We start from the raw sequence: 113,566 nt of genomic DNA, 5'->3' as shown, positions 1-113,566 counted from the left end.
TTCGAGAATCTACCAAACCAATCTGTCAGGTGAGCATTGTGATCTGTTTCTGGCAGTATTACTTTCCTTTCCATCAGGGTTGTCTAAGTCTATTCAGCCTGTCTAATCCAGATGCTTTGTAAGGGACAAATGCCTTGCCTTATGTTCTTTTCTCTTGCCCCTAAGGAGGCATCAATTCAAACAGATAATGGAAAGGTTACTCTATCCCTCTCTTTTCATTCTGCCTTCTTTCCTCCTCCCCAGTGCTTTAACACTGTAAAAGCATTCAGCTTTACTACCATTCTGCCTGAAGGCATTGTGGCACCACCAGCTGAAGCTCTCTAAACTGCTGAGTTGCCAGCTTGCTTTCACTCACTTGAATGTACATGACCCATAGTCCAAGAAATTCCTGCACTGGGAAAGATTCACTGACCTGTGTTCTCATTGCCTGTCAGCTGCTGTATCACATCATACAGACTTAGGCCACTGCTGCTCATTGAATTATTGAACCCAAACCTGCACTACAACCAAGAACTGAAAAAAAAAATTGTTCAAAAAATTGCACTGAAGATCTTGGTTAAGACTATCTGAAATAAAGCTGCAAAACCACTTGTCAAAAAACCAGCACATTATCTATTCAATTTAAAGCTTTTCTTCCAAGTATTTGTACAAAAACTGTTTAACCATCTTGCCATATAATTGTAAATTTATATTCTCCACTAGAGACAGGCTACTGATATTTAGCAGGTTCCTGCTGTATGTGGTTTCACCTGTGGATTTTTGCCTGCTGCTGGATTTTTGCTACAGTATTTCAGATATTTAACCCTGTACTGGTATTGACCATTTATGAGCTCAAACACTATAGAGCACAACAGAGTGTCAATAGGTAAACTTGGTTTTGCTGCTTTGGATGGGGGGTGCCTATTTAGTGAAAATCTTCACCAAAAAAAGCACACTACCCTTTAGAAGAGGAAAACCCCCCCCCTCACTTTATATTGGAATAAATTGATGGAGCAGTGGTGTTTCAGATTTTGCTTGTCTTCCAGTTTAGTCGTGTCATATCAGAACTGAAGATTATGAAAAGCGAAAAAGTGCATTTACATTCCTACTTTACAGCTTCAAGCTGCTATTTATAGTAACGTTAGAATTTCTCTGCATAAACAGCTTGGGCCTCAACTTTCTTCACAGCTCACAAATGGGTTTTCCACTTAATGTCAGCTGCAAGGTTATTTTGCAAGTGGCAGCTATTCAAAATAAAATGGTTTGGGTTTTTTAAGATCTGATTGCTGCTATGACTCATTTCAGCAGCAGAAGAGTTCTTGGACACTGCTTCAGAAACTTGTCCCTGCTCTATTATATTGTAGGAAGGCATATGGATACGAGATGCTTTCTCAGGGAAGCAGTTGAGGCGTGAAATGGGAAGCTGCCTTATTATGGATGGTAATTGAATTAGGTGTTAGCAGGAAGTAAAAAGTGAGGTAGTGGGGAGTTGTTAATGATCCACAGTCCCTAATTTCACGGATAAAACAACACTTTTCCTAAACTCTGATGTAACTCAGGAGGAAGATAGATGGAGCACCCTCCTCCCCAGAACTAAGCGTGAGCACAGCGGGTGACAAAGTTAAGGAAAAATGTCTATTAAAGAATCAACCACAGCACAGAACAGTCACGGGACGTGGTCGGGCTCCTCATGAACAGCTCCATGTGGCACATCTTTAGCCAGCCTTTATCTTTGCTCCCCATTCCTTTGCAGAACGCCGGCTGCCGAGGACGCAGGGCAGCACGCCAGTGCACAAACGCTGTTTTATGCTGGCGAGGTCTCTCATGTACCCCGCGGCTGAGGCCGGGGAAGGGCAGCGCTCGGGCGATTCTCGGGTCTGCCCGCCGCGCCGCTGCCCTGGCAGGACGGGATTGTTTCACCTGACAAGCAAAACACGCACAAGCAATGACACGCGGTCCTTCCCCCATCACCGGTGCCGATGATGTCCCGCACAGCCAACCCACCACCACAACCCTCCCCGTCCCCGCGCGGCCGCTGCTCCTTTAAGAGCTGCCGCCCGCCCCTTCGCGCGCCTCTTCCCGCCGCGCTCATTGGCCGCCCGGGACGCCACTCCCCGCCAGTTCCTGTTTCGGCCACCTTACCTTGTTGACGCCAGTCGCAGCCTCCCTGCCCTCTGATTGGCCCGCGCCGCCAATGTTTCTGGCGGCGATTGGCCCGCGCCTGCTCCTCCCCGCCCAGTTGAGGGCGAGCGCCGCCCTCCCGGGGCTGGCCCTTGTTGATTGGCCGCGAGGGCTGGCCCCGCGCGCGGCGATTGGCTGCGGCGCGAGCAGCAGGGTGGGCTGCGCGGGCGGGCAGCGGCGCGGAGGCGGCGGCGGCGGGGCTGGCGCGGGGTGTCCGCCCGGCGGAGGATGGTCCCGGCGCTGGGGCCGCCGCGCAGCGCGCCCGGCCCGACCGTGAGTGCCGGCGGCGGGACCGGGGACGGGAGCGGCAGCGGGACGGGAGGGACCCGGAGCGGCCGCGGCAGCGGGGCCGGGGCGCCGCGCTGGGCCGGGGCCGCGCTCGCCCCGGGATGCCGGTGGGGCCGGTGCCCCTTTGTCCGGCCCAGGTGTGCCCGGCCTGGCCCGGGCAGGGGCTGTGGGGCCGGAGCGCAGTTGCAGAGCGCGGGCGGCCCTTGGCGGTGCTGCCCCCCGGGCGGTCGTGGCTCTGGGCTTTGCTCCCCAGGAGTTGTGCGGCTGCGGGGGCTTTGGGTGCCAGGGCTGGTGTGAGGTAAAGTCGGGGGAAGCGGCGGTGAAGGTTTGGAGAGCGGCGTGTTTTTATAGCTTTGCGGTCTTGGTGCTGGAAGACGATTGAGCGTGAGTCGCCGTTCAGGGAGTTTGCTTCGGAGGCAGCGAGAGGTGGGCACTGCGCCGCAGCGTAGCATCTTCTCGGCGTAGTCCGGGATACGGGATCTTCTGCGCATCGCGGCTGTGTGCTCGTGTTGCGTGACATCCCAGCGGGAAGTTAGCCCACTTCAGAGGATGCTGTACGTACAGGGCCAGCTTTTTAACTTAGAATTCGGTCACTGGTAGCTAACGTTTCTTGTTGGGCGTGTTTTAAGCTTGGTCTCCTAAGGAAGGAAGTCTGGTGGATGTGTCTGTCTATTTCTTCTTTTCTCTCCAATCAACAGGGGCTAATTTTAGCTCTCGGGCCAATTTCAGTTAAATTTGCCGGTAGAAGAGGTTTTAAAGAGTTGGAAGGCTTCGGTTTCATGGAAATCAACGTTGACAAACAGAAGTGTGTTTGTGCAACTCAGTTACTGCTCACATGAAGGGCAGGGTACTTAAAAAGCAGCTCCCTGTGGCAGACAGCACAAATTAACTGAGTCCATTGACATACCTACAGTTAGATACGGCCGTGGCACATGATGCCCGTTGTCCAGGGAAGTCTGTAGGGAAAAATTGGAAGTAAGGCGAAAAAAAGGGAATAGTGACGTGTTGAGTTTCTGTCCATAACTACAAAAATCACAAAACTGAACTTTTGCTTTTCACATAATAGCTTGGATTTCTGTTAGACTTCATCTAGACATGCAATTATTAAGTACTACTAGCAGAGATAACTTAATGATGGCACAGTTAAGCATCCAGAAGCCAGGTAATGTAACAGCTTATTTTGGAAGCACGATATTAGCTTTACTTTTAATGTACAAGCCATTGGGAGCATCTTATTTATATGATTGTGTTATGTAGCGCTTTAACCAGCTGCAGAGCCTTGTTTCTTGCTCGTGAATTGTGTGCAGCAGTCAGACAAATGGGAAGGAAGAAACTTCCTATGAGTAGGTGTTTATTGTTATAAAGATTTAGAACTTTTAGTTTTTTATTTTCAGTTAGAGCCATAACAATAATTCATAGGTACATTTCAGGATTAAATAGATTTGACAACTGAAAATACGTTTGCCACTGAATGGGAAATAAGCTTAGAAAAATGCTCGTGTTGTGAGCATGATTTTTAAGGTGCTTGTATTCCAAATACCATGTCAGGTATGTGAAGCAGTACAAGAACATTGCAAATTTTGAAGTGTTTGGAAATTACTTATTCCCTTAGAGACTTACTTATTCCCTTAGGTTATGGATACATGGGAAGATTTTAACGGAATAGATGAAAAATGATGGTGGATCCTGGAGGAGTCTGACAGCTGCAAGGAGATAATTAGGATGTAAGTTTTTGGTAGTGGGTTTGCTGCTTTGTTTCCTGGTTTTTTGAGTAGTGTTCTGAGGAGCTGGCCAGGGACAGACTGAAGTGACTGTCACTTGAGTGGCCCTGTGACATGTGCCTGGCCCATGCCTGCTGTGTGCATTGTGGACTCTCATTTGTAGCTGAAGTTTAGCTGTGTTCTGAAATGTCAAAGATGTCTTGGGAACAAGAAGGCGAAGATTCTGTGAATGTGTTCTGCTGGCACTGCTGGCTGAGCTACTTCAGCTGCTTTTCACCTCAGCTCTTCTTGGGTGAATGTAGGGGATGCTCCTGACTCTTTTTAGGCAGAGGAGTTACAGAGGTACTTTTTGACCATTGTTTGGTTGTTGATGGTTTCCCCCATGTGCTGAAGTTGTAAGAACACCTCTGGCTTCCACATACTGAAGTATAATGAGTAAGGCTACAGAGAGATTCGGGATAGTGCATTCCAAATATTTAAGCATGCTTTTAATTTGCTAAGTGCTGTGATACAAGGTGTGTGACATTGTAACCAATCACATCCCTCTTGGATCTGAATTAATACAGTACGTGAGTTGAAGCTGGATGCTGTAGAAAGAAATAGGCATGCGAGGAAGTCAAGGGCTGTGACATGCTAGATTTGACAAGAGCCATTCTGTGGTTTAATTTCTTTACAGTGGTGCTTTTTAAGGTCTTAAAAATAACTTTGTAAGTGACACCTGGCTGGGGGGGGGGGGGAGATCTAAGTAGCGTAGCATTTGATTTGAAGGATTTCCCAATGAATGGTTGCTTGTGTTGCAAGAACTTGTGAAAAATACCACGAAGTCTGTGCCGCCTTGAAGGACAGTTATACCTTCCAAAATAGGAAAACATGTTCCTGAGGGACTTAATTTGAATAAAGGAGTCACAAACATGGCTGAGATGAAGAATTACGGTTAGAAAGTGACTGGCAATACTATGGATAGACAGTCCATCTGGCTGGAGGCAAGTACACTTCTTCAGAGTCCTGAGATTTATAACCGGAGTTGTTATGAAAAGATTAGGAATGTTAAAGCTGTTAGATGGTATGCATGCACACATTTACACATCCATTTTCATTTAAACATCTGGGTTGTATGCACAACTTCACTGGCATTTTCATCAGGGACATGGCTCAGTAGTGTTATTTAATTGAAAATTGTGTCATCTGAAACTCTGGGCTGTGATATGTATTCAGTCTTAATGTGAGGGGGGTGTGTGTTCAAGCGGTGTTTGAGCTATTTCAGATTACAGTAAAACATGGAAAGGTTTCAACTCCTTGATTTGGAAATGTTGTGCAGTGCCCAGTTTATGTAATGCTGACTTAACTTGCTGATTAAAATACAATTCCAGCTTTTATATGTGGATATAATGTGTCCAAAGTGTACTTTGGTTTGCTACCTTACCAGCGTAGTGCTGTTGTCATGCTTTGAGTGAGCTCGAAAGAGGTTCTGCTGTGTGCACAAGATTGACAAATTGTGTGTAAACTGGGTTTGTTTCCTGCGTGAAAAGCTATGGCTTTAGTCCTCCAAGGTGAATGAGTTACTTTTGCAGCCATGACTTTCGATGGCAATCTCTTACATCAGCCACGTTTTGTGCCATTGTGATTCAGATAAGAAGAAAGTACTAGGCTGCTAAAAGTGTTTCATGCTTCCTGGTAGCAAGTGCCTTTCTCACTCAGTTACCTGAACTTCTGTCAGGTTAACTGACCAACGTGAAAACCATGAATTGAAATCAGCTCCATCTAAAAGCACGTCTCACTCATGCTGCTACTCTGATAACCTGAATGAGTTCTTTGTGGTCCATCTCTAGTGAGGCTGGAGTGATCCAAGTATGGAGCTATTAACTTTTAGGTCTAAATACAGGTTCCTCAGTACCTGTGATCCGTTTTTCCAGCTTTTGGTGTGGTGGGCAGTGCCATGAGAAGATTATTGAAAACATTGTCCATTAGCCTGCTGACACACTTAATAGCAGTGTAGGGGTTTTATGGGGAGAGGAGAGCTTAAAGATTTGTTTATTCTTCAAGCTGAAATTTAAAGTGAAAATAATATTGTCCAGTTGGGGTGTCTGCCTCCATCTGTAGTCTGTAATGTGGTTGGCTTCAGGGACACTTAATTCATGCCAGCCTTCAACCTTTGAAGTTGGACTCTGCTTTGCTTTCATGCATCAGTGACGTTGTTAGCTAGAAATTGAACACAGTTCTTTTAAAAAGCTTCATGCTACAGCTCTTCTTGCTCATTTACTCCAATAGTAAAACAGGGCTCCAAATCAGCAATGAGGAACACCATTTCATATTTTCACTATTGGAGTATCCTTAATATTCAGAGATGCTTTAATTCAGTAATGTTTAACTATTGTGCATCTATAGCTTAATCCCTCCTTCTTCTACGTAAGTTCTTTCACCTGCTGTAAATGCTATGACTTCTTCTGTAACTGGAGAAGCTTAACTAGTTTTGGCATCATCTTGGGTCATAGTTTCACAAATATTAAGCCAGCACTGCCACTGTGAAAAGCAATCTTGTTGTTTCAGTGTACTTATTTGGGAGTGTGGGGTGTCTCTGCGATCCTTCTGCAGAGTAAAATTTAAGTTGAAGTAGTGTTCTCATCTGGCCTCCTGGGTGAGGAGTGCTCATGAACCAGGGGAGAGGCTACATCTCTCAGCATTATTTTGAAGGAGTTGGGACAGTAGGGAAGGATAACCATCTCATAGATTTTTCCCTTTATTGCTAGGAGAAATTGGCTGACAGGAATTTCATGCAGTTCAGCAAGGGCAAAATCCTGCATTTGGGGAAGAACAACTCAGTCCACCAATATATAGTGGGGGCCATGCAGCTGGAAAGCACCTTGGCAGAAAAGGACCTGGTAGACACCAAGCTGAACATGAGCCAACAAAGTGTCCTTGTGGCAAAGGTGGTGAGTGGGCTCCATTTGATACAGGAGTGTCAGTGAGCTGAGAGAGGTGATCCTTCCACTGCACTTGCCACTGGCATCCTATGTAGAGTTTTAGGTTCCCCAGTACGACAAACACATGGATGTACCATGTCCTTGGTCCATTGAAAGGCCACAAAGATGATTAAGGTACAGCAGCATCTCTCGTCTTGAGAGCCCAAGGGATTGTTCAGCCTGAAGAAGAGAAGGCTCTGGGAGAATCCCACTTGTAAATTGTCTCAAGAGGCTTTACAGTCCATCTTACTTTGTGGTTCTTTTGTTTTATTCTGGGTGGGAATGGAAGGACACCCTGTTTCCTAGCCTGTAGGTATTAACTGTGTGAGCTAAGGAATGCAATGGAGTTCTCCCACTCCTAGTTTCACTTTAAGGTATTTTTGCCAAGTCAGTCTTAGGTGGCCGTCAGGAGGTGTTTTCACACAGTTATAAAAGAAGAAGATAGAGTAGAGGTAAGGCATTTTGATTTTATGGAATGATTTTTTTAATGAAGTAAAACTTGCAGGATCATGGTATCAGTCTGTCCCCTTTATCCATTCCTTTCAGACCTCTGCAAAGTAGTAACTTTGAAATCTGGTTTTAATTTCTTCTCCATTGTCAGAAATGGAGAAATTTCTGCTGTAGTCTTGTTTGCTTTTCCTAGTGCTTTCAGAACTACTTATTTACTCTGGGTAGCTCATGTAGAGTAATTCTCCTAAGCTAAATAAGTAGTTCCTAAATGGTGGAATAATTGAATTCAGGTTTTCTATGGATTTGCACCTAGTAGTTGCATTTTCTTGTGTCTAACATGGCATTGATCTTGATTTTAAATTTCCTCTTTGAAAGCGTTACAAAAGTATGCTTGCTTTCTCTGGTCAGCTGGGCTCACATATCTTTAGTTTGGACCTGTGTGTTAAATATAATTGAAATAATGTGCAACTTTATCCCTGCCAGTATTATTCACAACTGTCAAACATCCAGATTGCAAGATGAGTCCTTTATTCTTGGAACTGAAGTAATTGTCCAGTGGACCCACTTTATGGGTCCAAGAAAAAAACCTCTGAAAAGCAAAGGTGTAATTGCACTGAGGTTCTGAAGGAGAATGAGCAACCTTCTGCCCACTAAAACCTTTTGTGCGTAGTCTGCCTATAAAATGTATGTTGCAAGGTTGGGGGGGTTTTGTTTGGTTTTCTTGGATTTGGGGGCAGAGTGTGTGTGCGCTTGTTTTTTAAAGCTCACTGAAGTGTAACTAGTGAGTTTGTTTGATGAGCTTATACATTAAAACTGAAATACTGTTTTATGGTACCTTCTTCCTCTTTTATGGTACCTTTTTTGCCTTTGGCCCCGATTCGTAGGGAAACCCCTTAACTCTGTAAGGGCAGTGTTTGTAACAGAATATCAGGATTGATCTCTTCTGCATGTTGTAGAGGGGCTTTGTAGTGCAGGCCCATGGAATATTGCTTCCTATATCATGAACCCTTGATGAGTTCTTAGTTTGTGTCAGATTTCTCAAACCCCAAGCCTATAAAATATTCAAGAACTTGACTGTGTAATCCTTTGTGCTGAATGACTCATATCTGAAAAGATGAATTAAAAAATTTGACACATAAACTCTCTGGATGCCCTGAACATTTTGGTTCTAGGATATTTTGCACTGCTTGTTAGTTAGAGTCCTCAGGAGAGAGCAGCAAGGCAGTTTGGCACGTGTCAAAAAATGCCTTGATACCTCCTTGGGATCGTATGCAGTTTTATAAACAGACTGTGAGGATCCTTTGTAGTTGCAGAACAAAAAGAGCTCAGCTTAAAACCCAAGCAGTGAAGCAAAGAAAAGTGCTCTGGCTAAATCATTGTAGCCAAAATGAATGTTTTTATGTTGTAATTCTAAACTGGTTATTAGGCCCTGTGATGAGGTACTGCTCTTTAAATAGAGATGTCATTTGTAGATAAGGTCACATGAGAAGGTAGAATTGGACTGGCTCTGGCTGGAGCAGGTTGCCCAGGGAAGCTGCAGATGCCCTGTGCCTGGAACTGTTCGAGGCCAGGCTGGATGGGGTTCTGAGCAACCTGGTCTAGTGAGAGGTGTCCCTGCCCATGGCAGGGGGCTTGGAATGTTCCTTAAAGTTCCTTCCAACCCAAACCATTTTGTGATTCTGTGACTTACAGCTTCTACATTTATCCAGTCAGTCTTCAGTGTTTCAAATACAGCTTTCATATATGGATGGATTTCTGTGTTATAAATAACCATCTTGGTCACGGTACTGGGAGACCATGATGACTTACACGTTTCAGCTTTTTTCAGGAAAAGAATTATTTGTTCTTTAGGCAACAATGCTGCTGCAAGGTTGGGCTCACCAACAGACGCTCTGGCACAGGAGTGAGTGGGAGAGCACTCTCAGCCTCAGCCTGGTGCAGGCAATCTTTGTCATCTGATACAGGTAACCTAACCCTAACCCACACAGAGGCGATGACCCTGTTAGGAGGAAGGTGTCTGCAATTCACTTTGTATCCACTTAGCTTTCACCACCAAAACACACTTGTGGCTCCTTTGTCAAGCGCAGCATAATTAGATGTCTATCTTCTCTTTGAAAAGAATTTTCTGTTTTGAAGTGTACCACGGATCATTGGGCTTTGGAAGCCAGGGAGATGAGCACTGTCTTGCAACACAGAGACATTTCTCATACTTTCTCACTTCTTAGTGAAATTGGTATGTGGTAACTTGTGAGTCTCAACATAATACATGGAGAACAGGGGATCAGGAGGATTTCCCTGGTCATTCCTTTTTGATTTCCTAAAGAAAAGAGTGATGTTCTCCTTACTTTGATCTCAAGTAGCTGAGGACACTCTTTAAGGTGGATGAGATTTCTGGTCTTTGTGATTCTGGCTTGTGTGCTGGTTGCATAATTACAGCTCTTCAGTTCCCAAATACCTGCTTCCCTGTCACAATTCCTCCAGACCACAGGAGATCGTTCCTGTAGGCATCTTCCTTTACTTGCACTGTGTGTGCTTCAGTCTGTTTGCAGTACCAAGATCATCTGCACAATGTGTGAGGGTGGCAGCAGCTCTCATCTGGGTGCAAAACGTCCAGAGATACCTCTCCTTAAATACTTCCCAGACCATAAGCAGTGAGTAAGAGACTTGGTTCTGTGGACATGAGCTCTCTCTCTGCCCCTCGTCTGAGGTTTAAAAAGAAATGATGCTGTACTTAGGAAGACTTGGGGGGCAACAAAGTAGACAAAGAATAAATATGTCAAGTGGATCTTCAGGTGTTTAACAGGGAAGTTTCTTTTTTTTTTTTTTTTTTTTGCTTTCTGAAGTTTGCTTAAGCAGATCTGGTCAGGATTTCTCAGAATTACCCTACACTCGTGCTGTCCTGCAACTGCATATTAGTAAATGGTCAGAGCAATTGCCTTTGATATTTTGAAAATTACAAATAAAAACAAAACTAATGTAGATATGAGGGAATATCGCTTGAGTAATTACCCTTTCTCTTCCTCCAATGCTGTTACAAAAAAAAACCCCAAACATTTTCTTTCTATTTCTCTTGCATATTCTTATATGAGCCTTACTAAAACTTTTTTACTTTAAGTCATCAGGAGGAAAAATACCAATATATTTGAGCTTATATAATCCAAACAGAAGAGGCAGAGTAAAAATATCTAAAAGCAGTGAAGTCTTCTTTCTGTTATTTGCAAGCACCTTTAAAAAAAAAAAAGTTGCCCTGTGTAACAAGTTTTAGCTTATTGGCTTTGGATTTCTTTTCCTAACTTTTGCAGAAGCTCTGGGAACAGTTTGGTTGCCCTGGGAAACTCTCAACTGGTTTGCATCAGGAATGTGTATTTTGTGACAAGTCAAAAGAAATCTGTCATGCTGTTTAATCCCTCATGCATCTTCCTCAGCACAAGGTGGCTGTGCCTACTCTGAGCCAGAGCTGGTCACAGACCCAGCTGTGTCCAATCCCTTACCTGACCTCACTCCTCCTCCTGTGCTCGCTCCCAGGTTTCTGTAAACATCTGGGAACTTCATCTCTTTGTGAGGTTGCAGTTAGGTCAGTCAGTGGACCCAGCTGTTGTTGTGAGGGAGTGGATTAAGGGACACAGTAATAGGAAAACCTCAATTTCTTTGGAAACCAAATGGATAGGTAGATAGATAGATTGATATTTTATTTCTCTACCTACCAGGAAAAATAGCCTTTTTCATTTTCCTGTATGATAGTCTTTCCAGGTTACTTTGATAGGCCACAGTAGTTAATACACACAGGTAACAATCACAAAGGTAAGCTTTGAGTTACATTTCCTGCAGTCATTTTATTATGTAAATACAAAATTAGAATAGAACCATTCCAAGAGGGAATAAAGAAAGGGCAGTAAATTGTGTCTCTTGATCTCGAGGGCAGCTTGCTTGTCATTAAAAGCCTGGATTAAGTCCCTGGTTGTTCTAAAACGTGCATGGAAGATTGGAAACATCGGTTCCAGGAGTTGCTTGGATGAAGAAGACACTCTCAGAAAAAAGCATTTGAGTAGTTCTTATCTGTGCCTTGGAATTGATCTTAGCTTTACATTAAGGCTGACTACATGAGGTATAAAAAGCAGTAAGAACTGTGAAATTACAGCATAAGCTTGCTGAAGGATATTAAGAGGAAGAAAGATTTGGTCTGCTGGTAGATTTACAGAATATGTGTAGCTGCATATTAAAAAGATTCTTTCTGCCTGATACAGAAGAATGGAATGGCCTTACTAATTTGAGGAAGATTGTTTTGTACAGCCAAAGATAACAGATTGGAATAATTATTTTCTTTTTTAAAATGAATATTAAGTTTGGAAACAATTCCTAAATAAGGAGTGAAAAAATAATGCCAAATAAAATAATCTAAATTAGCTTTTTCATCAATTTGCCGAGTGTATGTTTTGAAGAAGAGATTTCATAAAATTTGCTGAATAATACCAGCAAAGATGGGTGGTAGACAAGAAGACACTTAAACAAATTGGTTTTAAGTTTTATACCCTATGTTTCAGAACTATAGAAGAGATTAAATTATGTTAAATCTTCAGAACACAAAGTATCCTTTAATTTCTGAGGATGCCATTGCATTTAAATTAAAATCAATATTTTAGGTTGACATAAAAGCTATTAACTACATAAAGCTTGAGGGAAGCTTGGTACTAAATAAATATAAATGATGTGTTGCTGCTTCTTCATCTGTTTTAAGAATTTGGATTTTGCTATGTTTTCTCTGCAGGTGACATTCAGCTGAGTTAAGTGAGCATATTTCATGAGTGAACTTAAAATACATTTGTCTCTGAGCTTATAAGGCAAATACATGTCTTCTGCTTTAGAGAATTGGTGAAGGAATCTCGCCATGAAGAAGCATTACTTGATGTGGAAGAAGTAAAGAGAAACCCACAGTCAAAGCTCTGGTCTTCATGAGGGGAGGAAATGGAGAGAGCATAAACATTCATCAGCCCTCAGAAGTCTCCACTTAGGCAGTATTTTTATTTTCTTTTTAGTTCACAAAGCCCATCTTTTCAGCAGCCCTTAAAAAAAACCTCCTCCCTGGTGTTGCCAGCTTGAGCTGTTTTATGGAGTATCAAGTAAAACACAAAGGTTTCTGTCCTTACAGAATAAGAATGGGAAAAAACCACTTCAGTTCGCCATGTTTCTCATGGTACAATCCATCAGTAGAAAGCCCAGAGTTTTATACAAGTGTTGTTTAACAAATTTAACCACCTCTTTTCAGTGGAACTCGAAATAAACTAGTTGGTTAATTAGATAATGTGTACAGCCTTGCTTTTTCCTATTGGGACCACAAAAGTGGGAGCATTGGTTGAGTGGTAAACTGATAAACTTCACCTAAAGTAATTCCACAGTAACGTGAAGTTAGGGTAACAGTTGCTGCATTCCTGTGCCATGTATCCTGTATGAAATGGGCTGCAGATCCCAGTGGAACTGAAGCATATCAAATACAGACTTTAAGTTTACATTTGTGAGGCTTCTGCACCCACTGTGGCAGCAAAGGGCTTGAAATGTGCAAGGAACAGCATCACTTGGAAGAAGCTTACTGACATAATTTTTAAAAAGGGCAGAGGAGGAAGAAAGAAGTGAGGTCTTTGACATGTAATAAAGATTTTCCATTCTTTCTCAGGATCAAAAAACAGTTAGAAACTGTATTAATAAATTACAGCACAAATTTTCACTAAGGCCTTGTCTATCTATCTATCTTCCAAAATACCGTATACAATGAATTGCTCAATCGTTTAGGCGTCTGCTCAGCATCAAGAAAGAAGGCAATTGGAATATTGTGTATATCATGGCTTTGGGAGATAGGAATGCTGCTGTTAGGAAAAAGCATTTTCCTGAGTGGACACAGAGGAAGACAAAATATAGGAGTATGGAGAACTCATGTCAGGAGGGAGAAGTGGGTGCTGTGACTTAGGGCAGGGGAAAGATGGGGTTGTGAATGGAGTCAGAACAGCTGTGTCTGTTCTGGGAAAGGGTATTTGTGGGTGGGTGCTTTTTTTACACCCTTACCTTCACACAGTTGTGCTTTTTCTGTAGCCCTGCATGGTAGCTGGCCATCTAAATCCACATTAATGCTTTCTATGTTAAATACACTATAATACAGAAATAGTCCTTTGGTTCTCAAGCTGTATAAATTTGCAAAATTAAAAAAATAGGGTTGTTTGGTGAATACATTAGTCTTTCAAAAAGGCTAAGTTCACCAAAACTAAGACCTTTTTTATCTTTCTGCTCTGATTTCCAGCATCTTTGCTGTGGTCTAATAATGCCCAATAACAGACACATCAACTCTGTCTTTATAGGTGGTGCAGAAATCAAGAAACGGGGTGTGTGACTGCCACGCGATACAATCCAGCATCTTCCTTTTTCTAAGCATGTTTGAGAGCTTTGCTTTACCAGACCTATGCCCATGTACTCTGTGCTCACAACCTCACTGAACAGAAACAGTACTGTACACACTGAATTAAATGACCCCTTTGCCCCCTTGAGTAGTTGTTTCTCACCTGATACACAAGGTACTGCCTCAGTGATGGATATACAAGTGTAGTGTCACCAGGTAGCTGCTCTGCTTCTCCTGTCTCTGCTGGTAGCCTTAATGGATACAGATTCTGCTGGGCTGCTCTGGCACACTGGAAACCCTGCTGAAAGGAGGTGTGCTGGCCTCAGTCAATGCACACCTGAACATCTCTCTGGTTGCCAGCAGCGCCCAAGATGGCTGAGCTCTAACCAGGTTTTATTTTTTTTCTTTATAATCAGAATCGCTCACCTGCTAAAGTCTCCCAGCTAACCCCTTCATCATCACGTGGTACAGTGAATGCAGCTAGAATCAGTGAGTAAGTACTACTGACCATCACCAGCTGTACATAGGAGGGATAAGTTACAGGTGCCTTGGGTGGGAAACTGGCTTTCCTGGCTTTCAGAGTTGTGAGTTTTCACTAACTTGGAGGACCTGGGATAACAACTGGATTAATCTTACTACATGTACACGAGAATAAATTTGTTAGTGAAATAAGCTAATTGGATTTAAAGGAGAAGAAATCTTGTTTTTAAGATGAGGTAACACAGTTTATAAGAGAGTGCATGGAAGTGCTGAAGTTGCACCACTGCTTTCTCCCACGGTAAAAGACTGTTAACTCTGTCAGGTGTTTTCATAATTTATGCAGAGGATGGTCAGTGAGCACAGAGAAAGCAAAGTCTGTGGAGGGATATAAATAGAAAGTGATATGCTCCCATTGCTGGGCTAGGGAGGGCTGGGGTGGCTGTGTTTAGGTAGGCTGTGTATAACACCCAGTGGGGCAGTGGAATGCTGTAACCCATCTCAGAAAGGATTGTGTCCAGTTTTGTGATGGTGTGGACACTGTTGTGTAGGTGGAGTTGAATTATGTTCCTGAAATTGGCAGGTGCTTTTGAGTTCCCCGAGTTGGATTTATTCATAGGTGGTTTCCTATTTGCTTTATTTTATGGTTTGCCAACATCTCCCACTGGAACAGAGAAAGTACTTAAAGATTAGAGTGGTAAACAGCATCAGCCCTAATGTTTCTCCTTCTTTAATCTTTACAGAATGCAGTACATTCAAATAACTTCTAGAGTATAAAGGCTGAAAAACAGTATCTGAATTCAGTTCTGGTGGAATACAGATTATTTCTGTTAGTTTGACACACACACACAGGTTTGTGCACGGAGCACTTTGTGAAGTGTGTGCTTTGTGCTTTGGGAGCTCTATAGGTGACTGGCTTTCTGGTTTGTAGTGGTATTATTTGGGGGTTTGTTTTTGATGTCAGTGTCAGTAATGGTAGGCTCAGTTTACATTAAGAACTGCTGGGTGTTGAAAGTTATATTAAAAACCACCCCCACTTCCTTGCAGTCCAAACAAACAGACAAAAAATACCCTAAAGATATGAAGCCTGTTAAAAGAAGCCGATGAGTTTTCTGGGAGGAGCCAGGGAAAGGTGAAGCCACGAGGAGTCTGAGGGCCCATGGGAAGAGTTGCAAGAACAGGTTGGTTGTGAGAGAGTGAACAGAAGCATAAAAGTAAATATGGAACTCAGACATCAAAAAACAGATCTATTTTTTCCTGTTGTCATCTACAGTGTATTTATGTCACTTGCTCTCTAAAATTCATTTCTCTGGAAGATATGTGTTCAACCATCATTGACAGTCTCATCTTTTGTGTATTTTTATAATTTTTTTTTGTCTGAATAGAGACTACCTATCTGTTCAAGATGAGGACACGTTAGGTGCAATTTATTATGCTGTTGTGTATAACTTTATTTCATAACTTTAATTTTAACTGAATTTCACATATCTGAGAACATCGGGGATGTCATTTTGTCTGTTTGTCTGTACCATCTTATACTAGGTAACCAAGCTGTACAGTAATTTAATAGTAAGTAAGTTTTGTAATCTGCTACATTTAGAGCACTCTAAATTTGTAGTTAATGAAATGTCCTCATTGTAGCTTGTTTTTTGATTAGCATTCATACTTTATTTTGAACTGGGAATTGAGTGCATCTTCGGTGAGGAAGGGCTGATAAGAGAGAGTTCAGCTGTTGCTCCTCCCATTTGAAAAACAATTACATACTCTTAATTTTACTTCTTGTTCGCTTATAGTGGTTTGGATTATAATTGTTTTTATATTTAAAGTAACTGAGGAAATGGAAACCAGTTCATCGCAGACCGGTTTTGCAAAACATTTTGCAAAACATAGGTAATGTGCTTAATTTTTAATGCTCAACAAATCAGCTGCTCTGAGTCAAGGGAATGGACTTGTGCCTACGCTATAGTAGGGCCCTGTCCTTGTGGTCCAAGGCAAAGCCCTGTAACAAATGTCATGTGCTAAGAATTCAGAAGAGTGCGGGAGTTGTTGATTCCTTCCATGATTTTTCCTCAGGCTCTCTTCTCTGAAACCATGCCAGAGATGACAGAGAATGAGACACCTACTAAGAAGCAACATCGGTGAGTTTCTGGGGGAAAATTACTATTTCGTAGTTCTGTGGTCTGCGGTCGTGTTGCAGTTATGGAGTTTCTAGCTAAAAGTTTGGCAATAAGGGTATGGACAAGAAGTTCTGAGTGTTGATCAGGGTTGATCCAAAAGTTTTCTCTTGCCCTGTCTGTTTGTTGAAGACATATCTACCTGGGTCACTTATGCAAAAGAGATTCTTTAATTATTTCACTGACTATTCTGATGTGTGTAAAACTGCTTCTCTGCCTTGGTTAGAGTGCAGCCTCTATTTTTGTGGAGGCTCCTTGTAGATATTGGGGTAACTGTACTAATTTTGACAGAGTAATTTAGATCTCTTCCTCAACTCCCAGTGGAATCTGGATCTTACATCTCAAATCTCTGCTGGAACTCAAACTGCACCTTGAGGTTGTACAGCAACACACTATGACCAAAATTTGTAACAAGGTGACTCAGTGCTCACTACAACTTTTCCAGAGTTTCGTTCCATTGTAGTAGCATGGTTGATCTAATGCCTGATTGATAGGGGAGTTCTTCAGTCCTTAGTTAAATGCAGCATTCATCTCATACTAGGTAACCAGGTAGGATATGATTTATGATCAAGAAAAGCTCAGAGAGAACACTGGTTTGTCCTACAGAAAGTTTTTCAGTCTTCCGGATTTCGTGACGCTTTCTTACCCAGCTAATTCAGTATTTTATGTTCTGTATTGGTAATGTCAATCAAAGGACAGAAGGGTCTCTCCAGTCCTTATATTCTTGTGCACATTTGGTATTAATGATCATCTTTAAGCATTGTTTCCTAGCAGATATCTCTGGGTTTGACCTGTAACAGTAACATTACTGTCTCATAATCACTGTCTAAGTTACTCCAGGTGCACGCTATCTTTAGTGAGTTACCAGAAATAAGTATCAACTCAAAGCATGAAGGATACTGTGCCTCATAGTAATCACGCATCTTCCACGTGTATCTTGCATTCTTACCTCAGATTCCTTGTTACATCTGGACTGTTCTGTAACAGTTGAAAAGGACAGCAGAAGATGCTACTCTGCTTTTTGTGTACCCTAGCAGACATCTAGACTGGGAGTGTGCTGCTGGACAGAAGTTTTTTGAAATTGTTTTTTTTTCTGGAATGTTGATTTTTCCAGAAACCACATGCTTTGCTACATTATAGTTCCTGAAGGTATTTGTCTTAGTGCATGTGTATAGTACATCTTATTTATATATGTAGAGTACACATTTGGAATTTACTGACTGCCCGCAAAGCAGTTTGGGGCATTGCACAATGATTTGTTGACATCAGTCCAGTAGTCCCAGGTGAGCATCTGAAAACAAAGACAACCCTCACATGCCCAAATTACACCTATACAGAATTTTGAGACAGTACAGAACAGCAGCTGCAGAGGAACAGTATTTCTGGTTTCTCTCATAAAGGAAGCATCTTTGAGACCAGAAGCTATGATGTTTGAAGGCAATGTGGCTGGAAAAATCAACGTGCATGGTGAAGTTTTCTCCTGTTTCAGTGATCCAGTGAATGTAAAAGCCAACATTTCAGAAAATACTTAACTGCCTTGATCCTCAGAAACAGAACTATTTTTTAAAATCTTTGGCCTTATTGAACTCTTCATAGTGCAACAGGAACATAAAGACCCAGCTCTGCACTATAAATATGTACCAATAATCAAGTGGAATATTACACTGTGCCTTGTTATACTGAAATTGATTTAAGTCTGAGCACAAATAAATTTTTGTTAGGAACTATTTAATACCAATGTTCAAGAACATCTGATTGTGACTTCTGCTGTTCTTTTTCACGGAGCAGACTATAATGTTTAGTATTTTTAGCTGTAATAGAAATAATAAAATAAATATTTGTTCGTATGCAGATTTTTTGCCTTCAGTTTCATATCACTCTTTTTCCTTTCTATTTCACAGAAAGAAAAACCGGGAGACACATAATGCAGGTAGGAACATTATGCTTTGTTTGGTCTGGAAATAGGCACAGATACTTTGGAGTAGTAAAACATACTTTGCATGGAGAAGGTTCCTCCATAGGAGTTTAGTGCACTTAAAAAACCTCACCCTATCAAACACCTTTCTGTGTCTTTGCATAAAATATCTGTGCAGATTGTTTCTAGTTGGCTATTTTCCACACTACAAAGGTAAAGTATGAAGAAGCACCATGCGCTGCCATTCCAAAGCTAGTAAATTAAGAAGTAAACAATTTCAGCTGTGTTCAATTCCAAAGGAAAATAAGTCATTCACACACAACTAATATCCACCTCTCTCAAAATAGTGACAGGTGTCCTACCTAAGAGCTTTAGAGGCTCTCCAGATTAGAAGTATTCCTCTAGCCTCTTCCTAAGGCACCCACTTGGCTGTTGACACCCCAGAAGTTCTGTGCAGATGTTGGCTGTATGTTGCAGGAGCTGCATCCCTCAGGCAGCACCCAGTCAGTGTCTAGCGCCAATGGCATCTTCTACAAGTAGGAAAAGAGGGATGGACTGGGGAGGAGTCTGGCAGGTTTTGGCCTGGTTTATCCAGGAAATTGATGGCAGTTCTTCTTTCACTGAACAGCAGTATCACGTGGTCTTAACAAACTCACCTGGAAAAACCACTGAGCAGTTTCCATGGGAAGCCTGTGCAATGTAGTGCTTCTTGAGTGAGCTCAGGGTGTGGCCAATTTCTTAAGAATTAAGAAGAATCAGGAAACAGTCTTATCAGGTTTACTTCTAAGATTGCTGGCTTCACTGGAATTCCCAGTTCCTGTTTTACTTGTTGATAGCTCTTCAAAATATTTATCACCTGGGCTGAACTCTGCAGTATGTGGGGACCAGCTCCCTCCAACCCTATACTTGTTTAGTCATTAATATCTGGTCAAGCTGAGTAGAGTGTGGCAAATGTGTTCAAAACAAAAGAGTAGCACTTCACAAACACTGTGGTATCTGTATGTTTTAGTAAGATATATAAAGATTAAGTTCCAGGTGTCCTGTGTTTTAATTTTTACAGAGCTGCTCTAATTAATATGGTAAATTTCTTGCCTAAGAAACTTTGTCTTGCTGTGTTTAGTGTATTTAGGCCTGTCTCTGTCAACACCAGCAGTCTCTCCTGAAATACAAAAAAAAAACCAGTTTGAGAGCAGTAAATTGAAGTGACAGGCTACTGAAATAAGACTGTTTAAATTAAATTAGTGAGTCTTCTGTAAAGGAGCAAACTGAAATACACTCACCTGAAGGTCATAGTTTGTTTCTGTGTGCCACCAAAAGCAGAACAACTGCACAAATAAAAAGGTTCATTCAGCACAATGAATGAACAACACAACGGTTTGAATCCTGACAGAGCCATGACAGAATTTTTTCCAGGTTTTTTTTTGAAAAAAGACATCTAATAGTTTTAATTTTACATAGAGCATGAAAATATTTCAGTAAAAAAAAATAGCTACATGAGAGCTAACTATATTTGAAAGAGGCTGACTGTGGTGGATGGAAAACAGAAATACTGTCTGTTAGAAACATGCCCAGAGGTATGTACACTCCTAGACTTCAAGTGTAGACCCTTTCTGCCATATTCAGACCTATTGAATAGGTAAATGATGTCACTAAAGGACTATAAATGAAGTATTTTCTGACCTTCTCCAAAACAGGTAATTAACTGGAAGTACTCTTCATTCAGTATTGTCTTTAGTCCCAGTCAGGTAGACCTTGTGGAACAGTTAAAACTTTGGACATAGAAAAGAGTAACAGATAATCCATAAAGCTAAAGTGCAGCTATGTTCAGTGTTGGCTGGCTGCTCTGTCAATATAAATTTAAAATTAAGCCTGGAGACTGATAAAATCTACATTATTTCTCTTTTGGTGCTAAATTTGACATTAGTATTTAAGAGGCATGGGTTTGCTTCCCAAATCTGAAACTGATTCTTTCCATAATGTTTGTTCATTTGCTTTCTGTGTGCCTAAATTTATTCAATCTGCCTCATGAAAAGGATGTCATGAAACTGTCTTAGAAAGCAGTTTCAAAACCTGAATTTTGACTTGTAGGGACTTTTCTTTTTCATGAAGGGGTCCAAAATATCTCCACCTTTTAAAGATATTGCTCCTTACATTACAGCTCTCGTTTCCACTGAGTATTAATTCGATAACTGAGGTTTACTTTAGGGGAATTTTTTCCTCACTCAGGTTATTCCGGGTTCCAATGTGTAATGAAATAATGTATTAATGAGCCCTTACATTGTCCTAGTTGTGCTGCTGTTGTGCTGACTTGCCCAACCAGATGACACAGTCCGTATTATTTTTGCTTAGTGGAGAGACATCGAAAGAAGAAGATTAATGCTGGGATAAACAGAATTGGAGAACTCATTCCCTGCTCACCAGCACTTAAGCAGGTGAGTGTCCATCCAGAGGTGCATACAAGTTTCCTGTCAAATGTTTAAATGTTTCTTTGTCCGTAGAAGTATAAATACTAATTTTACTGTTTGTATTAGCAACAAGGCAAAACTGTCTGAATTAATATGCTCAAAAATATTACCAGTTATTAGTATTTAAAAGACTGTTTGTAATAGAATTCCTATTTGGAAGTGCAGGGTCACATAAATGTAATTACACAGATTTGAGCATTTTATCTGAAAGTGTTGCATATGACTTCTTATTTTTGTCATCTTTCATATAAGGGCCTGAAAACAATTCAGAAACTGAAATGATAATAATAGTAATTTAAGACACCCTGCTTGCAAAAGATGAAGCAAAACAAACGGTCTGAGGTTGATGCACAGAAGCATCTTTTTCAAGACAGAGGAATCTTCCTACCGAACAGTGGAAGAAATTAAGAAGTGAACAAAGGTTGTGCAGGCAGAATAAGCATAGTTTCATAAAAAGATGATTGTGGATGGGTTATTTTCTTTTCCCATATTCCCCAGTATACTACTTTCAGAATTATGCATATACCTCCCTGGGTAGTTGTTTCATGTTTGTTTCTTTCCTAATAAAATATTTACAAGGCAGTATCCTGGAAATTTCATGTGATGTGTATGTTTATTAGTGAACATGAATTTTGGGCTGATGAACAAGAAATGGTGCTGGCTGTTCAGGATCTGTGGCCTTAGTATTATCCACCTCTGGGCATCAGGAAGTGTTGGCTCCAGCATTGAAAATGTTATTCTGTAAAATCTCATGGCATTTTAGAGTCAGTATCACTCAAAAAACCTGTAGTTCATCTTGCATAAACAACCTCCAAAAAAACTCAACCCAAACCAAAAGAAAACAAACCCTACCCCGTGACATTCAGAGCATATTTTTAAAGTAAAGACCTCTTGGAAAAAGTGCAGCCTCATCACTAATGGCTTTACAAATTCTAGACCTTTGTCCTGTGTGTTTCCTTTTGCAGAGCAAGAACATGATCCTGGATCAGGCCTTTAAGTATATAACAGAAATGAAAAGACAGAATGATGAACTTCTGTTAAATGGAGGGAGCAATGAGCAGGGTAAGTACAGATGCTGCTGGGGGCTCTAGAATTTCTGTCCCTCACTTCTTCTGTGTCTCTGTACTGACGAACAACAAAGCCTGGATCCACAAATGGGAATCCCAAGACATCATGCACATACAGGAAAAATACAGCTGCTTAGAATATCTTGAAACAAAAAGCCAATTGAATGCCCAAGTGAGTATTCTTGCACATAGCTATGAGTAATTACAGAGCTTATAGGTGATGTGGCATCATCTGGTAAATTCTGTCCCAGTTTATTCTACTGTAGTGACCAGAATGATTTCTGACAAACTTCAGTTAGATTTTTTTAATCGAAAAGATGAATCTTCCTTCATTCATAAACCTTCTTTTTTTTCCTTTGAAAAGCTGTAAAAGTTAAAATGGCTCGTTTTATAAAAATACAACGCATCATATAAAATTTACTTGAATAGATGTGTAAAAGTACAGTGATAGAAGTATGACAGAAATCATCTCAAAGCTAATCTTGTAGTTTGTGATTTTTCTTTCTGTTTTATTGTGATTTTCCCAGTTTGGTGAGCCATCTTTCAGGCGCGTTGCCAGTTTTGTGGCTTTACACAAATGCTTTGTATTTCATTTTGGCTGTAATTTTTAGATGTAATGAAACTTAATTCTCCTGGAAAGCTGTGACATTAACAATTAAATAAAAACAGTTTTGGTGTTTGCAAAAAAGCAGGAAAAAGAAAAAGATTCATGTGCTTGTCTTTCCTTCGGGAATTAAACAATTTTGATTAGCATTCAGTTTCATCCAAGTTAGTCCTGATATTTTTTTCTAAGTAATTTGACATATCCAGCTATTGGTAATAGAATAGTCTGTGAAATTCATTCACTTCCCCACTCAGTAGAGAGATTTATCAAGACAAGAGTCTTCACTTAGGTTGTGCTAACCATTTGAAAAGAACATACATTATTAACGATTTGTTCAAATTATTTCACCAATTTATTTCATTGCTACACAGTGTTTACTCTCTGTCATGTGGTAACATTATTTCATTATTTGCTCTGGTGCTGATGTAATGGAGTGCTCTCACTGTTTTGTAGCTGAAGAGATAAAAAAGCTCCGGAAACAGTTGGACGAACTGCAAAAGGAAAATGGGAGATACATCGAGCTACTGAAAGCAAATGATATTTGCCTGTATGATGATCCTACAATCCACTGGAAAGGAAACCTCAAAAATGCCAAAGTCTCGGTTGTTATTCCCAGTGATCAGGTTCAGAAGAACATCATTGTCTATTCAAATGGGACTCAACCCAATGGAAATAACCAGGGAGCATCTGTGCAGGGAATAACGTTTAATGTTGGTCATAATTTACAAAAGCAAACAGCCAATGTTGTGCCAGTTCAGAGAACTTGCAACCTAGTGACTCCTGTGACAATTGCTAGCATTTATCCCACAGAAAATAAGCCATGGACGCAACCTACAGTTTCTCCGCTGGTATCCGCTCAGACAGCTCCAGCAGGGAATGTTCCTGAGCTCTCCACCCCGGAGAGCGAGCGAGGTGTGCCCGCTGCTGCTCCTGCCAGCTCACAGAGCACACCTCAACCTGCAACAGAACAGGAACTGCAGTGTTCTTCAAGTAATGCACCACAGAATGAGCAAAATCCCCCCAAAAGTAAAAATGATGAGGAGGGCACTAAATCAACAAAGAAAACACTCCCGCAGGGAGCTAGCCTTCCTTCCAGTGCCTCCGTGGAAGCCTCCCAAGTTCAACAGGTGAATGCAACTTGCTCAAATACACACAATTCCAGGAGTGACGTCCAGGAGAGCTGTGCTATTTCAACCACAGACACAGCTTGTGTGCCACCTGTGAGACTGTCTACTGCAGAGAGCTGCTCTTCTGTAAAGGTCCTCAGAAGTACGGACATGGTCAGCAGTGCTGGGACGCCTGTGACGTCTGCAGCAGAAGGAGTTAAGGCTGTGACAGCAATAAGCACCCTGGCTGTCAGTCCCCTGGAAAACTGCTGGTCTTTTTCAGGCTCTTCAGGTGTTGGCACTTCAGACTTGAAAAACATGAGTAGCCTTACCCGGATGCCTTCAGCTGGGAACACACAGACCACGTGGACAACTTTGCAGCTGGCAGGAAACACTGTTCAGCCGCTGAGCCAAACGCCATCCGGGATAATGACTGCCCTCCTCAACGAGCCAGTCAATGGTGCTGGGACTGTGTCTTCTGCCCACAGCAGGCCTTTGACTACAAGTATCAGTTTGCATGCTTCTCTGCCTGGGGATGGCCAGGCAGCTGAACAGATTGTAGTTACCGTGCCCTCGTGCCCACCCGTACCTATACAGCCTTTAATCAGCCAGCCACAGGTTAAAGCTCAGGCTGCAGGAAATATCCTTCCATTAAACTCAGCTATGCAGGTGATTCAGATGGCTCAGCCAGTCGCCTCAGCTGTGACAGGAGCACCAGCTAACCAGAATGTCATCATTCTCCAGCCTCCAAACCCTGCTCCGTGCCCGCCCATTGTGAGAGCCGAAGTTCCCAGCCAAAATGTTAGTCAGCAAATTGTAATTATACAAGCTGCAAATCAGAATCCTCTTCCCCTCCTGTCTGCTCAGCCTTCTGCTTCTGTAAGAGTTCCCGTGAACGGGCCGACTGCAGTCGCCAACTCCAGTGGCTCCATGCAAAATGCCTCTCTTCCACAGACTTTTGGAGGGAAACACCTTGTCCATATATTACCAAGGCCATCTTCTTTGCCATCTTCTAGCTCTGCGCAGACATTTTCAGTGACAATGTCCAATCAACAGCATCCTCAGACTATCTCATTAAATGGGCAGCTTTTCGCATTGCAGCCTGTGATGTCTTCATCCGGAGCTTCAAACCAAGCCCCTATGCAAATTATTCAGCCCACCACCAGCGAGGATCCAAATACCAATGTTGCCCTCAATACATTTGGTGCTTTAGCTAACCTCAATCAAAGCATATCGCAAATGGCTGGGCAGAGCTGCTTGCACTTGTCTCTCAGCCACCCCACCAATCCTGCAACTGTCAATAACCAGATTGCCACAGTCAACTGTGTGTCATTGCCAACTTCTGTGGCATCTTCAGTGCCTGCAGAGGTTTCGGTATTAACCAGCGCATCTAATTCCATAAATGCTTCTCCGCAAAAAGCGGCTGCTGGCTTGCCATCCAGTGCAAAATCAAAAAGGACAAACAAAAAGCCAAGCACAAAGAAACACCAAGCAGTCAATAATAAAGTGTCTTGCCCAGCAGTTCCCTGCAAAGATGCAGGGAAGGTGGACTGTGCTCCTGTGGAAACGGTGGCAAAGCCTTCAAATGGCGAAGGGCCACCAGAAAACGCCCCGGCAGCATCACAGGCTGTAACCACATCGCAGGCGGGCGGCGCGGCTGCAGCGAGCGGCGTCAGCGTTTCTGACTCTCCTTCCAAAGAGGCTGCGAGCTCTGAACAGGCAGTGAAAACCCCCTCTGCTCCCGAGCCGAGCTCAGCAGAGGCATCTGCTTCCTCACCGCTGGAGTCTGTGGTGTCAGAGCAGCTGCTGCTCGCTCCACCAGCGGCCAAAGATGCTGCTCCTCGCCAGCAGGCCCAGGGATCTCAGAGCCACCCGCCAACTGCCTCTGCCTTGTCGGAGTCTCCCAAACCCTGTGAACCTCCAAACACCTTAACATCCTCTCGTAAAGAAGCACAGGTGACACATTTGCAGGTTGCTGGGACTTTGGTAGCACAGAGCAACACAGCAGGTCACGCTTCCAAAGCAGGAATGAATTCGGAGTCCTGCAACATTGCCCAGGATTCCTCAGTGGTAATGCAAGATGCAGACTTGTTGGAAGGACAGGGTCTAACCAAAATGCTGTCTGATCTCACAAAAGAAAGAACAGCTGTGGAAAAAACCTCTTCGTTTACTGTTCAGGGGGAGCATTCTAATTTTCCTATGGAAAACTCTAAATCAGCAGAATCAAATGTTGATTTGCCTGAGAAGCAGGAACTCTTGCTGATGAACACGGAAAGTGACACTCTCTCCCCACATCACTCCTGCATCTCTGATCAGGAAGTAGTCAGTGCTTCCCTTATCACTAGCAGGCAGGCAGACTCCCCGATGTCAACCAGCTCTGGCAGCAGTCGAGGCTTCTCAGTTGCATCTATGCTGCCAGACACCACCAGAGAAGATCTCACAAGCAGCACCTCAACCAGTACCTGTAACAGCTGCACATTTTCAGAACAGACTGACATTGTAGCTCTTGCAGCGAGAGCTATTTTTGACCAGGAAAGCCTTGAGAAAGGTGGAGGGGGAATACAGGTTAACACAAGGGATATCATCTCTAAGTCTGAGGTTGCACCTTTGGAGAGAGAGCAACAGCCTTTTAAACCTCAGTCAGTGAAAGAAAACAACGCAGGGCCGCTGGAAGCAGCACCGAACAAATTCAGTGCTCATGAAACAGTACAGACAAATGTCGACAGGCAGGTTGAGAAGCCAAGCTGCTCTGTAGGAAGTGTGGAAACATCAAACACTCCTTTGCAGATTTCCACTTCCCAGACACCCAGCATAACCAGTCTAAGCGTGAATAATCTGATACACCAGAGCCGCATTGTCCATCCCCTGGTGAGTTGCTCGAGTTTATCCCAGTCTTCAGAGCCTGCAAGTGTCCCTGCAACTGTGAGCCTCTCCCTTCCATCTAGCACATACATCAATCCATCTCCGGGACCTGCTCTGATGAGTGAATATGCTCAGGAGCAACTGAATGCTATCAGGGCAAGCACCATGCAGGCTCCCCAGCTGCAGGAATCACACTTAAAGCAGCAAAACCACGAAGGTCGCAAAGACTCTGCCAAGAGGGCCGTTCAGGATGACCTTCTGCTTTCTACAGCAAAGAGGCAAAAGCAGTGCCAGACAGCACCCATAAGGCTTGAGGGGATGGCGCTGATGAACCGAGCACCAGAGGGTATTGCTGATCAAACACAGATGCTAGTCAGTCAGATTCCTCCTAATTCATCCAATTCAGTGGCACCAGTGAGCAATCAAGGGCATGCTGATGGCCTCAGTAGGTTATTCCCACCCAACAGCAATTTCGTAGCGCCAGCTTTGAGACAAACTGAAGTTCAGTGTGGTTCTCAACCACCACTTTCAGAGCAGCCAGGCCAGGCAGGGCAGCACTTGCAGCCAATTCAACATGTCCCTGCCCAAGGCATCTCTCACCTTCACAGTAATCACCCGTACTTGAAGCAGCAGCAGGCTGGGCAGCTAAGAGAGAGGCACCACTTGTACCAGCTGCAGCACCACGTCACTCACGGGGAGAACTCCGTCCACTCTCAACCCCACAGTGTCCACCAACAGCGAACGATACAGCAGGAGGTGCAGATGCAAAAGAAACGGAATCTCATCCAGGGAACACAAGCCACACAGCTTTCTCTACAGCAAAAACACCATGGAAGTGATCAAACACGGCAGAAAGGTGGTCAGCCCCATCCTCACCACCAACAAATGCAGCAGCAGATGCAGCAACACTTTGGAGCTTCCCAGCCTGAAAAGAACTGTGAAAATCCTGCAACAAGCAGAAACCACCATAACCACCCTCAGAGCCATATCAATCAGGATATTATGCATCAACAGCAACAGGATGTTGGCAGCAGACAGCAAGGTTCCACTTCAGAACATGTGTCGGGGCACAATCAGATGCAAAGACTTATGACCTCGAGGGGCTTAGAGCAGCAAATGGTGTCCCAGGCCAGCATTGTAACCAGACCATCAGATATGACATGCACCCCTCACAGGCAGGAAAGAAACAGAGTTTCCAGCTACTCTGCTGAGGCCCTCATTGGGAAGACGCCCTCTAATTCGGAGCAGAGAATAGGAATATCTCTTCAAGGCCCTAGGGTTTCTGACCAGCTTGAAATGAGAAGCTATCTTGATGTTTCTAGAAATAAAGGGTTGGCGATTCATAATATGCAGGGCCGCTTGTCAGTTGACCACACAGTTGGCTCGGATGTGCAGCGTCTTTCTGACTGCCAAACATTTAAGCCCTCTGGACCCAATCAGCAACCGCCGGGCAATTTTGATGTACAGGCTTCAAGAAACAGTGAAATTGGCAATTCTGTGTCATCCCTCCGGGGCATGCAGTCACAAGCATTCCGAATTGGTCAGAATGCTGCACCATCCATAGAGAGACAGAAGAGACTGCCCTACCCGCCAGTACAGGGTATTCCAACGGGGAATACCCTGCCATCAAGGGAGAATGAAAACACATGCCACCAAAGTTTCATGCAGAGCTTGCTCGCCCCTCACCTTGGAGATCAAGTCAGTGGAAGCCAAAGATCAATCCCAGAACATCAAAGGAACACGCAGTGCGGTGCCTCCTCCACAATTGAGTACAACTGTCCCCCAGCGCGAGAGAGTGTCCACATCCGAAGGGATGGTGATGGCCAGAGCAGGGAAAGCTGTGACATGTCCATTGGGGCAATTAACACAAGGAACAGCTCATTGACTATTCCTTTTTCGAGTTCTTCTTCCTCAGGAGACATTCAGGGTCGCAATACAAGCCCAAACATCTCTGTGCAGAAGTCCAACCCCATGAGGATGACAGACAGTCATGGAACTAAGAACCACATGAACACACCCGTTTCCAGCAATATGCATGGAGTTGCGAGGCCAACTCACCCTCACCCTGCAGTTTCTCACGGAAATGGCGAGCAAGGGCAGCCTTCTGTTCGTCAGCCAAATTCTTCGGTCACTCAGCGCTCGAGGCATCCTCTGCAAGACAATGGAGGTTCTAAAATACGTCAGCCCGAAAGGAATCGATCCGGCAATCAGAGACATGGAAATGTCTTTGACCCTAGTCTTCCCCATCTTCCTCTGTCCACCAGTGGCAGCATGATCCTTGGGCGCCAACAGTCCACGATAGAAAAAAGAGGAAGCATTGTCCGATTTATGTCTGATGGCCCTCAAGTGTCCAACGACAACGCAGCCCCTGACCAACATACTCTCTCCCAGAATTTTGGATTCCCTTTTATTCCGGAGGGTGGCATGAATCCACCAATAAATGCTAACGCTTCTTTCATCCCACCAGTCACTCAGCCTAGTGCCACTCGGACACCAGCTCTAATCCCAGTTGATCCTCAAAATACACTGCCATCCTTCTATCCACCTTACTCTCCTGCCCACCCTACCCTCTCCAATGACATTTCTATCCCTTACTTTCCCAATCAAATGTTTCCGAACCCAAGCACGGAGAAGCCGAGCAGTGGAGGTTTAAACAATCGATTTGGATCCATTCTGTCTCCTCCCAGGCCTGTTGGTTTTGCTCAGCCGAGTTTTCCTTTGCTTCCAGATATGCCACCAATGCACATGACCAACACATCGCACTTATCCAATTTTAACTTAACTTCTTTGTTTCCAGAAATAGCCACAGCTCTTCCTCCAGATGGCTCAGCGATGTCACCTTTGCTTTCTATTGCAAACACATCTGTTTCAGATTCTTCCAAGCAGCCCTCAAACCGCCCTGCCCACAATATAAGCCATATTTTAGGTCACGACTGCAGCTCCGCTGTATGAAAACTGGCAGACTGACTTCTGGTCTGATGTGTTGTTTATATATTTAAGAAGAAGGAAGTGGATCTTACTGGCACCCCTGGAGAGACCATTCATAGCATCACTGTTTGTTTGCCTGAATGTATGTAGATGGTACTTTCCATATTTATATACACGTTGTATTTCCACCCACCTTACTAACTCTAAAGCACCAGTGCCTATAGCAATGCTTGCTTACTAGGAAACAGTAAGGATGCAACATTGAGAGCTGTGCAAATATTGGTTGTTGATTTTCCAACAATCAAGTTTGATGTCTGATTGTCCCAAGGTGAGGGCTGCCCCCAGTAGTGCATGGAGTGAGAGCATCCGTATGGGAGACAGGAAACAAGTGCTACAGGTATCGGTTTGTTCCTGATGTGTTTACCTGAAACTGCACAGGAGCTTGAAATGGTTTGGGTTTCACTTTTTCCTTTGTAAAATATCTTCAAGAGCCTCAACACAAGTCAAGTCTGTGTTAACCCAGTGCTGATTGGAAAAGGCATTTGTTGTGCAGCTTTTGTCTGTCTGAAGCTTGTCACATACACTTGACTTAAGGCTTACTTTACATGGTGAAAATTACTGTGTGCTCCCATGGTCAGCAATTAAAAATACTGTTTTAGAAAATTTAGATTTCTTTAACCCATGACTTTCTGTTTCTAAGAATCTTGTTTGGATCTGCTTCAACTGTGGCTTCAGTTACTGCTGAACTCAGTCAATGTTTTAGTGTAGCTCACAACTCCTGGTGCAGTCAGCAGAGACAGCAGCCGTGTTTGTTGCCATTTCAGTGTTGGTTGCTGCAAGTTACCTCAGGGTGGGTTTTGTACCTTGTTTAGCACCTTCTTAATGTCCTTTTCTTTTTTCCCCTCCACTTCTCTTTGGCCCATGCTCTAACACCAGCTTTCTGCTTTCTGTGAGTGACAGCCCTTTGTTGTACCAGGCAGCACATGGGAGGGGACCTCACCCTGTCGCATCCCACAAAATGAGTGGGGATTCCTGGGGCACAGTTTTTACTTGATATTGCTGATAGGATTGAGCCTGAGTTAATATCAGTACTCTGCACTTGAATGCACCTTTTACCTAAACCTGTGTGGCTGAAGGAGGGACATGGATGAACATGGATGTGTTGAGAGTGAAACACACGGAACACATTGGGATTTGAGGAAGGATGATGTTTGTAGATGCATGAGAGAAGGAGTGAATGTGTGTGCGCTGGCTGAGTCTCCAGTACTTTAACAAATTTTGGTCCCATATCTTTTAAAGGAAAGGGAAGAATTAGGTAAATTTTATTTATTTAATGTCTCTGCAGTGTGCTTTTTTTCCTAACAGGGCAGAAATATGTCTTTTATGTGTTTGGAAATACCATTCTGGGTTTGATTCTTCAAACAACATGGTAACTTGAGGTTCCCTTGCATGCAGTCGTCTCCAAGCTTGAAATTCTTGTGTGTTGACCGTCAGTGCATCATCTTGCTCCTGGGACCTGTCAGAAGCTCTGGTCGGGGCATGGGGAGGAGCAGGTGCCCTGGGATTCTTTGTTTTGTTTTGTTTCTTTTTCTTTGAAAGGTGGAAAGGAAGATATTCCTCCATGTCCAAAAACAGGACCCACAAAGAGGGACCTGAAACAGTTTTCCACAGCTTGGCTGCCCAGACTTTGGTTTTGCTAAGCCCTTTTACACTGATCCAGGAAAGTACGGAGGCTTTAAAATTAAAACTAATTGGGCTGTGTCTGTAGTCTGTCCTGACAATGTCTCTGCTCTTGTAATTTGGGGTCTGGTGTTTTCCTGCAAAGGTGAAGCAAAACAGTTCTGATCGTGGTTGGGATTCCTTCTTTAATTCAGGTGGAGCTTATCTTAAGACACTAAATCTAAGTGGTGGATCAGTTCTCTGTTTCTAATAAATAATTGAGTATTTCAGTTCACAGCAAGGCAGCTTCTCTCTGCCACAGGGCAGTCACTGACCAAGTGGCAGCCACTGGCCTGTGCAGGGGGCAGGGGTTAGGAATGAGTCAGTTCTCAGCCTCAAACTGACAGCCAGCTGCAGGTCTGGGTGTGCCCTGCTGAGACTGGACCAAAGGGGTGTCTCTGGTGCAGTGGGTCTCAAAGGGTCTGCCTCAGATGGTGAGGTGAGTTCCGTAACAGTGACTGTTCCATGGGTTCTGGATGGTAAGGATAGGGGGATTGAAGCAGGAGCCACTCTGTGCATTACACACTTGTGTGGTCTTTGAGGAGGGAAGCAAACCTGCCCATTCTTGCTCTCTTTAAATGGCATTCTGTGTGCAGCAATGGGTTTGGCTTTCAGGACAAACTAGTGAAAAATTAAGACCTGGCTTCCAGGACTTTTATTATATAAAGCTGCTAATCCTGCTTATCATTCCAGACTTTCACAGAATACCACATTAGTTTCTTAAAACTACACTACTTTATGATGTCTGTGAAAGCTGGAGAGAGCTTATAAACTTAAACCTGTTGCAACACTTGAATGTCCACAGATCCACTTGGCCAGATAGGATTCATCCCAGAGTACTGAAGGAGCAAGCAGGACATACAGCAGGACCCTGCTCGGTCATCTACTGAAGGTCTGGGAGTCTGGACAGGTCCCTGCTCATGGGAAGGTAGCCAGTGTTATTCCAGTCTACAGAAAGGGCAGGAGGGAAGAATCCAGGGAACTACAGACTGTGAGTCTAGCCTGGGTTCCTGGGAAAATCGTGAAGATTATACTGGGTGCTGTTGAAAGAAGTTTAAGGAATAATGCAGCCATCAGGCACAGGCAACATGGGTTCACAAAGTTAAAGTCCTGTCTAGCTAATTTGATACTCTTCTGTGATAAGGCCACCCACCTAGTGGGTGAAGGGAAGGCAGTGGGTGTAATTTTTCTGCATTTTAGTAATGCTTTGGATACTGTCCCTCACAGCATCCATATGCACAAGCTGTCCAGCTGTGGGATGAACAGGTTCATGGTGTGCTGGGTGAAGAACTGGCTGAAGGGCAGAGCTCAAAGGACTTACAGTGAGTGGGGCTACTGGTCTGGCTGGCTACTGGTCACCAGCAGTGTTGCTCGGGGCTCAGTTCCAGGGTCAGTTCTATCCAATGTATTTATCACTGATCTGGATGCAGGAGTTGAACACACCATTGGCAAGTTTGCTGATGATACCAAACTTGGACATGCTGTTGACGGATGCTTTGGAGATGGATCTGGATAGACAGTCAACCTCCTTGCTCTCTGCAGCTCCCTGACAGGAGAAGTGGAGAGGGAGGTGCTGATCTCTTCTCCCTGGGATCCACTGACAGGACACATGGGAATGGCTCAAAGAGGCACCAAGGGAGATTCAGACTGGACATTAGGAAGCATTTGTTTACCAGGAGGGTGCTCAGACACTGGAACAAGCTTGCTAGAGAGGTGGTTGATGCCACAATCATGTTTAAGAGGCATCTGGACAACATGCTGAGTCCTGAAGTGGATGGAGGCACGCCAAGCAGCTGGAGTGGATGATCTCCGTAGGTCCCTTTCAACTGAGATACCTGTTCTATTCTCTTACTCCTCCATATTTACTGCTGTTGTCTCAAGGTTAAGTGCAGTCCCGAGTATTCACAATAGAATATGTCAGCTGTGATTTAAATTGGGGTTTTTTCACACTGTACATCATTTTCTGAAGAGGCAGTAACTGTGTCAGTGACTTTTGCGTGCCCCCTTTCTGTTTACAAAGACAACCAAAACCAGCTCCTCCTTGCTCACAGGATGCCTGCTGTGCAGGGAATCACAGCACAGGCATTTCAGCCATACAGAGACTGCTGGGATTTTGCAGGAACTGCACGATTTTGCGGTGTGTGGCTGAGAAGTACTTACTGTGTGACCCTTGGTCTTCTCTGGAGGATTGTGTTTTGTTGTGACAGGGCACCTTCTCGTCCTTCTCAGGGCTTTTTCTGAAACCTGACGAGACCAGGATGGAGAAATATCCTTTCATTCCCTTCCTTGAACATGGCAATTTCTGTTGAAGTTCTGTGTGAGTCCCTTTACATGCTGTAAGTGACACTAAATGATCCCGTTGGTGTGGGATCAGGAGACTGCTGTGAGAAGAAAGATAGGCAGACCTCTCTGCAAGGGCTTCATATCAACACATTCATCCAAATTCTGACATTTACACTGCTGACTGGCCTTCAGGTAACTTTAATTAAAGGAAAATTGGATCTGTTGTGTAGCCTTTTGGTCTGCTTGACTGTCCAAGATGGGCTTTGAATGTTGGGCTTGGCCTGGTCCCCTGGTTTGAGAGCAGCTTGTGGGTTTCATCTTCTCACATATCCACACTCTTTTGCCTTTAGGAGGAACAGTGGAGGGACTGGATATTTCACACCGAAAGAGAGGAAATTAGATGTTAAATTTCTGTTAGTTTTTAATTATTAAATTGTTTGGGGTTTTCCTTGTCACTGTAAACTAATCTTGCCTGGCATTCCACATCCACCAGGCTTCTTTGCACTTAGTTTTGTAGGTAAGTTTGTGGCACTGACATGTTGGTGTCTCAGTGTTTCCCCAGGGCCTCAGGTTCTGCTCTAAAGAAGAGGAGCAATTGCAACATCTTACACATCCTTCTTTTCTTTATTTTCCCTTTCCCCTCCCACTGAACTTGTGCTTAGCCATCAGGTTGATAAAGCTCACCTTACCTTGACCTGTGCTTGGAGAGGGCAGTTTGAAAAAGGAGCTTCTGCAGATGGAATGATTCTGGTTTACTTGTTATGAAAACCATTTGACAAGCAAATCCATTTTCTTCAGCAAGCATCAATGTCAACATTTATCTTTTTCTCCTGAAGACTACCCAGCAATTAACGGTTCCTTTGTTTTTCAAGATGTACTTGGAAAAGATTTTGTGGGTTTAGCTGTGATTTGTTAGCCTGAGAATTGCATTTTCTCTTCCATAATACTTTTTTTTGAAGGCTACTTACACAGGGTTTGTTTTGGCTTTGAAGGAAAGAAAAATACCCAGTACTGCTTAATTTAGAAAAATCAGCAGTGGAAGGGAAAGGTTGGGCACTACCTCTGGGGTGGGACTGCCACAGCTGACAGGCATTGTGTGGCTGTGGGTTTCAGCTTGGCCTAAATGACTCCAACAAACAATAATAAATAATATTGGGCTGGATTGCCCAATATTATTTATTATTGCCCAACATATGTCAGTGTAGTCCATATTAGTCCCTTAAACAGCCTAGGAGAGTAAGAGCAGAGATAGACTAAACTGAAAGCAGGCAATAAAATATAAATGTGTTAGTATTTATATACCTTTTTCTTGAGAGAAAGGACCTCATTTAGGAACAGTTAAAGAAAATAAGAACTGAAGTGATTTGAGCTGGGGGCTGAGCCTTACTGGGATGGGTTTTCCAGCTCATGCTTCCAGCTCATCACTGTGCTGCTGCCCAGGTGGAAGAGCACCTCTCTGAAAAAAAAATAAATGCACTGTGCGAGTCCAGAGCCTCCTGAACTTTGCACAGATTTCCTACTGCACTTTAAAGCTGTGCTGCTGCTGCTGTGGTTGGTGACTGTAGTGCTGTTGCAGGAAATAAGTCGTGTGGCAGGGCAACTTGCAGAGGGCATGGCTGGAGAAGAGGGGCCCTTTAATTATTTCTGGTGTCCTGTTGTCTTTTCACGTTTCTCTGAGGTACTTGTGCAGTCCTGGCTCAAGGACTCAGTAAACTCCCGCTGTTTCTGGATGACTGAGTGTGCTAAGAGCTGTCATCTTTTGCTGTTCCCCTAGTAAGTTTCATGCTCCTCGCTTTAATAATGATCCCACTTTCACTGGCAAGACAGAGTAGAATTGAATCAGTTTATACCAGATCAGTCATATTTGTTTTTCTGATACAGTGCTGTAAGGAGCTCCATTCCTTGCTATCACCTGACCTGTTACCACCTACTGGTGTTCCCTTCTCCCACCGCCATGATCCAGCATGGGTAGCAGACACAGGTTTGTGTGAGGGTGTTTTCAATTTCCTACTGCTTCTGCCATCCATAAATTGGAAACCTCAGAGCACCAGGGCTTTATTCCCACTCAGAGTAGGTTACTCCGTGGTGAAAGATTTAGCAGAGATTTTCAGTCCTGACAACACAAATTCATACTCTCTGCAAGCAAGCCCTGCTTAGTTACACAGACACCATTCATTATTTGTTGATACTGGTTTTTCTGAGATTAATTTTTTTTAAAAGGCTTTTTTTTCTGCCTCACCAGAAGTATCTTTACAAGGTTTTCACATTTGCAATATGTGCTGCTGTTCTGGCAATCACAGGTATGAAACAACAGAGCTCGTGGGGGGTTGGACCCTGTTCCTGCCTGCTCACTGTGAGAAGGGAAGCAAATATGGATTTTGCCACAGGAGATTAATCAGAGATGCTGTTGCCCTCCACAATGTAAATTATTTATATTCAGTCCAGAGTATTCTGCTGTGCTTCTGTTTTATACAGCTGTAAATGACTTGGATACGGTCCCAGTGGAAAGTCCTTACTATTTTGTAATGGAAAATAGGAACTCTGCAGTAGAAATCTATAATGAATGAACAGGAACATCATCTTCCAATTGTAAATAAGATCTTGCTCTGTTTATTTTGACATCTTTTTACAAATGTGTTGCATTCAGGTGTAAATATCCCAAACCCTGATCTTGTTCAGAGTTCTGAGATTTCTATTGTTAAATGTAATACTTTGTTTAATAGTTGTAATAATTATTTGTATAGATATGAACATGATAGTATTTTATTAAAAAAAAAAGAAAAACACTCTTTGAATATTGTGTTCTTGTTGGTACAGCTTCTTTCCCCCTGGAAAGCCATGCCATTCACTCTTAAGTATAGGTCAAAATACTTAAGAGTATTACTTAGCTTTGCTTTGAGACTGGGAATTTACAGTCAAAGTTTTCCACTGATGTACATTCTCTGCCTATGCCAGAGTTATGCACCACATTATTTGGAGATACAAAACTATGTAGTTCAGGAGAAATAAATACTGATCCTGTAGTATCTAAAAAATACATGGCAAATGCTGTCCCTGCTCCAGTGACAGTGATCACTGTTGAGATACAACTTCATCTTTATAAAATGCTTCTCATCACAGTCCCTTGCATTGGTTTTGAAGTGGTCTAAGACAGCTGTTTTGTCACAGTTTGAAGCTAAAGGATGTGGTTTGGATGAGAGCAGTACAGAGACCCTGCAAGGTAAGTAAAGACTTTTTAGCGAGATTGCACAATACTGCATTACTAGGAACCAATTCTTTTCAGAGGCTCCAGAAAACCTGGCTTGTAAACTTCAAAATTCTTGCAGGTCTGGAAGTTGCCTTTAGGGGGAAGGTCTTAATTTTAAAAAAGGCTGAGGTTTAGTATTAAGACAGAGAGGCTTCTGTTCCTTCAGTGACAGCCCCTGTGTACAGTTCAGTCATAGCAGAGGGGAGGGGAAACAGGACACAAGGCAGCTGCCTTCCTCTTCCACACTGCAGTGCATTCCCCCTGCCTTGGCTGCTCTTCTGTCAGCCCAGAGGCTCGGGGGGCACCTGGCCCTGGTAGTTTTCCTAACCTGTGAGGGGGTATTAGTATTATACAGAAGCTGTTTCCTTCTCCTTTGAGTTGTACTAGGCAGAACAACTTATACCTACATTTCCTGAGAAAACAGGAATTATATGGAATGTAAGGAAGAAGTTTTTTACAATGAGAGTGGTAAAAGACTAGAACAGGTTGTCCAGAGAGGTGGTGCATGCACCATCTTTAGAAAGGCCTGGCTGGACAGGACTTTGAGCCATTTGCTCTAGTGGGAGGTGTCCCCACCTGTGGCACAGTTTGTTTGCCTTTCAGGAGTTGTGACAGCAGCTTATCCCGAGCATGAGCACAGCAGGGACTCCACTACCAGCCCATGGGCAGCAGAGAGGCTCCCTCACCTCCCAACACAATTCCACGGTGCTGCTCTGCTTTTACCCCTACACATCCCTCTCGGAGGTGAGAAAACAACAGCATGACCCCTGCAGGCCATGGAATGAGGGGCCCCCATATACCCAACAAGCTGATCATCCTTCCCGAGGGCAGGGGCCTGGAGAAGGACAGCAGCACTCCAGACAAGCTCCAGTTCTGGGGCAAGGGCTGCAGAGCCAAGCGTGCCTGGGACAGCTGGGAGCGCACAGGGCCCGGGTGCCCAGCCAGACCCGCAGCAATCGAAGGCTCAGGTGGCCACTAGGTGGGAGAGCTGAAGCACGAAGAGAGCCCAGCAGGCAGGGCAGAGCTAAGAGGAGATTTTAAAAATTGATGCATCAAGCTGGAAGCACAGAAGCAGCAGGGAGACGATTCCAACCCTTCCTCCCATCTCTCAGGCTTGAGGTGCTTCTCCTTATACTTAATTGAATTCTGTCGTGGTTTTCTGTTCGTTCTGTGCTGTTCTCCAGCCTCCCTCTCCCTCCCTGCTACCACCTTACCCTTCCATGCTGTGCTCATCTGCTCAGCCCAGCGAGCCCATATGCTGTTCTGCCTCCTATGTCGAGCCTTCCAACTGCTGTTCAACATTATTTTTTCCTCACATTTCAATTTAGAGAAGATAACCAGCTTCCTGGCTAGAAACAAATACAACCTTGGAACAAGGTCTGAGAGATTATGAAAGGTCATACAGATTATGAAAGACACAGGGAGAAAGAGTGTATTTTATAAAAATGTGTTCCCAGAACTGGACAAATTTGGGGGCACACAGGTCCTCCTTCAATCTGGCACAGCTACCCCGACACCCTCCGGAGCAGCACAGCTCTGCTCGGAAAGATAAAGGCTGGCAGCCTCTTGTGTCCTTCCTCCTCCAGCCCTCTCCTCACCCTGCCCAAGGGACTACAGTGACAAATGAGTGTCTGTTCTTCATGTAGCCTCACAAAGGCAATTTGGTTAAGAGAACAAGCAGGTCATCCACACCTGTGCTCAGGAAATGCCTGTGACAGTCCCAAGGATGGTTTCAGCTGTGTGACACCACTGGGCACCCCTCTGCCACGACTGCTGTCTCTGCTGCTGCTGAGAGCACAAGCAAGAAGAATTCAGATTAACCGGCAGAGCAGGGAACCAGGAACATCCATTTTATTGACCATCTCGACAAACTCCAACTTAGAAAAAAATAAAAACCAGCTGTTGCAAAACTGTTCAAGGAGATATAGACTCTTGGAGTAAAACATCACCAGAGTCATCTGCTTTAGTAAGCAGAAGTGGAATGAAACCTTTGCATCACTGGCTACATGCACATACACCAAAGTAAAAATGCTCAGGCAATGACAAGAATAAGGACAGCAGGCCTCAAAGAACACTTTTTAATTGCAAATTAGCAAAACAGGTCCCATTTTAGATGCAAGGCCTGAAATAATTCACACCTTATTCTTGTTTTTTTAAATAACTAAGAAACTGGAAAGAATGCAGAAGCCATTAAAAAACTCATTTCAGATTCAGACAAGTTGGAGAAGAAAATTTGGTCCAGATCTTTAGCTGAAGAGCTCTACCCCAACTGCCCCAAAACCTCCTTCACACTCCCAGGCCATAAAGGAACCTGCTTTGCAAAGCAAGATCATGGGAGGAGAAAGTCTGGGGCTGCTGGAAAACCTCCCTGTTCCACCCTGCTCCTTTGGCAAGGCACACAGCAGGAGCCAAGGGCTGCCACGGAAGGCTGTGGCTTTGCTGTGCGGTGTCTCTTAGGGTCGCTTGAGGAGAGCACTTGTGACTGACAAGTGCCAGCACTGGAGCTGCCACAGGAGTGTGGCTGAGTGACAGAGAGGCTGCAAGAGCAAGGCAGGAGGCTCTGAGTCTGGCAGCTCCAGTTCACCACCTCCCACCAACGCTGCAGCCTTGGTACCATGGCTCCCCACCAGCTACCAGAGGAGTCTCTCCAACAAAAAGAAGAAAACAGAAAGCACAGTCCTCCCACTGCCACCTCAGTTTGGAGTCCTTTGCTCCCTCAGCTGCTACAGGACAGGAACCAAATGCTCTCCCCATGCTGCTGAAGAGACTGAGGGCAGCAGCCTGCAGGCTGCAGGCATCAGCTCCCAATGCAGGAGGAGCTGCATGGCACTTCTCAAGCCTGCTCACCAGAGAGGATGCAGAGCACATCAGCAAGAAGGAAGGGAAGCAAAGGTCTCTAACATGCCTCCCCTCCTGTTTCCTCCCTCATCACTGGCTCCAGCACCCTCTGCACCCACAAGCCAGAGGGCTGTGTACTAGCCTTGGCCTCTGGATCAAGCCTACCCCAGAGGATGTGGCAGGAAAGGAGCAAACATCATCTTCCCTCCTGGTCCCACCTCAGTTGCCACAGCACCCCTTCATGCCTGCTGTGGGATCCAGCTCTCCTGCTCCCACTGGGCTGTTGGCCACAGAAGCAGGCTCATTCCCCACAGACACCCGTGGCCCAGTGCCTTTGGCTGAGCAGTTTGGGACACCTCTGCGCCCATGTCCCTGGGGACTCAGAACACTGGGATCTTGTCCCTGCGCACCGTATCCAGGTCATCATCCAGGGTCAGCAGGACCTGAGGAGGAAAGTGCATGTCAGATTCAGGTCTTGCTGGCCAGGGAGGTCTTCCTTTCAGATCTTCAAGCCTTGCTTTTATGGGAGGTATTCACGAATCCATGCGTCATTGGTCACAACAGCAGCCCCTCAGCTTCCCCACAACAGCTGTGTGACCCACAGCCCCAGAGGGAATTTGAGGCCAGGAGGCACTGGGAGAGAAATAAAGGAGGAAGTCTGATCCCTGATCCCACTGACAAGGAGCATCCCACTGTGAAGGAAGTCTGGAGGTAGAGCCAAGCAGAGGAATTGGGGCACTTCTGTGGAGTTCTGGAGCAGTCACAGCTCCACGTGGATAGAGGGGAGCAAGGTGAAAGAGGAGAGGGTGAGGCCATCCAGCAGAGTAGGAGGCTCAGCAGGACTCACCAGAAAGGAGAAGAACAAGGCAGCTGCAGAGAGGAAGTGCCAGACATCATGGTCATCGAAGAATCCCAGCAGGATGCATGGCCGGTTCTTTTCCCGGGACTCTGCTGGAGTCTCCTAGGAGGGCAGGCAGAGGGTCAGGACCTGATATCCACCCATACTGGGCCCTTGCTGGCCACACTGGACCCTACAGGGATCACTCTGTCTTAACCCTTCAAGCAGGGTTCAGGAAAGGGTGCTGTGCTGGCCAGACATGTGGCAAGGGCAGGACAGGAACACAATGTTATACTTGGACCTCAAAATGGATCTGGGACCACAATCCAATATCCAAGGGGAAGCCTCTGGTCTCCACATCTGAGGTTCTGCATAGCACAAGCTGTACAGCCTCCATCAGACCACCCTGAAGCAAGCCCCTCATTTCCATGGAGATGGATGTGACATCCTATTAGAAGGCACCCAGTCAGGATTTCATGGCCTCCCAGGTCACCAAGAGCCCTAACAAGCCCAGGCAGGCTGACCTGGTTGACCCCAGGTGGCCATCTGCTCCAGGGATATCTTCCACCCAGCACTGGTCAGGATTTTCCCGGTTTTCTTTTCAGATCCCCAGCTCCTCCTCTGTCCCCTAGGAAGGACCAATCACCTCCAGATCACCTGGGTCATAAACAGCCTCTACACAGCTACAGTCATTTTTGGCTCAGCACAGCTTCCCATGCTCCTGTCACAAGTCTGCTAAATGAGTTCAGCCATTTCAACTCCCCATGAGCAGCCCAAGACTTCTCCAGAGTCTTTTTTGTGCAAAACAAACACCAGGAAGGAAAGAGAATGAGACAAAGATGGACAGAAGAACAAAAAAAATGGAAATTTACCTCCCAGCTGCTGAGGGTCTGGAAGAAGAAGTAGAGGGCAGCTGCCCACACCACTGCCGTGGCCACAATGCAGAACATGGGGATGGGCAGGAGTTTCTCAGAGCTGCGGAGCTGCAGACAGGGACACAGCCTGAGTTCTTCCCAGGGACAGAGCCATGCACAAGGCTCACACACCAGCCTGCACCATCAGCGAAAGGCTGCCCACCCCCAAAGACACAGCCCAGCCACCCTTGAAATGCCTACACACCATCCCTCCCCAACACCTTGCCCCACCCAGAGCCCCACAAAGGTTGCTCCACATCTCTCTGCAGCACCACAGGAACCCAAACTGCAGCCAGAAAAAAGGCCCATCCCTTCCCCTCTGGAGACAGGGGCGTCAGGGACAGCTACAGCTGCCTCCCATTACCTTCATGATGATGTAGAAGGCCAGATACAGCAGCAGGTTACAGATGAAGATTCCCAGTATGTAGGAGGCAAAGTCCCTGGGTCGATACACCAGCCCAAAGATAGCACTGAGACAGAGGATAAAAGGGACATCAGCCAGCCTCTTTCACTGGGGACAGGGTACATCCCCAATCTGACAGCCACACACTGTTCCAACCCCCACCCAGGACTGCAGGACACAGCACCAGTGCCACAGCACCACAACTCCCTGGAGGAAATGCACTGTTTGCCTCTGCTCCCAGCCGAGGAAATTTAGCCATGGTCAGCTGCTGAAGCAACTGGAGACCCCAGAGGACAGGCAAGGGCCCTGGATTGCTTCCAGCCCATGGCCAAACACATCTCACTCAGTAGGATCTGGTCCTAGACCTGTACATTTGGCTGAAGACACATCCCTGAGAAGCAGCTTTAGCCAAAAGCAAGAGCTTGGGGTAATGATTTTAGGTCTCATCCAAGAGCTGATCCCTCCCATGCAGTTACTGCTCAGCCAGGCTCTGTGACTCAGTGTCCGTCAGGTCTCCTGCACCTTGGCTGTGCCAGAGAGATCTCCCAGCTCTGTGGGAAGCACAACACAGCAGCACAGTACCAGGCCAGCCCTGCACAAACTCCCTCAGACACGAGCCATGAGACAGCCCGAGCTGAAAACCTCAGGGATGCTCCACGTAGCTCCATGTACTGCATCCCATGGATCTGCCTACCACCCTCAGATCAGCCTGCCTGCCAACACACGTCAGAAGGGCCCCAGCACAGGATTATTGCACAGACACTGCTGCATCTCCCCATCACTCCAGGCCACCTGTGTGCCAGTACCAAATCCTGCTGCTCACATGCACAAATACACAAGGCACCAACATGCCAGTACTTACAAGGACCAGTTGACCACGTTCCCAACAATGAGCAGCACCATCCTGTCCTGGAGAAAAGACACTGATGATCAGATGAAATGAAAAGGGCATGCAAAAAGAGGCCTTTGCCTCAGAAACTCAGGACAGCATTATGTGAGGATTTGGAGTCTGGTTCCTGCAAACACACACGTACCTGGCTCTGCAGGAGCTTTTTCTGGGTGGAAACTGCTCTGACCCTCAAAAATTTTAAGAAAGTGTTGCAAGGAGACTAAACATCAAAAAAAGGACAAGCTCAGCACTTAAGGGGCCTCAGGAGGTTCTGTGAATCCTTTGACTGCTTCTACTGTTTTTCTAGTTAGATTCCTTCCCTCCCACTGTTCTACAATAGAATTACTGCAGAGAGCAAGGATGTGCTTGAAAGAGGCAGCAGGGGAAGCTTTGGACAGCATACTGCACATATTCAGAGAGCCCCTTTTTCCTCCCATCTCACCATTAGCTAGGGAAGCACTGTAACTACAGCAGGCAGAAGGATTATATTTACGAGGCATGTGCATTTATGCTTACAAGCTGCTTTCATGATGTAGCTATTTCAGGCTGGCCAGGCTTACTTCATGCCTGAATGGACCAAGTTTGCTTATTCAGAGATGGGAGAATAAATAAAAAATTAAGAAAAAGGATGCTCATGGGTGAAAAACTCCATTTGGCCTCAAGCCCTAATTAGCACTCTATGCCAAGGAGAAAGCAATCGGGGGACACAAGGTAACAGCCACCTTTTCTTACCTTTTTGCTGTCTGCCCTGAGGTGCTGCAGAAATGGCAATTGCTTTTGCTTAAGCCACAAAACCAAAATAACTGCAGCCTTCCCCAGAGAGGCTGCACTGCACAGAGCCTCGTACCTGTTCCTCTGAATGGATGCTCCCAGAGAGCAAGTGCAAAGGCAAATCCTGTAATGCTTGTATCACCTTTGCTCTGATGTTTTATTCACCAAGGCTGAGGTCAGGGGAGGCTTGAAAGTTGGGGGTAAACCACTCCAGCAGAGACCTACACTTACCCAACCATTTTGGGGGAGAGAGAACAAGGGAAGCAAGGACCATCCCTTCTTCAAGTAGCCCCACCTCTTTCATCCACACATTGCCTAAAGAGTGAAGAATTGCTGAGAGGTGCTGGAGATGAGAAGTCACCTACCATGTACATTGGTCGGCTGCACTGCTGGATACAGTCCGTGTACAGCACCATCACTGCTCGCCGAAATATGCCCAAGTCTGTCAAAGGAAAGGATAAAAAGCCAGAACAGCCAGCACAGTGAGCTCTAAAACACCTGTGAGGAAGAAGCTGACACCTACCAGCTGACAACATAGAACCCAAGGTGTCAGCAGATTCATGTCTTGCCCTTTGGGAGCAGTCTGTGCTGAGCAGAAGGGCATCCACCACAGGATGTGGATGGCATTTGGCCAGAACAACAGGTTACAACAAAAATAAATTTTAAAAATCTCTCTATTCAGAAGTCATGCAGGCCCTGCCTGTATGTGTAGAGGCTGGCTTTGCAACCCCATCTCTGGAAGAAAGGTGTATGTCTGTGTAGGAAGGGGGAAAAGCACCTTCCAAAGAACAAGCTGCTGGAGCAGGGAAACAGCAGAAACAGGTCCCACAGGCTTTAGAGGGTCCTAGAAGGGCAGAGCACACTCAAGACACTCCTAATCTCAAAATCATTGCAGAAGCTTCACTGCAGAGCCATCAGTGGCAGTGGGGATGGACAGGCATGCATGAACACAGATGTTCCCCTTTAGCCACAAGGCAGAGCTTGAAAAGGCTCCTGCACCAAGATCTGAGCTCTCCTGTCCTGCATCAGTCCCTTCCTGCCAAGGCACAGGACTGGCAGTGCTGCTGGCAAACCGGTTTCACTTCCCAAGAGCTGACCCCAGGTGGCACACGATCCTGCCTCCCCATGCACATCCATGCAATCCCTGGCTGCTACACCTCAGCACAATGAGTTCAACAGGGAAAAAGGAAAGCTGCGGACAGTTACCTGAGTCAGGGCCGTCTGAGGCAGACAGGAGCAGAAGAGGAAGGAGAAACAGGTTTATAAGCAGAGCACAAGAGTCAGGCTCCCCAGCAGGCCCTCTCCCCCCTCACCCCGTGACAGGGTGTAGGTCAACCCTCTGAGCACAGCACTAGGGAGAGCTGCAGCTGAAGGGCAGCTCCCTCAGAGCCCAGCAGTCCTGCCACCACAGAGCACACAGCTCCTGCTGATTCCCACTGCTCTGGGAAGCAGTAGCACAAGGACTTCAGAGGCCAGGAAAGCACCAGAGGGATGAGAGGACAAGGTAGCCCAGAAGAGGGGCCACAGGACTGTGCTGCACAGGCAGGTGAGGACAGGAGGCACCTGCACACCTGGGAGGAGACGGGTCAGTCACAGCACTCACCGATCTTGAAGCGGCCCATGTAGTAGATCTGGGTGCTGAGAGCCAGCGAGGCCAAAACGTGGATCATTGAGAAAATAACCCAGAACCACATGTCATTTTTCCCAAACACCTGAAAGCAAAGACATTTTAAAAGCAAACTGAGCCCTCTTTCAGCAGGACAATCCTTTCCTGTCCTACATCATCATGGGACATTAAACAACTTTAGTGAACATGGAAGAGAAGCCCCTAAAACTTCCAACCAGAAAACAGATCTATAAATTCAAAACAAAGTCCAGAGAAGCAAGAGGAACTCAGCATCCTGGAGAGGAGACCACTCTTTCAGAATGCCCCTTTAGACAATACAGGAAGGACAGCAGCTGGCCCAGGGAGAAGCAGTGCAGGGACCCCCAGGCCAGGCAAGCTCTCTCTGCTGGGCTGGGCAGCAGCTCTCTGGTCAGGACGCAGATTTTTACAAAGGTGGTCAGGGAACCAACCATTACTTTAACAATTGTACCAAAGTAGACAAAAAGGACAGAAGTGCTCTGCAGGCAATTGCTCCTACTGTGCAGTTTCATTTTATTTAAGGACTGGAAGTAACCTGCAAGCGCATGTTAATGCTATACTAAACCCCTAATCTTTCATTCATACAATAAGGAGTCCAGAAACTCTTGATCTGCCATCAGGCTGTGACCACTCCCCTTCCCTGGGGCAAAGAACTCACCTGAACTTTTCACTTTGTGTGGGCAGAGAAAAAAAACCACACACCAAAAAACAAGCAGAAAAGCCACCTCTCCATGAATGGAACAAGGGAGACATGCTGCTTTCAAGATCCACTGAACAGCTTCGAAGCATCCCACAAAAGAAGATAGAGCAATCCATAACAAAGTCTCAGTGTTTTGAACCTGGGTTGTCAAGATTTACTACACCTATCAAGAGATTCTTGGGAAGTCCCAAGGTCACCAGCTCCTCCTGCATGCCTTATCCCACAGACAGTCTTGTAAACAAAGACCTCTCTATTATGTGGTAGTGAGGAGCTGACAGCCCACTGGGATCTAGCTGCTAGTTCAGAGCAAGAATTCCACGGATTTTGCCTGGTTACTGATGAAGGAAAATGAGTCCTTCAAAAGACAGGAAGCAGAGACCTCCAAGGTAAAGCACAGGTTGGGGATTCTGGTGAGCCCAGCTCAGTACTTGCAATGCTATGAGCAATCGGGAAAAGTCCTGTAGCTTCTGCTCCAGTGCCCTTCCATAGGCAGGTACTCCAGGAATTTGCCTGAGAGCCCCCCAGACATTATCCCAGCCTGCCCCTCTCCAAAGATTGAGAGGCCAACTGCAGGAGCTGTGCCAAACAACATGGAGTTTTCCAAAGGGAAAAAATAGGCACAAGCCATCAGGTATAAGATACTTGGTCTTGGAAGCTCAGGCAGCCTCACCCCACTTTCCTCCAATGTGAATCACGCCACAGGAAGACCATCTGTCTGCTTGGACACATACATCTGGATGCATTAATTTCTCCTCTTGAGAAGGATGGCAGGTGGTGGTCAAAGCCCAAAAAAAAAAAGCCCACCTAAAAGAAACTGCTCTGCTCTTCTCCTACCTGAAAGCTCAGGGGAAGGGAGGAGGAAAGCCCAGCAGAACTGAGAATTCAAATGCTAACAGCTGCTTAACACACTTATCCTACTCTGCTCTTTTTCCCAGTCATTTTCACACCTAAGCCACATTCCCAGCCATGCCATCTCCTCCCCAGAGAAGCAGGTGGGTAAGAAGGAGCCATACCACTCCAAGGACAGCCAGGGAGATCACCACAGCAAAGGAGGCATAGGCAGAGTAGGCGCTGGCATTGATGTCTGGGTGCCGGGTCTGGTAGAGCTTGAGCATGCACAGTCCTGCGATCATGTACATGAAGGAGGTGTCTGTGGAGGGACACAACAGAAACAGTGCAAACAGCTACTGCCAGTGGCCTCAGAAAGCTGCTCCAAGGGCACACAAGGCATCAGGGATCTGTGCCTGCCAGCCTTGGGCTTGGCCCTGCTGCTGCACTGCACTGTACAGCACTTTGTGCTTTGCCACCTTGCAGTACATCTTGCACGCTCTGCGGCAACAAAAACTAAAGGGGATCAGAAAATAAGTGCCAGAAAATCAGAAAATAAGGGCATCACAACCTCCTGACTGAGCTTTGAAACAGGCAGGCTCCAGGGACACTTGCAAGGGTAGAGGGATGGGAAACGTCAGCAATTCAGTGGGGGACACAACATGGCAAATCCTAGCTCCAGCTCAAAAGGGGAAAGGAAACTCAGCTTACCAAACTGGAAATTGGAGTAATTAGGGCAGACGTGGTAACAGGCACTGAGCACTCCTTCCATCATCAGAGCAATGCCCATAGCATAAAAGAGACCAAAATGCTTTGGGATCCCATAGTCCTGGAAGAGAGCAGAGTTGTGTAGTTAATTATCCTCACTGTCCTGATCACAGGCAAGCTTCCATTCTCCATCACTTCATCCCTCCTAACTCCTAGACAAGTCCTCCAGTCACCAGTGCAGCACAGTGCCCTGTGTGCAACCACAGGCTCTGGATTTAGACACATGGCATAGCCAGGTGAATCCACAGGCAACAAACCCAGGCTAACCATGCTGAAAGTTCAGGTCTGAAGACCTCAGTGTCTTGGAAGTGACATCATGAGACTGAAAATCTCTGTCCTGTATCTCATGCTGTGTTACATCCTCCCCAAAACTGAGAGAGGACTGTGGACCCAGAACTGCTCTTGTGGTCAGTAGGGTGTTAGAAGCACCTGAGGAGCAGAGCCCATCAGCCCATGTGAGAAGGCATTTCCATCACAATTTGACCAACATTGCACCTGAAAACCACAAGCAGCAGACTCTTACAACTGCTAATGCCTTTACTTGCTACCAAGCCCATGAAAACAGAGCTGTTTGTCTCCACAAACCCCCAGCTCCTCTGCCCAAAGAGCTGCAGATTTCTCCATCCTCTCCCATGAGAGACTACAAAAGCTCTGGCTACCAGCAGCTCTGCCTCAGACACTGAGGCAGCCAAATTCCTCTGACTTATCAAAAGCAGCTCTTGTGTTAAGACAAATCAAACTTCACTATAAAGAGAAGCATCTTGAGACACTCCTACTGTCCCAGTTCCTCCACAGCGAGTGCTGCAGGAAAAGCCAGAGCCATGGGAGCCCTTCCTCTATTAATCTTGTCTTCAAAAGCCCAGGCTGGGTCACCACAGCACTCTGGACATACTGTAAGCAGTAAAGCACTGGGGTGTGCAGGAACATAAGCATCCCACCCAGACCTTTCTGCACAGGAGGAAGAAAAGAGGATTCAACCCTCCAGCAAGGAGGGCAAGTGGAAACCCAGTGTGTATCACTCTGGTTTTTGAGTTCACTCCATCTTCCCTGCCTCCACTCAGCCCCAGGCAATCACGCTTCCTACCAGGGTGTAGATATCTTTCATCTCCATGGCCCGGCGGTGGAGGATGTCCCTGCGCAACACAATGAGGAGGAAGAGAAAGCCCAGCATCATGTGGCCCACATTGCTGAGGATGTTGTTGAAGGCACTGCAGGAAAGAAGAATGTGTAAGGCAAAGGCAGCACAGCAGCAGGAAGCTGAATGCTGGGTTGTGATAAGCTGAGTCCGTTTTGCTCCCCCTCCACCACCCTTCACCTCAGCAGCTGCCGAACTGCAATTTTACATTCTAGGTAACAATTTTAGTTTGAATAGTTCACCTGTCCCAGTTAACACTTCTTCTAAGAGCCCAACTCTGGGCTTTCTTTGCACTCCCACATTAATTTAGAGAAATGCTACACTGAAAACACTGAACTTCTTTGCAGAGCTGCTGCACCTTGGATACAAGTGTCCAATAGAGCACGGGAGCACCTCAATGCTGTGCCAACGATTTCCAAGGGGTGCCCAGGTGCCAGAAGTTCGAGGGTGCATGTGTCTCACTGCAACAGAGCACCACTACTGAGCAAAGCAGAAAGATCAGAGTCCTAAACTCCCAGTGATCTTATCAACACTGCTACTGTGAGCCTGGCAAGCATAAAATCCTGACCTGGGCACAGCACAAACACTCAGGAGGCACACAGGGACGAAAGGGATCACTCACCTCAGCACCCCAAGGGGATGAGCACACAGGAAGTTGTAGTAGCAGATGTCCTGATTGCCCGTCACATTCACTACCTGGACACAGAGCAGGTGGGAGACTCGGTGTTAGCAAATCCTCCCTGCTCTGGGGCGTTTGCCCCATGCAAACACTGCACAAACACAAGGTGTACCAGGACACAGCCTAGCTCAGGGGAGTACTGACATCTGCAAGCAAAGCTTCTAGGGTAGGACAAGATGTTGTCACGGGCCACAAACCTGATAACAGTCTTCAGAGGAAACACTGTGTGCTCTCAACCCCCCCACCAACAGACGTGCTTGCAGATATCTGCATAACAGCAGGATAGCAAGGGCTGGGAGAAGGGAGGAGAAATCACAGCACACACTACTTGTTTTCGGCTGTTTCTTAGAGATAAAATCAAATTCCTCCTGTCTCTAAAATGAAACAGGACCCAAATGAGACGTCAGTTGAGCAGGAAAACAGCAGCACTCCCAGTTCCCAAGCAAAAACTGCAGAACTGCAAGCCTGGTGAGCTAAGCTCACTGTAACATCAACACAGTGTGGAGAGCACAGCTAAGGTAAACTGCTCCTCACACAGAGCAGAACTCCTGGGTGATGCCAGTTTCACTGTGACTGTCATCCTTGCACAACACAAGCACAGAGCCAGTTTAAAGCAAGAGGGAACAGCTGTGGAGCCAAACGCACCGTCTGGTAAGTGATGACGAGCTGGATGACTGGCAGGGCATAGAACACCGCAATGGTGATGATGTTCCTGCAGAGGGGAGACAGCAGCAGCAGTTAAACACACACCAAAACTGGGGGTGCACACCCAGGAGAGAGCCCCACAGTGCTTGTGGAGGAACGTGCACACCCCACTGCTCTGGGGCTATGATCTCATTATGACCTCCTGAAGCAGAGGAGCACATGCGCTCATGCACACAGGAGGCAAATGCTAAGGGCACAGGGAAAGCCAGGATGCTGGCCACAAGTTCATGGGTTTGAGTGCCAGTTTCTCCTTCTTCCCACTATGTTCCAGTACACTGGTTGTTACCACGCTTAAAAGCAATGATGCAAAGTATAATCCATTGCCAGGATCATGTGTGCACTAGTCCACAGATGTCCTTACTTGAGGTATGTGGGGTCTGCAGTTACTGGCTGGAACAGGGTCAGAATGGGTAACAGGATAGTTCGGAAGTGGTTCAGAAGAAGGGCATGTGGACAGACTCCACAACCAGAGACTCTGGGTCCAGAGTTTGGGCCTTACCAGTTTGCCTTCACCTTACCAGAAATAGATTTTGTATTTTTTGCTGACAATCCTTCGGTCTTTCCTGGACAAGTCTGATAGATAGAGGAACACCTAAAACATTAGGGGGTGGGGAAGGCAGGGGAGAAAACACAAGAAAACCAATGAAGATTACAGATGGCAGTAGAAGATCTTGACATGTTTGCAGCTTGGTGGTATTTGGACTGGTTTTACACAGTGAACTCACTGTGTCCCTTGATTCTACTTGAGTAAGTTCTGCAAAATTCTCTGACCTCCAGGAATGGCTCCAACCACACAGAGAAGTGTGGGATGACAAAAGGAGGCAGTTTGAGAGCTGCTGGCTTAAAGCCCCTCCGCACATCCAGTGTAGTCACATTACTGGTACTCAATAGCCACCTACTGTTGCAGATTATTTTCTCCCTATCTTCCTTGAACCTTCTTGAACTTTCTGGGATGCTCTATGGGCATTTTCCTCCTTTCTCAGTAGTCCCCAATACATTTTGATTTTCCATATTAAAGCACTCATTTCAGCAGCACTCTCAGCACAGTGGGAAAACTTTCATTGACTGAAAAAAGACTAAGAAGCACATTTGGCTTTATTAGATGAAATCTACCCTGAAAGGGAACAGGATTTTTGAGATTTCACTGAAGTGACCAGTGCTGGTCGTGGCCAAGATGTGCCCACGGCCCAGCATGAGGGCCACAGCTGCAACACCAGCCATACCTTCGTGCGGATGATGTTCTTATCGCTCTCAATTTCTGGCATGGTGTCAAAGTCGCTCTCCTCCTCCACGGAGCTGTCTGTGTCAGAACCAGCAGGGGGCCGGTGCTCGGGGGACGACAGCTGACGTCCACCGCTGGAGCTGGACTCATCTGGGCCAGAGTGGGGAGAAGGAGACAGGCAGGGTAAAGGCTAAATCCCTCTGTGCACAGCAAGAATAAAGCTGTCCCAGATGCTTTGGCAAGCTGATACGGCCAGTTCAGAGAAAAAGTTTTTCCATGATCCCAAACCTTCCTAAAAGTATCAGGTTATCAGCTAAGAGCAATTTGAAGGACCATTATCTCCCCCTCTCTGCAGCATTTTAGTTCTTACCCTGCTTCCATTCTACTACTTTTCATCTCTTAACATTTTCTACTCTCTACTAGCCTGGGCTCTGAAATCTGGAATTTTGAGACAAGACAAAATGCTGTAGAGAAAGAAGCAGACTGTTAGGGGTCAAACCCACACTCACCTAGTTAACCTTTAGATTTTACGTAAGCTTTATATGTATCTAAGCTTTTCTAAAAATATTGTAGAACAAAAGACAAAGAAGAAAGTCGATTTTTCAAAGCAGGCAGAGTACCAGCTTTGCTCCCACTGCATGCCCAGTAAGGTCAGCAGGACCTGCCTGCACTACTTCTCACAGGCTGGGCAACTCCCAGCTCATTGCCCATATGGGCAGAAGACAAGTGTCCTCCTCATTTCCCAAATGCTTTGAAAAGATTTCTTTGGAAAAAGGGGAAGGAAGGGTAAAGTGGTCATTAAGCCCTCAGGAAGTTTTTTCTCCTCTGCTGCCAGGGCATAATTCACCTGTTGACAGTATGACATTATTTCTTCCCTAGTGAAACCCCCGGAGGCAAGAAACTCCGATTCTGTCTTGCTTTATGGCACACAACCCCTCAGCCTCCCAGGGATAGGCCTGCTTTGGTATAATGGCAGGCTGTGAGCTACTAACAGGCTCCTACTTGCTTGCTTGCAAGGAACCTTTTTCAGTCACTAGTAAATGTCCTGTCTGAAGCAGCATTGTCACCCACAGTTGTCAGGGGACCGTAGCTTTGTCTAAGACAAACATTTCCAGTGACAGTCTCTCAGAGCACCTTTTTCAGATTTGCCAGTTTTATTATACAGATGCTTTTCCCTGAAGTACAATCTGAACCTCATAAACTGCAATTTGGTTCGTTTTTTGTTTTAAATATTTGCAAGATGCTCCTAAAGCTTGCAGCTTTATTCTCCTCTGGTGTTAAATCACTCTAAAAGTGCCTTCCCCTACCGCAGGCAGAAGCCTCCCTGTGCCCCAGTTCTGGAATATACTGTACCAATAGCACCATAGCTGCTTCCCTCAGGAGTGCTGGCTGAGATGGGGTGTGAAGAAGTCATCATCCCAGATCCTGCAATGGAAACAGACCCAAGAGGGACAGTTAGTTTCATGTCAGTGCTTCAAAACATCTCTGAGGTGAATACAAACAGCTTGAAGAGCTGGAGAGGCTTGGGAAAAGCAACATTTCTCCTAAACAGATGGCAGTCTCCCTCTAGAGCATACCGTGCAAAAGGGAAACCCTTGTTTTACAGTGTGAAGCAAACCCATTCCCTTCAGCCTCCCCACACAGGTTGCCAGTGAGACTGGCAGTGTGAGCCCCCCTCCAGCACTCTGTAGGGATCACACTGTGGGGCTGCAAGACTTGGTAAATGTTAGAGCGAGTCTCATTATGTTCTTAACAGCCTTATGAATTTCTAATTCTTCTCCTTCCCCATCTCATGCAACTCTTCAAATCTCTTCAAATATTGCTACCTACAGCTGCCCCTGCAAGAGTCACAGACACTGGAAAGACAGCTGCTACATAATTTTAACCAACCAAGCAGAAAGAAAAAAATGCTCTGTGCAAAAAGTGGTAATGATCTTGTGTTGATGACAAGAAGGGCAAGTCTTTGAGGGCTAGGAACATCCTACCTTCTGCCCACATATATGAAGCAAAAAGGAGTGCTCTCCTGCCTCCACATTCCCTCTTTTTGCCTCCCATGGTGCAGCTCAGCAGCTGAACTCGCACCAGACAACACGGCAGGGAACAGCCAGCTGAATCCCCTCACTGAGAGATCAGACACCCATAGCCACAAAAGGGAGGGAAGCAAGGCCAGCACGAGCAGGACCACATTTTCCAGTGCTGGCACACAGTGAGACAGATTCAGTTGCTTTAAAGTTCCACCCTTCCAACAACATCATGTGGTCAGTCAGCAGCAAAGCAAGGCAGAACGTGGCATAGTATTTAAAGCCTTACTGCAGCCTGCCAATGGCCAGGCTTCCCAAGCTGCATCTCTGGCTTCCCAGTGCCATGACTGGCCTCAAAGTGACTGGCACAGGCAGAGTCCTCTTTCCAGCTGGAAATTCTGGGCAGTTCTGTAACACCTGGCATAGGTTTTTATACCATTTTCATTAGCCACTTATGTAAAGAGATCTAAAACTTCTCCCTGACTGAGCCCAAGTCAGGGAAACACCAATACAGCAATGCTATTTGATGTTTCAAGTCCCAATTACTGCTTTTCTTTGGCATGTCTGCTGTGCTTGTTGGCCTGGGGGCTAAGACTTGGTCTCAATTTCGGCTCCTTTACACTCCTGCCCCATGCCTTTAACAGAGAAAGCAACAGCTCAGAGGAGAATCAGAAGCATGGGCTGAGCACCAGAGGGAGGGCTCTAGCACCCTGCAGCTCCCCAGGTGACAGCCCTTGAGCCCTGAGCTGAGACTGGCAGGATGTTGTTGTAGGTTGCTGCAGGAGCAACATGCAGCTTCTGCTCATCACCTCCAATCTAACCTCCCTCTCTCAAGGAAGCTCTTCCTGTTGCTTTAAAAGTCATTTGGAAATCCAGATCACTGCAAAGAGGGCAAAAGCATTTCCCTATGCTCACGGCACCAAGGCACATGCACAATTCCTAGTCCTGCCAGCCCTGTCCCACAGGGATACTCTTAAATTTGGACCGGGCTTTATTCTCTCAAGTGACCTGTCAACCTTCTCTCCCCAGTAACCAAAGGAAGATTTAAACCTGGACAAAGCAGGCAAGCCAAGGAGAAAAGGCACTCTGTCATGTCTCTAACAGCCACTTTGGACCCAGCTCACCCACTAATTTCAGTCCCACTTCCCACTGTGAGAGTGAGTCAGCAAAGTAAATGTACCACACCAGGCGTGGTTCCTCCAGCTCTTGCCTCCACCAGATAGTGAGGATGTGGAAGGGAAGGTGTGCCATGGGATTGAAAAAAAAAAATGAACCACAGAAGCCAGACATAGGATGGGTAACAGGAGCAAAGGGGTACATGGAGTAGCAGGATATTCAAAGACAAATGGCTAAGACAGATTGCTGAGCACTTCCATCCAGTTCCTTGGTGGGGAAAAAGAGTGGGGAGTAATGAACAAGCCAAGATCCAGGGGTACTTGGGAGGGAAGGAAATTCCAACAGGTGGGAAGTGGAGAAAAAAAACAAAACCGAGAAAGCCAGGGTGTCCACTGATCTGGAAGACAGGGAAGATGCTAATTACCATTTTATAAGCATCAGTCAGACACACCCTGAAGAGACAACAGATGAAGAAACAGTGTGTGGGTAGGACATGATTCCTCCCAAGAAGAAAGGACGTGGCTGCAACATGCAGTGCCAGGTACGTGAAAGTGGCAATGGATTACAAGGGAGAGGACAGGTCACAGAAGCAGCAGGTGCCTCTGAGAGGGAAGCTGTAAACTATGAAGGAACTGTGCTCTTCTCTCCCTTCACAGGGAGGCTGTTCGGCAATCCTCCCTGCTCAGCAATCCAGTTCTCTACTCTCCAGGTCCATACTAAGTACAGCATCTGTGCCCTGCAGCTTCTTTGGGAACTTTCCAAGCACCAGAATTTAACTTCCACCTCTCACCAGGGCAGCTCAGAAGGCAGCTTCTAAGCTGGATTCAGCACATTAAACCTCAGCTGCAGCATCAGCAGCACTCCCTGGGACTTCTCATCTCACCTGGCTGAGACTGTGCCTCCTTGTCTTAGACAGTGATTCCTTGTCAGCACCCTGGAGCTCTTCCAAAGCCTTGGACAGGTCCCTTCAGCTTACCCAAACTCCCCAACACACAGGCCTTTCCCATTTCTTCAGTGCCTTAAGACCTGCTCTTGTTTTACAGCAGGATCCATCCCAAATGATATAAAATTAGAATATATTTACCAACATTTTTACAGTTCCCTGTTCATGTTGTGAAAAAAACCTTTCACACAGATTCCACATACAGGGATACATGTGGATCTTACTGGTTTACAAAGCAAGTCTAAGAATTCAAATGCCCCCAGGTATTCAGCAGAAATATTAAGCCCATTAATGCCAGTCAGAGTGAAGTTCCACTGCTGATCCTCTAAACACAGCTCGGTTATGCTACCATGCTTATCTGATGGTATGTAGCAGACTGGAGAGACTGAAAAAGCTCGGCATCAAAAAAGGAATAACATCAAAAACCTTTCAATGCTGCCAAAACAATGTCCTCCCTTCCTCCAGGAGAGAGGCACAAATGACCTCAGCACCAACGCTTTGAACTACTTTGCAGGCACTAAATATTTAATCAAAATGAAAAGACTCCCACACTTCACCAGAAAGCAAGAACTCCCAGTGCCCCTCATCCACATGACAAAACCTTCCATCTTTCACTGGTGGCTTCTTAGATGCAGCTCTGTTTTTATAAGGCAGACAGCTGCAGTTCGTGGAAATGTGGGTGCAGCACAAAGTAAACTGAATCCAATGCCAACACAAACATCATAAACACCACTACCTAACTCTACTAGTCATTCATTCACCTGGCTGTCTGCAACTTCCAGTGAAAAACAAATTAACATTTAAATTCAATTAAGATATTAAAAGACGCCATGCTTAAACCAGGCAGAGGAGTTCTTAAAGCATAAGAGCTAGCATACTCAAAAGTGCCTCGTTTGAAAATCAACAGGCATTGATTTTTTTCATGTCTAATCAGGAACATTAGGTCTAGGCAAGGTTTGGCCTGCCTCCACCCCTTTAAAAGGCAGCTGCTAGGGGTAGGGGTCAGCTCCAGGTTCAGGGCAGCAGGCTTCAAAGGCCCTCTCTTGTGAGGGCAGAGAGGAAGCTCTAACATCTTTCCTCAGCACCAGAGACTATGTGAGGTACCAGGGAAGGTAGCTCCAGGACAGAAGGTACTTGACTGACAGCCTGTCCTATGCCTGGCCTGGGGCCTGTGCTGTTCACTCAAAGCTGTCACACAACAGAGGAGAGACCTTACCATGCTCAGGACTCAATCTCCCAGCTGAAGCCTTCCTCTGAACCCTGAAAAGCAATAGACAGCACTCATGAGACAGCCAACAAATCTCATCACCTGCCAGCCATAGCAAGATTATCTAGGACACCAATAGGTAAGTATGGTGAAAGCTCTGAAAAAACAAATAAAACCAACAAAAAGAAGCACAAAAGAAACACACACAACCACAAAAAAAGAAAAATACTGTTTGGACTAGACACAACTCAGTCATGACTGTTTGCTGTCCACCTCTCTAACTTCCAAAGCAACAGAGGGCTTTTTTACCCCCTCACCTATCCACCAGAGGCACGACAACCATTTCCATTACTTATCCCATCCTACACTGCTCAGTATGTTGGGAGGGAGCCTCACATCACCTTTCCAAACCCAAGTTCCCTGCTCAGGGGACCAAGCTCATATGAGTCTACTAAAGGGGCAGCAGGAGGTAGAGGCACTCACATCACCTCTGTTAATGCAGATGTCCAGAAGGAGATGGTAAAAAAAACCCCAAAAAACAACATATTCTCACAACACAGAAAAGTAACAGCAAATTAAGAGCATGCACTTAAGTAATTTCATTGAATTGTTCCAACGAAATGTTGTTTCATTGATGTGTCTTGAAGTTAAACCATGCCCATGCAGAGATTCTTCTCAACACAAGCCCAAACACCAAAGTCTGGGGCAGGGGAGGCAGGTGAGGAAGGAAACCAGCATTCTTGGGACTCCAAGGAAATATTCAAGTCACTGCCATTTATTGCAGTACTCAGTCCAGCAACAAAGTACCTCCGTTCCTCAATGCTCTCACACTCCACATCTCACATCAGCCCCTTCACAATTCCCACCTGTTGCCCAGTGTCCTTATAAAAGGAAACACAGGGGTGGGGCACCACAAGATGTAGAGGGCAGACCCTTAGATTTTCATCCTTCCATGGGTCCCATAGCAGAGGAAGAAGTATTTTCTGGCTGATGGTCAGTAGGAGCCCACTGAGTAGTCATGGACTTCTTCAGCTGCTCTGTTTAGATGCTTGCCACCCCACTCACCCCCAATTTTCTGCAGGGTGTGGTGTCCCTGAGGATGATTAGAAACAGGAAGGCTGTTCTTGTATAACCCCTGGACTCACCTAATGTAGTGCACAAAAGCAACAACCACTGAGCCCAGGTAAAAAGAGAGGAAACTCAGGAAGCTGAAGAACATGGCCTGGATGTAATCAGACTCTGAGGAAAGAGAAGGGATCAGTCAGCTCACAGAGCAGGAACAGCACCTCTCAGGGTCAGCACTCCTGTCCTGCTCTTCCCAATACCACCTGCTAACAATGCCCAGCCCCAAACAGCCCTTCCAAAGCCATCTGCTTTCTTCAAAAGGAATTGACAGAACCTGTTGCAAGATTTCCCCCCATTTCTTCACCCCCAGTGCCAGCTGGTGCACCACACAGCCTTTCCTGGAAGGGACCAGGGCTCCAGGTGGTTTTGTCTCCTTTGCTGGTGCTTTCTGCACCAGTCCTTCAGAGGATGCTGGCCCAGTCATACCCCTCTATTCAGCAGTGCCAAGTTCCCCTGTAAAGCTACTCAGCCCAAAGACACTGACTTTTAATGGAGGGCACAATCATCACTTGAAGGTTCTTTGTCCGCTGCAGGTTCCAGGTACGGTTGACATTTCCTGTGAGATGCACAGTGTACAGCAAATATAAAAACAAGCAACATTAGTGATTTTCAGCACTGATCTTGGTTCTCTGAACTTGCACAAGGAACAGGGTCTGGCTTTTTACTAAAATGTGTGTGTGGTTTTGCTTTAAACTGTTCTCTGATCTGTCAATATACAGCCTTTCTCATATGTTTCCCCTCCCCCTTCCCTAGTCACAACCTGTTTTTCAGACTAGAAATCCCTGCTTGAGCCTTCCATACATTGCTTAAGTCTGGATGTCTGAATCCCAAAGGCATCTCATCCCCTATTCATTTAATCCCCAAAGGAGAGATTCTCTCACTACAGGTAGTGGGAGTCCATTTTTGCCTTTGGCCAAATCTCTGTGAGTAAAACACTTCTGTGCAGGATGCCACTCTAGAAACTCGATCTGTTTCTGCAGGGCTAAGCACACCTGGCCAGTACAGCTCTGCTGACAGCACTGGGATGAGAGGATGACACTCCAAAGGGCACAGTTCACTCTTCTTCTTTTTTTTTTTTTTTTTTTTTTTTTTTTGGGAAAATTGGAGCAGAAAGGTGGCAGGGGAGTAGTAAAAAGCTGTTGAGGGAGCCCAATATATCTGTTGGTTGCAGTCTTGCTCTTTCTACAGGGAAGAAACCTTGGGGCTTTGAGGATAGGAATGTTCCCACTCCAGTTACAGTCATCACATGACTGGTGGAAACCTTACTTTTATCACTGCCCAGCAAGTGGACAGAGTGTTTTCTGGTTGGAAAAGACATTAGAACAAGTCTTTTGTAAAATTCTTCTCCCAAAATTACCAATCTTTCCTATTCCCCCAAGTTCAGGGCTGTCACAGATCCCAAGATAGCAGTGGGAGAAGATGCTCTCTGCAGGAACTGAGCCTTCATGGAGCCAGGAGGATACTACAGCAGCAGGGAGCAGGGGTGAGGACGAAACAAAAAGCTGTAAGCAGCATTGCCTGGATGTCTCCAGCGTCTCCAAAGACACCAGTGGTGCTGCTGAAAAGGGCATAACCACAGCATGCCAGGCACTGTACTAGCCAGCCACCTCCTACATTCATCAAGACTTTTAACCTGCCCAACATCAAATTTATACTTCACTCTTCCTCACAACTACCTGGGTAAGACAGACCTACATCATCACCTGGTGGCATCCCACAGGAAGGTCCCAAAGGACACCCACTGCTCCATTACTCAGATGCAGCCATCAAATCCAGCTCCCAGAACAACTTACCATGAATTGAAGAAGGCACAGAGCCCCCACAGGCATAATCCTCCGGCTTGATGACGAACACAACAAAGAACTGCTCACCTGGGAAATCTTTTCTCTGCACAGAAGGATGGAAGAAGACAGAATCCATGAGACACAAAGCCTCTCCCCTCCAATAGGCCAGCAATGAGGGCTTTTTTGCTAGGCAGGCACCAGAAAACACTGGGACACAAATCAATCTCACCTGCACTGTTATGGCTGCCTGCTTTGTCATAGACTGATAAACTCCATTGAACTCCACATTATGGTCCAGGTCATACACTGGGCACTAAAACAGACACAGCAAAGGGTTAAACCAGGAACAACATCCAAACTATTTTCAAAGAAAACCAGCTGGAAAACACAGCACAGAACAGGAAGAAAGAGCCCCAGATGGGCTATCAAAGGGAACAAAACATCTTGCATCTCTGTCTGTTCCCGCACTGCAGGACCCTGCATTATTCAGGGAGGTGGGAAAGGAGAATAAATATGGGGCTATTTCCCTGCTGCAATATATTCCATGCCAGCCCCCATGGGAGGGAACACCCCAGGAATGGGGATGAAATACACAGAAAGAAAATCAAAATTGAAAAGCAGGGAGGACAACATGTCTAAAAATCAGAAGTTCCCCAAGCTGCCATGAGCTAAGGGAGAGTCAAGGGAACAGCACTGTTCCCTCTCTCACCCACCAACATTCCACCCAACACCCTCCCATGGAGAGACAGACCCATCTCACAGGGCAGCAGGGAACCTCACAAGGGGGACAAAAATTCCCTGTGTGGAATGTGTTCCCTGTGGATAGGCTAGAAAGGAACAGCTTGTTCACCTATTTACAACAAAGATTTCTGTATGAGCTGCTTGAACTCAGCATCTCCGTCTTGGCCTCCTTCCAACAGACTTTTCATTCCTCTTCTAGGGGCTCCCTTCACCACCAGCACCATCAGGGCAAAGCCCTGCCTTGGGCTTTTCCCTCTGCAAGGCACAGACCCCTCACAACTGGACACAGCTCCAGCAGGCAGCTCCTTGCCCTTCTCTGCTCAGACTTACCACAATATCCTGGACAGAGACAACTGAGCATGGGTAGGCTGCATCAGACACCACGTTAATAATGACTGAATCGACATCCTGAGGAAATTTGTACAGAAAATACTGCAGAGAAAGCAGAGTACAAGAGTTATGATCCAGAAATCACCCTTGGAAGTATCTTCAGCACCTTTCTAAGCTACCTGCACAGCCCTCGATGGGCTTTGGGGTTGTATGTGGATGGCTTTCACAAAAAAACAGATTTCAAGTATCGGGGTCTTACACTACAGAAGAGCAGATTAAATACATGCAGGCAACTGTCCCCCTTGCACAGTATGCTGTTAGACACAAACATCTTCAACATGCAAAACACAGCATGGCTTCTGCTCCCTTAAGCTGAAGTGACTTCATTTTACACCCCATTCCATTTTATGTTGAATGAGCAATTTCCAGATGTTTCCATACTGCTGACTCTACTTTTATATATGGAACACATCATGGAGCTTTCTCAAATGGGTTGCCTCAAAGATAGACTGTGAACAGTCAAATAGCTAAAACTCTGTCAAGAGTTTCATAAATAAATTATATCAGTTGTAGGATTTAGGGTTTTTTGTTTGTTTGCTTTGATGGCAAAGCATAATGGGGGTTTCTCTTTGCACTTCAGCACTGAATATAATTCAGCTGTAGCTCTGAAAAAATCTGTGAGACACTAACATCTGGCAATATTCCTACTTTTCCTGTGGGGGGAAGGAATGGCATCTCTTGTGCTTCCATGGTTTGAGCAGGCCCACAGGACAGTTTTTGGGGTCAGAAAAAGCTGTTTCTACAGATCTGGGCCTTTTCATATCTGGGCAAAAGATGTCCCAGGCAATATCATTATTTATACATTTTTCCAGTAAAAAGTTTGATGCACTCCCCCAGCCAGCTGCTGGAGAAGTGGGTTCCTGTGCCTGCCCCAGCAAGCAGGCTTGTTGTGAGGGCTCCCATCATCCCACTTGGAGGCCAGACCGTGAGAGCTCAGGCTCCAAGCCACAGCTACCGTGAGGGGCTGATGGGCACCTCAGGCCCCCTCGGAGGGACACAAGGCTGAGGACTGCCACCAGCCACCTTCCTCCCTTCCAGATGGTCACCAGGCAATCACTGCTGCCACACTGGAAGCTACCACCATCCCCACTCCAAAACCATCATCTGAGACTTTCCAACTGTAGAGCTCCCTTTATGGCACATAAACCTTAGTGCTGAGCAAGGCCAGCTGCTTCCTATTTCCCTTCCCCCATGCCAATCCCAGGAATTGGGGCCCCCAAGTGGAAGGGCAGGGATAAACAGGAAATCACCCAAGCCTTTTCTAAGTTGCCCATTTCTACTAAAGCATTTATTCCCATCACCCTTCTCCAAGCAGGGTTCCTTCCCTGCTGAAGGAGCGCTGGCTCCAACCACAAGTCCCTACAAAGTGCAAACTCACCGAGCCGGTTTCCTTAGCAGAGCATGTTTTGTCTGCACCAAGCAAGGACACAGGCACACTGAGCTCCTTGGTTTCCCAGGGGCACTTTTTCCCCTTGGAAAGTTTTAGGTGCATGAGGACCACCTCTTAGTTCATGAGGACTCTTCTATCATTTCCTTTAAGCCATGCTTGCATCAGGGTACAGAATTAACACAAGGGCATTGAGGCCGGCAGTTCTCTGCTGCACACACTGCAAGTGTTATAAACACATCCAGCCAACACTTCTGACCTAGACAAGCATATCCAATTTCTGCTTCTGCCCTCAGGCACAAGCTGGGTTTCAGACAACATCTCCTTCAATTGTTATGTCTTTCTCCAGCACCCATCTAGATTTGGAATAATCGTTTTTTTCTTACCCCTGTAAACTGCTTAATACTTTGATTTACAAAAACCTCAGCATTATACCAATTAAGAAGCAGTCTTCTACTCCATACATCTGTTTTTAAATTAAAATTCACAAATCTCATATTATTGTCACAAAAAATCAGACCCTAGTCACAAAGTTAATTCCATATCCTAAACACTCTATATTCAAATTACAAAATCCCAAGTATTATTTATAAAGAGTCCATCATTCCCTCTGCTCCTACAGTACAAAATACTGCATGAAACTGCAAACCAGATTAAGACATTTGACAGCAAAAAGGATTAGCTAGGGATGCCTGGTAATAGGAAACCTAAAATTAAATGGTGTTATTAACAGTGAAAGCAACAAGAAAAACAGAATCCCAGACAGCCTGGGTAAATTACACACCTTCCCAGCTATATATGTTCCTGTATCTCTATAGTTACTGCCAACATCATTTTCATTCAAGAGAGGATTTGTATCTGCAGGGCTTTAAGCAAAGCTGTTCAGCTGGAGGTGCTGCTCACATATGCTTCCTTCTGAACTAACACACATACCAGGCATTTCATTTATCACTTTGCAGCCTGACCTGCTGCCCTGAGCAAGGAATAGCAGCCTGAGTTCTGCTGCACCTTTACAGCTTATTTATCTTTGTGTTTATTTTTTTCCAGTAAAGACTGCATCTTGACAAGTCATGCTCAGGCAAGTGAGCCAGAACTGGCAGGAACACAACACTGGTGTGTACCACCTCACGGAAGTTCAGCAGTCCAATGACCTCTGGACTTCTGGACATTTCCAGGATTTCCTGAAGTGCCAGTACCATTCATTTCCTCCGCTCATGGGTTTTGGGAGGACCCAAATGTGTCCCTAGAGTGACTGAAGCACTCTTACCTCTTCGCTGTATCCACAGAAAATTCAACAGTAAGGAAGTTTCCCTGCATCCTAAGAGGGAAACTACCTAGTCATAAAAGACTTGCTATCTCTAACAAAAGATCATGTCAGTCCCTTGGATGTGGTAAGACGTACAAGCAATCTACACAGGATTCCTCCTTACCTGGGGCTGGGAAGGGCTGGCAGTGAAGTTAAAGGCTTTGTTGGTCCTAGAAAACAAATACCAGGATGTTGAAGTCTACAACTTTCAGAGCTGGAATACACACAAAGCACCCTCAAATTAAACAAAAGAATTTTTTTTTTTTTCCTGGGAAGGAAAAATAAGGGAAGAGTAGGCAGATGGACCAAATCCCTTCAGTGACATTCAAGTGATACACGAAGAAATTGCATTTGTATTCTCACATGCCAGCTTACTCAAGTTGGAAGTTCTCCAGCCTGGTGACCAGCAGCTCATATGCAATATTGAATGGTGCCATGGAAGCGACATCCACAAATATAATCTGGTCAGAGGGTCTTGTTTCAGGTGTTGGCTCAGAGGGACAGAGGGTCCGACTCACTTCTTGGTAATTGTAGGTCCTCTGATAGCTACAACAGCCAGGGGAAAGAGGGAGGAGAAAGTTGGATGGGAAAGAGAGAGCGAGCGAGCAGTTAAGAAGTTGTTCAGCACTACTAAGAATGGCATCATTTTTCCCCTGCTTGCATAACTGAAATTCTCCTCTGAAAGGCCAGGAGCATTCCGTCTTTTATTCAGCATTGAAGCTCCACCTCTGTTGCTGCTTGCAGTCTGGACAAGGGACTGGTCATCCTCCACATTTCACTTCCCTCAGGGAACAGCCCACGACAGCTGTGGATATCTAACATCTGCCATTTAGTGGAGGCAAAGAGAGCAGTGACAGCCACCGCTGTAACCATCCCCTGCATCAGGCAAAACACTGCAGGACATCTGCTGCTGGCACCAGGATTCAGTCACAGGATGAAGCTTCACGTTTTAAATGGTCTAAGGTGGCTGAAAATTGTTTTCAGAACTTGCAGCCCAACGAGCTCTGGGGTTGATGAAGATACAAAACAGCATCACTTTTGCAAAGAAGCAGCTTCAAAACAGCCACTCCCTAGAACAAACTTAACTTAGGTGTCCCTGAGGTGAGAAACAGAGGCTCTTTTCCCCAAATGCACTCTAACACAGAAATTAGGGTGCTCTTTCAAGAGCCTGTTCAAACCCTGCTCCAAACTAGAGCCCAGGAACTATGTGCACACATGGTAGGCAACCACGGAATGACAGCAATGACGTGTGGTAGATTCACTGACTGGGGACACAGGCAGTTCCCCCGCAGACAAGCCTCCTGGTACTCTGTGTACCTATCTGAGAGGCTAAGAGCCAAGAGCAGCCAAGAGCCAAGAGCTAAGAGCACTGCCAAGTAAGAGGTTAGCCATCAAATCCTGGTCTTCCTAAACCCAGCTGGCAGTGAGCAAGAATGCTCTGCAACCAAGCCCTGCAGTCTACACAGGTTACAAGAGGTAGGACTTGAGGGAGGCTGTTGATGAACACAGCTGGTAGATGAGTGTGTCACAAAGAAGAGACTCCAGTACTTACAGGCCTCGAAAAATCAGTGGGACCTGCCATGACAGCACTCCCTTCTGCTGGCGAACTACAAACAGGACGGGGTATTGGAGGTTCTCAGAGCTGCTGTTCACGTACACCCGCACTGCATCTACCTGTGGGAAGAGAGAGTACACGGAAGTATAAGCTGAAATTAGAAAACAAGACAGCTCCAAATGTAGGTGGGAGAAGCCTCTCCCCCTTCCTCAGTCTGACCTAGGTGCTGACAATATGCACAGGGAGATCAACAGTGTTTATCACTAGACTGATTATTTGGATCCAGACATCATTTACAGAAGTGCCTCTCTGCTGACAGTGCAGTCCAGAATCACAGCCCTGTGCCCAGGTGAGAGCTGACTGTCAGACAAGGTACAGTGGACAAATGCAGAATACATGAGAGTTCGGTAGCTTCTGCTGGGAGCAACCTGAATAACTTCTCTTAAAAAAGTCAAGCAAACGCACAGAGACACACAAGACAAAGACCCAAAGCTACAATTAAGAATTTTCTTGCTGGGACACTTACTTAACCAACTCAATCAATACTACTGGGAAAATCACAAAGATGACATCAATAGCCAAGGACGAAAAAGCAGGTTAGCAGCTGGATCTCATGTAAACAATTCAAAGATAACCATAATCCCACCTAACAAAACAGGAATACACTTCTGACTGCCCTCAAGTGGACAAGAAAGGCTGCTTGTGAGAAAGGCAGCAACTGAAATTTCTCCCTACATTATCTGGCCAGCACATGGTTGCAGAGGTAGGACAGCTGTGGTGTAAAACACCCTCAGTTCACTATTTGAGAAGCAAGGAGTTTGTCTGCACCATGTGGAAATGTCACCATTTCCATTTGAAAACAGCATCCCTTCAGCTCCCTCTCCAGAACCGTAGATATTGATCAAGAAAACAAAATATGAGAATCCATAGCTCATCTCAATTAGAGGCCCTGAAATAATGAAAGCATATTAAGTGGATAATATATACACATTTTCAACCTGCCACATCTTGAAAGATTATAATGGACTCTCACTAGATCAGTAAAAGACTTCTCACAGGTATTCTGACTTTATACCCTCCAAGAAGAGTAAAGATGCAAGGAGGTACCACCTTCTGAAAAGGACATACAGAATTAGCAAGGTAGCAGAAGCAGAGCTACCAGAGACATCAGTTTAATTCTTACACCAAGGACACCAGCTTCAGATAAATGACTTACATCTGCAATTCCAAGTCTAAAAGAAAATTTCCTATTTATTCTTGTTTAGTGATTCTAAGCTCACATGGGAGTTGAGTCTAGTAGAACAAAACACCTTCCTGAAAGCCATAATCATTATCAGTTTTCCAGACATTAGCACCATAGTACAGAGGCAACAACCACCAAATCCTAAAAAAATAAAAGATCTTCAACAAAAAACCAAAACAATCATAAATAATTTAATTAAAACCCTCTTGAAATAGAAAAGCAGATGTTAGAATCTTTTCCCACTGCCTTCTGGCTTCTAAACCTTTGCAAAGCACTTTTGGCCTGCCTTCCAGCTTTTCCTTCTGGTCACAGAAACTACACATGCAGTTTTGTTTCCAAGTAAATTTCGCCATAGGGTGCTAAAATGAAGTTTAAAAAGCCGTCACCACAAAGCAAAACACACAAGGAACACCTGAAGGGTGTCACCACGGTGGGCCACCACCACCAGGCAGCATTGGAAGGTAACTCAGTGGCTTCTTTAGCGTCTGTAGCTGCCCTGAGGGAGCTGAGACAGCCCACGTTGGTTTAACTTGGAAACACAGGGACTGGGCTGAACAAGCTGATGGTTGTAGGTGTTTGCTGAGACAAGGAATGGGGACACAAATGAAGCGACTGCAACTGAACATGAAAACAAATCTAAGGAGAGTGAAGACACAATGGCCAAGCCAGTCTCCTGCAAGAAGGACATGGAACAATTCTCCACCCATGGGGAAAACAACTATCATTGCAGGAAGGACACATTTCAGCTACCTGTCCAGCAGCTTTTTGCCCATGAAGCGGTTCAAGCGAGCCCACTTCCACCTCCAGGTGAAGCGATTCTCACTTGCCTAAGGTTGGACATGGCTCTGTGAACTCTCCAGGGCTCAGCACATAGCTCAATGCAATGGGGGAGCTCACATATAACTCACAGCAAATAGCACTACTGGCTTATGCATCCTCAACTACCCATAAATACAAGCCAGAGATTGGGAAATTCTCTTCTCCACTGACTTCACGAATACAGAACATAACCCAGGACACGGGTTATACATATATTGCAGATAGTCAGGTTTTCTTTATTGTACATCAGTACACGTACATTAAATGAATACAATTCATTTCCAGCCCTCTCAGCCTCTCCTTATAGGAGAGATACTCCCGTGCTTTCATTGGCTTTGTGGCTCTGCACTGGACTCACTCCAGTAAGTCCATAGCTTTCTTATACTGGGGAGACCCGAACTGGACACAATCAGGAAACACCTAGAGCCAGCTGACCATGGATGGAGACTCCACAACCTTTCTGGGAGATCTGTTATGGTGACTGACCATCCTCAGTAAGAAAAGAAAGTTCCCCATCTATCCTAGAGAAGGGCAAGGGAAGGGAAACAAAAGCATTGGTGATTAATGCTGGTAGAGAAAAACCTGAGAGGTGGAAGAAGGTCGCTTCCCTCTGCTGTGATCCAGCAGCCAGACACCTCATTTGGTTTCCCTCTCTCCACAAAACTAAGCTGATTATACATCACCTACAACATTTATTCAGCTTTGCTGCCAATTCCATTATCTTATAATACTAGTAGCAAATAGGAATACCAGAAGAGGGAGGTAAGAGTCTCAAGACTCAATAGTCTTTTAAATCTAAGCACTTACCCACATGAAAACTGGTATATGCTATATTACTACCATAATGGCTTCTCTACATCCTTACTGTGCTCAGCACTCTGTATTTGCTCCCTGTAACAGCTGGTTATAGCTCCTTTGCCCTGTTCCCCTAAAAGTCCATATTCAGGTGCCTTGTGCTCTTTTTGGGCTGATAATATCTGGGGCAGCATCCAGCTGCATCAAGGCAGGACCACCTAGGGCCTAAGTATGTGCTCACAGGTGGGATCCCACTACACTTCCTCCCCCCCATCACATTTCTCTCTGCACTCTACACAGGCAAAGCTGCTTCCCAGGCCACATTCAAACAGGGTGTCTCTGAGAGGAACATGATAAAGTCAGACACAACAGTTACAGAGCAGCTCATCGAGAAGATCCCAGTGTACTTTAAATTGCACCTCAGTGTATCAACAATTCACTTGCAATGAACACCTCTGCTCCTCCTACATTTGCACATACCCAGATCAATCAGGAGCATCACACTCCCTAACCCCATCAACATCTTTATTATAAAGTCCAGGAAACAAACAGAGTGATTAAGAAGCTGGACAGATGGCAATTGAGGTTCCAGTCCACCTAGTTATTTACCCTGCTGCCACCACCACAGCAACACAGGGCCTCTTGTGGGCAGATCCTGCACTTCCAGTGGAGGGGGCAGATCCCAATCCCAGGATGCAGCTCTGCTCTCCCCCTCTCAGGATCTCAGGGATACAGCAGCAGCTCCCAACAGCTTTGGTTGATGGGCATCTTTCTTATACAACAGCTACTCCTCCCAAACACAGCAGTAACACAGGTGGGATTTGCCTGTTGGCCAAACCTGCACAAGAAGTCCCCAACTAATGGTTGGAGACTTGGAAATAAGCTCGGACATAAGTCCAGCAAAATGTAGGTGCAATTATGAGGAAGCTTGGGAAAGTGCAGAAAGAATTACCATTTAACTGCAAACAGGGCTTCTCTTGGCTGTTGTCACTCACTCTCCGATTCAGCGCTACAGATTAGAAGGAACCCTAATTAGGGTCTTGGAGGAAGACATCTTCCCTGGCAGGATGAACTGTCTAGCAGGAGCATCACAAGGGACAGGGATAAAAATGTAACACTTATGAGCTGATGTTTATGCTTTTTTAGGCCGTCTTCTATTTGACCTACCTTAAACTTTAAATCCATGCTTTGCTTCTAGATTCTCTTGCCTTATAGACAACATAAACATTTTCATGCTACAGATTTAATGAATTCACTATTGAGCCAATGCTAGTAATCCCATCTTTCCCTTTGAAAGTCAGCATTTGGCATTTGCCTTCAGCAAAATATTTTTAGAAGAGTGAAAAAAAGTGAGGTGAAGAACAAAAAGGTGATTAATTTACTTCAAACATGCTTCCCCCTCCACACCTTTCCAAAGGTTATTTCATTTTAAAAACAAGCAGTTCTAATGCAAGAACACTTCCCTGCTACAGAACCACTGCTCCCATCACACAGACCTCTCCCTTTCAACACAGAACTTTATGTAGAGACAAGAGGAACTCCAGCAAAAAAGCAGAGTTTTACTTTAAAATTATAATCATCACAAAGACTATGACCCTCCTCTGCATCCACCCCCACTCACTTAGCACTGGTGAGAGGAGGAGGAAGTTTTGCCTGGGCAGTAAGAGGGTCAACCAGGCTGCTGTCACTCCTGCATTGCCAGCACTGCTGTGGGACTTCGCTATGGAGTAGATCATTGCCAGCACCACAGAAAGCTGGTTGTGCCTTCCCCTTCCTTGTACACTCACAGTAGGAGGCTGGCTATATCGGTGTTATAGTGCAGTGCTAGATGTCATCTGCACCCTCCAAGCTGAAACCCTCATCTTGGGAACCAAACTAGCGTACCAAATGCTCCCTTTGACAAGGCAGGCCCTGCACAAATATTTGTCAGCAATAACCACACTGCTGCCTTTTGTGCTGCGGGGCTGAGGCAGGGTCAGGACTGCTTCAGAGACTTCTGCTCCTCACACTCCCTCCCAGTGCCAAGGCTCTGCTGTGTGCAGGGGCTATTCACCAGCCACGCTCATGATAGTTTTGTTTCTCAGATGACTGACCTTGAAGTTTCTTCTGTGTTTCAAGGTGGACAGAGCAGCAGTAAGACAGCTGAATAAAGAGAGAGCTCTTAGCATTGCATAAAAACGTGTTAGACCAGGAAAGACAAATATTTGTACTTCAGTTCCACCACCATCATGGAGATAGGGGGAGGGAAGAAAAGAAAAGGAAAAAAGTACACCTGAATTCCATTCTCTAGATGGGAACAGGCAGAAGCAGCTGGTCTCAAATTCACCCAGCTGAACAGAACCACCATGGCTGCAAACATGAAGCAAAATAAACCAGGCTCTTGTTGACATGAAAGAATCCTTGGACTGATTATTAAATCGGCATTTCCCACAGAGATTACACATCATCTTAAAACTGTGGGGATGTGAATTTAAGGGCAAGGCAGGAGGTTGCAACAACAATTTGTGCTGCAAGCAAAGGTTTTCCAGGGCTTTACCATGGATTCCTTTCCAAAAGCTCTTGCTAAGCAAAGCCTTTGAGTCACACCAGGGCTCCACCACGCTCTCCGCCGCACCCACACGCCAGCCGCTCCTTGTGAGCCCGTTGGGATTATCAGTCCATGTTGCGACAGCGCTTGGTTGTGGGCCTGCCAAGGCACCAGGCCAAGCCTGTGGGCAGGGAACACATCCGGCAGGCAAACACAGAGGCTGCTGCCTACAATGAAAGGTCTCAGCACAGGGTACATGCACAAAAGCCACTGAACAGCTGCTGCACAAGAAAGAGGTGTTTCATTTTTATAAAAACCGTGAAATTAAGAAGTAGGATTGAGCCAGATGGACTAGAGCAATTGAGGCAGTGAATGAATACCCCATCAGCACCGAACTCTCCTGCTCTTCCCACTGACAACACAACAGAGGGAAGCTGAGACCCTGAAGGAAAATAGTCAGGAGACAGTGACAGGTTTTAGAGAACCTCTTTGCTGCTGTCTTATGAGATACGAGCACCACTCCTGGCTGACAACAAAACAAGTGGAGCTCAGAGGATCACTCTCTTTCAGCCTTTCTCTGTCTCTGCGCTCCAATGTCAATAAGTGTTAATTGCCAAAAGCAATCTGTCAAATAACCCCAGCCCACAGTATTTTCTTCCAGTATTTCTGCCAGGAGTATTAAATACCCAAAGCAGCATAAATGAAGAGACAGACTCTAGGTATGTCAAGCAGGGCCTCGGACACATTAACATAATTGCTCCAGGATTAGTATTTTTCATTTAAATGTTTCACTCTGTGCAAACATTCTGTGTGGACTTACAGTCGGCCATGGACTTGCCCATGAGTTCACTTGTTTGCAACAGTATCTGTGAAGCATAAATGGAAGCAAGACAAATATAAAGCACGATAATATTTACCTCTTTCCATTTTTGAAATTTTGTCCTCTAACCAATGTCACTAGGGAGTCTCCAAGACAGCCAGAAAGAGAAACTGGGAGTTGCCATGCTGGATGAAGTAGGTACCTGTTTCTGAACACCCTCAGACTTTAGGAAGACGTTAAAAATAAAAAATCCTTTTTTGAACAGTCAGTTAAGGAACAAACTACTCTACAATAATTGCATCTTCCTAAACCACAGCAGCTGGAACTCTGGGCCAGGCCAGCCCTTGAACCAAAAAGGTTTGTAACCTTTCCAAATTTGCTGTAACTTCAAGCTCCTGGCAGTAACTCCAGGGATTGCTGTCAGAACATAGATACCTGGTTCTTTCTTGAGTCCCAAGTTCTTCACTTCAGTAACACTTTGGATGTGGATTGAATTATGTCTTGTAATTCAAGCTGTCTTCTTTTTAAACAATTTTTCATTTATTTTAAACTGCACTGAAGTAGCTATTTCTATGCTCAAAGAAAAACATCAGTGTAAAAAAGTAAGGAAGGCTGTTTCTGAAATCCTCTGTGGTTCTCCAAGTATGCACAGCATGAAATAATGTTTGCTTATGCAAATGTACTAAACTATATTTTCAAACTGAGCAGATGGCACACCCTTGCAATACACCTTTTACAGTCTGCACTGAGATTCCTTAAATATCCCCTGAAACAGCAGATGAGATCCATACAGGAAAAGCATACCTCCCTACCAACAACTTCTGCACAAGTTATTTGAGGACATTTCAGCCTCTACTTACAATGCAAATGTGTAATAAATTGCTCCACTGTTCTTGGAAAGAGTTCAAACTGAGGAGAGGCATTTTGATGAAGTTACTCTTATGCAGAATTTGTTTTCTTTTTTAATCTAAACATCTTGGGGGTGCGGAGGGAACAACAAAACCTGATCAGCTTTGATTTTAAACATGACAGCCCAACAAGAAGAGAATGACTAAGACTTAGAACATTCAAATTCAAAAGAGATGCTTTAGTTCAAGGACAAGTTATTGAGCTTGACAGCATTAGCTTACACATTAGAAATAAAAATAAAACTCTTGCCAGCACCGCAGTCACCATCTGAAGGTGTGCGGGCTACCCTGCAAGAAACCAGAGCAGCTTTCAGTTCTCTTCCCTAAAGCCTGCAAACTGATAGCCTCTGACAAGATGTACTCTCTTTTTGCCTCCTGGGTAGGGAAACCCATGAAGTGCAAAATCCTAGAAAGATAAAGAATAATTTAAGTTTGAGGGGATCTCAGTTGCTCCTATCCCCAGCCCAAAGCAAAGCCGCCTCCCACACCATTCTCTCACTCAAGATATCCCACTTTTGTTGGAGGGTTTTCAAGACTGTATTTTCTGAAACAAAAAACAACAGTCAAGTTTGTGTTTTTAGTAGATCCCCATACCATTTCTCTCATAGTTTACTTTTGTTTTCCCCTGCAAGTAAAAGCTTTTTGTGTGACCCTGGGCAGGGTGGGGAGAGTTCAAGAGAACACACTGAGCAGCAGCAAGTACATTCCAAGTGCTGTGTACTCTGCACTGCCTATGCTGTCACCTCCTAGGGTTGGCTGTATTCTTTAAGAAATATAAATTATATACACAAGTTACTCCAAAAAGATTTTGTTGAACCTTGCTTGGCTTCAGACATCATATACTATAATTTGCTTTGGTTTTTTTTTGGATTTGACACTGTCCCTACATTCCTGTCTCATAAGGCAGTTACTATTAGGTTCCAGAAATGGTGTGCTGAGGCTCTTCCAGTGTCCTGTGGTGAACAGACTAGAGCCAGCAACCAAAGAGCAATAGTGTGGCCGTGGAGATCCTGCAGTAACAGCAGCTCTAATGACATCAGGAGATCTTCTCATGCAAGCATTTGTAGTCTTCCCAATTTCTTTGATTTTTACCTGCATCTTTGTGGCTAAACTGGTGGGCTTCCACTCAGCATTAAGGAAAGACAGAACTTAACCTGCTGTCCTCACTATAGCTCAGGCTCCGCCATCTCCAAACAGTAGAATAAGGTTTTATTGCATGCACAGTGTAGCTGCGGACTGAAAGCTGGGCTGGAGCCAAGACTAACACTATGGAGAACATGTGCAGGACACCATGCAAATACTTTGAGGTAGTTTATTCCAGCCTGAAGGGTCCTACATGTGGAACCCAAAGCCAGCTTAGAAGCAAGAGGTGAAAAAATTGCTCCTAGAGTTGTTATAATAGACATGGGTGCTGCTGGAGTGGGACCTATACTAGCATGGCAAACAGCAGAGAACAGCAAACACAGATTTGATCACGGCCTCTTATTAAACCAGGCTGCCCTGTGTAGCAGATCAAGGAGTTTCCCTGCAGCTAGGACAGATGGCTTTGGACTGAGCAAGTGACTCATCACACAGTTCCAGAGGAATACACAAGTGAATTCCTGTTCTGGCTTCTTTCCTGGAGGAAAGCAAGTGCAACTACCATCCACACCTAGGAAACAAGAGACCCATTCACTAGAGGTCAGAGGAACACAACTGACACCATGCTCTTTGGCTGGAAAAGGCACTTGGTCACAAAATTTAAGGCATGTAATTGGGAGACTTCTGATCTTCTTGCTAGTGTTGATACCACTCTTCCTTTAGGACAGTCAACTTTTTCCTAATCTGCAATTACGAAAAAACAAAGGGCAATGACATTAGGAACCCTCCCTAGCAGCACACAGCCGCTCATAGTCTGAGGGCAATCTTTTACCCATCACTCCTCAGATAGACTTCACAGACAAGACACTCACTCCAGGGCTACACGTCCTCACACTGCACAACTGCTCAGCAGAGAAGCCACAGCTTAATCTACTGTCAATCACAATGTATGGTGAGCTGGGCCATATGGGAACTGAGACTGGGGCTCTGTTCCTAGTCCTGGCAAGGGAGAAGGAGGGAAATAGCACCCACTCTTACTCTTAAAATAGGTGCAGCCCACTGCTCAGCTTTGGAGCTCATCGCAACCAACATATACTGCATGAATGTCCAAGAGCTGTGTCTGGATTGCAGCATCTTTGCCTACAAACAGCCAGTTGGAAACTTGTTCTCCTAAGAGATACTTGGTTTTCTAAATATAGTCCAAATATTTCCCAAATTATACATTCAGCTAATCTGAGCTCCAATTCGGAAAAAGAACTTCTCTTGTCTTCTTCCTCATGATATTCTCCTGGACCACTTACAATTTGGTACAGGACACACCAACATGCACAATGTTAGTGTAATTTGTGTTTTCATCAAATTAACCATTAGCAACTGCCAGATCTTACAGTGGTGGAAAGTCTCATTCACTCTGAACTCCTTCAGTACTCACACACATGCTATTCTTTTTGAAAACCCTTGTATTACTGCAAACATAGAACTAAGCAGATTCCCTTCCTTGTCACATAAAGCCTTCTCCATTCAACAGCAAATCCAGCAGAAACATTCTACGCACTTTCTCAGTCTTCTTGGCAGGAATACACTGCACAGGCAGCTCCAGCAAACCAGCAAGTGTCTCCTTCCTTTCTCCCTCCCAAGTAGGGACATGTTGAATATGTGGAATGAGTGTGTTATTTTTTTACCCCCTCATCCTGGATGTCTTCAATGTAAATAATCCTAAAATAAAATAATCCTGTTGCCCAACTAATTGTTCACCAGATATTGTTCACTTCTAACAGTGCACATCTGCCTTTGCTGTTAAGAGTATGAGGGCATAGCAACAAGTGACACAGCTGGGCTTATTGCTATATTTTTTACACTCAGTTAAACATTAAACAAACAGCAATACAGGGGGGCGGGGGAGGGTGGGGGGGAATTTCAAAGAGTATCTAGATGGAAAAAAAGGGAATTCAAAAAACAGTAAGACTACCCCACTACAAATCAAGAGTTCCCACCACAAGGAAGGAGTCTGTTATGTTGTTCACAGCCCAACCCTACAAGACCCTTGCAGCAGAGGTGGCTGTGCTTCTCCTCAGCACAGCATTACCTTCAGAGTTCAACCTCAACAATTAAGGCCTAAATCCTAGTACATAAAAGACTGTCAGCTCTCCTGCCTCAAGACAACAAGGTGAAGTGTTTCTGCACAGCACATAGGAAGGTTTTTCCCCATCCACAGACGGAGAGAAGAGACCTGGCAATGTACCTACCCATAGAAGTTTCAGCTAGGTGATTTGGTCAGCATATAAGTATCATCATTCTCATTTTACTCACAAGTTGCACAGAAGGGAAGCCACATGTCTCAAAACAGCTCTGCTGCAGAGCCCTGAGTTGTGGCTTCTTCACCTTGTATACATCTGCCTTGTGAGTACTCTCATGGGACTCGCTTTTTCCCTCCCATCTTGTATGCACCCCCATATCCCAAGGAGTAAGGATGATGACGTGGATGGAGAACATCCTCTGAGATCAGGCAAGCACAACACTTTTCAGAAAGCTGCAAGTCTCTGAAGCACCAAACAGGAGAAAAGGTCCTGTTCCCTCCTTTCTCTCATCCATCATTCAAGCACTGCTCTATTCAGCTGCATTTTCAGATGTGCCTGTGCAGCCACAGCACATGAGTAACCAAAACATTTACAGAGGGCTGATGGATCACAAGCCAGCCCCCACATTTTGTTCTTGTCCCCGAGTTTTCCCTTGTTTTGTAGGCCTGGATTCATAAGAAAGAGCAGCAGAGGGGAAAACAGCAGAATTTGCAGCATCATGAAAACAAATTCCTGTTTTCAGAGCCAGATCACTCCAGACTTGACTTTTTTTCAGAGGGGAAAGCAATTAAACTCATCCACTGCAGCCCTTCCATATGCTCTTTTTATTCAATTAGCTTTCCTGTAACTAAGGTTAATCACCCATGTGGTATCTGCCTTGAGTTATCAGAGGCTTCTGGCTAAACTGCCATCACCACAGAGACAGGAAGAGACCAAAAAGACCAGGAAGAGTGGAGAGCTCACAAGTGGCAGGCAACTGGAAAACACTGGCTGGCATTCCCTCACTATGAGCTCAAGCTTAAAAACTGTAGCAAAAGGCAAGGACTAATACACTGAGTTTTTGCAGGACTTACACTCCTTCACAAGACCCAACACCAAGAAGACAGCATGTCCCTAAACATCTTCCCATCTCTTGCATAAACCCTGCCCACAAGAACTCAGTCCCAGATTAAAGCCAAGATTTCCACTACCAAGCTTCTAAATCTTGAGCAATTCTCAACAACAGGGAGATACAGGACCACCAGGACAGATCAACACCAGGCAGATTGACCGTGCCAGTAAGAGGAGACCCAGTCATGTTTGCCTCTCATGGGTTCAGGGCTGCAGCTGGGGAAGGGGCTGCAGACAGCCACAGCCAATCACCCCAACTAGGTCAGTCCCCTTCTGGCCAGTTTCCAGTGGCTCATCTCAGGAATGGCACCTGAGGAATCACAGAATTGGAAGATCATCTTCAGAGATCACCTAGCTCAAACACCCTGCCATGGGCAGGGAGGTATCTTCACTGGATCAGGTTGCTCAAAGCCCTGTCCAACCTGACTATGAACACTCCCAATGATGTGTACCCACAGCTTCTCTGGACAACCTGTTCCAGTGTCTCACCATAAAAAAAGTTTTTTCCTTATGTCCTACTGAAATCTACAGTCTTTCAGTTCAAAACTGTTGCCCCATGTCCTGTCATTACAGAACACTGTAAAAAGCTTTTCTCGATCATTTTCAGAATCTTTTTTATACTGAAAGGCCATAATAGGGTCTCTCTCTGGAGCCCTCTCTATCCTCAGAATCTGTTCTAGGCATCCTTCATCAGAAAACTTCCTATGAAAGTCCATCTTTATTTAAAGAGCTTTTGTCTTCCAAACATTTTTTCCTAACAGGAGCTGGTTGCATGGCCCTCTAAGCATATTCATGTGAGTGCTTGATGAGTTCTGCATTGAAAAAAATATTAAATCTCAAACCTGAATTTTCCCTTTTTAGATATGTTCTTGCCCATATCTCTGCAGAGATTTCACGTTTCAGCACACAGGACCATGGAGATTAGTCCATTAAAGTAACTTCTTAAGCGAGGCAGTAGCCTGTAGTGAGTAGTCTGTACTTCACAGCCACAGGAACAACTCAGTGTCTAGAAGTAGCCCAGAAGTTGCATTTAGGTACCTGCAAACACCACTGAGCAGCCATGGGCTTCCTCCCTGCCTCCTCCCACTGTGCTTTCACTGTACTTCTCCAGAAGAGAAAGCTTTTTTTGCAGAAGCTGCCCAGGAAAAACACATGGCTTCAAAAAGCACATTAAATTGAAGGAACCAGATTTAATTTTAACTGTAGTCAGTATTCATGCTCTCTCTGCTAGCAAGCCACAGACCTGCCAATAGGTCCTCATCATAATACCCCATACTTGTAACACCTGAAGAATCTTAACTTACACCATAACCAGCTTCCAAAAGGAGGCTCAACACCAAAGTGTGCTTTTGACCTCCTGGGATCACTGGTGACACCCAACAGTTAAGTAAGGCTGGGCTCCTTTGCATCATAGCCCAGACAGCCAACTGCTGCCCCATAAATACCAGGTGCATTTTATTACATAGTACATCGTGTGGGAAAAAGCTGTGGTTTCCATTTTCTCTTGTTCTGTGCAACTGAGGCCAGGAGGGAAGATTCATCTACCCAGTTCATCATCTTTTGGTACATCAGATCATCTTACTCAGCAATTAACGCCCAATCCAAACAACGGGGGCAGAGTTTCCAAGGTACCACTTAGCTACTTGAGATAAACACGACACAAAAAGTGGGGAGGGGGGAACCCGCAATAACTGGGTATACATAAATGACAGGTTTCTTTCCACCATCAAACAGCCATGGATGGCCCCGGCCACGCTGCCCTGCAGCCTCCTCACGACACACCTCACCTGCACAGCCCTGCCTCACCTCCCAGGCTACCAGGGGAGAGCACCCTGATCCTAAGGAAATGCACAGTGAAGAAAACGGCATTTAAGGCTTATTAAGTGCACACACACACATATACACTTTTTTTTTTTTTTTGGTCGTTTGGCTTTTTGTGTGGGTTTTGTGTTGGGGTTTTAAAATTATTTTAATGTAGTACTGTTATCCTCACAACTCCCTTCTAGGCTTCAAACCCGTTCTGCTGCTAGAAATGCTGGATATCAAAGCCCCCTTCGCGGGTGGGGGGCACCAAACCACCTGCCCATCCCGCAGCTCCCGGGACGCCGGCACCCTCCCAGCCCGCAGCCGCGGGGAAGGTGGAAGGGAGCCCGCAGGTGCACTGCGGCTCCCGACCACCGCGGCGGCGGGAGGATGCGGGCAGGACAGAGGGGGAGCCCGGCCCGCTCCCGCACAGCGGCGGAGCCGCAGCAGCACCGGCACCACCCCGGCACACATCCCCCCCCACACCCGGGAGGGCGAGAGGGGCACACAGTGCTCGCCCAGCCGCGGGGAACCCGGCGCTCCGGGGATCGCTCCTACCTGCCCGGGCTCGCTGCGGTAGGCGAAGGCGTAGACCCGCTCCGCGCTGATGTTCACGGCGCCCCGGTAGACGCGGCCGAAGGCGCCGGGAGCGGGGTTGTCCCCGGGGCCGCCCCCCGCTGCCGCCGCTGCCGCCGCTGCCGCCCAGAGCAGGGCGCAGAGCAGAGCCCCGGGGGCCGGGGCTGCCCTCCCGGCCATGGGCTCCTTCCTGCCGGCCCCGCGGGGCGCCCGGACTGTGTGTCCCCGGCAGGGCGGGCAGCGAGGCGCTTTATCTGCGATTTAAATAAACAGCTCGGCGACACGGACCGGAGGCGGCGGGGGCAGCCCCGCACACCCCCGCCCCTCGCCCGGGGGACGCCGAGCAACTTTCCCCGGGGAAGGACCCTCCGCCGGCCGGCGGGGCGGAGAGGGGAGGGGAAGGAAGGCCGGCCGGCGGGCTGGCCAGCCCAGGGGAGGAGGGTCTCCTCTCTGTGACCGGCCCCAAATTCTGAGCCCGGCTTAGCAGTCGATTGTCAGGGAGTTGTGCCTTTTGGGGAGCTGTGCCGTGAGTGCAGGGACACGCTGGCATCGTCAGGCGCGTGGGGATCAGCATCTGCAGGGCTTCAACATTCCCTGCCCACCGCGTTAGGGCGTTCTCGCCCCGCACTCTGCCGGCTTGCTGGAGCTGCAGCTCGCACCTGCAATCCTGTATAGGGCGCTCCCCAATCTTTATTTTTGGCTTCTCATAACTTTGGGATAAATGCCTTCGTTTTTTAGTTCACCCTAAAGGTGCGAAAGGCAGCAGCAAATGTAATTTCATTAATCTGAAAATGGCTTGTTGCATCTATTCTTTGCGTCATCCATGGAACTGGCTACAAACAATACTGTGATGCTCTTATCCTTTTCAGCAAGATGAGAGTGATACTGTTGGGCTGTGAAAAGGCAAGCGATCTCTCTCGCACGGCTTAACCCTCCTATCGTCCTCTGTTGAAAACACACCTAGGAAATGTGTCAGATCCCACGGTGCAGGGATGCACTTTTAAGTCAGAAAATAGAGTGTTACTTGTAAAGCAATCGGAAGGGTTTTTCAGGAGCCACAGTTTTATAAAGTCAGCCTGCCGTCTCCAAGTGCAGTGACTCTGACCCCAGAAGCTTTCCACAAGTTTTGGGTTTTGTTTTCAAGGCTGAGAGATTTCCTGGGGAGTCACTTGGTGTCTTTGGAGGAAAAGTTGCAAAGCTCAGCAAAACGAGCCGGCATGCCTTGTGCTGCCGTTTTGATCTCCAGGCCCTTGAGTGATTTCTGCCAAGAGAAAAAACTAAACAATTGTCAGTGAGTTCTGTTTGTCTTGAAGCAAGGTTCAAGTCACCCTGCCTTTTGTCAGAGTCCCAAGAAGTATCATTAAGGGTAAAATAAACCACTTTGTGATCTGCTGGAAGATGGACACTCCAACACAAAGATTTTGCCTTTCGGCCTGGAGTATCAGCTCTGCAGACCAGGAGACTTTGTGACTCTATCTTGCCTCTTAACAGGATGTGGCGTGACCTGTCCTGGGGGACTTCAAACAGTGGTGGCACTGGGGACTTGTGGCTTCCCCTCCTTACCCTGTAGAGTCCAGGGCTCCTGAACCCTACAGCTCTTTTCTCACTCCCTGCTCTCTGCAGAAACAGAGGTCTCTCTGCCAGGGCCAGCAGCCCTCTAGCATGTGCTGGAGGGAGGACACTAGGAAACTCATCTTCTCCCAGAGAGGAGACTTCAAGCAGCAGGAGGAGGTACAGCAAAACAAGAGCAGGTAAGGGCCATGCCTGGTTGCTCAGAGCAACAATGGCACAAAGATGGCGTTCTGCAAACCAAGGTAGCTGTGGCAGCTGCAAATAATTTTTGTGTCATTTGGTATTCCAGATTGGGATATCAGTGCATTGCCGCTCTCTAGTTGTGTTGGTTTTGTGGCAAAAAAGTGGCTCTTCGTATAGTCCACATTTTCCAATGCAGAGTTATGTTATTCTTAAAGTGCTTTCTCTGACTGGATGTACATTATGGTATCTTACCAAAGACTACACATTTTCCCTCATTTTTAATTTGAGAATTCAAGTTTTCCAAGTGTCATACTTCGTTCTTATCTTAATTTCATCTCACTATTTTGGGGCTCTTTCTGTGATTCAGCAATGGTAAACCTTTGTTCAAATCTTTGCCTCCGAAGTGTGGTACTGCCCAACTTGGTGTATTTGTGGAAGCTTGAAGTCAAAGGTCAACTCCACCATTCAAGTTGCTAATGAAAGTAAAAAATGCTAGCAGACAGATCAGATCTCTTAGTTTGATATACCTTCCTGTTGACAGGAAAACATCCACTGCACCGGTTTGGGAATCGCTTTTAAATCACACACTCCTCTCATGTTAATACCATCTGAGACCAATTTGCCTTTATGGGAGTGATATTCAAGGCAATGTCAAAAGCCCTACTGAAGTCAAAACATGTTTCACCTATTCCTTTCAGCACTTACTAAGTCAGTTATCTTGGAAAAGAAATAAATTAGGTTAGTTTGACATGATTTGTTCTGGACAAATGCACAGTGCCTGCTGCTCATCACTTTATTGTTATTTAGTTGGTTGCACACTGATTGCTGAACAGCTTGTTTCATTATCTTTCCAGATAACAAACGGAGGTTGTCTGACTTATAACACTTCACTCAGACACTTTGATAAAGATGAATAGCACATTTTCCCTTTTCATTACACCTGGATTTTGTTCTTGAAGGGCAGCATGTATTTGGGAAGAAAGAACCAATCCCTCTAAAAGACAGTATTCTCATCCAGACAGACAATGGATCTGAGTCGGTGGAAGTGATCTATGCTTGTATGTGCCACAGCACTCTGGCGTCAGGAGCCAGCAAGGGCCAGATGCTCCCTGAAGGAGAGGGATCCGAGTGCCATAACACAGCCAGCAGAGCAGGGATCTCACCAGCCAGGGCCCCATCCCACAGGATCTGAGCAAGACAAGCAGGGCAGGCCTGGATATGGAATCAACAGAGTCCAGATCGGCAGACAAGTCAATAGCAATGGGAGAGGTCTGAGGTCAACATAAGTTAGTGACTCAGGTCTGGTGATGGCAGCCAGAGACAGATACAGTCCCATCAGCAGCAGACAAGTCCCCAGCAGTGAGGCAGATCTGAGGTCTGGCCAGGAAGCTGGTCAGGGGGTCCAGGCCAAAGGGATACAGACAGGGCTGCCACACAGTTGTAGCTCCAGCTCCAGCAGAGGCAAGGCCTGCAGCCTCACCTGAAGTGCAGCTCCCATGTGAGGGACAAGAGAGCCCTCGCTGAAGCCTCCCCATAGCCCTGATGCCAAAGTCACGGTAGGGAAGAGGGGCAGCCCTCAGCTGTGCTGTCTCTGGGCCCAGGGTGCCACACCTCCAGAAAAGGGAATGATGCTCTTGGGGCCCTTGTCTCTGGCTGTGTGGAGGGCATGTATTTCATAACAGGACCCATTTTTCCAGTATAAACAAAGCCCAGGGTTGTGAGTGTCTCAAGGGAAGGAGGAACTGTGCTGGATGAGAGGCTCACAAGAGTGGTTTTGAGGTTTTTGTTTCTTTTTTTTTCTCTGTAGCACAAAAGCAGAAAATCTCCTTGCTGTTGGGAACAAAATATTAAAAAAGCCCCAAACCAGTAAAGAAATTGCATTTCTCCTGGTAACCATGGCTGCAAAAATATCCAGGATAGACAAAATTACAAAGGCATCCTCTAAATCATACTAACTTAGAAAGGGAAAGAGTATAAATGTATATAACAAACCAAACTGTTTGGAAACTGGATGACTTAAAATTACTGTTTGCATTATGTAGTCTCTGTCTTATGTAAGCTCCTCTGCAAGTTAATAGATGCTGTAGATGCTCAGCTGGCTTCTGCAGAGATAATGCCACGTTTTCAGGCTCTGCTGAAAATGCAGTGTGAAGAATAACAAGAAGTGAAATGTAGACATGCTTTAAAGATGTCTGATAGAACTTGGTCTGACTTTTCTTACAGGTGGCCAAAGTGTTTGAGAATAGGCTGCTTGAATGAGAATTGTTTCTGGCTTGTATTATATGTGCATGTATTAGGTATTTAACATTCATATTTGATTGTAATTAATAATAGCAGAGAGGTTTAAGAGGTTTCAAAAGAGAGGATTTAATGACGCAATTATGCCTTTATTGTTTTTTTTTCTTCAGTAGGCCTTGTTCTTCAAGACAATTTAAAGCCATGTTAAGAGAGAATTCCAGATGTGCCCTTGATTTATACCTTTGGCTTCCAAATATTCAGACCAATGCAGATTAATGAATTGCTTCACATGGATTTCTCTTCCCATAGGCTGAACTCTGATGTTCACTTTCAGGTGCATGTGGTACCTATGGTGAGTGTCTAGATAGAAACTGAAGTCCAGGTGCAACCTCCACATTTGCAGCACTTCATTAGAGGCAATTGCTGAGAGTATTTCTCTGATGCTTTTTTCTCCCCTCATGATTTCAATCTTCTTGTATCCCATGCAAAACAATTCCTTCCCTCAATACATTAACCAATACCATCTGCAACTTCACATGAATGTTTTTGCAGTGATGCTGGTAAAGCCAGAATTACCTTGATGGGGACCTTAAGCACCAGGAAATCTTTGTGAAAGGGAAAAAGTTTTGAATGAAAGATTGATAAACCCCATGCCTTCACTTTCCAGCTCCCACAGACAAAATATTATGCTCACACTGCAAGACAAAATGTTAACTCTAACCCTTTGGAGGAATTACATCATGTCTTCACCTATGTGGCAGGGAAGTGGAAGATCTGTTGCATGTTCTGGGGTAAGTCTATAGGGAATATATTGCACTTGTGCGTAAGCTAAATGAGTCGTTTCAGAACTACCAGGTGCTTTATGAAAACCAGAAATTCGTTGTTGGGAGGGAGGTACAGTCTTCCTCGGTGGCACAGCTAACGAGATCTGTTGGTTAAATTTAAACAAGAGTCACTCTTTAACTTCGTATCACTTTAATTTCATGGTTTGTGTGACATTGTGTTCTGAACCACCCGTAGCAGCATCTGAAATACATTTTCACACGGGGAAATTTCCAAGGCTTCCTCAGAGCGACATTGAAAGATGTCTTGGGAGGGTATTTGCAGCGAGGAGGGAAAACAGTGAAATGAGCGAGTAGAAAAATTAAGGTGAGGCGAGAAGGAAGACGAGTGACAATGTCAGGAACAGTTCACGTGGAGTGGACTGGAGCGGCCAAGGCACTGCTTTACTTGAACGAAGTGGTGGGGGGGGGGCAGCCCTGAGGGAGGGCGGGAGCAGAGGCTGCTCCCTCACAAAAAGCCCGAGCGGAGCGGGAGCCGCGGACACCGCCGCTGCCTTTTCGTGCCGCGGGAGCGCGGCGGGGGCGGGAAGGAGGAGGCGGAGGCGGAGGCGGAGGCGGAGGCGGAGGCGGAGGATGTGGCCGGGCTCCGCTCCTCCCTCAGGGCGGGCCGAGTAAAACCGCCTCCGGCCGCGGCCTCTCCCGCGCCGTGCGCGGCCGTGATGTCGCTGCTCCGCGGGCCGCGGCCCCGCGCCGCCGGCAGGAAGGGCCCCAGGAAGGCGGTGGTGGCCAAGCGGGACTGGGACGTAAGTGCTCCCCGCTCTGGGCTGCCGGGCGGCCTCCGCTGGGAGAAGGGCCCGGGAGCCTCCGTGCCCGCGGCTGGTGGAGCCACCGCCCTCCGTAGGGGCTGCCCCGAGGAGACCCCCGGGTTGCGTGGGGGTTCGTGCGGGCAGACACGCTGTGTGCAGGGGGACACGGCCCCTCTGGGTCCCTTGGCCCTGCTGGAGGCCCGGCCTCCTGCGTCTCCTGTGGGAAGAGCGCGCCCAGGCTTGGTGGAGGTGTTTTTTTTGGTGGCTGCCTCGCCGAGGCTGGAACGCTCTGCAGCGCCATAAAAGTGCACCGGAGTGTACTGTTAGGCTAACTGTATTGTATTTTAAAAGTTATTTGGGGTTTTTAAAAAATATAGCTAAAAAAACCCAGAACAGTTTGCTCTCAGTTATGACTTTTGACCTGTTCCCTGGTTCCTGTTCGCAGAGTACCGTCCATGACTTGACAGTGCACCGTGCAACTCCTGAGGATATTGTAAGTTTAATAGCAATCACTAATCTGTCCCTGTGGCGAGGGCATTTAGCTGCTTGTCTGACATAAAAAGTGCTTACCATGTTTACGGGGATATCTTCTGCCAATGTTTAATCTCCTTTTTAAGCTTCTGAACATGCTGGCTCTTTAGTGCTGGTTTTTTGTTTTTGACATTGAGCATCCCCAGGTCTGGCAGTTGGTGTTTCTCAGTTTTCTGTTCCCACTGGGAAGCAGTCGCTGCAGTGTTTATTTCAATAAACTGCATGCCATCATAAAAGCGTAAAAAGGTAAATACATGACAGCTCAGTGGATTAGTTGAAGGTCTCATCTCTGCTGGGAAGGACTGAAAGATGTGCTTTATCTGAGGAGGCGCTCTAATTCTGAAAATACTTAATTTTTATTTAAACAATTTAACACAATTTCTTTATACTGAGTGATCTGTTCATTGCAAAGTATGTGGATTCCATTTACATTTTCTTGGTAGCATTAATTACCAGGATGGAAGAGGCAGTTTGAGCTATAGGTTTGTCAGGAGAGATGGTCACAGCAGCAGAGAGAGACTTGATTCTACAAGTGTTTGGCTTGATAGCTTCTAGAGACTTTAACAAGCTCCTCACACATTTAATTTCTTTAATTTGTATTTAAACTATATATTTTTGTATATACCTTGTTGTTAGAAGAAGAGAAACACTATGTCCGGTGACTGACAGTATTAAATCAGAAGGCATTATGTCTTTTTATGCACCTTATAGGTAGTAGTGTTTGGGTTTTGCCTCCCTTTACAGCTGATAAAACTCTTGCTGAGCAAGGGGTGTAGGGCAGGTGGAAACAGACTTTTCCCATTTACCTTTGGAGCTGCTTTAAATTTGACTGGTACTGGAGGCCTTTTACACTTGTGGGTGTTTGTGAGGCTGTCATTGGTACTACCATGAAGTTAACATAAATAATGTTCAGTGCACAAATGATAAAATCAATAGGAGCTTGTTAGCATTGCCCGGCAAACTTTGCCTAAGATTGATTTTTGAAATGGTTTCTTTTATGTTTCCATAGCTGCGTCGCCGTGAAATACACAAATCAAAAAACAAAGCGCTGGCACATCTGGAACTCCAAGAGAAAGCACTGAACAGAAAGTGGAAGAAGCAAAAGCAACTGGATTTGGATTCCTTGGAGAAAAGGAAATTGGCTCTGATGCGTGAGGTGAGAACTAAATTTGCACTTGCATCCTGCTGCAGGTGATCTGCAGCAGTATTGGAAAACTGCTCTTGCACATAGAGCAACAGTTGCTCCTCTTGTTGGATAACTTAATTTTGTATATCCATACACTCCGTGTGCTGCATGCATGCCGTGGTTGGAGCAGACTGCCTGCCCTACCAACTGTTATGTATAGTTGCACATTTGACACATGTTGCCTGGCTGTGCCCTCTGTCATTCTGCAGGCCTCTTTTCATCTGAACAGGAGCTGTTTGTAGAGTTCAACTGTTGTAAAAAGTTTGTGTGTTCTTTGGGTTCTCATTGCCAGCTTGCCTTTTCTTCCTCGTGTCTAGCATTTTTCTTTGATGCAAACATGAACGTTTCTGGGAGGGACGCTGCTTATTTAAACAGAGAAAGTGCAGAGTCAATGGGGCTGAAAGGGTGAGGCAAGAAGTTGGTAAGGGAGGAAAACTGACAAAGATTGATGAGCTGTGGCTGACAGGCTTCTCATCTGAGGATTGAAAAGCTTGTTCTCTCAGCATTCTAAAGTGCTCTGACTGTAAATATATTATTTAATTTGCTTTTGAATATTGAACTGTAGCAGTAAACCTAAGCCTAGTTAACAGAGAGAGTAGCTGGCACTGAAAGGTGGTGGTAGATCTCGTTCTGTTTCACATAGCAGGTCACTCCTTGCCATGTGTTATGAAAACTAATCTGAAAATTAGCTTTCAGACCTCTGTACTTGAACAGACAGAGAATTCTTCTTGTTGGTAAAGAATGGTGACGAACAATGTTCACCTAGCAGTTAAAATAAACATGATCTGGTAGTTCTGTAAATGTGCAGTGGATTAACCATCACAGACTTCATTGTTTTGTCTTCTGTAATTTTTCAGAAGTCTTTTTCTGATCTCTGAGAACATTCAAGCATAGACAAACAAGTAAAAATACTTAGAATTGAAGATCACCACCTTGTTTTCTATTTGACCCCAAATATTTGACCCTATTTGACATCTGCGGTCACAGTAGAATTTTTGTGTTATGGATATTTTGCTAATCAAGCCTCAGACTTTGACTTTTGTTACTTAGGTACTTTTCTGCCAAGTGCATTTCAGCAGAGTATTCAGAAAATCCCCCGTGGACCTCTAAATGAGTTTCCCTAAAGTAGTAGCAGCCTAGTTGCAACAATGCTTCCATGCAGAAATCAATTATGTGTCACAAAAGGTAGATTAGACCACCTGTTCTAAGATTCGTCTGGACTACCTATTATGTGACTTCATTCTTTTGCAGATGTGAAACTCATGTTTGGGAAATAGTCTTCTATATTTGTTGCTGTTTCTAATGAAAGTGCACAAATCTCAATTCCTCCTGAGTGGCTCTGCCCTTTATATTTAAGATACTACTTTATGCAGTTTGCTCTGTGTCTACTTCTGAATCAGAGAAAAGGAAGACAAAAGGAAAAGATACCAGGCACGATGAAACAGATCTGGCTGTTGCTGTTTGAAACGTGGGCATCCTCTTGTGAGTAGAGAAAAACAAAATAAGTAGAGGAAAGTTACCATTTCCCCCTCTCCCTAGCTTAAATCTTGTTAATTGCCAGGTCCTGTTGTTCAGAGTAACTGTGGAGACTCTGTGTCTCCCCGTAGAGCAAAACCACTGCCAATTGTTTCCTTGTCTCTGTTACCTTGGTGATCTTTTACTGCTGTCAGTGTAACTTTCTAAGCCTCTTGAATCCTCCTCAACTGCAAAATACTCGGAGACAAAAGCTAAGAAGGTGCTGCTATTAGTGTTGTTTCTCTTGTAGTTGTGTGTTGAACAGAAAGACTTTACAAAAGAGTTACAAAATGGATAAGCAGAATTTTAATGTTTTGGGGATTTGTCTGCCTAAAAATCTGAACAAAAAAATAATGTAAGTTCACCTCTGTGACTGGGGAGTTTGAACGTGCAGGTACTACACTGATTGGTCCTGTAACAGCTTATTTTTTAAATAATGTTAGTGTATTGCACCAAAGGGTAGTGCTGAATGGGTTATTGTAGTGGGGAGATTTTAGGATGAGTCCAGTTTTTATTTTTCTTTGGTAACAATCTGAAACAGGAGGGAATGTGATTTTTAATGAAATTCGTAGGTGGTACCAAACTGGGACAAAGTACACTGCTCAATGAATTTGTTCAGGGTGTGTAAATGGGCCTAGAGGGGTTACAAGATGATATCACTTTTTCTTCTCATCACATGCAAAGGTGAGCTAATCTACCTTGGGAGCAATGCTGTAAAAATGTTCATAACGTGTTCAGCAGGAGGGTAGAGCTTAGGAACCTGCTGATGCCAAAAAAGATCTAGTGAGGAGGGTAAAAACAAACTAGTCAGGATAATTTTTCTGATTGTACACATCACTCTAATTCTAATTGCTTTCAGGAAAGGAGTAATATAAACTTTTTTCCTTTTTTTCTTTCTATATTTTTTTTTCTTCTGCCAATCTGGTATGATGACTTTGTCAAAAAACCTGCATTGCTTTGATGTCAGATGGCTAAATGGAAAGACAAGATTTAGTTTGTATCAGGTATGAAAATTCAGTAGTGGTCTGGGAAAGGAGATATGTGAAGTGATTGAAAGATGAATATTCACTGATTTGCTAAATGATTATGAGACTAATCTGCAGTGTAATGCAAGCTCAGAAGACTAGAAAAACACGGAAACTCAGATATGTAGGGAAACTTTGTGATGTAACAAAGCACGTAGTAAAATAGGGGGTTGAGGAGAAACAAGTGAAATGCCATGTGCTAGAATGTTTTGTATGAGGCTAAATGTAAGCCAGCAAACTTACCAATGGACATTGAAAGGAACTCTGGAGATAATGGCATAGAGTGCTCTGAAACTGTTGCAGAACAGTCTGTCTTATGATTCCTGGGGGAACAAAAATTGTCACTCTGTTTTCAAAGACATGAGCCTTTTCTGGGAGGTCTTCTAAAGTACTTGTAGTCTCTGGATCAATTTGATGAACCACGATGAAGTGGAGGTCACTTATATATCTCCTCTCAGGTGTTCAAGAATAACCACCTTCTCCCCAGGTGGTGGGATATAATTTTACTAGTTTTCAATTTCCAGCTTTGTGAATGAAACCAGGAGTCAGTGAGGAGTTCTAAATTGTGTTCTGCCTACAAAGCCACATCCCCAGTCAGCTCCATTTGGCTCATGGTGGCTGGATGCCTCTTGCCTTGCACTGCAAGACATCCTTCCTTAGGAAGCACTTGTTGTGATGGACTTCAAAAGCTAGAGAGAGACTTTGGGAGAAACAATTTGAATACAGAAGCTGTATCTTCTGGAGATTCCAAAAATGTCTTCTGATGCCAGATGCAGTCAGCTGTGTTTACCTCTGCTGGAGCTTTTGGTGGTATGTGGCTTAAGTTTTAGGTAGTATTTTCAGGAGCCAAGACTGAGTGGAACAAGTCTGCTTGAATTGGTTTGAATCTAATCAAATAGTACATGTTTTGGGTGTCAGATACATGTAAGTGTTCTATGCCGTAACAACTTTGAGATCAAATGATTTGAGGATGCATACTGATTTATTTTTAAATTGCTAGATGTGTCTTTATTTTGATGAGCGTGTCATAAATACCCAGCTTCTTGTGTTAGGCTGAGAGGAGAAGGGAGTGAGAGGATTTGTTCTAAAGACAGTCAATTCTGATGGAGCCCCAGAAGTAATAACTATTTAATTTTTCAGAAAAACAGTATGAATTCTAGTTACTCAGAATGAAGTATGGTTTTTTGATGTATCTTATTTAGGATCTAATTGCACAATACCAACTTGGCAAACGTTGTCCTGTTGGCTGTTCTCTTGGTGACAGTGTGGAATAACAATACCAGAAAGAAAGGAAAAAACTCAGTCTGCCCAGTGTAAAGTTTCCTTATACACTGTACTTTCAGATTCTGTCTGATCAGTACCGTTTGCAAGATGTATTGGAACGATCTGGTCAGGTTATGGCTGTGGCAAAAGGCTTGTTTGGGGATGCTCCTCGCACACGAACAGGTAGAACATCTCATCTGTATGTGGTAGTACATTTAAGATTATCTCTTTGCTTTCCATAAATAGTCTTGCTTTGCAAAGTGTTCTTTTTAACTGCTTTCATCTCATCCTCTAACATAGTATGATTGATCCTGCTCATATTGCAGGGGAGGGTGGCTGATGGCTGGTTATTCCACTGTGGAATTTCACATCTTGTACTCTGAAGCACCTCATGCTCACCATTTCACAGCCAAGCTACTGGCCTGTGCAGGGCACCCGTTGGAGCTGCTGCAGTGGTTCTCATTGCTGCATGGGCTGACTCTTTGCTCTTGGATATTGCTGAAGATTTATCAGCAATTCCTGAATGAGGCTTTTCTTAATATGGCTTGTGGATCCTTGTGCTGATGGAAGGCTGGACTGGCTGTCTGCATGTGAAATCTTAAACCTAGGGGTTTTTTCTCTGTAGGCTGCCGTTCTCTTTTGTTCCCAGTGGCTGTTTGATCCTGCAAGCTGCTTTTGCACAAGTGTATTTATGCAGGTGGGAAGGACAAAAGCCGGGTATGTGGCCCAGTGTATTTAGTTAACCCTATGGTTGGTCTTTGGTTGTTGTTTAAAGTGACATCCCTGTGACCCTTTTTTTGTGAAGTACAGGAGCTTGATTTTCAGTACAAAGTGCTGCAACATAAGTACAGACCAAGCCCTCTGTGTTCTTCCCTGTGTTGTCTAATTCCTCTAGGTTTCCCTAATGTAACAATGGCTCCTAACTGTGACCTAGAATCATCTCAAGGACCCATTGTACAAAAAAGTCATCCTCCCAGTCAGCTTTCCATCCTTAGTGAATCTGTCATGGACTCCCAGGTAACGTATGTTTTGTTCATGCATGTCCTGTGGCTTTTTTGCTTGCACAAAATAAGAATATTCAAAGATAAGAGTTTCCAAGCAGAACTAAACAGGTTTTTGTTGATAACATTCATAGAAGACAAGGTTAATTAGAGGCAAGTTTGTTTTGTGAGACTCTGGAAATTGTGAATTTTTGATTTCTTAACCTTTGGATATGAGAAACAAGCATCGTTATGTCTTGTAGAAGCTCTCTCACATTAGCACACCCTCCCTTTTAAATTCTGGAATTCTCAGGAAGAGTACAATGTAATTCTAGTCTAAGAGAAGAACTTCTGTATCACTTAACTAATTGCTACATTTCAGATTTACCAGTTATGTGTGAGTATATGGGGACACAGCCATTTGTACCCCAATTCACTCCATAGCCTTGATGAATCCTACAAATTTAACTTTTACTATTTTGCATTATTTTGCATTTATTCACGTTTGTTGTAAACAATTTTAAAATTGTTTAAAATTTAATTTAGTTTGCCTTTGTGTTCTGTTTTCTTTTAATAACATGTTGTACCAGGAATGCTCACTGGGGTTTTGAGAACAGGCATATGATGCTCCCAGAAAACTTCCCACTGATGAAGACCAAACAGGCTGTTGGGAACAAAAGTGATGGTGTCATATTCCTGTGGTTCTCTACTCCTGTTTCCTACTAACTTGCACAAATATCTGTGATTTGAGCTGTAGTACCTCTGTGTTACATATTTTGGTGTGGTATTTGTTTTTCAGTTTTTTTAATATGAGGAGTTAACTGCAGCATCTTTGTAAGCTGTGTCACTGGATGCATGCTGCAGGATAAGCTGAAATTTTTAAAAGAAACACGTACTGATTGTCTGCCAACCTTCTGTGAGTTCTTCTTCTGTGCCTACGACAATCATAATTAAAGGCTCTCTGGTGAAACCTACCCAGAAGCAGATAAACCTGGTTTGAGGAACCCTAATTCCAAATTTGGTTGCTTGGATTTAGCTATAAATGTAGGACGTAGGATTGTATTTTGTTCTGGTTGCATTTTACACATAGAATATAAATGTAATTGTGGAGGTCTCATTATGAGGTTGTTTACCTTGTAATGACTGACTTTCGAATGACTGAAATTTTATAAATGCTGTGATTTAGGTTGCTTTTCTGTATTTTGCCTGCTGTATCTGTGCTTTGGTACAGCCTTAACAGCTTTTATTTTATCCTCTAGTTTGCATGGGTTTTCATATTTAATATAAGTCGTACAGAGAAAAGGTTGGATATTGGTCACTTGCTGTGTTGTTTTCAGAGACAATTGTCAGTATCAGTATTTCTTAGGTACTAAAGTCCCCCAGAACTTCCCACAAAGGGTTTGGGTTTTCTTTCTGTGTGGTATTTTTATTTTAAGTATGTTTTGGAGGGGAAGACTAAAAGAAATGTTTTTGGTTTTTTTCTTGAAACAATTCCTTAAAATTGGTCTCTTAAGTTATTCTGAAGTCCCTTTTGTTTTCTTTGTTGTCTCTTGAAAAGGCTCTTAATGAAGAGGAGGAGGAAGCATTATCAGAAGATGGACACCATGACATTTTGGGTTTCAAATCCAACATCAATTCTGACAGGTCAGTATAAATACATCCATTCAGGTTTTCACCTGCTTTACACTGGAAACAGGTGGCGTTAAAAGGGTGTTGAATGGGTACAGTTAAGTCAGTTCTTCTGTTTCCCTTTGCCCTCCTTTCCTGATCTCAGAATTTCAGGGAAAGGCCTTGTTGTAACATTGAGACTGGGAATGAAAGTGAGCAGGGATCTCACCTGAGCAGTTGTAGATAATTCTAGAAGCTCTGTCTGGACAGATAATCTGGAATCATGCCATTGTCCTGTTACAGTTCACTGTTATGCTTGTTTTGAATGCAGGCTACTTCGGTTGTTGAGAGAAGAAAATTCCTTGGTGAATTCTCAGCTGTGGGTTGATAAGGATGTGAGAAAAACCACCTTATCAAAGGAATCAAATGTGCCTTTGACTCCAACAATTGTTTCTCCTTCATTGGATCAGTCAGGTGGGATTTACTAAATCACAGCAAATTTGTTAAGCTCTTCACAGGATCCTGTCTGGAATTCCTTTCCTGGGTGGGGGTGAGAGACAGAAATGTATGCTAATTTGGCTCAGATGAATTTCCAGACTAAAAAGCCAGCTCTTAACCATAAAATTACTCTGGAACGTATTACTATTAAGAACCTACCTGAAATATTTCACGTGTGCATTTTTTTGTTTTGTTTTGTGTTTAAATCAGCCCTCAATGCTACCAGTGTAATCAAGAGAACCCGTTCAAGACTTCAGAATGAAGATGAAGAAGAGTCTGTAGACTCCACTGACACTGTGAGACAAGTGCTGAATCCAAACTCAAGGAAACAGAAGCATATTGCAGCAAAGAGTTTAGTACTTTTAAAAATAATATACCCTTTGTCCAAGGTCCTTTAGTGTCATAAGAAAATGTGAATTGGAAGGGATTTTTGGAAGTCATTGCAGGGCTAATGCCAAAGTTTAGGTGGTCCTTGAGTCTTGAGCATATCTAAGGATGGATGTTCCACAGCTCCTTGCCTACTTCGCCTGTGTTCTGCATGTTTATCAGCAAAACCAAGTCTGTAGGAATCTGGGAACCTTAAATACAGCCCTTTGATGCTGCCCATTACTGTGCTGGTCATGGAGTTCTCTTCAGGGCTTTTCTAGTTCTGATACAGGTTAAAATGCATTTCAATCCCCAGATCCAACACATATTTGTATGAGGGGACTGATAATCAGATACAAGCTGTAACATGAAGGGATTGTTGTAAGAGAGTTGCTTACTAAAGGTGAGAAAGCGGGTGATGTGGGTTAGCAGTAGAAAACTATTTCCATGCATTTAACTGGAAAGGAGAAAAGTACAAACAGGAGTATCCAAGAGAAAGGCACAAAGCAGTCATACTTGGGAGGTACTGTGGCTGCAGAAAATGTGGTTTTTGAGGATCTGAAAATAGGTGGAATGACTGGGGGACATTCTTTGATGGTCTGTTTCATCTTACAGCAAGAAAGGGCATTTCCTTTGATTTACTTCAATAAACAATGCAATTTCATTGGTACTGGGAAGATCTCTATACAAGTTGAAATTCCAGTGACCTTTTTTTTCTTTTCCTTCAGTGAAAAGAAAGCAAGCTGCACAAAACTCTGCAAGACAGAAGAGAGGTGATTCTCCAGGTAATTTAATCCAGCCTGACCTTCAGAGGGACAACAAACCCAGCCTAGATGTTCTCAACCACATGATCCATGAAGTGGAGCATGAACTGGAGGAATATGAGCGATGTACAGGTCGTGAGGTCCAAAAAAAAGAGAGAAGTGAAGGCCTCTCTGGGTTTACACTGTCACTGGTGAACGCTCTCTGTCGTTTGATGCGCTACCTCAAAGAGGTGAGACACTTAGAACTGCTCCTGGAGAGTGAATGAAGGAGGGTGTAAAGTTACTTGACAGATGTGAACTTTGGTCTTTTCTGGCTTCCAGTCACTTTACATTGTACTCTGATTATCACTGCTTATTGCTTGGCTTGCATGCAGTTAGGAGTTAAAACTTCTCCCAGCTTTTTGTTGGGAACTGGTTTGTTAGGAATTAGTATCCCTGGTGAAAATGGAGGAGTTGACCACAGTGAAAGTCTCTGTGTCTAAGAGCAGAAAATGCCGATTGAAGTATTTTTAAATTTGTTATTTACATATGCTCAGAGTTGTAGCAGGGTATTAACTACAGCATTGTTTACAAAATCATTTTCTTCCTTTGCCTCCCAAAGGTGATGCTATTGTCACTGGAGCAGTGGACCCAAATCCCCTATTTTCGTTGAGGGATTCCTTAGCCCTCTTTTTCTATCCATAACAGCAACTTTACCTTAAGGAAGAATGACCTGAAGTGCTCACTGTTACAGTGCACAGCTGGGAGTTAATGGAATTCCATAAAGAAGACCACCTGTGTGCCATGTAGAAGGTTTTTTTTAAAGAAGAAAAGGAAAATAAAGTGTATTCTATTTCATCTGTATCCCAGAGCTATCAATAGGCAGCAGTGCCTCCCAGATTCATTTGGTCTATGTGACATTTTAAACCTGATTATCACAGTTCCTGCACTCTTAATGGGTGCAGCAGAGTATATTATGGAAATCCTAATGCTCTATTTCATAGCAAAGGTCATAGATCTCTAATGTATGTGGAACTGTCTTATTTTGGTTCCTTTTCAGAGTGTATAATAAGTGAAAGGGGGAAACCCATCTTAGGTTAAAATTCTATTTTTTTTTCTTACTGGATGTATGATAACTTAATCCTTGTATTACTCTGTATTTAATCTGTATGAAAGAATTTACTTTGATTAAGTCCTGGAAGCTAACAGTAAATAATCAATCCAAGAGTGAACAGCAGCTACCAGCAGGAGATGGACTTCAGCTGAGAAAGTCTTGTGTTTTAAAGCAAGTTAGTACTGCTTGGCCTTGGTTAAAATTGTAATACCAAAACAGGGAATTAAAATTGGTTCTTTTACAGTTATAAGAAGGGGTCTTAGAATTCCAGTAAAATGTTTATTAGGAATACATCGATTTAATAGCATCAAATTCATGTTGTAAATGTAATGGCAGTTATAATCCTATTTAGATTGTCTTTAATCTGTTTTCTACAGAAATGAGTTATTCCTGAGCCTCAGACTTCTTCTAAAGCTAATCCCATGTTTTTTCTTGTTACCATTCCATCCTTCCAGAAGTTGATTATTGCTTTCAGAATTGTCTGCAACACTCATAAATTTACTACCTAAATTCTGAAGTAGCAATCTGAAAAAGTCACTCAAGCTGCATAATGTAATTAATTGTATTCAGGCTTGCTTGAGATAGACACTGCATTCATAATCTAAAGTGACTTTTCTCCTTTTCGGGGAGGTTTAATTACAATTAGAATTTGAGAATTTGCTGGGAAGAAGTACACCTTGTCTTGAACTTTTCCTAAAACCTGGTCCCTGTCATGGCAGACGTAAATCAAGCACTTACGTGCACCGTCTGTCTTGCCTAGCCAGCAGAGTTAGCAGAATTCCAATGCCTGAAATATAACTGGCAGTGCCTTTTAAGAAAATGGCTTTGCAGGGGATATTTTAAAGGCCCAATTTTAGTTAGACAGTCAGTCTTCATGAGGTTTCAAAGATTTTAGATTCTCTTCATCATCTTCCAGTTTTGCTGCAGAAAAGCAGAAGGATTGCAATAAAGGATGTTGCTTAATTTATTCTCAAAATTGTATCTAAAAAGTAGGAAGAGAAACTTGAATTTAGTAATATTTCATGAAATATTATTATTAAGTGATTTAAAAACCAACACCTATAAGAAGGAAATTGTGAATACAGAAGAGGCTAGAGAAAAGGAGAAAAAGAAACTTCTGGTATGTTTGCGAAACCATACAAAATTCTTGAAGGAAAATGGATAAGTCTGACTTGGTTTCTAAACTAATTTTTGTATCAACTTCCAAATTTAGAATGAATCGTTCCCTCCCCATCCCTATTCTGCTAAGAATACTGTTTCTTTGCCAGGCCCACATAGCAAAGAGAGTATGGGCATATTCCCTGAATCTGTGCTCCTCTGTTCTCCCTCTCTGCTGCATGTTCTGGTGCAGTGGTAAAGCTCATGTGGTTAGTGCCACATCTGGCAGTGGGCTGGGATAAAGATACTTCTTCCAGGGTAGACCAGACCCAAATCCTACCTGGTGGTAGGAATGGATATTAACCTGATATTTTTCCCCATGCCTAAATGTAAGACAGAGCTGCTTGGCAGCTTTTGCTCCAAGACTAGGTCAGTGCTGTGCAGGATTAGTAGATACAGTAGCTCATTCAGATGATCTAAGGCATCAGTAGGCTTCATCAGTGCTATCAGGGTAGAAGTGCTTATTTTGTGCTTTGGTTTCTGAAAAAGAGGGGACCATGTACAGTTTTTTTTAATCAATTTTCTGAGCCAGCATGCTTCACTTGGATCAATACAAAAAACCCTGTTCTCTCTAGCTGGAAGAGAAATGGAAAATGGATGCCTTGTCTCTCATATACTTCAGGGAGGTGTGTCTAGTAGCAGTGTCTGTGAGTTAGTCTCAAAAATATTTATTCATTCATTTCATGTGCATGTAGAGCTGTTTTGTCATAACACTTCTGAAACCCTCTAGAACTTTTTCTCTCTAATGGAAAACATTAGAAAGCAAGTACTTTCTCCTTACTTAGTCAAATTTGTCTTCATTAATGAATTAGGGAAGCTAAAGAATAGGCACAAGCAGAACAGGATGCTGACAAGCATCAGTACACCTGGAATTATTTGATTCCTGCATGAACATTCAGTGACTTAAGAAACTGTATCAGTGCAGAAAGAAAATGCTTGTAGTTACATCCTGTAAAAATTGTAAAGGCAGAAGAACAAGGATGTCTAGGATTCCCTACAGTGTCCTGAAGTAATAAAGAAAAAACAGTAAGCTCTCTGACAGGTCTCAAGCCCTGACAATTGGATTTTGTCATGAAAGTGATGAAGTCAATTTACAAATAGTGGGAAGAGTTGTTACATGATGATGTCATAATGACTTATTCCTGTTTTCAGATATGAGTCTGGATTGGTTTATAGTAGGTTTTTGGGTTTTTTCTCCCTCTTTAGACTGAAATGCAGCTGCATGAGAAAGAGATGATGAGGCAGCAGCAGCAGGAGATGTTGAATGAACACAGAGAACTGATTGATGCTCTGACTGCAGAAGTACTTCAAGTAAGGGAAGAAAACATTACTATGCAGGTACTGAGCCCCTCTTGCTCCTTACCCATCCGGATGACTTGTTAGAATTCTGAGTTCTGTTGCAAATATGGGCTGAGATGCATTGTCTCATGTTCTGGAGATTTTAACAATAAACAGAAAGAAAATGATAAAATTGAATGAGGAGCCTGAGAATTACAGTAGCAGGTATGGGTATGGAATGTTTGGAAAATTGTGTCGTTTTATATAACTTCAAAGCCTGAGAAAGTGCTGGTTCTGTGAAACTGGGCTTTACTTTATCCACCTACAAGTTTAGGCACGTTCCTTCATAGTCCTATACTGTTAACACTACTGGAGCAATAAGTAGATGTAATACCACATTTTCCTTTTTTTAGTTTGCAGTGCAGGTAGATTTGATCAATGGCTACATTTGGGAATGGAGGGATTAAGAAACCTTAGAAAGGAAGTGAGGTCATGAGTAAGAAAAGGGAAAGCAAATAATTTATAAATGAGAAACATGGAGACAATAGTATTTAATACCTCACTGGAATCCTACAGACTCACGCAGTAGTATTGAGAGGCCAAATTTCTTCTCAGGGCTGCTTGTAGTATATAATTTTCTAATTTATGTTGGTAGAACAAAAATTTCTGTAATTCTGTGTATGTTTTTTTTTTTTCCTCCTTTAGAAGAAGCTTCAGCAATACATGACAGTAACAGATGAAAAGCTGATTTGTCTCACACAAGCATTTAAAGGCCTCCCTTTGGTAGAACCTGAAAGAGAACAAAGTCCAAAACATTTTGGAATTGCAGGCAAAGGTCCAGCAAACAGCCAAGGTGTGTACATGAATGTGTGAAGGATGAAAGAAGAGTTGTGGCTAATTTATCCCTGTAGTGGAAAATCTGGTGTTTAATAGATGTCTGCTTGCACAAGTACCTCTTGCATGAGCGTGAATGTCACTTCTGTAAATTCCCATGCCATGGGTTCTGCTGGGAGCACAAGCAAAGGAGGAGAATAGCTTTCCCCCATTAAGATGGCTTCCAAAGTCAGTTTCATTCTGAGGGTTGTGAAAAAAACCCAGAAACCCAAAGAAATCAAACCCAACAGAACCAGGATCTCAGCTTCCTGTTGCTGAGCAGGCTGACAGTCTGAGACTGGCTCTTCCATAAGACACTGGAGGTTGCTGCTGGCCAAAACAGCAGCAGCTGAGGCCCAGAAACCAACCAGTCAGAGAGGTCTGGTACTTGGTGTTTGTGACTTTGTGAGAGGGGAGTGACCAGCTGAGTGCTGTGTGACATGGGGACAGGCTAAGCTAAGGCAGCAGCATTGGTGGCCAGATTACCCAAAGATGATTCACCTTGGACTGTTAACCACCTTTCACCACTGAGTTTTCTCCCAGCTGTTTTTCCTGGTTGGTTGTTTAAATGCATTGCTTTTGCTCTCAGGGTCAGTAACTTCTTGTGAATCCCAAGATTTCTCAGAGTTATTTGTATTCCATAGTTAAATGTTGGTTTTGTGAATCTTTTTGTACCTAAAAGCTTTCTTCCTGGAAGAATTTTCTTCTTGGAAAGAAGCCACATACCAGATCCTTTTTATTTTGTGCTTGACCCAGGCCTTGTAAAAGCAAACAAAAGGAAATCATCCCCCAAAATACAAAATCCAAACAGTCAGAAAAGCACCCCTCAAAAAAACTCCAACGTAACACCCAAACCTTTACATTCAAAAATTATGCGGCACTAGAATTTCCAAATCTTCTTTCCTTACATTCCTTAGTTAAATACAGAAGAATAGCTTTTTTTTTTTTTACTGACAAGATATGTCATTTGAATTAAATGATAAGAAGATCAGCAGAGCTCCAAAAAGCCTTGAATTGTTTTCTACACCATTGTTGCCATCAAATTTATATTACGGGGCGTTAGGACAAGTGCATAAGTCTGAGTTTCCCAAGAGAATGTTACCAAATGCAGGTCAAATACCTGTTCAAGTCACATATCTGTAAGTCTTGTGCATGAGCTACAAACAGATCTCATACTACTATCCTGAAATTTTGAGGCTATGTGTAAGTGTTGTACTTGCTCTTATGGCCAGTAAAAATTTATAATATGCTTGAGTGAAAGAATGCTGTTCCTGCGGATGAGAGAAAAGGTAGGAGTGTGTGTGGAACATCTGCTACTCTAGTCTGTCTTTTCAGATACCTGAACATAAGAGTTGTCATTGAGATTTTTTCCTATTTCACTATGACTAATTTTTTTTTTCATTTGTTTAACTTTTATCCTTGGTTTGTTTTTTCTTTAGAAAAACCTGATTTGACCTGTTCTGAGCCCAGAACTGGTGCAGGCAATAGGGAAAATATGCTGAAATTTCCACAGGGAGAACTACCTTTCACGTTTCCTCCAGGGCCAGGTGCCTCAGGTGATATGAGACCTGGTAGAAGCTTCCCAGCTCACATCTTCCAGCCAGCTGTGCTGTTGTCACCACCTCAGCAGAAGAGCAGTCAGGAATTGTCTTCCTTCCAGAATGGTGAGATCTCTGACTGCTGTAGACCTAGGAGTCTGTGTTGTGTGTTAGTGTTTCAATCTCACAGTACCTTTGAAGATGTATTTTCTATGGAAAATTTTTAATCTGTATGCCTAGACATATTGGCCCTATAGCTGGAATATCCTACTGCTGCACCCAGATATGCGTTTCTTTTGTTACTATGCCTGCTGCTAGACAGCCTGTACACTTCCTGTTTTCCATGTCCTGGCAGCAATCCTGTCAGTGGCAGTCCAGACTGACATTTTTATTTGGTATTCATTTTGATTATCATATCTGTGTGATTGCTGAAGCTCTTTGTCGATGACCTACAGCACATCATTTCAGATTTCCATCTGCTGATGGTGTAATCCAGCCTCCATCACCTTCAGTGGTGGGACCACTGAAGCCTGGAACTTCTGTTTCTGCAATCCATGTTGCAGACACACCAGGATGTCTGTAGGCTGTGTGCTCCTGCTTTGAGCCCATCTTCCCAGCAAAGGGTTTTTTGGAAGCTGTGGGAGCCAGGTTCCCATTGGGTTTCATTTAATACACAGGAAGTAGTTGAGGAAATTTTGGGTGAAATTATGTGGTGCCAGATAACCAGGTAGCTCAGTCTTGTGTCAGTATCCATAGGCTCTAGGGGTTTCATATTTTTAGCTCAGTTCTGGTGAACGGGAGGAAAAAAGTTCATCAGGGTGATTAGGGAAGGTATTTCTCATTTATCCTTACTGAAGTGAGCAGAAGGAAGCACCCTTTGTGATTCTCAAAATGAGCTGTTTCCTACTGCAGCTGTTACTGTAACCACAAGCATCCCACTGAACATGCCAGGGCCCTGCATAACACCCTTGTTGAGAGGCAGATAATGGTTGCTGACAAGAAGGAGGGTGCAGGAGTGGGTTTTGGGGTTTTCCTCCTTTTTCCTCCCTTTCAGCTGTGTTGCTTTGTAAGCCTTTTCCAAGACAGAATAATAACCAGAAGTCCTTTCGATTTTTAAGGAGTTAGCAGGGCAATTGGAAGTTTATGTCTAATTCAGCCACTTGGTGGGCTTCTGTGCTGTGAGGAGGTACATAAAAAATCTGGAAGAAATGAACTAAAGGTCTTGTTCTACAAAGAGCAGTGTCTGGTTTCAGTCCTATTGAGAGCTGTCAGATGTCTTTTGTCAGTTGAAACAACAATGCAGAACTGTATTCCAAGACTTCTCTAAAATACATTGTTACTCTCTTAAGACTGATGCTAAATAGCTCAACAAATGTTCAACTTAATGAATGTTTCTTTATGCTCAATGATTCATAAAACACACTTGAGTGTAAATTTGTAAGTGTTCATGTCTGCTCAAGAGGCTAAAGCTTGTGATGGATTGGGCTATTGGTGTATGAAGCATAGAAAATCTAGTTTTGGTCACAGAATTCAACTTGGACTTAGCATGTAGCAGCTGACAGTGCTGTAACTTGAGTCATGTCTCTGTGGTGTGTTATCTCTTTGCTGATGATGATGACCAAAAAAATACCTAACTACTTTTGTTGGCCACAGTGCTTTCTCTTTAGGGGCTGAGTAAATAGTTTATTATCATGCAAAAAATCTTGAATTTTTTTGTTTTAGTATCCTAAAAGTTTTGTTAATAACCCAATATAAGTATCAGAACTGAAAAAAAAATTAGTTTATCAAATAAGGTAACTGAATTTTGGAAAATAGGGGACTAACTAAGAAGTAGTATTTGATCTGTCAGCTAAGAAATTGAAGACAATTATCTTCTTCTCAGGGACTTCTCTCTCAATCTCTAATTAAATCATTTAAATGTAAGACTGTTTGCAATAGGGAATACTAACCTGGTGAGTTCTTACGGCAGGATTTTGCATGGACTGGATTTGATCAGTAATATAACACCTTTCAGACCAGATGTTCAATTCAAATTCCTGCTTGATTATTAGTAACCTGATGCAATAAAGTCACTGTTTCCTCAGTGAGGATCACATATCCCTGTCCTTACTCTTCCTTCATTTCGTGTTTGTAGTGTTTGCAGCCATTTCCCAGTCTACTGAAAGAGAGCCATGCAAGGAAAGGAGCTTACCTTCCTCCCTGAGAACACAGAGCACAACTGAGGAAAACTGTCCCATCTCTCGAAGGCAGCCAGTTCCTCCTGCAGCCAAAGACTTGGAGAGTTCCCACAAGAAAATCAATCTGTCCTGCCCAGGTGACACTGGGAAAAACAGCACAGCTGAAGAGTTACTTCAAAATGGTGATCTGCTGGGACAGATAGCTGAGCTCACACGGCAGAATGCTCTAATTAAAGCTCAGCTGAGCAAATTCAGAGGTGTCTCTGGAGACAAAAGTGATTGCCTACATCAGCCAGACCCAACACAAAATGCAGATCCTAGTCCAGACTCTTCACAAGGGCAGGTGAGAAAAGGAAGGATCTCCCTTCTGCTTTCCTGTAGTTTACTGATGCTTTTGTGTCTTTCCTGTTGGTTATTATTTTCATTTGTTTGCTTGAGGGCTTGTGATTTTTTTTTTTTAAGTTATTATTCCATAAACAGATCAGCAGTAGTTCCTCATATTGGGCCTATGTTGTATATGGGTTCTGAGAAGTGTACAGCACATTTATAAGTTTAGGATAAGACTATTCTGCAAAAAGAGGTGTGCTCAGTGCAATGTGATCAGGTGTACCTCTTGTAGTTTGGGTAATATTAGCAGTGAAAGCACTGCACCAACCCACAGGTTCTCGTCAAGCTTGTAAAATGCTTATTTAAAGCCATGTCATACATATCCTCTGCTACCGTGACCCTAAAGCACATGAGATTAAAGTTAGTGTAGATATATCTTCTGCAAATGTTTGATGATAGTGTATGTGCTTGTTGGGTCTGTCTTGTCAGTCCTCTTCTGTGAAAATCCCAAAGATTTTGGGAAAGAGAGACCTGGAATGCTTCAGTTTACATGGAAAAACTTTAACCTGCAACTAAGCAGTTATTCCCAGTGAGTGAAGTTGACATCACAAAAACATCCCTGCCTTTGCTACTGTCTTGCTGTTATGTGTTTCATCACAGTAACTGATTGATTGTTCAATTAAGGATCCTAAAGATTTAAAATTTCCTCATTTAAATGTAGGCTGATAGTGTTGTCACTTTCCACATTGTGTTATGTTGTGTAATATTTAGTCATTTGGTTGTACAGGGTGCTGCAAACTTTCAGTAAGCGGTGTTTTTGTGGAAGCAGTTGCTGAGAGGGAGGGGAAGAGGTCAAAGCAGATCAGGCCTGGCTTAAAGATGAGCTCCAGGACTTTCTGCTAGAAACCTGCTTTTGCTTCCCTGAATATGTCTCTCTGATTAAGTATATTCTTAATTGTAGTTAACTGCTGGATGTTTGGTGGGTTTGGTTTGGTGGTTTGTTTGGGGTTTTTTTTCTTTCTCAAATTATTTGGACAATAGCTGTATTTTTCCTATGTGAAGGAAGACCAGTAGAAAGTATTGTAATGTTTAATCAGTTAAGGACTTAGACACAGGACAGCAAAAGGGACAAAACCAGATTTTTCACAGGAACTGCTATATAATTATATTCACTTTCAGTTTGAAAACTAAATGCTTAGAAGTACTTGAAATATATTGTATGCCCTCCTTGAGGGTGCCAGTTGTAAATTTTTCATTGGAAGTAATTATCCCATTATCCAAGTAGAGTCATCTCATGGTATCGAGGAGCTTGGAGGAAAGAATAGCAGAGCTGAACCGCCAGAGTACAGAAGCACGGGATAAACTCTTGCAGTTGATAGACCAGCAGAAGTCAGCTGCTGCTGACATGGTCCCTCCAGTGCTGCCTCCTGTTCCAGCCCCATCCCTGAATTACACTGGTAAGTACCCAGCCTCAGGAGAAAAAAAACCTAGTAAAACAATGTTTTTCTCCTTTTGAGAGTCCTTATCTTACTGTATTAGTGGTTGTGGTCAGCAGTACACTTGCTGTTAATGACTGTGTGGGTACAAACACTCCTTACTTTGGAGAGCTAAAAACACATCAGCTAAACCTCTTCTAAGTTACCTTCTTAGTAATTAGTCTGCTGCAAGTACTGTGCTTCATGTTAAATCTGTTCTTTGCTGCGTTCTTGTCTGAAGAACAGGTACTGCATTTGGACATTAGTAGGAATTTCTCCACAGAAAGGGTTGTCAGGCATTAGAATGGGCTGCCCAGGGACATGGTGGAGTCACCATCCCTGGAGGTGTTAAGGAAAGACTGGCACACAGTGCCTTGGTCTGTTGGACAAGGTGGTGTTCAAAGGTTGGACTCGATGATCTCAGATTTTCAACTTCATTGATTCTGATAGTCACTGGTGGGCAGCACTGGGCTTTTTAACCCATCCTCTATTGTGCTGCAGAATCTTGGGTGAAAAGACTGAAGTATTTATATAAGACTTCTAAAAATCATGGCAGAGTGGTTATCCTGTTCTCAACCACATTTTAGTTTTTGGTCTTTTGGGTACTCTTCCCATCAGACTGTCTTGCTCAGTTACTGCCAGTGCTAATAGAAAGGGATAACTGGAGCTTCCAGTCATGTAAAGAGATAAGTTAGCTTAGGGAATATTCTTGCTGATTCAAGATTCATAGATTAGCTGCCATATGTAACTATAAAAAAAATTACTTTCTAGGAGGTCAGGGCTGCTTTACCTTTTCATGGAGTCATTGTCATTACAAGCAGAACTGCATGTGACCATGTACACATGCTCTATCTGGGACACCTGTCCTTTCCCCTTGTGAAACCAGAGGGATGTATAAAGGGGGAAGGACTTGGAGAGAGGAAGGAGGGGGAGGAGGGAACCAGTGTGTGTGCATTTGCATGCAGGTGCAGATGCAGTGACTCATGGGTTGGGTCATAACACTTTCAGTGCTTCTTTGGCTGTTGTCATGTAAATTCAGCATGGTAAGTAAAATCTTAAAGGAACAAAGGTGAGAGATCAGAAGTCGATAAACCTCTAATTGCCAAAAACCACAGAAAATTTAACCATGGAAGAATCATTCAGTATCTGTGAGCATTGTCTGTAGTTGCTCTGAATATCTGCTCCCCATGTCAGTCATTTTCAGAAAGTGAGTATGGGGTTGATGTTTAACCTGATGTTTTACTTCTGGTCTGTATATTCTATGCAATTGGGAAGAGGTTGTGATACCTCTGAAAAAAATGGTGAAGTGTATGTTGTTGTGCAATGTTGCTGTGTTCTCATCAGAATCAAGCAATTATTTATTGCCTAGAACATGCAAGGAGGACAGTTGAAGTCTCTGTTCCTGGGGCAGTGGCTGTGGACAGCTCCAAGGATGACAGTGTTTCCCATGCCAGTATGACCAGTATAAGAAGGTAAAAGTTCACCCTTTACTATTTCATTTTTGTAGTATCTTAATTACCCATGCAGCAGAAATTGAACACAATGGAGAAATTGCCACATGCTTTTTGGCTTTGTGGGTTTTCCCTGACTTTCTCACATTAAATCTGTGGAAGTGGGACAAAGGTCTGTCAGCTTTTTCACAACTTCCTTGGTTTTTATTTAAAATATCTGCAATCTGACATGAGACAGATGACCTGTGTTGTTGAAGACTGCTGATGAGGAGTCCTAACTCAGGATCAGAGATGCTGTTCTAGTAGTCACGTCCATTTTTCGCTTTTTCAATCTTATTTTGACTATTTCCAGGTCTGTAGGAGACTCCAGCAAGCCTTGTTCACCTTTAAGTGCCACGTCAGAAAGTGCCAAATTAAATTCTGTCAGCCAGAGACCAAAGGTGAGACTGAAAAATTTTATTATGTTGTCATAAAAGGAAGAAGATGATCATAATATGGATGAAGGGAGGAGAGCTCTGTCCTGTTTTAAATATCCTAAGGCTAGTATTAATCAATTCATGGCAGTTTGGATTATAGACTATTGGTAGGAAGAGACCTGAGAACTAGTGACATTCATTATTTTCTGCCACAGAGTTGTGTACAAGTGAATAACCCTTTTCTGCTGCAGCATCTTTGTGTGTTAGAACTGGAAACCTTTGGAAGTCTTTCCCTGGTGGCTCCAGAGAACCTCAAGCCATGATTATGATGTACTGGTAGAGCCACAGTCAAGAGGCAGGCAAGCTCTTACCTAGCTGTTGCACAAATCAGTTGCTGAAGGATGAATAAATCCAAATGTAAAGAAAAAGCCCCAGTCTAGATTTCTGACTCCTGATGTGCAAAGAAAAGGATAGCCCACAGTGAGATGCTTTCACAGGGAACTCTGCAGGGGTACAATCTGATAAACCAGTCAGAGAGCTGTTAATAGGCTTGAAAGCAACCATGAGGACATAACCTACTTCCTGGTGTCCAAAACAACCTAAATTAGGAGTGATAAAGAGAACAGAGTTAGGGTCTAGGACTCCCTATCCTGACAGCAAACTATACATCCCCAGAGGCAAAATTTGAAATTATTAAGGTTGAAGTAGGTGGTGTGACTCCCTCCATGGTGCTGATGGCAAACAGTCCTAACACACAGGTCTGTGGGAAGTTTACTGTGTATGAATCTGAACTGGTTTCTTTTTTTACAGGTAGAAAAGCAGAAAGAAGAAGGATGGTTTGCATTGTCAATGCACATTATGTAACAGAAGCTGAGCTCAAGTCCTGTATTTTTTAAATACTTTTTTATGGACCACAAATAAATCACAATTTCCCTCTACAGATGTACGGTTTAACTCTGAAGTGCTTTCATGTCAGTGCCATTAGTATGGCAAGGTCCATGTGCTTATCGTATTTGTACCCTACAGAGCACTCTAGGAAGCCCTGGGAATGAGTTTCTGAGCTGGATGCATTGCTGTGATCTTACACCTTTTCACCAAAAATTCTTTCCTGAGGTTGTAAACTCAGGCTGCTAGAGCTTTACAAGTGAGGACCTGGTTGCTCTGTTAAGTGTGCTGAAGGCAGGAGGTTTTAGAAATGGCCTGTGAAACTTCCTGGAGCATTTATTTGCACAAGATACAGGAATAAAATGTCGGGGAGAACTGAGATGAGGGAAGGTACCTGTGTTGAAAAGGAACCTGGAGATTAGGAAGCCGTTCTGTTTCTGGTGGATAAGGATTTGTTCCTTCTGTGGTGTCTTGGGAATGTTTGTTTTTATCCCATACCATTTTTGTTTCTTTGTGTTGTGTCCAGGGTGGTCACTGCCGCCCCCTGGCTCCGGGATTGTTGTGATGGGTGAGAGCCAGACTGGGATTTCCTGTGAGAGTTGGGAGGGGAGCAGCCACAGCTTCTTCCTTCTGGGCAGGTGTATTGGTTTTGCATGGGCTGGTTTTTGGTAGCGGGGGGCCACAGAAGTGGCTTCTGTGAGAAGCTGCTGGAAGCTTCATTCATGTCTGGCAGAGCCAATCCCTGATGGCTCTGAAGATGGACATGCTGCTGGCCAAACCTGGGCCAATGAGAGAGGTTGGGAACGCCTCAGTGATAACATATTTAAGAAAAAAATCAAAACAAAGTGCACACAGTTTTTCTTCTAGTCAGAGAAGAGGAGGAGGTGAGAACATGTGAGGGAAAACAACAGGCCGACACCCAGGTCAGTGGAGAAGGAGGGGGAGGAGGTGCTCCAGGCATTGGAGCTGAGATGCCTCTGCAGGCCCTGGTGAGGACCATGGTGAGGCAGCTGTGCCCCTGCAGCCCTTGGGGATCCGTGGGGATGCAGAGATCCACCCGCAGCCCCTGAGGGAGGTGCCCATGCCAGAGTGGGTGGATGCCTGGAGGAGGCTGTGATCCAGTGGGACACCCAGTGGAGAGAGGGGCCCCTGCTTCCAGGCTGGAGCAGCCTGTCCTTGGAGGACTGCACCCCGGGGAAGAGCGGCCGACATCGCAGCAGTTTTGGGAGGGCTGTGTGCCCGTGGGGGAATTCACATTGCAGCAGGTGTGGCAGGACTGCTGCTCGTGAGAGTGGACCCATGCTGGAGAAGTTCATGGAGAACTGTCTCCCGTTGGAAGGACCCCACGGTCTCACAGGGGAAGGACTCCTCTCTCTGAGCAGTGGGAAAAATCTCAGGTGATGGACTGACCAAAACCCCCATGCCCTTGAATCAGGGGGAAAAGGGGGAAGCAGAGGTTAAATGATTTGCTAAGAAGGTGTTTGTTAAAAACAATGCATACAGCTTGCTCAACACTTACTGTGTCTACCAAAGCAGGATGAGAAGATAAAAGACTATTGACAAAGGGAAGGAATCTGGACCAAAGATCCTGTTTTTGAACCTAAAACTAAGTTAAACCAGCCTTGAAGTTTGGACTTGGGCCAGGGACATAAAGAGCATGTGCAGGGAAGCAAGGTGAAAAGTTTATAATGAGGAAGACCCTTTACTTCATCTGAGGAAGACCCTTACTTCATCCCGGAGACCCCTGCCCAAGACCACCAGACCACACTGTGCAAGCACAATGCGGATGTAAGTGACTTCTGGACTCATTGTAATATGAGGTGGGGCTAGGTACTGAATATGTATAGCTGTATTGGAAAACTTAATGAATATGGAGTTTGTAACCTGATATATACCAAGCTGAATGCAGCATGACTTTGGAGGAACTATCCCCCATGGGACACATACCTACTTTACTCCTTATTCCAGTAGTGGAGTCTTTTCTGCATATCACCCTGTCTTCCTGCGCTGTTGGTGGGAAGGAGGGAGGGGCTGGGGGGTGGGGGAAAGGTGTTTTAAGGGCTTGTTTTACTTCTCATTATCCTCTTCTGATTCTGTTAGTAATAAATTCACTTTGCAACTTTAAGGTAAGCCTGTTTTGCCCTTGGAGTGTTTTTCTCCTGGTCCTTATCTCAGCCCATGAACCCTTCGTTAATATTTTTTTCTCTCGTCTAGCCAGCTGTGGCAGGGGCGGGTGAGTGAGCGACTCTCGTGGGTGCCTGGCATTGGGCCAGCATCAAATGACAGTGGGCGACTTGCCTGGCCACACAGTGTGGTGTCTCTCACTGGGGACTTTGTTGCTTTGTGGTTTTTGCCCATTTCTTTTCCTTTGGCACTGTGACTGGGCTTACTGGCTTGCTTCTCTGCTGTTTGGGAGCCCCGAGCCAGTGCATGCCGGGTTGCCCTCCACTTGCCGCTGCACAGCCCAGACCCAGGGACCAGCCATTGCAGGTGAGCTATGCAGGGGAGCGATTCCCTGCTCAGCCCCGCTGTTTTTCTGCCACTACGCCCGGTTTTTCTCCACACTTCAACCCAACACGCACTGCCTGCCGGGCAGGCTCACCCCGCGGCTCCCGGTATAACTGCGGAGTTTCTGCTGCCCACGGGGTGAGCCAGCCCCTGCTGTCCCAGCCGCTGCTCCGAGGCTCCTGCCACAGCCCATTTCGGCGCCCAGCCCGCCCGCCATTACCGTGACGGAGACGCGGCTGAGCTGGCACCAGGCGCGGGGGAACCACGGCAACCTGCCCTGCCGGGAGCCACCCGCGCCCCTGCCGGCTGTGGCCGGAACCGCACCCGAGGGGAAAGGGCCCGTCAGCCGAGAGAGGCTGGCACTGGGTTCTGGTTCTGTTTGTTGTCGCTTGTTTGCCGTGTTGTCCATGTGCATACTAGTAAAGAACTGTTATTTCTTTTCCCATATCTTTGTCAGAAAGCCCCTTAATTTCAAAGTTATAGTAATTCACTGGGAAGGGGGTCATATTTTGCATTCCAAGGGAGGTTCCTGCCTTCCTTGGCAGACACCTGTCTTTCAAACCAAGACCGATTTTGGTGCCCAGTGTAGGGCCTGAGGGCAGCAAGAGGAAAGGGTGAAAAAGGAATACCAGTTCCTGGGTAACATCTTCTGTGTGCTGAATACAGAAACCTCGTTAAGCAGCCCCATGTGGTCTAGCATACCCTGCTTTGGCTGGCACACGGTTGAAAGGAGTAAGATGAATGTGTCTTTACAAACAGACTGTGTGAATCTGCTTGTGGATAGGGCTGGGAGCTTAGATACAGGGCAGTAACAGAAGAAAACTCTCAGTTCTGGAAGATGTTACTAATCAACACAGACTGGTGCTCAGCCAAGGCCATGTTAAATTGCTGAACCTAGAGAAAAAGAACAAAGACTTAACAGAATTATGAATAGGTTTTTTTCTTTTATATAACAAAAAGGGGGGTGCTTATTAGAGGGGGGCATAGAATAGATGATTGAAGAAGTCTGTACCTTCTGAGTACCTCAGCCAATGGGCAAAGGAAGAGGGTGTTGTGGCCAGGATTAGGATAAAAAGGGGGTTGCATCCCCCAACAATTCCAGAGACCCCATGGAAAATGCCTATGGTGTCTCCCTTTATTCAAAAAAAGTTACAGGAGTCCTCTGTCTCCTTTTTGGACATAAACCACTGGTGTTTGTTAATTAATTTTCCTTCTGTGCATGAAAGGCTGCTGTGAAAGTAAACCCACAGGCTCCCAAGTCACAGCAGAAGTCACTTGGCAGAATTGGTAACATCTGAACATCCTGAAGTGGTTCCATCTGGCATGGTGCTGCCTCCCAGTGCCTCCACAAGACAGGAAAAAATAAAAGACAAATACAAGACAAGAGGATGTGACAGCTGCATCCCAACCACTTTCCCACACCTCCCATCTTCTAGGCTGAGATTTACATCACTGCATTAACCTGGCTGCCTGTGAAAGAGGTACATTTTTTACTAGAATAGAATCAAGGAAATGTCTTGTTTAAGCATAAAAAAATTATGCCTCCAACTTGGTTCACATATAGCATGTGTGATCCTCACTGATCAATTAAGTGCCTGTGAGGAAAATGCTAGATTGATCCTGACATTTTTCCAAGCATTAGCACTTTCCTACTCTAGTAGGAAGAGTAGGAAGTCTGCGGTGTGCTTATTTTTGAGGTCTTCTGAATACAGTTTTTTTTCTGAAATGTTAGTAAACACATGTACAATTTTTTTTTGTCATAATACATAATATGAAGTCCTTTTTTGTATAAATAATTATGTTCTGAGCTGAAGAATACCTCACTTACTTGATATGAAAGCAAAAATTTTTTCTTTTTTAAGCTGCAATAACCCACATTCAGGATTTGGGCAACTTTTGACTTGGTAGGGTTTTTTGTAAGCATTTGCCATTGCATATTTAGATTATACAGTCACAGTCTTACTTTGCTAATCAACCTCCAAGTAGCTGCTAACAAAATCTCCTTGTTTCCATGGAATTGTCAATGCTATAAGGAAATAAACTTCAGTGCAGCTGTACTAGAGAAGCTGATTAAAACAGTGGTATTTTTGTTTAATTGGTTGTATAGAAAAAATAGGACTTCGTATGCTGTTTTTCCTCAAATTAAGTGAGAATAACAGTTTGGTTTCATTTTTCAAAACTTAGTAATACTATCTTCAATTGGAACCACATATGGCATCTAGCTAATAACTAACTATATGTAGGTATATTTACTGTATACTTGTAAGCAAATATTGTATATACATTCCTTGTGCATGTGTTTGTAGATAAAGGATCAGTTAAGGAAAAATACCTTTTTTAATGTTAAATTTCTGTTTTGTTCTCTATGCAGTTTCATGGTTAGGAGACATGAAAACCATCTGAGGTGAAGTCTGAAGACACACAAAAAGGAATGCCAGGTAAGGTTTTTTTTACTGAGTGAATGAAGATCTGAAAATATTTCTGTTTGAACTGCAGAACTTGAGAACAGTGAATTTGTCAGATGTATCTTACCATGCAAAATGAAAGGAGAAAAAAATTGGTTGAAACAACATAAAATTGTATATACAGCTCCTCGGAACTGTTCAGTGTCAGTCTGCTGGCTCTAAGATGTTCTGCATCCAAGATCCTGAAAAAATGTGAAGTTTCATAACTAGTCATTTAAAAAAAACCCCAAACTCTGAAGTATAATGGTGTGCCCATGGGAAAACAGCTTCCTTGCACCCCTCTCTGCTTGTACCAACAAAGCAATTCATCACTAGAGAGTGTTTTTAAACTGTTGCATTTATGAAGGAGGATGTAACTGGTATGCAGTGGATCACCAACACTTGTTTTAATTCTTGCCTAAGGAACAGACAACTCATAAAGCTGACTGACACTGGACTATCATGTGCAGTAGAATTCCTTAGTCTTCATCTCCCTGCAGGTCAGCATCACCAGCTTTAATTATGTGCATTCTTTGATGTTTTAAGAGACATTTAAGTGCCTGGTAGACCACCAGCAGTTTCTTCCAGCTTGCAGGTGAACTCACACCGCCTTTACTCATAAAAAAAGAGTAATTGTGACTGCATTCTTTAGATGAGGCACTGCAGTGCTGGAATTCATATGAAAGGGAAAAAGCACAAGCAGCATCAGCTTTACTCGGTAACTGGAAATAGCCATGGTCTAGTTGAAGGCTGAACCAGCAGCCTCTCCAGCAGTGCAGAGGTGGTGTGCTGACTGGGGACAGGGACCAGCCCACCTCCTGCCAGGAAGCTCCTGAGACAGAGCATGACCCTGTGTAACTCACAAATAACCTCAGCATTTCCAGACTGCAAATCAATTAGATAAAAGGTAGGTGTTAACTGCAAACATACCGAGTAGTAAGTATGTACAGTTTATTTAAAATACTTCTTAACATATAAAACCCCCTCACTATTTATACAGTCTAAGTCCTAGCAACATATACAAATACTGAGCAACTACAGTACATGCTGAGGTAAGAACATACATTCTGGGAGAATACTCAAGCCAAACAAGAGTGAAATACATATTATATACATGTCTTCACATATAAGAGAGACCCATGAAATGTACCTTTGCTTTATTGTACACAGGCAAATTCTAGTCTTAGTGTGTCATGCAATTAAACCCAACTGTTACATATTCAAATGTATCTCAGCCCTAGCAGATAACATGTTCCAAGTCTGAGGCAGGAGCAAAGCCTGGGACCAAATTCCTTCAGAAAAGGGGCTTAAATTTTAAAAACATCAATTTCTTTAACAGCTCATGCTCCTCAGATGATGAAGTTGCATTATGTTTTCTTAAAAAATAACCCACTGTAGACAAACTGTTTAATTCTTGCACCACCTTAGCTTGCAGCTATCCACAGTTCTACCATTCCTGGTCTGAAGTAAAAATTAAATCCAGGTGTGTTTACACTGACTTCAACATATCCATTTGTTTTTATGGTAATTTTTCTAAGCCTAAACTGGTGCACGTTGAGAATGGAGAGGATTCTTAACTTGGCTGTAATCGTATTGTCACATCTCAATAGAAACCAACAACTTCCCACCCCTTTCAAATAGAATCAGCTCAGGTAATTTCAGTTATACTTGCTGCTGATAGCTAAGAACACTTACTCACCTGTTTAAGCAAAACTACAAATATTGCAGACTATTTTTGTCAGGCAGAAAAAGCTGCAGTAACATCAAAAGTACAAGTATAGGCAGGAATTTGCTGTTCACAAATGGGTCTTAATTACCATCCTTCCTTACATTGACATTTACGCTTAAGACACCCAACTCTAAAATAAGTAATTAAGAAAAAGTCAATGAATGAGAAAGAATGATCAGGAATTGTAGAATTGGGCTTTAAGGTAGCACAGAGTATTTTCAGCATCTTTGTTGGCTACAGGGACAGTGGGACTGAGCACACCCTGAGCGAGTCTGCCAACACCACCAAGCTGTGAGGTGCAGTGAAGATGCTGGAGGGAAGGGATGCCATCCAGAGGGACCTGGACAGGCCTGAGAGCTGGCACCTCATGAACAAGGTATTGTCCTACACCTGGATCAGGGCAATCCCAGGCACATGTAC

At 44.6% G+C, this 113,566-nt stretch overlaps 3 protein-coding genes across 13 annotated transcripts; 2 read left to right on the top strand and 1 right to left on the bottom strand.

Annotated features, from left to right (window-relative positions):
• The first annotated feature begins 2,348 nt into the window (after window positions 1-2,348).
• USF3 (upstream transcription factor family member 3) lies at window positions 2,349-36,347 on the top strand. Of its 5 annotated transcripts, none has more exons than XM_039559645.1 (7): window positions 2,349-2,433; window positions 14,378-14,450; window positions 16,512-16,576; window positions 18,514-18,542; window positions 20,877-20,959; window positions 21,958-22,054; window positions 23,117-36,347. In XM_039559645.1, the coding sequence occupies exons 2-7, from the start codon at window positions 14,436-14,438 to the stop codon at window positions 29,581-29,583; spliced, it is 6,756 nt and encodes a 2,251-aa protein (XP_039415579.1). In that variant the 5' UTR covers window positions 2,349-2,433; window positions 14,378-14,435; the 3' UTR covers window positions 29,584-36,347. The 5 variants fall into 5 exon arrangements, with proteins under 5 accessions (XP_039415579.1, XP_039415572.1, XP_010394368.3 ...); XM_010396066.4 differs by lacking the exon at window positions 2,349-2,433 and adding an exon at window positions 15,486-15,619 and having other exon boundaries at window positions 14,378-14,454; XM_010396067.4 differs by lacking the exon at window positions 2,349-2,433 and adding an exon at window positions 15,486-15,619 and having other exon boundaries at window positions 14,391-14,450.
• A 2,287-nt stretch (window positions 36,348-38,634) lies between these two features.
• On the bottom strand, window positions 38,635-79,006 carry SIDT1 (SID1 transmembrane family member 1). Of its 2 annotated transcripts, XM_039559668.1 has the most exons (26): window positions 78,460-79,006; window positions 64,716-64,837; window positions 63,539-63,709; window positions 63,288-63,333; window positions 60,411-60,512; window positions 59,569-59,652; window positions 59,349-59,442; window positions 58,040-58,111; window positions 57,576-57,669; window positions 56,440-56,483; window positions 52,497-52,568; window positions 51,145-51,293; window positions 50,440-50,513; window positions 49,862-49,928; window positions 49,160-49,233; window positions 48,487-48,610; window positions 47,346-47,463; window positions 46,820-46,956; window positions 45,065-45,173; window positions 44,668-44,682; window positions 43,827-43,903; window positions 42,664-42,710; window positions 41,763-41,868; window positions 41,357-41,467; window positions 40,494-40,607; window positions 38,635-40,089 (listed from the first exon to the last, which is right to left on the bottom strand). In XM_039559668.1, the coding sequence occupies exons 1-26, from the start codon at window positions 78,655-78,657 to the stop codon at window positions 40,027-40,029; spliced, it is 2,484 nt and encodes an 827-aa protein (XP_039415602.1). In that variant the 5' UTR covers window positions 78,658-79,006; the 3' UTR covers window positions 38,635-40,026. The 2 variants fall into 2 exon arrangements, with proteins under 2 accessions (XP_039415602.1, XP_039415609.1); XM_039559675.1 differs by lacking the exon at window positions 44,668-44,682 and having other exon boundaries at window positions 78,460-79,005.
• A 4,916-nt stretch (window positions 79,007-83,922) lies between these two features.
• Window positions 83,923-106,526, top strand: SPICE1 (spindle and centriole associated protein 1). Of its 6 annotated transcripts, XM_010396058.4 has the most exons (17): window positions 83,923-84,055; window positions 84,504-84,551; window positions 85,599-85,745; window positions 89,659-89,761; window positions 90,474-90,595; window positions 92,117-92,202; window positions 92,498-92,640; window positions 92,875-93,015; window positions 93,759-94,024; window positions 97,252-97,383; window positions 98,029-98,176; window positions 99,636-99,860; window positions 101,869-102,254; window positions 103,524-103,695; window positions 105,083-105,185; window positions 105,517-105,604; window positions 106,391-106,526. In XM_010396058.4, exons 1-17 carry the CDS (start codon window positions 83,972-83,974, stop codon window positions 106,442-106,444), a joined length of 2,448 nt encoding a protein of 815 aa, XP_010394360.3. In that variant the 5' UTR covers window positions 83,923-83,971; the 3' UTR covers window positions 106,445-106,526. The 6 variants fall into 6 exon arrangements, with proteins under 6 accessions (XP_010394360.3, XP_019139478.3, XP_010394365.3 ...); XM_010396061.4 differs by lacking the exons at window positions 83,923-84,055; window positions 84,504-84,551 and adding an exon at window positions 87,027-87,257 and having other exon boundaries at window positions 85,662-85,745; XM_010396062.4 differs by lacking the exons at window positions 83,923-84,055; window positions 84,504-84,551; window positions 90,474-90,595 and adding exons at window positions 87,027-87,257; window positions 88,258-88,294 and having other exon boundaries at window positions 85,662-85,745.
• The last annotated feature ends 7,040 nt before the right edge of the window (window positions 106,527-113,566 follow it).

Source organism: Corvus cornix, chromosome 1, assembly GCF_000738735.6.
Source record: "Corvus cornix cornix isolate S_Up_H32 chromosome 1, ASM73873v5, whole genome shotgun sequence".
NCBI lineage: Eukaryota > Metazoa > Chordata > Aves > Passeriformes > Corvidae > Corvus > Corvus cornix.
The sequence above is the reverse complement of the archived record's forward strand: the minus strand, read 5'-3'. Positions and strand labels throughout refer to the sequence as shown.

What these genes read in the sequence shown, in the direction of transcription:
- USF3 (XM_039559638.1), top strand. Translation starts at nt 2,389, where the DNA reads ATGGTCCCGGCGCTGGGGCCGCCGCGCAGCGCGCCCGGCCCGACC. An exon ending in CCGGGAGACACATAATGCAG is followed by an intron (nt 18,543 to 20,876) that starts GTAGGAACATTA and finishes ATTTTTGCTTAG; the next exon opens with TGGAGAGACATCGAAAGAAG. An exon ending in GCTCACCAGCACTTAAGCAG is followed by an intron (nt 20,960 to 21,957) that starts GTGAGTGTCCAT and finishes TTCCTTTTGCAG; the next exon opens with AGCAAGAACATGATCCTGGA.
- SIDT1 (XM_039559668.1), bottom strand. Translation starts at nt 78,657, where the DNA reads ATGGCCGGGAGGGCAGCCCCGGCCCCCGGGGCTCTGCTCTGCGCCCTG. An exon ending in CCACTGATTTTTCGAGGCCT is followed by an intron (nt 63,710 to 64,715) that starts GTAAGTACTGGA and finishes TGGCTGTTGTAG; the next exon opens with CTATCAGAGGACCTACAATT. An exon ending in CCTTCTACATCATCATGAAG is followed by an intron (nt 41,468 to 41,762) that starts GTAATGGGAGGC and finishes CCCTGTCTGCAG; the next exon opens with CTCCGCAGCTCTGAGAAACT.
- SPICE1 (XM_010396058.4), top strand. Translation starts at nt 83,972, where the DNA reads ATGTCGCTGCTCCGCGGGCCGCGGCCCCGCGCCGCCGGCAGGAAGGGC. An exon ending in TGATGCGCTACCTCAAAGAG is followed by an intron (nt 94,025 to 97,251) that starts GTGAGACACTTA and finishes CTCCCTCTTTAG; the next exon opens with ACTGAAATGCAGCTGCATGA. An exon ending in CAGACTCTTCACAAGGGCAG is followed by an intron (nt 102,255 to 103,523) that starts GTGAGAAAAGGA and finishes TTATCCAAGTAG; the next exon opens with AGTCATCTCATGGTATCGAG.